General features: G+C 40.6%; 1 protein-coding gene across 3 annotated transcripts; it reads left to right on the top strand.

The window, feature by feature from the left end:
- The first annotated feature begins 10992 nt into the window (after positions 1-10992).
- On the top strand, positions 10993-93666 carry DENND5A (DENN domain containing 5A). Of its 3 annotated transcripts, none has more exons than XM_054582948.1 (23): positions 10993-11179; positions 34853-34924; positions 35693-35802; positions 39650-40307; positions 49180-49367; positions 55339-55656; positions 59042-59257; positions 59981-60215; positions 66005-66155; positions 66828-66921; positions 69640-69771; positions 72980-73132; positions 79821-79905; positions 81614-81698; positions 82175-82303; positions 86566-86687; positions 87883-88028; positions 88605-88723; positions 89063-89244; positions 89809-89891; positions 90400-90523; positions 91111-91279; positions 92628-93666. In XM_054582948.1, the coding sequence occupies exons 1-23, from the start codon at positions 11068-11070 to the stop codon at positions 92809-92811; spliced, it is 3867 nt and encodes a 1288-aa protein (XP_054438923.1). In that variant the 5' UTR covers positions 10993-11067; the 3' UTR covers positions 92812-93666. The 3 variants fall into 3 exon arrangements, with proteins under 3 accessions (XP_054438923.1, XP_054438943.1, XP_054438933.1); XM_054582968.1 differs by having other exon boundaries at positions 91111-91245; positions 92628-92707; XM_054582958.1 differs by lacking the exon at positions 34853-34924.
- The last annotated feature ends 19260 nt before the right edge of the window (positions 93667-112926 follow it).

Raw genomic sequence — 112926 nt, forward strand, 5'->3', positions numbered from 1 at the left:
GAAAACTCTAGGTGCATTCTCTTTAAAATTGGGAGCTAAATAAAGAAGCCCACTATCATTGCTGTAATTTGACATAGTCCTGAAGGCTTTGACCAAATGCTTCAAGGAAAGAGAAAGAATTAGGTATAAAGATTTGAAAGGGAAGGAGAAAACTGTCTTATTTGAGTTGATATAATAAATTCATTAAATTTAATTAAAAACAAACAAACCTAGAGGACCAAACGAAACTAAAACGAGGTGTTAGCAGGGTTGCTGGACCCAAACAAATGTGACACCAGTTAGAAGGATCTCCTGTATCATCAAAAGACAATCTTTGAAATTTCAGCCTTACACCACAAGGTGGCCTCCTCTGTGGGGAGTTTTTGTACAGCTGCTAAAGGAATAAAAAGTTCTCAATATTGTTACATTTATTCACTCTTCTGCCTCTCTTAACTAACCATTAGCTCTGGGAGGACAAGACCTATGCTGATGTGAGGGAAGGCTGATGAGGGGTAAAGGAACAAACAAAGGGTCCCCAGGAGGTAGGAGGCTGGTAGTGAGAGCTGATCGTATCCTAAACTCCAAGGGCACTTTTCTTGCCTCTGTAACTTGTCCCCTGAGCCCATTTCTCCCAAGGCCCTTCTTTTGCCTCTGTAACTTTCCAAATAAACTTTCTCTTATTTAAAAAAAAAAGGTTTAATGAATAAATACGTACTTAAAAATTATGCATTGTATATTCTTAAATTGACTAGATGTTTTAGCTTAGTATCACCATTATTTAGGGTATTATGGCAGAGGTACATTATGTTAGAATGTGTGACATTTTGGAGTTGGTTTAAAGCAATTGTATTCTAGATATTTTAAGCAGAAAAAAGGACTTCATATATGGAATTTTAGATTTTACAAAATTACTGGAAAGTTTGGAGGAGCAGGCTTAGGCTGAAGATCCAAAAATGACTCCTAGAAAAATCTAGAACTGGCAGTAATTGTGTTCAAGAACTCACCATTATAGTTGTGATTCAGAGCTCAGGACAGGATCTAATTTTCCAAAGAAGCCCTTGGTGCTTCTAAGATCCTGGAAAAGAGCCTGCTGCTTTTGCCTCTGCAATTCCGTAACATCATCCACAAGGCTGGAGATGAACCGTTGGCATCTCTGCAACTCTACCTGCTTGTGGAACACTACCAAAAGATGTGGAAAAGTGAGCCTCTGTTTCTCCTTTCCTTCCAAATTTCTCGTAAGTGCATCTAGTTTGTGGGGCCTAGTTTGCATGCAGAACTCTAATTTTTAGAGTTCATAACTTTCCAGCCTCTGCAATAAATAAAAGAATAATTAGGGCCAGCTGCATAATTTGCAAAATGAAAATGCAACAAACCCTTTGTTCAAAAAACAGTAAAGAAAAGTGCCATTAAAGGAACTAAAATATAAAGGTTTTTCCTTTCTTCCAGGGTCATCTTGACTTGCCTATTTTCTATTTAATATTGTTCTAAGAAAAAATAATTTAAAATGGAAATTATTAGTTTGAATTTTACATTTATGTTGTTCAGTGCCAATTTTAAATGCAAATATAAGAGCACTTAACTGCCTGTGGAATCACTGAAGTCATACAATTCTACTCTGAATCTCAAACATGAATATGTATTTCATTCTTACATAAATAGTGGAAATGCTGCAAAAGTAACTCAGCTGTTAGTATTTTACTTCTTTTTTAAAAAAATTCCACCTCTTGATATGCACACATTCTACCAACATTCTCTACCTTCAACTTACAGATGAGTAAGAAAGGACTGAAAGGAAAAGGAGCCATGTGTTGCCTTTCTCTCTATGTCATCATTTTTAGCAAGTGATTGGTTACTATAAGGAAGTCACATAAATAAAAATGTGATAGGATTCCTTGGTTATTTGCATTTCTTAGAATGCCATTGCCTCCTTTCTGAGTGAGAAGCAATTTCTGGTTTGAATGGAAAGCGTACCCGGTCAGGATAGTCAGCAACCCTGCTTACGCAGTTGTAGACTTAACATGCTTGCCGTGTTCTGGCTTTGAAGCTCACTCAACTACCAGGCATCACAGGTCCACCAGGATGTTTTGCCTGTGGAGTATTGCAAACGCTGTATGGGAATCAGGCCACAAGGAACAGTGGATGTGCATATTGCTCATGACAGCATCTGCTCATGCGAATGCTCCTTTGCTCCATCAGATTTCACTTACAAAACACAAGTTCAAAGAAAAAATTATTAAGAATTTTAAGAAGGCATCAGTAGAGCACTAACCCAAGTGTGTGGCCCTTTGAATACAGAGCCCTAGGCCTACAAGGAACACCCATGAAACTGGCGCTGAGCATAAAAGAAGGAGGTAGAAATGGAGTTGACTGCCAATTACTATATCCAGTAGAGAACACTTGTAAACAGATGAGGAAGAAGAGGGAAGCAGAGGGGCAGGGAGAAGTCATGTGTATGTATGTGTATGTGTTTGTGTGTGTGAAGGGGGGGTGGAGAGAAAGAGAACAACTGGTGTTAACTTCCTAGTTCTGTGAGGCCCAGTTATACTTCCTGTGTCCTCATGTTTACCAGCACCCTGTTGGGCAATGCAGAGAAAGTACAGCTCCACTGTTAGCTCTGATTCTGGGTGAACTAGAACAAGGTGGCCTTTCTTAAGATACTTTACTGCCATCTATTGGAAAATTGTCGTAATAACTATGTAAATTAATAGTCATCACAATAAATGATGTTTCTTGGACAATGCTCTGTGTAAATTCAGAGTGGCAGCCCTGGCTCTTACCCTCAAGGCCACTGGGGGCCAGAGTTGCAAATGATAACTCACACTCATGAACTTAGCAAACTTAGTGGGCAGCAGGCAGGAGCTGAGGTGGCAGGCCAACGGGTGACCCAGCCACACCTCTGAATCCCAGCCTCAGAGCCCTTTGGTTGAGAATCAAAACCAGTAGTTCCTGGTTTTATGTTTTCTTGCCCCTGGCAGCCCATGAAGGTTGTTGTGGTGGGACCAGTTCCAACACATGACCAAGCCTAGTGGGTGGGCTTGATATTTTAATCCAGGAGAAGCCTACCCAGGCTATTAAACAAAGTGTTTTGTTTTGTTTTTTTCTTTTGACTGGAGTTATATTACTCTTTGCAGTCCACATATCTTGTGCTAATTAAAAGGTCTGAATATCAGCCCTGGCTGATGTGGCTCAGTGGGTTGAGCACTGGCCTGTGAATGAAAAGGTTACCAGTTTGATTCCCAGTCAGGGCACATGCCTGGGTTGTGGGGCAGATCCCTAGTTAGGGGTGTGTGAGAGGCAACAGACTGAAGTTTCTCTTCTTCTCTTTCTCCCTCTCTCCTCTCACTCTAAAAAATAAGGAGAACTCTTAAAAAAAAATCTGGCCTTCAGATTACTGTGTCTTTTAATAATTAAAAAATTGGGAATCTGACTATAAATGCAGTATGTTTCAGAGGTTTCTTTCTAATTGTAGGGTCCCTGTGGATTGATTTTTGAGAGAGAAAGAGGAATGGGGGGAGAAAGAGAGAACGAGAAAGAGAGACAGGGCAACATACATTTGTTGTTCTACTTGTTCATTCATTCATTAGTTCATTCTTATATGTGCCCTGACTAGGATTGAACCTGCAACCTTGGTGTATCAGGACAACACTCTAACTGAGATGCACAGCATCTTCTTATATATGAGTAAAGACAAAGTGTTCCCCAAATGCAATCTAGGACATAATGCTCTGAACTTTAGAAATTCAGTTTATTTTGATTACAGTTAATTCATAATATGTTACAAGTCCTGTTGTGCTATTTTAATTCTTTCAAATTCATTATTAATTAATTCATTCCAATAATTAAATACTAATTTTTCTCCATGCAATAATTCTTGTATGTTCTTTTCTGTCATACTAAAGGCAAATTGATATAACTTAGAAAACTGATAGTATGACCGGATGCTTTTGTTTAGAGTCAGCTGGAAAAAATATTAAAATATTCAATGATTAATTGTATATATTATCCCAATTTTTTATTAAGGTACCATATACATACAGTAAAAATTCACTGTTTTTTAGTGTAAGATTCTGTGAGTTTTCATAAACATAAACAATAGTGTAACCACCACCACAATTAAGATACATAACAATTCCATCACTCCCCAAAAAAATCTTTTGAGAGCTCAGTCACAGTTAAATATATCTTTCTTTTGGGATCTGGCCCAAGTGCCTTTCGCTTTTTCTTACTAAACCATCTGGCCTTTCCCAGGAGGTTCTTGGCCTTCAAGCTGATGAGAATAGTGAACCCACTGTGTTCACATTCCAAGGGAGAGGGCTGGATGCAGTACATATAAGGCCATCCACCCAGGCACTCAAAAGGCTCTCAGTCTAGCAGGGTACAGGGGAAGAGGGAACAGGAGGGACCACCAGTGAGTCACTTCCTAGGGTTGCCAAGAGCCCCAGGTTCTCCTCTTCTTATCTGGTCTAGCCATCCTCTTCTGCTCAGCCTCCTCAGATACACACACATACACACACTACACATGCAATTATTTACACATGCAAATACACAAACATACATCTAATATATATAAGCACATACATATACATGATCCTCCCCATCCACAAATGCTTGCTCACTTATAAAGAAGCTCCAACAGACACGGATATAGATCTACACACGCATGTGCTCGTGCACTGTTTTGGGAAAAGTTGCACCACTTGTGCACATTATCTGCAATTTGTTCCTCCTGTTGCTCAACTTTATACTTCCCCATGACACAGAATGCTGCTGCTTGATGCTGACTCTTCTTTGGGGCTTCTTGGTTGCCATGGGTAATGGTGGCTGACGGGTACTGCCTGATTTTTAACTGATTTAGGGAGCTGTGTCATTAAAGAAACATGAAGAGCCCCATGCTGGTTATGAATAAGGTGTTGTGTACTGGTGGGACAGTAGGACAGAGGAAGCAAAGCATGTGTGACTCCTTTTGTAGGGATGGATTACTGTGCAGAGAGAGCTGGCTGCTAGAAATGGCTGTGGGTATGTCACTCTATACCTAACTGTATTTGTGTTTCTAGTTCTTTTTTTGTTTTAGTTATTTATTTATTTTTAAAGATTTTATTTATTTTTATTTTATTATTTATTTATTATTTTTATTTATTCTTTCTTTCTTTTTAGACAGAGGGGAAGGGAAGGAGAAAGAGAGGGAGACAAACATCAATGTGTGGTCACCTCTCATGTGTCCCCCACTGGGGACCTGGCCCACAATCCAGGCATGTGCCCTGACTGGGAATCGAACCAGCGACCCTTTGGTTCACAGGCTGGCACTCAATTCACTGAGCCACACCAGCCAGGGCTATTTACTTTTAGAGAGAGGGTAAGAGAGGGAGAAAGTGAGGGAGATAAACGTTGATGTCACATCGATGTGAGAAACATTGATCAGTTGCCTCTCACGTGCCCCCCACTGTGGACCTGGCCTGCAACCCAGTTATGCCCTGAACAGGATTGAACCGGCCTTTCGGAGCAATGCCCAACCAACTGAACCACACTGGCCAGGCCTGTGTTTCTAGTTTTAAGAAAGACTATTGTGAAGCTTATGTTTTTCTGTATGATCCAGTAGGATTCATTTCAGTTTGTACGTGGTGAACTTATCGAGCATTGGAGCAGAAGGGTTTTGAGCACCTGTGGGTTCATCCCCTGATCTTTCTTGAACACTGTAATGTGAGCTGAGGAGCGGCAGGTTCTGCCTGGATAGAGTCAGGTTGATCCCAATGTCACTGGCAGAAGCGTCTCTGCTGGTATAAGTACAGACTATCTCTGGTGGGATAAACAAGGCGTTGCTAACGTGAATTGCGTTGGGGAAGGAAGCTGGCTGGTATGAAAGCCCTGTGGGATGAGATGGAGAGGGCTCTAGAAGTCTCCAGCGAAGGACCCTTAGGAAGAGATAGGGCTTGGGCTTGGCCTTGAGGGGGATCAACAGGCGAAGGAAAACAATTAGTCCGGTGTTAGCTTGGAACCCAGCTTTGGTCCTATCCTCTCTTCAGAGGCACTACTTGGAGCCAGAGAAGGAATGCACAGGTGGGAAGGGTAGGGGACTGTCCCAGCCTCCTTGCCTATGTAGTATATGAGGTCAGATGAGAGTTCTCACATCTGCCTAACACAGTGCCCTACCACTGCTTTTCCCTTTGTGCCCAGGGCAGGCCTATTTGAAAGGAGAAGATGGGGAAGCTCTTGCTTTCTGAGACTTTTTTTTTTTAGTGGAAGAAGGACTGGCTCAGGGATTTTTGGACCTGTGTAGATCTTCCTCTCGGAGATACAGGTCTAAGCTGGGGCAGCAGGGACCCAACCTGAGGCCTGAACTGCTAGGACTGTGTAGCAGGTTCAGATACGGTCAGGGAGGATGTTTTGTATGTTGCTCACATAAATGAGAGAAAATGGGGTGAGAAGGGAGGTCCAGGAGAGGAGTCATAAATAAGTGATTCATTTTGGGCTTTCCCAATTCAGAGAGGGGGATGGGTTATGGACATTTTAGTCCCCAGCAGGGTGTCCCTTCAAACCGACATTTTAAAAATATTTGTTGACCATATATTAAGCAAAGGGGAATAAATTGATTTATTAATAAACATATTTTTTTCTTTATATTAAAATAAGGTATTTATTACATGCATTGTATATATCATTGCATTTTATACAATATTAATTTATTTTTATTTCCCAGTTTTTCCATCATGGATATCATTATACAGCAACCCTCAATAAAGGTAGAGATAACTTATAAAATAAAGTTACAAAGTGTTTTTTGAAACATGATTAGTGATTTTTTTGGATTTCTTGTAACCATAATCCTTCATATTTTCAGTAGCTTTCTTTTTGTTGTTTGTTTCTTAAATTGTGGCTAAGGTGTGAGTTGAGGGTGATGTGCTTGCATGTGTACATGGGCTCGTGAGGTTTGAATCTCTCCCTGTTGCCAACGGAGGGAGGACCCAAGCTTGCTTGCTTTCTTTTTATTGAGATATAAGTAGCCCTGGCTGGTGTGGCTTGGTGGGTTGAGCACTGGCCTGCAAACTGAAAGGTCACGGGTGCTATTCCCAGTCAGGGCACATGCCTGGGTTGCCGGCTAGGTCCCCATTTGGGGGCTGGCGATGTTTCTCTCACACGTTGATGTGTTTCTCTCCCTCTCTCCCTCCCTCCCTTTCCCCCTCTCTAAAAAATAAATAAAATCTTTAAAAAAAATAAACAGATATAATTGACATGTTATATTAGTTTCAAGTGTACAACATAATTACTTGATATTTATATATATATAGCAAAATGATCACCAAATAAATCTAGTTAACATCCATTACTGTACAGAGTTGAAAATATTTTCCTGTGATGAGTACTTTTCTTTAAAATTTCTTTTTATTAAAATGTAGTTAATAGACAGTATTACATTAGTTTCAGGTGTGCAACATAGTTATTTAACATTTATATACCTGATGAAGTGGCCACCCTGATGGATCCAGTAACCATCTGACACAGTACAAGGTTATTATGATATTCTAGACTATATTCCCTATGCTATACATTACATTCACTTTAGCTTTCTCATTGCTCTTTGAATACTCCAGGAACATTTTCTGCCTCACACCCTTCCCTGGAATTATCTTCCCTCAGATATTCACTTGCTCTCTTTTATGTCCTTCTTGTTGAAATGGGTGCTCCAAGATGACACTTACTAAGCATATATTATGTCCCAGATATCTAGAATTCCTTTTCCAATTAATTTTTAAATCTTTAAAGCAATCTCATGAAAGATCAGAATGATTAGCATTCCAGGGAGGTTAACCGATGAGCCTCAGCTCACACAGCTAGTAAGAGAGGGAGTGGGGATTTAAACAGTAAATCTTAAGAGCATCCAGCTCTGGTTTTTGTTTTTTTTTCCCTGACTCTCAAAGAAGCAATCACTCTGCCAAACATATTTCCTACTGGGAAGGAGATCACTTTACAGTTGAGTATTCTGGGCCTCTGAGCAGTTGTATTTCCCAGGGCAAATTAATACAGTCAGGCTTTTGTTTCTAATTTGTATTTTATGAGTTGAGTTAGTGTGAGAGGTCTCCCAGCCCCTCATCTCCCTAGACGCATTGGATAAAAAGTCTCTGGACTTTCAAACTAAGGACATTTAAGCCTTTTCTAAGTCTCTTCTGAGATCATTCAAAGATGTGGGTCAGATTTTGTCACTCCTTGGCTTGCATTCCTTTAATTTATCACCCCCTGGCTTGCACAGCTTATAGGACAAATTCTTTAGCCTGTCATTTGAAGCCTTTCCTGTTCTGTCCCTCCCCTCTTTCACTGCTTTCATCCCTTTTTAATTCTCCATCTTCCATCAAAATGAATTGCTTGATGATGCTTGAATGTACTATTTCAATCTGTCACTCCGTGTGGTTGAATATGCTTACTGAAACATCTTCTTTTCCTCCCTCTTTTACCTGAAAAATTCCTTTTGATTCTTTGGACTTCAAGTCAGATTATACTTCCTTCTGTAAACCTTCCCTGACCATCTCCCAATCTGGAGAGATGCCCCTCTTTTGTGCTGTGTAACTATGTAGCTCTCTGAGTTCCTTCTACTGTCTCAGTGTCCTGGGCATATAGTATAGGATGGGGCATCACCCTATGTGGATGTATAGAGCAGGAGCAGAGCAAACTTTTTAAAAAAGATTTTTTATTTTTTTATTTGAGAAGGAAGGGAGCAGAAGGGAGGGAAAAAGAGAGGGAGAGAAATACCAAGGTAAGAGAGAAACATCAATTGGCTGCCTTCAATACCTGCTCTGACTGGGGACCAAACCTGTAACGCAGGCATGTACCCTGACAGAGAATTGAAAGGCAACCCAACTGAGCCACAGCAGCTGGGGCAGAACAAACTTTCTGGACACCCTTCCTTGGCAGTCCAATACGGAGTCACTATCAGCATGACAGTTATGTGAAGTGCTATATCAAGATTGAGGGAATGGGGTATAATGGGACATCTTTAGGAGGGGCCCAGAACACCGAAAACCACAGTCTGGACACTTGGATAATATCTCTGTCTAGAGAGTGTTATAAGTGGGACCCCTTCCCACCACTGGTGGAGTTTAAGAATTCAGAGGAACCACCCTACAGTTGAGCCTGGCTGTACCACAGACTTGGAGCTCTGCTGGACTTCCACTCCACTGGGCGTGTGCCCCCACTCTAGTTGCCTAGCTTGAGACTCATGCCCGCCTCTCCAATTGTGGACACCTCCAGTGACTGGGACTTCACATTTGATGCTGGTTCTGTTCACTTATATCCCATCAGCTTCCCCTCTCTGTGTGTAACCTGAGTGTGACACTATTGGCTTATTGCAGACATCTCCCCTAATGAAACTGGCACGGTGGAAAGACAAAAAAAGGAATGTGACTCCTTTTGGGGATGCTCCCTTGCTCATAACAATGTGCTTTGTGAAGTTACCTTCTCCTCTCCATTTTCTCCCACAAGTTCAGGCAGGTTACATACAGGAAGGGGTAGGTGCTATAGTTCCAAGTGACATCAGCTGTGACCTCCAGGCCATCCTCCCTAAGGGAACAAAAACCTGAGCTAAGTACCCAGAAGAGAAGCCAGGAGAGAGCCCAGCGTCAGCCCTTGGGGAATTTAGCTGCCTTCTAGAGCCCTTAGAAGCAGCCTGCCCTAGCAATTCTTGAGCATACGTCTTGCTGGAATAACAATTTATAATACACATGGAGTGGCTTCTGTGTTCCAGGCACTATTCTGGCCATTTTACCTGAATGCACATTTATCTTATGTTATCTTCACAAAAACCATGACTGCTGAAACTTAGAGATTGTCCAAGGTTACATAGTAAATGACTAAGTCAGGATTCAAATCTAAGAGTTCTGTTTCTAGAGCTCATACTAGCAACTACTTTATTACCTGCATAGCTTCTGATCTCCCGTTTCCTGCCTACCTTCTGTGAGTAACCATATCAGAGGGTCCCAAGACAAGGATTAGGACTTCTCTCCTCCTCGTCCACCCTCACTCCCACTTCTCCCTGGAATACCAGCTCAGGGATGAGAATTCTCAGAAGCAGAAGGAAAGCGCTGAAGTGGCAGGGGCCCCTTGAGGCTCAAGGAGAGAAAGAGTGACAGCATGGTATGCGCGGAAAGGCCTGGCTGGGTGGGAGTGGGGAGCTGGAAGCTGACCAGCACCCAGGATTCTAGTCCAGACTTTGTCTCTTAGACTCTATGTAACCTTGAAGGAAGTTCTTGCTTCGTTCTGGGCCTCAGTTTCTCCATTTGTAAAACACGGGTAAAATAGGACAGGCTGATCCACGTCTGCCAAAAGAGGGGGCATCCTCAGCTGTTCTGGGGAAAGGACTGGGCATGGGCGCCAGGGAGCGGCTGCAGGGAGAAGGCACTATCTAGAGTCTCTGCCGACAATCTGGAGATTGAATGAGGTGAGCTTCTGAGCTCAGTCCTGCTACCTTATCCCTGTGACAGGGCCAGGGGTAGCAGATATCCAAACTATAGCAAGTGGAGGAGGTGGCAGCGGTGCATGGTCTGGGTCCCCCGCCCACTCATATCGCACCTTCTCAACCCTCTCAAAGGAGTTACAACCCCAAGGGGGTGGAGGTTGCGGGCGACAAGTTAGTGGCCGGCCGCGCTGCGGCGACCGCGGTGGACGCTGCGGCCCGCGGGGTTCGAAGAGCATCACGTCATCTTTTCCGCCAGGCGCCCGCCCCCTCCCCGACAGGGCCTGCGCAGGCGCGGCGGGAGGGGTCCGCGGTGAGGGCTCTCAGAGCTCTCTGCCGAGCTCTCTGCCGAGCTCTTCGCTTTCCTGCTGGCTTGCTCGGGCCGCGGCGCTCTCGGTTGGCGGTAGCGGCGGAAGCGCGGAGGGGAAGGCGTTCAGGATGCGGCGCGGGGCGGCCCGGTGCCCCCCTGCCCTGTCACGGCAGCCGCAGCGGCCGCGGGGACCGGGCCAGGGCCGGGGGCGGCGGCCCGAGCCGCGGTAGCGGCGGCGGCGGCGGCGGCGGCGGCAGGAGGGACGGCCTGAGGCCGGGCGGGTGCCTGGGTGCGGGGGCTCCGCGCTCCGCACGGCCCGGCCCGGCTCGGCCCCGGCGCCATGAGCGGCGGCGGCGGTGGCGGAGGGGGCTCGGCGCCCAGTCGCTTCGCCGACTACTTTGTCATCTGCGGGCTGGACACCGAGACTGGGCTGGAACCGGACGAGCTGTCGGGTAAGTGCGCGCACAGCCCAGGGCCGATTCCCCGCTCCCGCTCCGGTCAGGGACCCTCTCTCCCTACTCCGCCTCCTCCCCTTCCGCCTGCCCCAGGAAACCTCCTTTCACCCCGCTTTGTACCAGGAGTCGGGCGAGGATCTCTTGGAAGGACCCAGAGCGGGCGCCCGGGAAGGGAGCGTCGGGCTGAAGGAGGGGAAGTCGGGCTGAGGGGCTCTGAACCTTGAGGGGTCCAAAAGGTTTCTACGCCCCTTTGGTCTGGCCACGTCGGCCCTGACCAGGAAGAGGGCAGGGTGTGTGTTCTCAGTCTGGTGAAGGGTGAGTGACTTAGGATAAAATAAAGGGAAGCCTGTTCTCGAACACCAGTTAGGGAGGCATCTCACGTCCTATTGAGAAAGTAAGTTCCACCCAGACTTAAAAAAAAAGAAAAAAAGGAAAAAGGAAAAAAAAAATTTGGTGAGTTTATCTGGCTTCTTCCCAAGATGCCTGTGATAACAGGTTTTCAAAACCGTTCTAACCCGCCTTGGGCCGCGTCCTCTAGGTTAATAGGATGTAATAAAGTGTAGTTGGGTCGCACCAAGAAGAGTGAGAACTCCCTTAGTTCTAGAAAGGGCTTGTACCCCGGGGCCCTTTTTATGAAAAGTAATTTTTGTCCTTTCTGAGGCCAACGTCATTTGTGAATAAAAGGGCAGCAACCTAGTTGGAGAGCCTGGGTTGCATAGTGATGCTTCTGAAGTCATTTTTCAAAGGGGAAGTGGTGGGGAAGAAAAAATGGGGCCGGATCAGATTTGGCATTAATTGCGGAAGGGTGTCAGAATTGTATTGTAAATCCCCATGAATTCACCGCACCCCTGTTGGAGCTTTCGAATTACAACAGTCTTGAAAAGTTTTTGTCTGGAGTTTCCAGTTTGCAGGTTTCGTGTGGATGGAGATTTGTTGTGTCATCTTGAATTGATGGGGGATACTCTTTCTAGTCTTCTGTCATGGTATAGTCACTGTAAAGTTTCTCCCCTGAAAGCGATTATCTTGCTGACTAATTTTACTTTGCCTCAGAGAAGATACACAGGTCTGTTTTTTGTTTGTTTTTTTTTTTTTGGTCACCAGAAAAATTCCAGTGTTATGAAAAAAAAAATTAGATGCATACTTCAAATGACAAAAACGGACTGCCTTTTTAAAAATGTGATTAAATTGATGACCTTTAAAAGGTCAGAACAAATATACTGTTTTCTAAAATTAATAGCAGGTGAAGAAAAAAAAGCTTGAAGCAGTAATGCAGTTACTACTAGGCCATTTATTGGGGTAGCTTTATCGTTTCAAGTTCACTTTTTTTGCCTTCAAATTCTTAGAATACAGATGTTAATTTGTCATGTTTCATATATATTAAATTTGTGACTGTGGTGTAGTTGTTGGAATTTGGTTCACAGTATTGGAGCTGGAAGGGACTTCAAAGAGGAAAATGAAGCTTAGAAAGGGCAGTAGGGACATTGTCCTGTTAGTTAATTGCCTGATTTTTGGTCCAGTGCTCCTCTCGTGATGCTAAACTGCACCTCATTGCTGGCTGAGTCTTTAGAAAACACTAACATGTTGAGAAAGACTAAAAATAACATAGTTCTTCCCAGTAAAAGAAACTTTAAGGTGGTGGAATAAACCAGTGTTATTTTTATGGTGTGCTTTTGAGTGTTCATTGAATGATATAGACATTTGAAAAATAAAAAGGAAAAACTTTATATAGACTTTTGATTTTAGAAAATAATGAGAATGGTTTGCAAATGATAACCCTCTCTGCTATTGACTATCTCTCACTGGAGGCAAGTTAGATAAGTCTTCAATAAAAAAGAGAATGCAAATAAAAAGCATCCCAGCAAATACGTCCTCATCAATGTTAATTCTCTTTAAGTAAATATCTGTTAATTATCTGGCTTTTCATTGAGCTAAAATTATATTCCTGTGAAAGCTTATTGGGAGGATAAAGAAAGGGGGATGAGTTGTATAAAATGTGTAAAGGGTATTTTTCCTGTCTTTTAAAATGTGGTTGCAATAGCGAATGCCAAGACCATTTATTCAATAGGTGGCCTTTGTTAGAATAGGCACTAATTGAAGGATTTTTCTTTTCCTTCATTTCATTTCTGGTGAATTGGTATGGGAATCTGGATTACCCAGAGGGAATCTTTGAATAAAACAAAACAGCACGAGTAGCTCTATGCTGGTCAGTCTTGAGACACTAAAGGGTGTATTTTCTCTCCTCAGCCTGCCTTATAGCTTCCAGATCAGTGATGTCATAGTGAAATGACAGGAAATTGTGAATTGCACCCAGGTGCTTTAGAGAAGTACTGAGAAGTGAGTCTATGTTCTCTGCAAGCAAATTAAGTTATATGTATCAGGTAGTTTATGTGTTCTTAAAAAGTGAATCTAGAAAAAAGAAATGAGAGATGCTCAGTATTCCTTCTGGTTTTGTGGAGAAGAATTAAGATTCACTGTCAGATTTGCCCTGGCCGCTGTGGCTCGGTTGGGCATCATCCTGCAAACCAAAAGGTCGCAGGTTTGATTGTGCAGTTTAGGGCACATGCCCAGATTATGAGCTCAGTCCCCAGTCGGGGCATGTGCAGGAGGCAACCAATCCATGTTTCTCTCTCACATGGATGTGTCTCTCTTATGATCTTTCCCTCTCCTATCCCCTCTCTCTAGAATCAATAAAAGAAAAAAAATTAAAAAAAGGATTCATTATCTGATTGCAAGCATACATAATGCTGTGCTCAATATAGACTAAACTCTTGGATTTTACAGGAATCTCTTCTTGACACCTCTTCCCCTTTTCTTGCAGACTTAAGCATTTTTGCAAGCTATGTAGTTATTTGTTGTGGAAGGAACTGAGAAAGGTGTGAAAATTTATTTTGTTTTCTGGTTGGTTGAAGAAGTACTTTGGGTTGGAAGGAGAGCAAGGGTAATCTGTGAGTGAAGCACAAATCTAGCCAACTTTAGAAAATTGTATTTGCTTGTTAGTTTTTTGAGCTTGTCAGGTAGATAAGCAAACCCGGAGGAATCCCTTTTGGTTTACATTTTCATTACTGTTGCCCATCCTAAGTGGGGAGGCATAGTATAGTGGGTTTCTTGGACATCTCTATTTTCCCTTTTTCTTTTTATGGTTACCACCATGTGACTGCAGAAGGAAGCTTACTATGAGGTGGGATTCCTGTTTACTTTTCCTGTCTTTGCTTGAACCTTAAGATTCCAGAATGCTTGTGACCTGTTTTTTATATTGGTATCTTTAAGTCCCTCTGAACTGATGTGCCCCCAGCATTGAGACATAGGTATCTTAGGTTCATGCACCTGCTAACTACTCGGGTTTTCCCAGGTTTTGATACAGGGCCTTGCTAAGAGTTGAAGAGAAAGGGTTGGGGACAGAGAGAGATGGGAGACTAGCTAGTTCCCTGTGTGAGTCTACTTAGAACACTGAGAATACACTGAAATCATCTCTTAATGTCACCTTTGGAAGAGAGAAAAAATACTCACTGCCCAGAAAAAGCCAGAGGACTGGTCAGATCATACTCCCCCTTAACCGTATTGCTCACTGAAGTTAGAATGTCAGAATTGTGGAATATCAAACATTAAGCATTCTTAGAGGTTATGTAGCCTTCTGATTTTATAGATGAGGAAACAGACCCTGAGAAAGTTTAAAGAATATTTGTCTCCCTTGCCATTCTTTCTTCCATATTGCCTATTCTGGATATTTCATATAAATAGAATCATATAATTTTATATGGTCCTTTGTAATTGGCTTCTTTCATTTAACATGTTTTCAAGGTTTCTCCATGTTGTAGTATGTACCAGCATGTTATTTCTATTTATGGCATGGATAATGCTGCTGTGAATATTTGTATTTTTTTATGTGGACATATGGTTTTATTTGTCTTGGAGTGGTATTGCTGGGTCATATGGCAACTCCATGCTTAACCTTCTGAGAAATTGGCAGACTGTTTTTCAGAACAGCTGCATCAGTTTACATTCCCACTGGCAGCATATGTAGGTTCCACGTTTTCCACATCCTCACCAACACTTTTGAATATAGGCATCCTGGTGGGTATGAAGTGGTGTCTCATTGTCTGTGTGTGTTTTTTTTTTTCAAGTTATAAGAGAAAGTTTATTTAGAAAGTTACAGAGGTAGTAGAAGTGAGCCAGTTGGGCTGCAGAGGCTCAAGGAACAAGTTACAGGGGCAGAATAAGGGCCCTTGGGGTTTAGGAGGAAGGCAAAGGTAAGCACCGAGGAGGACGAAGAAGGGAATGGAAAGGCAAGAGTGTGCCCCTGAGAGGGAGAATACCTCATTGTGGTTTTGATTTGCATAACTTTGATGGCTAAGCATGACTTATTTAAAAGCCAAAAAAAAAAAAAAGTCTGTTTCTTCCCAGAGATGAGTGGTTATAAAGTTTGATGAGCCCTGGCTGGTGTGGCTCATTGGTTGGGCGTCATTCTGTGAACCAAAGGTTGCCGGTTGGATTCCTGGTCAGGGCACATGTCTGGGTTGTGGGTTTCATTCCCAGTTGCATGTGCAAGAGGCAACCAGTTGATGTTTCTCTTTCACATCAGTTGTTTCTCTCCCTCTCTTTCTACTTCCTTTCTCCTCTCTCTAGAATGAATGAAAAAAAGAAAAGAAAAAGTTTGATGAGCCAGTTTCAAACAGGGAGTCATTATGAGCTAAACTTAATTTTTAAAATATTTTTTAAAATAAAAAAAATGTGTATTGATTTTAGAGAGAGAGAGGGAGGAGCTTGGGAAGGGATAGAGAGACAGAAAGAGAAGCATCAATTCGATGTGGGTGAGAAACACCAGTTGGCTGCCTCTCATTTGTGCCCCAATTTGGGATTGAACCAGCAACCTAGGCACACACCCTGAACAGGAATCAAACTCTTGACCTTTTGGTGCACAGGACAACACTCCAACCAACTGAGCCACACTGGCAGGGGCTGAACTGAACTTAGTTTTTACTTTCCTCACCAGTCTGGTCAGTTATGTGCAAATTCTCTCATGGTCATTTTGTGAAGGCATCTCATCTCTGATGCCTAGACTTTTTCCTTGGTGAAGTAAAAGTCACATGCTGATAGCTTACCTCAGCCATGTGTGGTATTTTCAGAGGTGAAGGTTGCTTTGTGCAGAGAGGGACAGTTCCTAAGTTAGGTGGTGTGTATCCTATTTATAAGGTAGTAAGAAAGAAGTCAAGAAGAGACCAGCATACAGAAACAGTTACAGAGCAGCCCAAGGCAGTTTAAAAATATATGCTAAATTTAGTTGGAGAGACTGTATATTCTTAAACATAAAAGAATCTCACCTCACACTCCCTCAGATAGGGAGGATCACATTGAAGGGTCACATTTTACTTTAGTGACCCTGAGGCCCTGCTCCTCTCTTAGGAGGAAATCCTGAGTCAGTGTTTGGTGGTTAAACCAAATTCTTTTAGACTCAGCTCAACCCTTGCTTCCTTCCTTCCTAGATTAAAAATAAAGTTTTATTTGCCTAAGGCCTCCTTTGGCAACAGCCATTTCCAGTGCTATATTCTTTTATAAGCTTGTTTTTGGCTAACTCTGGTGGAAGGTATAGTTGAACTTGGCTCTACTCTTCAATTCCTATTGCCATGTCTGGGTTTGAATTAGTATCAAGTGGTTTTAGAGGTTTCTCAGGAACGTAGGTACACATGAAGGCATCTATACTTGATCTGTTTTAGGTTCCTGTTGGATATAGTATAGGATCTGGTGAAAGAGAAAGCCTTGCCTTTTAAAGATTTTATTTATTTCTTTTTAGAGAGAGGAGAGGGGATGAGAAAGAGAAGGAGAGAAACATCTATCAGATCGGTTGGTTCATGCAAGCCCCTCTCCAGGGACCTGGCCCACATCCTAGGCTTGTGCCCTGACCAGGAACTGAACTGGTGACCTTTTGCTTTGCGGGATGATGCCCAACCTATTGAGCTACACCACTCAGAGTAAAAGCCTAGCCTTTAGAAGCTGATCACTTTTTATGGGATTCAGTGATTACACACTTCCTTCATTTCCAGATTTTTAGATTTACTTCTCAAAAGGTATTAAGTAAGGCAGATCTTGGCCAAATGTCTGTGTTCTAGATGTTTTGTGATGGCTAATTTTGGTTTGGAGTGTGTAGAATCCTGGACTGAGTTTGAATGGCAAAGTCCTGTCATGGTGGAAAATGAGATTATGTACTTGCTCTCAGGCTGTTTAGAGTATGCTTCCAAGGGATCAGGTATAATTCCAGGAAGTAAGGTGGGATGAGGTATGGTTCAGGGGTCGTCCAACCTTTTGGCTTCTTGGAAGAAGAGTTGTCTTGGGCCAAGCATTAAATACAAAAACACGAATGAAAACTGATAAGCAAAAAAATGTTTTAAGTAAACTTATGATTTTGTGTTGGGCCTCATTCATAGCCATCCTGGGCTGCATGTGGCCCACAGGCTGTGGGCTGGACATCCTTGGTAGACCATTGAGTTTCTCAAATATTATCCTTAGGATATTTGCTTGTCTGTCAACCATGGGATCTGTCATAGTGCCTTATTAAAGAGAGCCAGGTTAGTAAATTTTTTTGTTCATTAGCGTGATGATGGGTACGTTAGGTCAAAATTTTGCTAGGCCATCTGTGGTTTATTGTGTGGGCTGAACTAGCTGGGTTAGTCTAAAATGTTTTCATGGAGTGCTCAGTCCTAAGCAGGGAGAAGGTATGTGAAGTTCCTCTTACTAAGCTTCATTCCTCTGTGAGTATGGGGATTGCCTGATTCCAAACCATTTCCAGTCGGCAAAACAATATGAGTGTGCATTCATTTATGTTGGTCACAGAACCAAAAAAAGTCAGAACTAGAAATCAGAGATTGTCCAGCCACCGCTTTTGACAGCTGGTAATGATTAATATTCATAAATGACTTCATAGTTCTACAGTGTATTTTTAAAGTTAATTTTTTTCATCCCTACTTGAAATATTAATATAATTTTTTTTGTCAAGTGTCACTCAGCAAGTTAGACTAAGAACTGCTAGAATCCAGGTCTTCTCTCTGCTATTTCACCATTGATGGGATTATTTTTAAATTATAGATTTGGGAAAACTGAAGCAAAAGCTTAATCATTGAATAGCAGAGCTGTGGCAAGGCCTCTTTATTGTCTCCCACCCACACTGCAGTAGAGGAGCTCTTCCAGGAGAGGAGTCAGGGCGCTTGTTTTCTGAATTGTAGTTTTGTATATATGTTTTTCCTGTCACCTCGCTTTTTATCAGTTATGGAAATGTTTTTCTTAGAACAAATAGTTACTAAGGCTTTATTTCTTTGAAGCTCCCTTGTTTGTGTGACTATTTCAGGATGTTTTATGCTTTTTTGTCAGAGGTCTGTCTGTTTTCTTTGGAAAAAAGAGTTTTCCATCTGCTAACCTCAGAAACTCCTCAGTGTAGCCTGCAGTTTGCATCTTTTGTGGTTGTAGTTTGGGGCTGGCTGTGACTTCTGGTTTACCATATTCTTTATAATGAAAGAATATGGGAAGCAGCAGAGAAACTTTCAGGATTTTTAAAGACAGGAAGAGAGAGGAGGAAATGACTTAGAAATAATAATCATATGCCATGATTTACAGGCCTACCTCACATATACTGTGGGTTCTGTTCCAGACCACCACAGTAAAGTAAGTCATTTGCTGCTGGTGGAGGGTCTTACCTTCAATTTGTAAAAAATGCAACACCTATATAGTGCAATAAAGTGAAGTGCAGTAAAATAATGTATGCCTGTATAAGTGAATAAGCCCAATTTATAACAAACATGCATTTTTGTTGTAATACATTAGAATTACTTTGCAGGAATGTCAAAGGACTTGGTTCGTTTTTCAGTTGTGTTATCTCTGATACCCTTTTCTTTCTTTGTTTTGCAATTTTAGAATAATGGCCCTCTAACTGCGTTAGCCTAATTATAAAGTTAGGTATTAAATATAGTGCTTTACATATTTAAAGTAGTTGCTTGATAAAGATTTGTGTTAATTATGAAAAGATAGAGGCTGCCTATTCAGATTTTCAAAGAATTGTATATTACCTTATTTACTTATTTATTTATTTTGGATAACACTTAACTTATAAGAACTTAAATAAGCCAAACTTCCACAACTTTCCTAAGTGCTGAGTAAGTGAAGAATCTTGGGGTCAATAGAAGAGAGGGAAGGCAGATTGTTCTTCCATATTCAAAAAGCTGACAGCCAAAGTCAGATTTAGAGGTAAGATGGTGGTGGAAGGGACATTTTATCCTGCACTCTGATTATTTTATAATTTTTAATTTATAAAGGTAAATTTTATAATAGTTTCGCTTAACCTGTCCTTTTTTTGTTTGTTTTTTAACAAATCGTGTTTTATTTTATTTAACCATTTCCATTGACTCAGGATCATAATCTCTCATTGAGAGAAATGAAACAAATATTTAGAAGTATTATCTGCCAAATTGATATCCATCCAGTTTGGCTGAACTCTTGAGGTTCTGTCTGTCCCAATAATTTTTAATCCCTTTTTTTGCTAAGGAATTAATGTTATTCTCCCACCCCCATTTTCTCACATCTGTATAAAACACATTATTTCTCCCACGTTGGCATTTCATTTGTGTGGAAAATGATAGTTAAGCATTTGCTGTTTTATCTTCTGCAGGAATGTTTACTGTTTTGGTTGGCTGATCCAGCTCTGCTAGCTGCCTCGCTTAGTTGGTTATGAGTGTTGTGTATTTAATGAGGCCAAGGTCATTGAGTTTGTCTCAGTAAGGACCAGTTAGCTTTGTTCTACCCACTTTTGTGGTAGATTCAGGTGACCATCCCACCACAAGTACACTGTAGGGCATAGTGGACATAGGCAAGAAAGTGAGGCTATAGTAGTACTTTATTCCTGTTATTTATATATGATAATTAAATTAATGAACATTTATTGTTTATTGAATACAATTCAGTGCCAGGTACCAGATGGCATTATTCCCATTTTACAGATTAGGAAACTGAAGTGTAGAGAATTTAAATAACATGACCTACATCATATAGCAAGAATTGGAAGCTTGTTTTCTCTGTCTTTGAAGTCCTCTACCACACACCTTTCTGTTACTGAAAGACCAGCTTAATGATGGAACACTTGTTTGCGTAGATGTATGAGATAACATTTGCTGTCCTTGAGGAGCTCATAGTCTTCTGAGGAGTCATGCATATAAACCAGTAACTGCAGAAAAAGATCAGTTTATTAAGGGAGAAATAAATAATGGCTCAGGAGAGAAAAGAATTCTGTTTTCTAGTTTGTAGTTTTATGTGTTGAAAAATTTACTCTATAGTGCTTAGCTCTGTGTATGACTCTGAACAAAAACAATACTCTCTGATTATTTTTTGATTAATTCAATGCTCATTTAATATGTGTAAAAATACCTATGGGCCCCTACACATAAATTATAAAATCCGAGGTTTGGAAAAAACATGTTTGAAAGTCAACAATATAAGGAATGGTGTTTTTCTCTCTCTAAAAATAAAACTGAGTCATAATATATTGGGTTGGTCAAAAAGTCTGTTCAGTTTTTTATGCAAAATAAAAAATACATTTTTCATTTTCACTAATAACTTTATTGATTTGGATATTTTGACTATGTTGGCTATCTCCCTCAATTAGCTTCTAGAGGGTAGAGGCCAGGGGTGCTGCTACATCTTCCCACACATAAGACAGACCCACAGCAAAGAATTGTTTGGCCAAAATATCAATAGTACCAAGAAACTTTGCAAACCACTTTTGACACGTTTGAGCAGTCACAGAACCTTCTCCATTCACTGCACTAATCTTATTTTGCATTTCAGTTGCATTTTTACCTTTCTTAAAATAATAAAACATAATATGCTGAAAATGTTGCTTATTTTCTTCCATCTTCACTATTAGAATGGCTACACAAAAATTCACCCATTTTGATGAATTAAAAAAAACTCTAGCTGACGTGACAGCTGTCACAATACAGTGTAACAAAATTGTTTCTAATGAAGTCAAAGACATTTAAGCACTATTAGAGCCATTGGAAAAAACAAAACAAACTTTTTACCAACCCAGTACATATTTCTTATAGGGGACTTAGAAATTGTAGAAAGGTACAGAAATAAGTCATTTATAATTCTTCCATCCAGAATTAACTGTTAGCATTTGATATCTTTATGTAGCACTTTTTTTTTGTTTGTTTATTAATTTGTTTAGGGAGGGAGGAAGAAGGGATAGAGAAACACTGATATGAGAGGGAAACATCTATAGGTTGTTTCTTGCAATCCCATGTGCCCCAACTGAGGACCAGGCCTGCAACCCAGGCATGTGCCTTAACTGTGAAGCAAACCGGCAACATTTTGCTTTGAAGCACAATGCCCAATCAATTGATCCATGCAGTCCCACGGCTCTAAGTGCCTTCTCTCTCTTTTTTTATCCTCATCTGAGGACATTTTTTTTTTTATTAGAGAGAGAGGAAGGGGTAGAAACATTTCTAGGAGAGAGAGAAGCATCGATTGGTTGCCTCCTGTACGCGCCCCAACTGGGGACCAAACCTGCAACCCAGGCACTGGGAATCAAACCCACAACCTTGTGGTTATGGGACAACGCCCAACCCACTGAGCCACACCAGCCAGGATGTAAGTGCCTTCTTAAAAACATTTTTATTTCAGTACACCTTAAACATAAATCCTAAGTTTGATGTGTGTAACTGTCAGCCATATTAATTCTTTTCAGGTTTCATTTGTGTTAGTGCATGTGTGTGCACTTTTACATATTGGGATAAAGTGAACTGCAATAATTTCATGTTTTGATTTTTTTCACTTAATATTCCAACATGACTATTTTCAATATCATAAAGTATTCTCCTGAAATTTTATTGATACTTGTTAAGAGTTAATTAATTATAAGGAGCAAAAACTCATTCAAACAAGCTGAAGTAAAAAAAGACTTATTTGCCCTGACTGGTGGGGCTCAGTGGATTGAGTGCTGGCTTGTGAACTGAAGGGTCACCAGTTCAATTCCCAGCTGGGGTGCATGCCTGCGTTGTGAGCCGGGTCCTTGGTGGGGGGTGCCCAAGAGGAAACCACACATTGATGTTCCCCTCTCTTTGTCCCTCCTTTCCCTTCTTTCTAAAAATAAATAAATAAAATCTTTAAAAAAATTAAAAATATATAAAAACCTTTAAAAAAGATTTAAAATTACAGTGTTATATATTTATAAATGACATCTTCAAAGAATATCCCACATCAGTACAAAGATCTTTCTGGCAACAATATGGAGTATTTCAAATTTTTTTTTTCAAATATCCTTGTACATGTATCTTTACACTTGTAGGAGTTGTTCTATAGGATTAATTGCTAAAACTAGACTTTTTTGAGTCCAAGGAATAATGCATATTTTAAGCTTTAATAGATATTGCCAAATTGCCTTCCTCAAAAGGTTAGATTCTCACCAACTTTAAGGAAGAAAATGTCTATTTTAATCTGAATTTAATTATTTGTGAAGCTGAGCATCTTTTCATATATTTCTTGTACATTTGTATATTCTATGAATTTTCTGTTCAAGTCTTTTGTTTATTCATGTTTACTATTTTTTATTTTTTAAGTATTTATTTTTAGAGAGAGAAGGGAGGGAGAAAGGGGAGGAGAGAAACATCAATGTGTGATTGGTTGCCTCTCAAGCGCCCCCCCTCCTGAGGACCTGGCTTGTAACCCAGGCATGTGGGAATTGAACCAGGGACCCTTTGGTTCTCAGCCCAGCATGGCACTCAGTCCTCTGAGCCACACCAGCCATGGCAGTTTATTGCTTTTTTTAAAAAATCATTAAAAAAAATCTTCACTACATTTTTTCCATTATCATTTAGTCCCCATATAACCCCCAACCCCAGCAATCGCCACACTGTTGTCCATGTCCATGAGTCCTTTTTCCTTTTTGCTCAATCCCCCAACCCCCTAATCTCCCCACCCCAGCTATCATCCTACTCTCCATCTATGAGCCTGCCCCCATTGATTAATGATTTCTAGAAACTGTCTATTTAGGTATATCTTGACAGTCAGGAAATACATAAGAAATCCAGCAATGAAAAAATAAATATATACTAATAAATCTTTATAAAATTGAGATCATAAGAGAGGTATAATTTTGTTTCTTGCCTTAAAAATTTTTTAATATAGTTTATTTGAGCTAAACTGATGATGACGTGCAGGGGAGCAATGTCACAAGTGCTCCTTGTATCCTGCCTTTTTTTAAAAAAAATGATTTTAGAGAGAAAGAGGGGAAGGGGGAAAGAGAGAGAGAGAGAGAAATAGTGATTTGTTGTTCCACTTATTTATGCATTCATTGGTTGATTCTTGTATGTGCCCTGCCTAGAGGGATCAGACCCGCAACCTTGGCATATGGGGATGATGCTCTGACCAACTGAGTTACCCTGTTAGTACCTATCCTTCCTTTTTAGTTTACTGTTACATGTGGATCATTTTCTTATGTTATCAAATGTCTTGCATGTTTTCTCATGCCATTAAATTTTCTTCATAAACATGATTTTAATTGTTACTTAATTTCAAAGTATAGGTGAACTGCAAACTTTGAAATTGTTTGGCACTTGGGTGGTTTATATTTATTTACAATGTATATATGTTATACAAATTTTTGAGTTTGTGACTGTTGCTTTAGTATAAATGTCAATAAGACAATTATTAAGTCAATTAGATGAACCTATAAACACTTTCATATGCAATAATTTTCTTCTTGGAAGAGCTATACCAATTTATGCTCACTCCTAGCTTGCCATCATTTAATTATTTGTGTGAGTTTCTGTCTGTGTGTATTTTGGGGGGGTTGTTAAATTACATATAATATAAAATTCACCATTTTAACCATTTTAAAATGTACAGTTCAGTGGCATTTAGTACATTTCACAATGTTGTGCAGTCATCCATCACCGTTATGTGGTTCCATAACATTTTCATCACCTAAAAATGGAAACCCGTCAGTCACTCTCTAGTTCCCCCTCCCCCAACTCCTGGCAACCACTAATTTACTTTCAACCTATTTGGACTTGCCTGTTCTGAATATTTCATATAAATGGAATCATACAATATGTGGCCTTTTGTGTCCGGCTTCTTTCACTTAGAATAATACTTTCAAGGGCCATTCACATTGTAGCATAAATAAGGACTTCACTCCTTTTTATGGCTGAATATTGCATTGTATGGTTATATCATATTTTGTTTATGCATTCATCTGTTCAGGGACATTTTGATTGTTTCCACTTTTTGGCTATTGTGACTAGTGCTGCTAATGAACATTCATTCATGTGTAAAGTTTTGCTTGAATACCTGTTTGGGTATATATCCAGGGGTGAAATTGTTGCGTCATATGGTAGCACTATTTAACAACCTTTTGAAGAACCGCCAAACTGGTACACCATTTTACATTACCACTATCAACACATGAGGGTTCCTCTGTCTCCATATCCTCACTGATACTTACCTTCCTTTTTATTTTTTTTATGTCATTGTTTTAAACTATTTCTTTGACTACTAAGGTGGATTTTTTAAAAAAGAAATTTATTAATCCTTTGTATTATGAATTGTCTGTGTTATGTTCTTTGTAATGTCTCTTGTTGCTCACTTTTTTTCAGGGGGAAATGGGCAGGATTGAAATTGGGTGCTTTTGAAAGGTAACTGTGGATCTCTTTTGCTTAGGAAAGCTGCTGAGCTTGCTGCAGAAGCAGGGTGCGTAAAGAAATGTGGTTTGGAGATACTAGTTTCTTATGGCTGCTGCAACAAATTACCACAGACTAGGTGGCTTGAAACAATTCTCCCTGTTCTGTAGGCCAGAAGTCCAAAATTAAGGTGTCAGCAGGCTACACTCCCTCAGAGACTCTGGGAGAGAATAATTCTTTGTCTCTTTAAGTTTTTGGTGGCTGTCAGCATTCCTTGGCTTTTGGCCATATCACCTCCTTTGAGTGTGTCTTCTGTATGTGTTTTTCTTATAAGGATCCTTGTCTTTGGATTTATGGCCCATCCAATTAATCCAAGATGATTTTACCAAGATCTTTGATTATATCTGTAAAGATTCTTTTCAAATAAGATAACATTTACAGGTTCTTGGGATTAGGATGTGGACATAGTTTCTTTGGGGCTACTATGCCACCCAGTACAGAGTATTTGAAGCATAGGTCTTGGATTTATTCAAGTGTGAGCAAGAAACAGAGAGGAGTAAAAAAAGGGAGAGCCTAGGAAGAATTGTTAAGGAGAAGAGAAACTAAAATCACCAGTGCTCTGTACAGTTACTATACTTGATATTAAGATGCCAAAGGATTCTAGGATAAGAGTGACTTAGATCTAATTTTATTTGACAGAAGCCATGTAACTCAGAGAAAAACCAAACTTCTGCTATGGTAGAACATTCTTGCCTAGAATAAAGGTATTTTTTAGTAGTACAGGGATCTTGGAACCAGTCAGATACATTGTCATTGTCATCAGTGATCACCACTGTCATGTCTAGGCCTTGTATTTATGCTGTATATTCTTTCAAAATAGGCAACATCTCTCTTCTTGGCCTTTTGGCCAAGATCAAGTGTAAAGTAGGCAACATAGGTGACATAGAAAAGAAGTAAGAGCTGTTTAGAATTTCTAAACCTCCTACTTAACAGAGGGAGAAAGTGTGGCTTGGGAGGGTTCTGAGTGACTTGCCTGAGTTCTCATAGCTGGATAGTGTCAGAGCTAAGACTTGAATTTGGGGTCCTTTAACTCTTGGGTGAATGATTTTTCTTTGATGCAGTATACAAACTGTAAGCTGTTAGAGAAGTAAAGATTTGTGAAAAAATATATATAAATTTTAATTAATTATTTTCCCTTTAAAGCTGAGATTCCCTACTGGGATAGTAAAGGAGATGGTGTAGCTTAAAGGTTCTCTGTCCCCTGAATTTGAAATGCTGCCCTCCATTTACGATTTGTGTGACCCTGTGCAGTTTACTTCTGTGTTTTAGTTTCTTCACCTTTGAATTGGAAATAGAATGAATCTCATGGGATTGGAAATAGAACTAATCTCATAGGATTATGTTAGGATTAAATAAGTTAATACATTAAAATGGCTTGGAACAGTGCCTGGCACATGGAAGTATCCATAAATGTTTGCTAAATCTAACATTTTTATTTTTTGCATCACTTAACTTCCTATAATTTTGACAGTGATAAGAAGTAGAAATAAGATAATAGTACTTCATACGTGATCACATTAGTTGCCTGTTAGCAACACATGAGAGAAGTTCTATTATTTTCATTTTATAGATGAGGAAACTGAGGCACAGCACAGTTAAATAACTTGCCTAAAGTTACACAGCAATTACTCGGAAGATTGGGATTCAAATTCAGATCTGTCAGAATCTAGAGTTTACTCTGTTTAAAAAAAATTAAACTTTATTAACTAAATATATATACTATAAGTGTGCATATCAAACTGTATACTCTGATATATTTTCATAAACTGAACACACCCATGTTGCCAGTACCCCAGAATCATTCCTTGTGTCCTTTCCGGCTACTGTGTGCCCTCTCACCCACCAGAAGTAACCACTGTTCTGACTTCTAACATCATAGATTAGTTTGCCTGTGTTTGTACTTTATATAAATGTAATAATACACAGTGTGCTCTTTTGTGTCTGGATTCACACAACATAGGTTCATTCATACTGTTATATGTAGTTTTAGATTATTTCTTCTCACTGCTGTATAGTTTTCCATACCACAACTTACCTCTCAATTCTACTGTTGATGATGTGGGTAGTTCCTAGATTTTTAGTATTAGAATCGTTGCATGTTACAAATGCTCCTGTATGTGCCCATTCTTTGTGTGTGTGTGTGTGTGTGTGTGTGTGTGTGTGTGTGTCTGAACATGCCCTTTGGTCTATTGAGTGTGCACTTAGGAGTGGAATTGTTGGATCATAGGTATATGTTCAGCTTTAGTAGATACTACCATACTGTTTTCTGTAGTGGTTTTGTTAATTTACATTCTCATGTGCAGTGCATGAGAGTGTAGGTTGCTCCCTATCCTCATCAATACTTGATATATTCCTTTTTATTTTAACTGTTCCGGTTGTTATGGAGTGGCATTGCATTACTTAAATTTGTATTTTTCGGATGACTAATGAAGTTGAGTACCTCAAAAGTTTATCAGACACTTGCATATCTTCTTTTTGGAACTGTTGAAGTCTTTGCCATTTTTCTTTCAGGTGGGTTTTTTTGTTTGTTTGTTTATTGATTTTATGGAATTCTTTATAATTTCTAGATATGAGCATTTCAGTTATGTATATTGAAAATATCTTCTCATAATCTGTGTGTTTCCTTTTCATTCTCAATTGTGACTTACTTTTGAGAATAAATGGTTTTAGTTATTGTCCAATTTTTCAGTTTTCTCTCTTTATGTTTAGTGCATTTTGTGCCCTGTTTAAAACATCTTTGTTATTGCAGGGTTACAGAGATGTTCTGTGTTTCCTCCTAAAGGCTTTATTGTTTCACCTTTCCCATTTAGATCTACAATTCCAGAGCTAACTCTTAAACACTATGCTATTAACACTACTTTGTACTGCCTGAAAAAAACTCCCCCACCTTCTTTTGTGTGTGAGAGCCATTTTTTCAGCATTCTACAAAGTGAAAGAGAAACATTTTCATTGCTCTCACAGCTGGCCCTGAAGTACAACAAAGCTTTTGATATGACCAATACAGTACTTTTAATGCACATTTAATGAAACAAATGCTAGTCTTTGTTCTTTGATTTAGTACCAGTTGGTAAAATTTTAGTGCTTAGGAAGTTCTGAAAAAAAAAAAAAAAAAAAGAAAGAATTTATTAGTATAAAACTCTTAAGGATAAAGAAAATTTTTTCTTTGTTATTGATGAAAACCTGATAGGAGACTTCCAATTCTTAAATCTCCTGTGTGCTCTGGGGAGGAAGAGATTGCTGGGTGGTCCCCTATTATAAGCTGTAGTTTGAAATTTGCATTTAGGGACATGTTCTTGTGCTTGGTACAGCCATGTTTGCTGCTCTGGGCTCTACTTTGGTATGCATTCTGTGAAGCAGAGAGATGTTGCCACTTTCATGCAGTAGAGGCTTCCTTCTTGGGAATCATTTGGGAATTTCCAGAACATTTCTCTCTCTTTTTTTTATTTGTTGATTTTAGAGAGAGGGAGGAAGGGAGAGAGAGAGAGAAACATCAATTTTTGTTTCATTTATTGATGCACTCATCTGTTGATTCTTGTATGGGCCCTGACCAGGGATCGAACCTGCAACCTTGGCATATTGGGATGACACTCTAACCAACTGAGCTACCTGGCCAGGGCCTCCAGAGCATTTTTGTGTCTTATTTTCATGGTTATAGATTTAAAGGTGACTCTTACATGTATGGCTGTTCTTTTGTGAGGAAAAGATACACTATTTCAGTACCTCTTGTGTTCCATACAGGTATGTCCCATATGCTTTATGTATGTTTACTCGCTCAGTCCTCTCTATAGGCCTATGAAATAGATATTATTATTCTCGTGTTACAGATATGGAAACTGAAATGTATAGAAGAGAGACCTTGAGCAGGTTACTTAAAATTCAGCAAGACATGGAACTAGTATTTAAAGTCCTCTTTCTTCCATTATAGTGTATATACCACAGGGTATACTGTAGGACCTTCCTAACTTAAGTGTCTTGCACATTTAATAAATATTTGTGGGTTGATATGACAATGAATTGTGGGGATATTTTCACCTTTAGGGAGAAATAAAATTTTTGGCCTGGCACATTTTCTTCTTTCTTTATGGTAGCAAGATGTGTTCATGTTCAGAATTCTTCTTTAACCTCATTTTGTAATTGATTGGCTAGTTTGGTTTTTGTTGCTGTGGTAAGAGCTGTTGTAATTAACGTCTTTGCTTTCTCTAACAGTTAAATGGGTTTGTTTTGAAGAACCTAAAAAAAAAAAGGAAAAGAAACATTTATTTATTTAATTTTGCTAAATATTTCTTCAAGTAGGGTATTTAATGCTGGGTGGGACCCTAAATAACCACACTTTACAAATATCTCCGAGGCTAAATTGGCCCCAGAAACCTTTCTCCCCAAATTATCGTGAAAATTGTCTATAAATTGAAAAGGATAGAACTAAACTGGCTAAGAGGAGACTCAAATCTGAGATGATTTAGCATTTATGCGGGAGCATTTAATTCCTCTGAATGGATTTATGTCTCATGACCCAGACAAATTACAGCTCAGCGTTCTGAAAGAATTTTGGGATGAGATCATTTGCTCATTGTCAGTAACCTTCAGGGACTCAGTGGAATTACCACAAAAAGGCATTTTCAAAACTGAGAAAATGGTAAAAGCTTTACATTTCCCTAGTCAAAATCTAGTATGGTTTAAATATATGGTATGAGGATTTAGAACAGGAAATTATAATTATTTAGAACCAACCCGGGCTCACTGAGAATAGGTCATATTAACCACATTTTCTTCATTAAGGAAGTTGACTGATAGAAGAGGGGAATACTGTCAGCCATGTTTGAAGAAATACAAGTGAGTTAGTACAGATATCTTGATATCTTGCTACTGAAGTTTTGTCTTAGCTATGGGTTGGAGCACTCCTACCTGGATAGGTTTTCAAACCCCCTCTTATTAAAACAGTACGTTTTAGAATTAGTAGGTTCATGAGTTGGATTAGGTTGGCGCCTGAAAAATGTCAGGCAGGAGGCAAATTATCAATAAAGGTAATGTTTATATATATAAATCTAAAGTAATCTCACAAAGAAAATAGGTTGAGAAAGAAAGTGAACAAATCTTCATCAAGGGGAAAGCATAGCATTAACAGATGGTTTCTATTGGTCTTCCTTTGAAAAGCCTGGGGAGCAGCTTTCCTGGTTTAGTGAGTGCCTTAAAGAGGCCGTGTGGCCTGTCCAAGGTAGGGGCAGCTCACTGCCTGCATTCTGGGTATTTGTGAAAGTCTGACTCCTAGGCACTACCGTCAGCTGGTGATGTGGGGCCAAGGTATAGGCTCTCTTCAAGGAGCAGTTTCCTTCTTCAGTTGATGCTGCAGGAACTATAAATTTACTTCAGTTTCATATCCAGAAGAGGTGAGGGAGAATGATGAGTAGAGTTTAGTGTTAGACATTTTTTTTGTACCTACCAAACCCTCTTAGCCTTGTGTTTTTTAAAGATGCCTCTATTTACAAAGTGTTGATAATAATGAAGTGCTCACTCAAAAGTAACAGCAGGATTAATTCTCATTTAGTTAGAAATTGGCATTCCCTTCTCTTACTACATTGTGCCCCATTAGTCAGATCACAGGAGGTAACCTCTGATTTGTACAAGGGCTCTGAAATTATTGGAAGGAAGAGAATTGAAATGTTGGGACAGCGAATGAACTGAAAACACAAGTTGGTTCTTCAACATGCACCAGAAATAGAAATATGAGTTGGTAATAATACTATTCTGATGGGCAGTCTGTTTCAGGAATGTTTGTAACAGGAAAGACACAGTGACATCTTTTAGTGCAGGAAGAAAACTGATTATAGCATGAGTGGCACTGAATTGGCGACTGGTGTCAACAACAGGATCAATTCTAGGATATCGCAGAATGCCAGGATGCAAAGGATAGCATGATAACCTGGCTGCATCAGTTCCCAGAGGAAAAGAATTTCTCCACTCCTGCTGTAGGTACTGTGAATTAAACTCTAGCATTGCTGTTGATGTGGTGAGGTCAGGAAGTTCCTGTGACGCTTTTGTTTTGGACCTCTGGTTTCTAACCTTTTTGGGTCAGGGGACCCTTTGAGACTCTGGTGAAAATTGTATTTTCTCCCCAGAAAAATGCACATATTTTTATACAAAATTTAATAAGTCATTTCAGAGACTTTAGGGATTCCTTTGAAGATTCTCAGCGTAAGCATCCCTTGTATAGTATTATTCAAATCAAACCAGTACCAACAGGCTAATAACAATACAGATGGCAGTTTGTTTTTGGCTTGGTCAAAGCAGAACAAGTAAACGAAGAACCTATTAGAAGTCTTTTTAAGACATGAAAGCTTAAAAAAAAACTGTTATGATTTATCCAAACTGTACTTTCCTGGTGGCAGATTCACAAAGATAGACTGATACCTAGTCGGCTAATTTTTAAGCAGCTATTAGAAATGGGCCTTGGTTGTGATATCCAGACCTGTCAACATTTGTATACTCTGTATGTGTTAAGCAAATAATTCGTTGTAGTTTCTAGGACAGTAGGACAGTTGTGGTTGTGATGTCATTATTCCTAATATTATTTAACTTTTCAAAGGTCTAAATATTTGAGGATTAGCCTGTGACATGTATACAGGTGTCTGGAGGTAGGGCTAATATATGTACTTCTGAGGTGTTAAATCTCTACTGTTTATTCTCAAAACTCAGCCCTTAGTAAAGTGACAAAAAATTCAATTGTTTTTATGTTTAATTTTTAAAGAAGATTTGAATTCTTTTTAGAGAGAGGGGAAGGGAGGGAGAAAGAAAGAGGGAGAGAAACTGATGTGTGAGAGATACATCGATCTGTTGCCTCTCACAGGCCCGCAACTGGGGACCTGGCGTGCAACCCCGTCATGTACCCTGACTGAGAACCGAACCAGTGACCTTTTAGTTCAGAGGCCAGCACTCAGTCCACTGAGCCATACTACCCAGGGCAATTCAATTGTTTTTTAATAAAAATATCTTGGGTTTGTGTGTCTCTTTCCTGTGTTACATTTCTGACACTCTTTGTAAGGTAGCTGTAATAAACATGATTTGTTTTCAGGTCCCTCATAACTCTTCTTTGTACGCCTCCTTCCCCCTTGGAATGAAAATACTATTCTCCTGCTACACTGGCCCAGACTAATAAATACACAGATGGACTTTTGTCTAGGATTGGGACTCCCTGTGGTTCCTTTACTCACAACCTGACTATCTTTAACAAGACTTCTTTACTCAGCTTGTTTGAAGAAGGGGCAGGTGGTGAAGAGGTTGTGGTGAGGACTGAGGATCTAAAGGCCACTCCTCCCTGTGATTCATAGCCTCCTCTTCCTCTTTGTCTACACTCCAGGTCAGCTCATCATGTTCACCTCTGGCTTCATCTCTGGTTGTTCAAATAATCCTCTGTTCCATCCTTTCAATGCTCATCATGTCTTAGGGGGCACCTCATAGCCATCCTAGGAAAATTTTTTTTTGTTTTATTTTTATTTTAATAGTTTATTTTTATTGTATTTTTTCATTACCATTTATCCTCTTTATATCTTCTACCTTCCCCTACCCTCTCCCCTGCAGGAAATATTTTATTGTAAAGGCTTCCATATAGAACAGTGGTAACTGCCCTAATTCCTATATATACCATGTCCTCAAATAACATTGTTTCACTCAGTGTCATTTCAGTATAACATTGATGAGGGGAAAAAATTGATTTCGGGCTGGAGCTACTGTCTGTGGGGAGTTGGCCCATTCTCCCCATTCTGATGGGTTTTCTCTGGGTACTCTGGTTTCTTCCCACATTGCAAAGATGTTCACGTCAGGTGAACTGGCGTGTCTCCGTTGTCTGAGTCTGAGTGAGCACAGGTGTGTGACGGCGCTCCCTGCGATGGAGCAGTGCCCTCTCCAGGGGTGGGCCTGCCTTGGGCTGTCAGATGGCCACCTGCAACTTTGAACTGGAATAAGAGGGTTGGAATGTAACGATCTTACTTGTTTTTATTTATCTTTCTTAAATGTATATATAACTCACGTTTATTTCGGTGTTTAATATCAGAAGTGTTTTGGTGTTTTTATTTTTGGTTCTTTATTTAGAAGTTTGGTGATGTTTTTGTGACCAGAAATATGCAATAGGAGCTTAATTCTAGTTTATGTCAATTTGCCCATTGTAAAAATTGGTTCAGTGCAGTTTCTAAGAACCTATTGATGACGTTAAGTGAGGACTTACTGTGTGTTCATATATTTTGTGGTTTTTTCTGAGGGGATTTTCTAGTTTGGTAAGGAAGAAATGAGCAAACTGACAAAAGTGAAGAAGCTTAGCAGGAAGAAATCCTTATCTTCTCTCAGAAATGAATACAGTTTAAAAATACATTCTGAGAATCTCAAACTGTAGGCAAAATCATTATGTCATCTGCTTGCTGTTTAACTACTTTATACTGTAAATGTGGACTTGCCATGGGTGGGCTCTTTGCAGGTGTCACTGAAAGCTCAGAGACAAGCTCTACATAGTTGTAGGGCTTTGTTGCTACCATTGGTACCAGCTGCCTGCTGATTTTGTCAGTCTTCTCAACTGAAGATTACCAAATGGCCCTTGCTAGTGTGGCTTAGCGGATTGAGCACTGGCCTGCAAACTGAAAGGTCATTGGTTCAATTCCCTGTCAGGGCACATGCCTGGGTTGCCGTGCCAGAGGCAACTGATCAATGTATCTCTTGCACATTGCTGCACATTGCTGTTTCCTTCCCTCTCTTTCTCCCTCCCTTCCCCTCTCTTTAAAAGTAAATACATAAAATCGTTTTAAAAAAGTAGATTACCAAATGTATTTTGAGAGATGAAATTTGCTGGAAAAGAGTTTCAGAAAAATCAGTTTGGAAAAAGAAATCAGGAAATGGGAGGGATTGAAATTGTGGTACTTGTTTTACTAACAGAAAGAAAGTTGAGCCTTGTCAGAGATTGAATAAGTGGGCTTCCAATGATGATGGACAAAACCTGAGAGAATGGAAGCAAAGGTTTTACTTTAAAGGCAATAACTTTCTGACTGTAATCATTATTAGTTTCTGGAACAGGCACTTAGAATTATTACAAAATCTTCTTTTTTAGAAATTTTTGCATTGCCTCTGGGATGATTTAGAGTGAAGGACTGTCTGACTTTTAGGTCACCCCAGTTCTGTGTTTATGAAGAATACATCTTAGTAATCATCAGCCACTTTGGGTTTCAAACCAACTTTTTAAAACTATAGTTGGAACAGAATTTATTATATGAACTCGAGCACATTAACACGATCCTGTGCAAGTGTGTTTGAATAGTTAGACCAAATAGACTGAAAATCTGGAGACTCCCTATGAAATGGTTATTTGTGTATGTTCTTTTCCCTGTATATTATTTGATAGTAAGGTTCCTGAGAATAGGTGCTTCATCTGGTTTACCTCTGTCCCCCACAGCACTTAAGGTCCTTGTATAGCATAATTACTTAATAAATAGATATAGAATTCAATTGAATTCTCCTTGATTATGTATCCTACATATTTTTCTGTGACTCCTACTAAATTTATTTGTTTGAAATATTTAGGCACATTTAATTTCCCCCCTACTCCATAACCCCTTAGGAAAAGCAATATTTGGGGCAGCATACTTTTGGGTAAAAGCACTAGTGACTTTATAGTAATTTGATATTGGTTTAGTTCTTTGTCCCATTATACTGTATCATAATGTTTTTCAAACTGAATTGTAACCATTGGTAAGTCTGCAATTAGCATATTTAATTTTAATGATACAGAGTAGAAATTATGAAAGGCTATGACATAGTAAGGGTAAGTATTGTGAAATTTTTTTTTAGATAAATTTAGATATACATTGTGTCTTTTTATTGCTTCATGATGAAAATTTATTTCATACTGGAGTCATGGTCAAAACGTTTGAATCACACTACTTTATTGTAATACTCTGTTATTTCATTTGTCATATAGCATTATGCCAGTACATACAGGCTTCTAAAGCCAGGGACGGTACCAGCCCTTTCATTTCCAGTACAACTGAAGGTAAAAACAAAACAAAATTGAGAATACCCAAAGCTTTCTGGTTCCTCTTACATATGTCTCTTTGGTTGCATTTTGTACCCTTTGGCCTTCTAACTTTCATGTGCCTTGACTAGTAGACTTTTCACATTTGTAGTCCTCCTGGTGGTGGGTTCTTGGTTTCCTCTTTTCACTGTAATGTTCTTATTTCATTATGCTCTAATGTTTTTAGGAGAAAGAAGGGGGAAACAAAGGAGAATTTCAGAAATTTCAAGTGATTTTGAATAGACAAAATAGCTGTTTGGATTTACCTTGAAATCTGCTTTTTTATTGTTGTTGAATCTTTTAGTCCCTTTGTATTTTTTTAGAGATCATAGAAATGCATACTTCATTCTGAACTTAAAATCATTTATGCTCCAATGCTGTTACTAGTTGACTTTCAGCAAACTAAAGATGGCGTTCAAAAAAAAAAAAAAATGTAATCCTTTATCATTCCTTGTGCTTTCTCCCCTCTGTCCCAAGAAAATTAACCATTGGGTTTGTAGTAATAGTTTCTATTTTAACGGAAAGAAGTGATAGCTAGTGGTGTCCAATATTAACCATGCTAAACTTTTCAGCCTCTTTACTTACCTAAACACTTTAATACCTTTCTCGTTCTTAGATGTTTGGCATTTCTGTATCTTGCTTTGCCTTCATTTCTGTACATTGCTGGACTACCAAGCTCAGACATTCATAACCTTGTGATTTCAAGGGACTTTGTGGAAATGATTTACTTCTTTCCTTTTCTTGTAGGAGAAAATTTTGAGCAGACACCATTGAGACGAACATTCAAGTCTAAGGTCCTTGCACGATATCCTGAGAACGTAGAATGGAATCCCTTTGACCAAGATGCAGTGGGAATGGTTAGTATTTGTTAGCCACAAATCTGAGAATTTACAGAGTAAATTTTGAAAAAGGGATTGTATGCATATTATTCATGATTCTGCATTTTGATCAGTATATCAAATATTCAATATATGAATCAAAATACTAAAAGTCACAGTATGTTTCTGTTGTGTGAGACAAATACATAGTAATGGATCAGCAAACTTTTATTGTGGTACTGAGCTATTGGTTGCTTATAGCATTGAGATTATGTGAAGAGTGAGGTTTAAAGCAATTTTCTGTCAATCTGTGTTATATATGTCTGAGTGATATGGCAGAAGTGACCATTTCTGTTTCATCATAATTTTAAGTAGGACATGTAGAAAATTACTACTGTGAATAAGCTAAACTTTATTGAGTCACCTTGTGCTAGGTACTGTGATATGCATTTTACATGAATTAGCTCATTTAATCTTCACAGTACCCCCTATGTAGATAATTTTAAATAAACATACAGACACATACATGTTTTACAAATGAGGAAACTAAGATCCAAAGAGGTTAAGTAATGTGTCCAAGATCACATGACTAGAACCAATTGAGCTGGAATTTGAACACCATAGTCTGGTTCTAGAGCTCTGTTCTTAATCACATATTTGTATCAATACTACCTCTATTAATTTTTAATAGCTTTTATAGTTTTTAGAGGATGATCTTGTTCAATACACACAATAACCCTATGAAATTAGCAGAGTATACTATATCTTTTAATTCACAGATGAGGTGACTGAATTTTAGAAAGACTCAGGTTTTTGATGCCTAGTCCAGTGCTTATTTAATTTTAACATGTTATGTTCTTTTTTTAAAATTCTATTTTATTGATTATGCTATTGCAGCTGTCCTGATTTTTCCCCTTTTGCTCCCCTCCACCCAGTATCTCCCATGCCCTCACACAATCCCCCCACCATTGTTCATGTCTGTGGGTCATACTTAGAAGTTCTTTGGCTGCTCCATTTCCTAAACTGTACTTTACATCCCCATTGCTATTCTGTAACTACCTATTTGTACTTCTTAACCCCCTCACCTCTTCACTCCTTCTCCCCCTCACCCCTCCCATCTGGTAACCTTCTCGTAACTAACCTCTTTTCTCTTGCTTTTAAGAGTCTCTCTTTATCTTTAACCCTTGGCCTTTTAATAATGGTTTGTCTTGGAGTGGGCCTCTTTGCATCCATCATGATTGGGACTCTGCTTCCTGGACTTTCATGTCTACTTCCTTCATCAAATTAGGGAAGTTTTCTTTCACTATTTTTTCAGGTAGATTTCCAATTTCTTGCTTCTGGCACCTCTATGAGGCAAGTGTTGGACCTCTTAAAGTTGTCCCAGAGGCTGTTTATACTATCCTCATATTTTTGGATTCTTTTTTCTTCTTCTTGTTCTGCATGGTTGTTTTTTTCTCCCCTATGTTCCAAATCATTGGTTTGATTCTTGGCTTCATCCATTCTACTGTTGTTTCCCTGTAAATTGTCTTCATTTCAATTAGCGTATCCTTCATGTCTGACTGGGTCTTTTTTATGCTGCTGAGGTCCTCACTATGTTCCTTGAGCATCCTTATAACTAGTGTTTTGAACTCTGCATCTGATAGATTGCTTATCTCTGTTTTGCTTAGCTCTTTTTCTGGAGTTTTCATCTGTTCTTTCATTTGGGCCGTGTTTCTTTGTCTCCTCATTTTGGCAGCTCCCTGTTTTAGTTCCTCTGTTTTAGGGAAAGTTGCTTTGACTCTGTGTCTTGACAGTGTGGCTTGATGTAATAGTAGGTGCCCTGTAGGGTCCAGTGGCATAGCCTCCCTATCACCCAAGCTGGGTACTCGAGATGTACCCTTCGTGTTGGTCGAGTATACCCTCCTCTTGTAGTTAAGCCTTGGTTGCTATTGGCAGATCAATGGGAGGGATTTACCCAGGCCAGTCAGCTGCAGAGGTTGGTGGCTGTGACCACTGACCACCAACCTCTGCCCTCCGAGGAGGATCAGCTGTGCAGGGTCAGGGAGGTGGTGCTCTGATGTGATCTGTAGCTATCGATTGGGTGCGTTGGCCCTGCGGTTTCTTGGGTGGTGCAGGTGAGGGTCAGCCTCTACCTGTGTTTTGCCAGGGGCACCCTGCCTGAGCTATAAAGCAACCTTAGATGGCTGCTACTTGTGCTGGGCTTGGAGATTCCCAGGTGAATCAAAGCTGTGACTCTAATCTGGCTGCCTCTAGGTCACACTGAAGCCAGCTATTGCTTGTTTGATAGATTAGGAGGCAAGATGAGCCATTCTTATGGAAAAGTAGCTTTGGTGGGCTCCTAAGTTGGGTGGGGTAGAGCCTCTGTGGATCTCCAAGGTAGGTCACACAGTGTTAACCAGGTTGTTGTAGTCTCAGATATGGCACCAGCCTACTCGCTGTGCAAAGAGACAGTGGCCTCTGCTTGTCCCGATGCCAGACACCTCAGTCTCTCCCTGTACACCACTGATGCCCTTCAAGCTGCTACCCTGGTGCTGGAGCTCAGAGGGAGTGAGTCTGAGTAGGTGAGTCTGTGTGTGGGTTCCTCAAGAGGAACTGCTTAGGGCTCCGTCATCCTCTTCCACTGACTCAATCCTGGCTGGTTTTCACAGCCAGAAGTTGTGGGGATCTGTTTTCCTGGCACTGGAATCCTGGGCTGGGGGACCTGGTGTGGGTCTGGGACTCCTTGGTCATGGGATATCCCTCCTGATTTTTATCCACGTGGGTGTGGGGCCAGCCCATTCTGCATCCGTGCCCCTCCTGTCAGTTTGGATGGATGTAGTTTCTTCATTTCTGTAGTTGTCAGACTTCCATTCAACTCGAATTCTGATGTTCCTTAGTGACGGTTGTTCTATATTTTAGTTGTAATTTTGATGTGATTGTGCAAAGAGGTGAGCCATGTCTGCCTAATTCACCATCTTCACTGGAAGCCAACATGTTATATTGTAAAAACACTTAGGCTTTGGGAAGTCAGGTTCAAGGATAATGGATATAACATAATGTAGTCCTAGTATTTGTTAAACCAGACTGCTGGTAGTTTGTATAGCCAGGTTTATATAAAATGAAAATGGGGACTGACTGATTCAGGTCAATTTGATTATCAAATAGTAAAATTTGATTTACTATTAGCATAGTAAAGTAAAGTTTCTTTACTATGTATTTACAAATACATAGTATTGGATCAGCAAACTTTTTTTTGTGATATTGAGCTATCAGTTACAGCATTGCGATGCTTATAGCATCTGAGTTAAAGTGAAAAAAGTACACCTTTATCCTAATTGTTATCTCCTTGCTTTGTATGAAATAATACCCTTTTTTCCCTCTGAACAGAGAAGGACTTTATTGAGACAAAGTTCTGTGAGCTGATAGTCTAAAACTTGATTTTATTTTTAGATACAAAACTGCACCTATCTGGTTTTTTAGGTATATTTCTAGCATCATCTCTCAGTACATTCTGTCATGCTGCTTTCTTTTACCTCCTTATCTTGTGCATTTTCTTCCTGCCCCTCAAATACTCTTCTTTCCCTGGTCCACCTGATGAATTCTAACATAACCCCATCTCTGAAGCTTTTTCTGATGTTCCTAGGCTTCAGAAGTTGTCTGTTCTTCGTTCCCTAGCACTTTATATATATTTCTGTATAGCCCTGATAACTCTATTATCATTGTATTTACTTGTGTTTCCTATTTAAAATGGGAGACCTTTAGGGCAGATATCTTGCTGTGTTGATCTTGGTATCTCAAACAGCCAGGACAGTAATTTCTATATAAGTAAATACACAGTGATGGGTGTTTTACAAAGAGGGTCAGCAGTGATTATTCTCATCTCCTGTTTTCTTGTTGTCTTTTATAGCTATGCATGCCCAAAGGGCTGGCATTCAAGACCCAGGCTGATCCCAGGGAGCCCCAGTTCCATGCCTTTATTATCACAAGGGAGGATGGCTCTCGGACATTTGGGTTTGCCCTCACATTTTATGAGGAGGTGACTAGCAAGCAGATCTGCAGTGCAATGCAAACGCTCTACCATATGCATAATGCTGAGTATGATGTCATATATGCTCACCCAGCTGATGGCCGAGACCATAGTGACATGGAAGATGGCGAAGGCACTCCTGGGACCAAGCTGCAGCGATTCAACTCCTATGACATAAGCCGGGACACGCTGTATGTCTCTAAGTGCATCTGCCTCATCACACCCATGTCCTTCATGAAAGCATGTCGGAGTGTTCTGGAACAACTTCACCAGGCAGTCACTTCACCTCAGCCCCCTCCACTGCCCCTTGAGAGCTACATATACAACGTACTCTACGAGGTGCCACTCCCACCTCCTGGCCGGTCTTTGAAATTTTCTGGGGTCTATGGGCCAATAATCTGCCAGAGACCAAGTACCAATGAGCTTCCTCTATTCGACTTTCCTGTCAAAGAGGTCTTTGAACTGCTTGGCGTGGAAAATGTGTTTCAGCTTTTTACTTGTGCTCTCCTGGAGTTTCAAATCCTGCTCTACTCACAGCGTAAGTCAGTGCTTACTAGAGCTCTCTTCCTGCATCGGGCCTCCCTTTCCATATCAGAGACAGTAGGGCTGACTATAAAGATCAAGGGCTGTTACATTTTGAGCAAAACTCAGATCTTTTTCAGGTATGTGGTGGATGAGAAACCAATGGACCGAGAGAGGAGTACCCTTTCTTCTTCCCTTCCTCCCTCCCTTCCTTCCTTAAAGATTTTGTTTGTTTACTTTTTAGAGAGAGGAGAAAGGAGGGACAAAGGGAGGGAGAGGAACATCAGTGTGTGAGAGATACATTGATCGGTTGCTTCTTGCCCGCCCCCACCTGGGGACCTGGGCAGCAACCCAGGCACAGGCCCTGACTGGGAATCAAACCAGCAACCTTTTGGTTCACAGGCTGGTGCTCAGTTCTCTGAGGCACACCAGCCAGAGCAGGATACCATTTCTTATTGGCTATTATCATGGCCTTCTGTTGGGCGCTCCAATCTGGGAGGGGAACAGTGCCTCCTGATACTCTCTTCTGATTGATGTTAAAAAGAGGGGCAGGAGGTGATGTTCATGGGACGCTGACTTTCTATCACTTCTGTTCTCTCTTTCTGAAGGGTTGTTTTTGCCCTTCCATAGCTTGACAGTAAAATGGAGGATTCACAAACAATGATCATTCATATACAGGGTTGGGCAAAAGTAGATTCACAGTTATAATACAAATAAATAACAATAATAAATAAATAATAATACAAGAATAAAGTCTGTGTTTTGTGTACTCACATCTGTAAACTACTTCGCCCACCCCTGTATTTGAAAAAAAATGTATTTGTGAAAATGAAGATGTATTGCTTCTTTTTCTTGTTATAACTGAACTGTTTTTATAAGTGAGAGGTTACATGAATATGGGCAGCAGATTTGAACTTAAAAATGAAGGAGCTCAGAAGGAAACAAATGTTTATTAAATGACTCAGATAAGGAACATAAAATTCATTCACTCGGTATATATTTATTGAGAGCCCACAGTGTTCTAGGGGCTAGAAGTACAGTGGTGGACAAAACAGGTGAAAATTCTTCCTACAATGGAACTTATATTTTAGTGGGGGAAGAGAGGTGATTAAATAAATAAATAAAATTTATACTATGTAAGGTGATAATAAGATTTGTGGAGAAAGATAAAATAGGAAGAGGATGGTATTTGGGGAAGGGAAGTTTCAATTTTTAATAGAGAGATTAGGTCAGGCCTCTGTGAGTGAGCCATGTTAATATCCGTAGGAAGAGTATTTAGGCAAAGGGCGCAGGAAGTGTAAAGTTTTGGAGACAAGAATGTGTTTGCTTTGTTCAAGAACAGTAAGGAAGCTGGGTGGGTGGAATGGAGTGAGAGAGCAGGAGTGTAGTAGCAGATGTTGTTAGAGACTTCACAGGAGGCCAGATTGTACAAAGTCTTGTAGGCCATTGTAAAGCCTTTGTTATTCTGAGATGCATAGTCCTTGGAGGTTTTAAGGTTTTGACTTTTTAGTTTGAAATAATATCCAGCTTATAAAAGAGTTTCAAGAAGTATTCAAAGAGTTCTTTGAAGAACAGTTCACCAGTCGTTAACATTTGGCCACATTTGTTTTATTATTCCCCACCGCCCCTCTCTCTGTTGTAATTTTATTTACTTATTTTTAAAATTATTTTTATTGTATTTTTTACATTACCATTTATCCCCTTTATGCCCCCTTCCTTGCCGCAATCACCCACTGCTGTGCGTGTCCATGAGTTTTCTCTTTTTTTCTTAATCCTTCCATACCCCTTCAGCTTTCCCCCAGAGCTGCACCCTGCTTTCTGTCTGAGTCTGTTCAATTTTGCTTGTCTTTTCAGTTTGTTCATTAGATTCCATATATGAGTGAAATTATTGGTATTTGTCTTTCTCTAACTGGCTTATTTCACTTAGCGTAATGTTCTTCAGGTCCATGCATTCATCACCCTCTCTCTGATGTGTGTGAACTTAACCGAACCATGGAGAGTCATTGTAGACACCGTGTCCATTGATTCCTAAATACTTCAGCTTTTATTTCTAAGAACAAGGACATTTTCTTACATAACCGTAGTATGATATCCAAATCTGAGAAATTTAATATAGATATAATACTATATTCAAGTTTTACCGTTGTCTAAAAATGTCTTGTTATGATAATTTATTTTTATCCTTGGTCTGTGATCTAGTCCATAACATGCATTGCTTTTGTCAATTCTTTATGTCTTTCATGACATCAGTATTTTTGAAAAGTACAGGCAAAGTATTTGGTAGAATATCCTTCAATTTGGGTTTGTCTGATGTTTTCTCGTGATTAGATTCAAGTTACAAGTTTTGGGTTGGAATGTTACAGAAGTGATACTGTGATTCTCTCAGTGCACTACATGAAGAGACACATAATGTCTATTTTTATCATTATAGAAGGCACTTGATGTCAATTTGTCCCATTTTTGGTAATGTTAATTTGATCACTTGGTTAAGATGATACCTGCCAAATTTCTAAACTGAAAAGTTATCCTTTTTCCCTTCTAATTAGTAATTTGTGGGAGGTACTTTGAAACTCTAAATATACTGTTCCTCTTAAATTTTTGCCATGGTTACAAAATGGTCATTTTTTTTCTAACTCTATACTGTATTTCTTAATTGGCATTTTACTATAAGGAAGAATATTTCATCTTTTTTGTTTCTTTATTATTGTATGGACTCACAGATTTTAATTTTATTCAGTAGGTTATACATTACTATAAATATTTATTTTGGTGCTTGAATTGTCCCAGATTTGGTCCGTGGGCAAAGGAATGATGTTTAACTTAGAACAGTGGCTGGTATGTAATGGGTGCTCAATAAATGTTTGTTGAATGAATGAATAACTTAAGCTTATTAACAGAAACACTCTTGCTACTATTCCCAAAGTGGGTATGGAGGAAAGCAAAGAGTCCAGTTAGGAGGTCATTGCAACAACCCAGGTAAGAGGTGATGTTGGTTACGACGGTGAAGGTAGCAGAAGTAACAGTGAAGTAGTATGAAATGGTTGGGTTCTGGATATAGTTTGAGGGTGAAGTAATAGAGATTACATTGAATTGAAGGGCACATTCCCCATCTAAAGGGGACAGCCAGTAATTACCTCCAGTTAATTTCTTGTGGGAATGCTGGCCTAATGTTGTTAGATCTTCCATTTTTTCATGAGGACCCTGATTTTTTATGTTAAATTTCTGCTTTTTAAACATTGACAACAACATTCTTGTTAAACGTTGCAGGCCAAATGAAAAGCACCTGTTGGCTGAATGTGATTCCTGACGCTTTACCTTGCAACTTCTGGTTTAGAATATGAAGTTTCAGGCTCTTATCTCTGGGTGAAGTGTAAATTTGTACAAGTCATGTTGCTTTCTTCACTGGAGCTTGGCAAAAATACTTTGAAACAGAGACTTAGTTGAATTGTGAAGACGGGTTTAGAACAGAACAGAGAGAAGGAAGCCAAACCAGATAGCGTGTTAAAAAATGCAGTGGCATTTAGGTAACTATAATGCAGTGAGGATGTTATGAGGCAGGAAATGAAAGACTAAAACTGGAAATATGACAGGTAGCATTTTATCATCAGAGCTGCTTATATTTCCCAGGACGTAGGTTATTGTATCCATAATATGAATTTTAAGAGGTTCAGAGGCAATGGAGAAAGTTTGCATGTAGAATCAAGGTGAACTCAGGACGCAAAGTCATATTTATTACTAAATCTTTTTCTAAGAACTTCCTCGGCATTGTTGAGCATGGCTGAGGCTAAAATGGAGTGGCTTTTTATAGGATGTAGGTTATGCTCTCTATTATTAGTAGAGTATTGTAAATAATTCAGATTGGTGTTCTGAAGTAGTTTTTATTTATGATTTATAGGCCTTATATGGATGCAGATCTCTCTGGTCCTCCAAAAACATGCCATCACTAGTCACAACAAGAAGTCACAGTTGGTGTTGCCCACTGCATGTCTTGCCTTCTGAATAGAAAAGTGGTATTAGTTAGGGAAAGGGGGTGCAAGTGAAATTGTAAGACTAAAAGTTTAACCCTTTGGAGGACTTACCTGGCAGTTGTAAGCAGTGTTTTTTTTTTTTTTTAAATTTGTGTAGCTCAATTTCTTTACTACTGGATAATATTTGTTCTTTAGTCCATATATCCCTTTTTTTTTTTTAAACCGCTTACTTTCTAGTGGATGTTTTAAAATTACGTATAGAGCAGAAGTTCTTTATGATGTGACTTAATAGGGTAGTGAATGGATAATTGAAAAAGTCATTTAAGTCTAGGAATCCTAAAAATGATTTATATATCTGTTAAATATTTTATATTAACTTAAAACATGAGTGTACAGTCACCAATCTGTAGCTGACCACTGGGTGTGCTGGCCCTGGGGTTTCCTGGGTGGTGTAGGCCAAGGTCAGCTCCCACCTGTGTTTTGCCCCGGCCACCCTGCCTGAGCTATAAAGCAATCTGAGATGGCTGTTACTTGTGCTGGGCTTGGAGATTCCCAGGAGAAGCCAAGCTGTGAATCTAAGCTGGCTGTTGCTAGTGCCGAGCCTGGGGCTCACTAAGGCCAGCTGTTGCTTTTTTGAGAGGATTTAGGAAGTTATGAAGCAGGAGCTAAGACCAGTCATTCATATGAAAAAGCAGCTTGGGTGGGCCCATAAATTGGGTGGGGCAGAGTCTCTGGGGATCTCCAGGGAGGATTAAATGGTGTTAGCTAGGTTGATGGAGTCTCAGATATGGCACCAGCTTGTTGGCTCTGGTTGGGGGCGGGGGCGGGTTAAGAAAAGGGACAATAGCCTCTGCTCACCTTGTATGCTGCTGGTGCTGTTCAAGCTGCTAACCAAGCGCTGGAGCTCAGAGGGAATGAGTCTGAGTAGGTGTCTGTGTGTGGACTCTTTAAGAGGAACTGCGTGGGGCTCCAGCAGTTTTTTCCACCAACTCAATCCCTGCTGGATTTGCAGCCAGAAATTGTGGGTATAATCTTCCTTACACTGGAACCCTGGGCTGCGGGGCCTGGTATGGGTCCGACACTCCTTGCTCCTGAGATATCCTCCTGAATTTTTATCTACCACACATAGGTGAGAGACCAGCCCATTCTCTTTCTGTGTCCCTCCTACCAGTCTTGATGGGTGTGGTTTGTTTAATTCCATAGTTGTCACACTTCCATTTAACTTGATTTCTGACAGTTCTGAGTGATGGTTGTTCTATATTTTAGTTGTAATTTTGATGTGGTTGTGCAAAGAGGCAACCATGTCTGCGTATGCTGCCATCTTGACCAGAAGTGGGTTGCTTCTTTAAATTATACATTATCAAATCTTAAAATTATTTAATATAACCATACATATGTGTTTTAAATATGGTATATTAAAGCTTGGAAAAAAGCATTTCAATCATGTGGTAGAAATTTAAAACATTACAAAAGGGTGTATAGTGGAGTATAAGACTTCAGCCTCTGGGCCCTGGGTCTCCTTCAGGGAGATTACCACTGTTTTCCTGTTTGCTTCCAGACAAAGGCATATATAACATGTATGCATATGGGAGCATACAAATCATTGTTTTGCACCTCTTTTGTTTAGCAATGTATTTTGGAGATACCAGGACATAGAGGTTAGGTTGTTTCCCAAGAACAAAGAGTATATGAGAAACACCCTTTTTCATGTAGTTTTCACAAAAGTGCTAGTATTCAAGGACAGTTTATAATTCAATTTCTAATGTGTAGGAACTGTCCGTCAGTTTGTTTAGGAGTGGACGTATCTGTAGAGCGATCCTGTCTGTATTTCTTTGCACAGAGACATGTCATAGAATGTTCTGATTACATCTTCCTCACCACTTAGTGGTGGTTGTAATCCTAGAATGTTTTGCATTATGTCCTTTTGTTAAAAATAATTACACATTAAACATTATGGGAGCTGTGAGAGAACCTGGACAGTTGCCTGAAGCTGAAGTGTCTCCAGTTGATTTTGATTGGCTGAAATGCTTTGTGTACAGATAAACCTTCAGCTGTTTCCTGTTTATTGGTTTCACCTTCTTGGAACCATGAACACATAGACAGGCAATGGCAAAGGAAGTAATGGACTTTATCATTTGTATCGGTATGTAGAAATGAGTTTTGTGCTGTTGCTTACAGCTCTTTGAGATCAGCATTCTAGTGTGGGTACTACAGATTGCTGTATCCCTAAGGCATTGTTTATTAGGTCATTCTTCAGGGTGGGTTGTAAATATAAAAATGTTAGAGGAAAAAAGAAATCCACAACTCACAAGATCAGAAAGGCTATAAAATCCCTAATTTCTATTATCTGTAAAGCCAAACCATATATAAATAGAAAGTTTGGCTTTGAAAGAAGTGATTTCTCACCTGCAAAAGTGTTTTGTTTGTAACAATCTCACGATTTCAAAGGCATCACAAGGAATTATTCAGAGATTTCAATCTGATACCAATAAAGTTACTGAGTGTAGCAGACATGGGCAGAGTTTCAGATACTAGATTAGATTCACCCAGAAGAGTCAGGAGGGAAAACCAGAACTAGACTTCTGTGCTATTGAAAAACCTGCTGTTGTGGAGCAGAGAAAGCCCCTTCTTTCAGACTGTAGCATGCCTTTTTTTGTGATTATAGAGTAGACGTTCACAGACACTGTAGCTAGTGCCCAGGAAGCCTCATGACAAAGGCATTTCAGGGACTCCTTTACTCAGAGTGTCTGTTTGCCCTCTGTTGGATGTTACTGTCCTTGAGCAGATGTGCCAGCAATTCCAGCCACATAAAGCACCTGCTTTATTGACTTTGGTAAGAGAAAGAGAAAGCTTTTTGATTTTTTTCATAATTGAAAAGACCTGTGGTACATCCTGACTTTATAATTTTTTTAAATCCAGAAATGGGTGCGTGTGTGTACACTGAAAAGAAGGTGGAGTTATTCAGTGTAATACTTTCTCAAAGTATGTGTTTAAGAGCCAATGTTGGAACATAGTAAGACTAGACCATCAGCTCTAAATATCACTTGAAGGTTTTTTAAGCTTTTTCATTCTTTTGGTTTATCTTAATTTGAATTTTAACACAAATTCTTATGATGTCTGAGATTCTTAAGATTATTGCTCTTGAATAGATTATTTACAGGTATTCATATCTATAAAAGAGAGCTGGAAAACAAGAATTGAGGTCTCAATTGCAGAATAATTAGAGTTCTTCAAAATAATTATTAGAGTAATCAGAGTAGGAGAATTTCAGGAAAAAGCTGATAAACAAGCAAAGTTATACAGGTGCCCTATAGAACTGAGGTATCACAGAAAGGTGAAGGTAGAGCTTGCCAGTGGTCTAAATTTTATTGTTCAGTTGTTGGCTTACTTTAATGTAGGGCTAAATACTTTTTCTAAAATTGTGTGTGCGTGCGTGCGTGTGTGTGTGTGTGTGTGTTTGTATAAAATTTAACTTAATCCTTTGAAGAGAGTTTTTTTTTTGTAATTTTGGAATTGTCTATTGTTATCTCTGTTGCGGGGCGGGGCGTCCTTACCACATAGTTTTTAGTACGGGAATGACAGCGCTTTGTGTGGGCACAACAGAAAAATGAGATAGACTTTCTTTTTAAATTTGTATCAGTCTACCTCTGATCTTTAGTGACTGTGAAAAGCTCATGCTCTTTTGTCCTGCTAAGTCAGTTGTATTTTGTTTTTCACTGTTGGTGATCAAATCTCTGAACTCAGTTTTACCCACTGATAGGTTACAGCACTCATCTGTTACATGTCTTAGTTTCCCCCAATCAGCATAGGATGCCTTTTTTTGTAGTCTACTCAAAACGATAGAGACTGTGAAGTTTTAATCATTAATTTGTATTTATTTGCATTACTAGTTAAAAGAAAACACAACGGTTTCCAAGTTGTATTCTTCTTTGCTTAGCCAGGATCAGGGTGATGACTTTCAAAGCATTATTAATGAGCAGATTTAAGATACTCCCTAGTTGATACATACCAACTTCTGTTCACTTCCTACTTAGCCTTCCTGATTGTCTGGAAGGCTTTTTGTTCCTTACATTGTAACTCCTTACTAGAGTAAACTGTGATTTGTTTAAGTGGTGGGGTGGGTTTTTAGTACATGAATCACTTTAACCCTTGTGAAAGCTCATTTGAAGCCAGCCATTCCAGAAGGATATTACTCAAATGATTTTAATATTTATGTTCCTGCTTTGTCCCTTTTGGCCTGAAAGGAGGACATACTGTTTGTGAGTGATAATTTTTTTAGTTTCGATTTTAACTGGTCCATTTTATTGGCTTTGCCGATGTGTTTTACTCATTAAAAAAAAAAAAAACAAGCAGGTCTAGAAATTGTATTCTGAAGAGTGAAACTTTGAGCACAAGCCTTCCCTTTCACACTGTCTCTGGCCTTAAGACAAGAGTTTTGATTCATGAAAGTCAAGTCTTCTGGGTCTTTCAAGTTCTAGGGAAGTGTTAAAAGAACCCATCTATGCTGTTCTCAATGAGGAAAGATTGCACCTCCTTAAAGAATGCAGACATATCTTAGTGATGAAAGAGCAGTTTTGTCTTCCATGCTGAGCAGAGACCCAGACTACTGTTCTTTTTTTTTAATTTCAGTTCTACTTAAAAGAATCTTTTTAACATTCTGGTTTAGTGTTTGGAGCAAGGTGCTTTTAATTAAATTTTATTATAATCAGGGACCTGTGTGGGAGGGTATATTTCAACTTGTGATCTGTTGAGGTTTCTGATACCCACTAGGGAATCACACTCTGCACATACTCTTGCTGAAGTTTATTCTGGTCCTTTCTAAATGTGAAATTGTTTTGAAGAGTGTAACTTACTATTTGGTAAGCAAGTGCCTTGTTTTTGACTGTTTGGTTTTTGTGTGTGTTTTTTGTCTTGACCTAGATTACCAGAGACTGATGACTGTGGCAGAGACAATTACAGCTCTCATGTTTCCTTTCCAATGGCAGCATGTCTATGTCCCTATTCTCCCGGCTTCTCTCCTGCATTTCTTAGATGCTCCTGTTCCATACCTGATGGGCTTGCATTCCAATGGCCTGGATGACCGGTCAAAGCTGGAGCTGCCTCAAGAGGTAAGAGAAATACGGAGCTTGAGTGCTCATGCTCCTGGCCCCAGTCAGGGACTGGGAAGAGAAGGGCTTGGGGATATGCCCACTGTGGTGTCACCAAGTTTATTTTCTTTCATTTTGGAGAACATCAATAACTTTCCAGGAGAAAAATAAAAATGAACATTTAGTTCAGCTTATGTTATGAAACATTTAGTTTCAGAAACACTCATCATCTTTATCACCTGCCATATGAGAGAAGACCCCCCAAAAATCCAGAATTATCTTCTGAAGGGCAGGCCCTTTGTAGTACAGGCTTCCTCTGCTAGGTGAGTGCTCTAGGAACCCATTTATATCAGTGTATCAGCTGGCGTTGTTGTGAGAGGCTGTGCTTGTCTTCAGTGAACTTTTTTTGAAGACTCTCAGCATATTTTCCCATTTCATGGTGGGTGATTTATGAGGGCACCTCCCCACACTGTGCTGAGTGTTTAGCAGTTTTTGACCAAAAATGGCATGACCCCCACCCTCTCTTATTCATGTTTTCTCTACCTGAGTGACATTTTTGTTTCCCTGATGAAAAAATTGCCATGTGGAAGAGGTGAAACAAAAAACGGCAGCACTAAAAGGCATCAAAATTGATGAGTTGAAAAACTGTTGCGAGCAGTGGAAAAAAGTCTTGGTAGGCATATTGCATCAAATTGAGAGTACTTTGAAGGTGACTGAAATTTAAACATGTAAGAATAAATACACAATTTTTTTATAAATAAATTCTGGTTTTTTTGAATCCCTCCTCATATATACTATATTCTCTGTGTTTATACATTTGTGAATTGCCTTTTTCATAGTTTTTCAAACACAATATTTGATACACTTAGAAAATATTTATTTATTTTTAGAGAGAGGAGAAGGGAGGGAGAAAGGGAGGAAGAGAAACATTAATGTGTAGTCTCATCTCTTGCATACCCCCTTCTGGGGACCTGGCCCGCAACCCAGGCATGTGCCCTGACTGGGAGTTGAACTGGTGACCCTTTTGGTTTGCAGGCTGGACTCAATCCACTGAGCCATACCAGCAAGGGCCTACATACTTTTAAAGATATTTATTAGGAACTTTATTTGTTATCTAAAACTTTATTTTTATTCATTTATTTTAAAGATTTTAATTTATTTTCAGAGAGAGGGGAAGAAAGGGAGGGAGAGAGGAAAACACTGATGTTAGATCATTTGCCTCTCACATGCCCCCAGCTGGGGACCTGGCTCGCAACCCAGACATATGCCCTGATCAGGAATCGAACTGGCGACCTTTTGGTTTGCAGTCTACGCCCAACTTATTGAGCCACACTAGTCAGGGCTATCATATAAAATTTTAAACATACACAGAAGAGTAGCATAAGGAATCCATATGTTTTCAGTGCCCAGCTGCAACAGTTATATGTGTTAAATTATATATTATTTGTATACCTCTTATCCCCTTTATTTTAAGGAAAGCCACAAAATACAATTTTATAGTTACTCTAGTAGTCAGACGTGTATTAATAAACCAGTGGTTTTCTTTTACACTGGTGATCTGTAAAAGTTACTTTGATCATTTGGATTCTTGTGTTACTGAAGTCAGCTTTGAAAACATTTTTTGTTCAGTATAGGAAGGCCTTGAGGGAATGCTTTGCTTTTCTTGCTGTGAGGGTAGTCTGTCCCTCTTTCCTATTGTTTTAAATACCAAAATATAAAAATATATATTTATATGTTTACTTTCTACTTTATTCTTTTTTTCCTACTTTATTCTAAATAGATTTAAAGCATGATTAGAAAAAAGATTGTTTTGTTTTTTTATTTTCCTAGAATTACTAATAGAAGTGGTCTGCCTTTTTAGATAATTTTGTTGCTGGTATGAAACCAGCTGGGAGGGACTTTCCTATTCTGACTTTCTTAATCATTAGCAAGGCTGGGAAGAAGACTTTGGAATATACATATACTGGTGTCAACATGATTCTTTTTCCTCCCTCCATCAGAATTATTTTTTGGGGGGGAGGAGGGTTTTTGGATGTAACTGAAGAATATGAGTAAGGGGACCTCCAAAAAGGAGAGCATTCTCATGGAATTGGATCCGAGCAGCATTCATGTTGTTAGGCATGTCTGGGTAGTGTGCTTGATGAAACTGCTCATAATTATATTACATTTATAATATTTAAATTATAGTCAAACGTATCTCTTTATTCTTTTTTTCTTTCCTTTGGTTTTATTTATTTTTTAAGATTTTATTTATTAAGTTTTAGTCTCTGTGAGAAACTTTAGACTGGGGAGAAAAGAACTGACTTTCTCAAGGAGGGGAGCACCATGAAAGATAATGAGTGGAGAGTGATAGTATCCTTGACAGACAGCTTTGGGATATCACGTAAATGATACATTTATACTAAAAGAAAATTCTTAAGTGCACAAAAGCATACAGAATAAGGTAAAAATTACCTAACAAACTTTACCACCCAGTGATAACTACTTTCAACATTTTGGTGATATCCTGTGGTATCTTTATACTTCTAGAAGAAAATTTTGAGACCGTGCTGGGAAAATTTGCCTGGGCCTCTGCAGGAGGGCATTCTCAGGGTACTGGGGTGGGGCAAAATTGATTTGTAAAAGGGACTTTATCTAGGGTGTACATTTGCTGACTCCTCTTCATCAGTTGCTCTCCATCTTTGGGCATCAGAAGTCTGAAAAGCCCTTTGTTTCTTTTTACAACAACACATGAGCTCAGCTGGCCCTGAGCAAGTGAAAGTGCTGGGCTGCTTTTTGTGAGGTAGCCTTTGTCCTGTGCTTCTATTTTGGATTTTCATTGTCTGAGTTCAGGAAGGAGTCAGCTGTCCACAGCTGTGTCAGGGGAAGCAAGCAGAGAATATAAAAGTAAAGAAGGAGCTGTTGCTTCTTTCTACCTTGGGTCCTTCTTTCCTACTTTTCCTCCTCCTTTCCCAGGATACACCTAGGTCATTATCTTTTTCCCAGTAATGTGCATGTTGGGCTTTCCTTCAGTGAATAACGACGTAGACTAGGGTGTGAAGCTGACTGTGATTTGATGTTAGGAACTTAGGGCTAGGAAACGGCATTGAGATCTCCTGCACGAAGAGATTTGGGAGACTTTGGGATTTGGGGGGTTCATGTGGTCCCGACCTCAGAGCAGCTAAGTCTTCCCAAGGCCTTTCCCAGCAAGGCAGGAGGTTAACTGAGGAAAATCGATAATTTCCTCTTCTAGGCAACTTCTTGTCCACCAAGCTGTTTTGCAGGAATTAGCCTTGTCTCACCTGAGAAAAGGGGTTCATGAGGAGTTTGAGGTGGGCTTCTGTTTGTCAGAGCCCTCTCTGTGCTGGCAGGAAAGAGCATGAGGCCATTCTATGAGCCTAGAAATTAAATGGTCTCATTTTTTTACTTTGCCTTCTTATCCTTACCTCCTATAGCCCAACTCTGCAAAGAATGGCTAGTGGTGTCTACTCAGAGGCTCCTGTGTTACTCTAGCTCTTCTCTGAAGTGTCCCCGAGCTGTTTTCTCTCCTCTAGCCACTTCTGACCAGGAATGTATCTTCAATATGTGGATATAGCACTTGGAGTTCATAAAATTCTTAACAGACATTCTATATTTGGTTCACAGTATTGGGAGGAAAGCCAACCAGGCATTGTTGAGCGGATGCAGTTATTTTTAGCTACTGCCGTGTTTCCCATTGCATAGACTGCTTTTTTCTTTCAAATCAATGGGATAAATGCATTGTGTGCCTCTGGTGGGCCACAGTGCTTTGTTCTGTTAGTTTTAGGGACAGGGCTTAGAATGCAGGCAGGTGATCTTCATGACTAGATAATTTAATTCTCTCTTTACTATCTTTTTAAATTACTTGATCTCAAAGCATTTGTAATTTTAAAATCTTAAAGGAATAAACAAAAATAGCCTCTTTTAAGGTATTAAACATTTATTGGCCCTTTAACTTGATCAGAGCTTAAAGTTGTTATCTTGTGAGGAACTCTAGAAAGCTAAATTTAAAGTGGTTCATCTTCTAATGTTTAAATCATGGATATAGGAAAGTTCTCTTTTTTAGTTATAGATTGGTAGACAGAGTAATTTATGCACTGAGCAAATGTTTATTGAATGAATGTGTGCATGGAGATGTTATAACATGCAGTTTTAATAGATTGAGAATTTGTGGAATATTTCTATCAAGCTTGACTTATGTTACCATCCTGCCTTTTCTTTTAGAATGGAAGGCGTAATTGGTACAAGGATAAACAAAAGTGTCAGTGGACCAAGATTTTGTTATACAATAGAGACACCTAGCCAAAGGAGGGACTACTTAATGGAGCTGGAAAAATTGCTTGTTCATAGGGGAAAATAGTTAAAAGCATTTCTACCTCACACCTTAACAAAATAAACTTAAACTAGATAGAAGTTAAATATCAGTAGCAAAAATCTAATTTTTATGGAAGAAAATGTTAATAAATTTCTGACTTCTGGGTAGGGACTTTGTAAACGAGGTACAGAAAGTACTATCCATGAAATAAAAGATTCATAAATTTGATTTTTTAAATTAAGGACATCTTTAAATGAAAAGATAAGATAAAAACTATGAGAAAATATGTGTAACACATAAAACATACAAAGAGTTAACATCAGCAGATGATATAGAACTCCTACAAATCAGTAAAAAAGATGATAAGTAACCCAATAGAAAAATGGGTTAAAAACTCAGAAGGTATTGTGTAAAATATATGCATTTAAAAATTTTACTAATAATCACAGAGGTGTAAATTAAATGTGCCCATTTCAGTGGCAAAATTAAGAAATCCAGTGATATCTACATGAGCACCTTTTTATTATGGACTTTTCCTATCTAGTAATATTGCATATATACACCCATTCATTGAAGTTTTATATTCCACAGTGATAATAAAAACATTGATTAACATTTGTTATGTACTTTGGGTCTGGCACTGTGCTAAGTCTTCAACATTTAGTGTTTCATAATCCTCAAAACAAACTTGTGACGTAGGTAATATTACTCATGTTATATGAATGAAACAGACAAATTCTTAAACACTTAACAATGTACTGCAATGAAGGAAATGACAGATATCTTGGCTAGAACAGGTTCATGGTCAAAGATAAATATAAAAAATAAAAGGCATTTCTAATTTATAGCTGCAAGAAAATTCCAACAGGGACAGGAACTATAAAATATTTAGGTTAAATTGAATAGGAAATGTATAACACCACTAAGGGGAAGAGTGGATGGTTAAGAGCTTGAGGGTATAACTAAAATCAGGTTAGCTGAGTTCAAATTCCAGCTCTACTCCTTACTAGCTATGTGACATTGGATAAATTACTTAACCTCTCTCTCAGTTTTGTCTGTGAAACAAGAATAGATAGATTTTGCCAAATTTTTCTTTGTTAATACAGATTACCCACCTCATCAGCAGTGTATGAGAGTGTTGTCTCTCTAGAATAATCTTAAAGCCAGAAGGAAGCATGGAAATCATCAAGACCAGCCATCAAATCTTACCAGTAAAGACTGAGGCTCAGTAAGGGATAATGGTATGCCCAGGGTCGTATAGGAAGATAGTGACAGAGTCAGATCTGGGACCTAGACTTTCTGATTTACTCCTAGTGTTTTTACTATAAGAATTTTTGAGTTTGACAAACATTTTATGAGCATTTATTATATGTGGGACTTTTGTGCTAGATGCTAACCATAATAATTCTTACCACTCTGATTTTATCTGTTTATTACCATTTTGTAGCCAACAAAACAGAATCAGAGAGGTTAAGTAACTTTCTCTAGATCATACAACTAGAAAGTGGCAGGGAAGTATTGAAATTCAGGTCTATATTTTTTCTGAGTCCCACTTTCTTAATACCATGCTTGATATGTGTCCATTTCAGATGTTTTCTCTTCCCTCTCTTGTTCATTATCCTTTCTGAAACTTATTCCTTAATGCTCTGTTTACATTCCTGATCCTGTTTTGACTTCCAGGCTAATCTGTGCTTTGTGGACATTGACAACCATTTCATTGAGCTGCCAGAGGACTTGCCTCAGTTTCCCAACAAATTGGAGTTTGTCCAGGAAGTCTCTGAGATTCTCATGGCATTTGGCATTCCCCCTGAAGGAAACCTTCATTGCAGTGAGAGTGCCTCCAAGCTGAAGAGGCTCCGGGCATCTGAGCTTGTCTCTGACAAGAGGAATGGAAATATCGCAGGCTCCCCTTTGCATTCCTATGAGCTCCTCAAGGAGAATGAAACTATTGCCCGCCTGCAAGCCTTGGTCAAGAGGACTGGGGTGAGCCTGGAAAAGGTAAGATGCTGTATATAAATCTGTGACAGATTTGGTCTGTGCTAGGGTGCTATCCTGGTGAAATAAATTGTGATAAAGCACTCAGTTCAGGGAAAAGGCACATTTGCTTTCAGTGAAAGAATGCTCTTGTATGGGAGACAGTGGATTCAGCTCTGGCAAACATTATCCTAGTAAATGCTACCTGAATCTAAATCTGGGTAGCTTCTCACTTGGGCATCAAGGAGAGCCTACTCTCATTCTATGTGAACACTACGGCAGAGTGACTTGTTTTGGTAATCTTTGTATTCAGACCTCTTGCAGATCCATTGTCGTGTGAGTTTCACAGCAACCTAAAACATACAGAGCAGGTATTGTTAAATCTCTTTATTAGATCAATGAACCGAGGCTTAGAGAGCCTGAGTATTTTACCTAATGTTAAATGGCCTAGTAAATGGCTGAGCTGAGGCTAGAACCTGGTCCCCTAAGTTCTCGTCCTATGTTCTTTCCAGGGTTGTATTTAGCTTTTTCTTTTTTGACTTTGATGAGACTATCAGCTTATTCAGTTTTTCACCCATCTCTTCCTGCTCCCCCATTTTCACTGTTAAATTACTTTTGTAAATTACATATAAGCAAAATGGGCTAATGTAATGATTTTGTTGTAACTATTTTTTAGTGAAGTGTGAAACATTTCATTTTCCTGCCTTATTTAGATAGAGCAGATATTTTTTAAAAAGTAGCAAGGACTTCTGGTCAAGATGGAGGCATAGGCAGACATGCTTTGCCTCCTTGTGTAACTACAGAGAGAATTACAACTAACCCTCAAAACAAATGACACCCAGTACTGTCCGAAAATTGAACTGTATGGCAGTCCGACAACCAAGGATTTAAAGAAGCTATATTCACCCAGACGGGTAGGAGGGGTGGAGATGTGGAGATAGGTGTAGAGGCAGCAGTGGAACTGGTGGCATCCAGATGGTGGATAAAAATCGGGGGGGATACCTTGGGAGCAAGCAAACCTAACCCCAGGCCAAATTGCACAGCCTAGGATTCCAGCTCCTATAAGATAAATCCCATTAATTTCTTGGCTGTAAAAACCAGTGGGGATTGGGGCGGTGGAAGAAACTGCCAGATTTTCAGAAGGCTCTGATTAAAGGGCCCACAAGGTCTTAGAACATACACAAACCTGCCCACTCTGGGATTCATCACCAGGGCAACAGCTAGAATGGTCACAGTCACATATGGGGAGTGAGTGAAATGACTGGAAACTGGGTGAGTGCTGGGCAAACCTTCAGGAGCCAGGCAGTGGCACTGTCCCCTCTCTTAGCCCTTCCCCAACACAGAGCCAGAAAGTGGTGAAGCAGGTTGCCCCACCCTGGTGATTACCTAAGGATCCACCCCAAACAATTTATAGGTGCCTTTCCAGCAATGGCCCATGCTACTAAGACGGAGTCAAAGCAGCTCTACCTAATACACAGAAAGAAACACAGGGAGGCTGCCAAATTGGGGAGACAAAGAAATATGGTCCATATGAAGAACAGAATAAAACCCCAGAAAAAGAACTAACCGAAATGGAGATAACCAACCGATCAGATGCAGAGTTCAAAACATTGATGATTAAGATGCTCAAAGAACTCATTGAGTATGGCAACAACTTAAAGGAGAAATGAAGGTCATACTCAGTTAAATAAAAATCTACAGGAAACCTACAGTGAAAGGGAAGAAGCCAGGATTCAAATCAGTTATTTGGAACATAAGGAAGAAATAAGCATTCAACCAGAACAGCAAAAAGAAACAAGAATTAAAAAAAAATGAGGGTAGTGTAAGAAGCCTCTGGGACATCTTCAAATGTACTAACATCCAGATCCTAGGGGTGTCAGAAGGAGAAGAGGAAGAGCAAGAAATTGAAAACTTATTTGAAAAAATAATGAAAGAAAACTTCCCTAATTTGGTGAAGGAAATAGACATACAAGGCCAGGAAGCCTAGAGAGTCCCAAACAAGTTGGACCCAAAGAGGACCACACTAAGACACATCATAATTAAAATGCTAAAGGTTAAAGATAGAGAATCTTAAGAACAGTGAGAGAAAAGCAGAGTTACCTCAAAGTTCCCATAAGTTTGTCGGCTGATTTCTCAAAAGAAACTTTGTAAGCAAGGAGGGACTGGGCAGAAGTTTTCAAAGTGATGAAAAGCAAAGACCTAGAACCTAGATTACCCTATCCAGCAAAGTGTCATTTAGAATGGAAGGGCAGATAAAGTACTTCCCAGACAAGAAAAAACTGAAGGAGTTCATCATCACCAAGCCATTATTACATGAGATGTTAAAGGGACTTATTTACGAAGAAGATGATCAAAACTATGAACATTAAAATGTCAACAGATTCACAACTGTCAACAACTGAATCTAAAAAAACACACTAAGCAAACAGCCGGAACAGGAACAAAATCATAGATATGGAGATCATTTGGAGGGTTATCAGTTGGCGGGGGTGGGGGGGAAGGGATAAAATGGAGGAAAAGGTGTAGGGATTAAGAAGCATTATTGGATGTACAAAACAGATGGGTGGAATGTTAAGAAGAGTATAGAAAATGGAGAAGCCAGAGATCTTATATGTACAACCCATGGACATGAACTAAGAGGGGAGGATTGATGGAGGGAATGGGGATACTGGGTAGAGGGGGAGCAAAGGGAGAAAAATTGGGAGCATGGTAATAGCATAATCAATAAAATATATTTTTAAAAAATCATGGCCAGTTAGTAGTAAGTATGGTGCCAGTTGGATTCTGGAAATTTCAGGAAAACACTTTGTAAAGTACATGATTGTCTAACTACTATGCTGAACACCTGAAACTAATGTAAAAAAATATGAATGTAAACTGCAATTGAAAAAATTTAAAAATAAAAAAATGCAAAAATAGTCATGGCCAGTTACAGAACAGCAGAGAAATATTTAGAGAGATTAAAAAGGTTAAAAAAGACACAGTAAGGAAAAACTCTTAGGAAGAAAGATAAGAAAAGTGATATGGGGGAGAAAATCAAAGAGAGGTAGGTAGAGCTAGAGTCTAGCCACGCTCTTTTGCATTATTTTCTTACTGGCTTCCAGATTCCCTCCTGCCCTAGACCCTTGAGATAAGTTGCACCTTTTTGTCTCTCGCTGAATCTCTCTCTGCCCATAATGATCACTTTCATTGAGTTACTGAGTACCTGCAAGTGGAACATCTCATTTATCTCTTCTCCATGTCAGAATCCCTTTCTTTCCTTTTTCTCTCCCCTTCCTATTTTCTCTCTCTCTCTCTTCTCTTCTCCATGTGCTGCAAAGTAATTTACCAGGGGGAAAAAAACAAATGAGTTGCATTTCTTTGAGATAAAAGGAAAAACTTGTGTATTCTCAATTGGTTTTTTTTGTAGCTGGAAGTGCGTGAAGACCCCAGCAGCAATAAGGATCTGAAAGTTCAGTGTGATGAAGAAGAGCTCAGGATTTACCAGCTAAACATTCAGATCCGGGAAGTTTTTGCAAATCGTTTCACTCAGATGTTTGCAGATTATGAGGTGTTCGTCATTCAGCCCAGCCAGGATAAGGAGTCCTGGTTTACCAACAGGGAGCAGATGCAAAACTTTGATAAAGTGAGTTTCATACGCTGGGGCAGTGGTAATGCATGAAGATTTAACTGATGATGAGTTTTTCTTTCATAATACAGATGACCCTTGAACAATGTGGGGGTTAGGGGTGCCAAACCTCTGTACAATCAGACATTTATATATAACTTTTGACTCTTCAAAATCTTGAGCTGTCCCTTGTTATCTGTGGGTGCTTGGTTTCAGGACCCCTACGGATACCAAAATATGCAGATGCTCAAGTTCCATATATAAAATTGTAGAGAACAATGCATACTGCTGCATTCATGGATTCTCAACTGCAGATTGAATACTGTTTTCAATTTGTGGTTGGTTGAACCCACAGATGCAAAATCTGGGGGTATGGATGGAGGACCAGCTATATATTTATTGAAAAATATACGTGTATAAGTGGACTTGTGCAGGTCAAACCTGTGTTCAAGGGTGAGCTGTATTATATGCTTGTTTATGGTCCTTCTGATGTTGATAAAATGTAAGGTCTGGTTGCTTTATAACAGAATTCTGGTTCTTACTATCAGGTGATTTACCTTCAGTGTTAAAGAACAATGATGAAGAGATTTTACTGTTTGCTTTTCATAGAGACCTAAGAAGCTTCAGAGAAGAATATCCTATTGGATCCTTTGGATATGTTGCTTTTCCTGGTCAAGGCTGATATACCCTTTTCCCTTTTTCCTTTTCCAATCATGACTGTCTGTTTCCTTGTCCCACCAGGCATCTTTTCTGTCAGATCAGCCTGAGCCCTACTTGCCCTTTCTCTCAAGATTCCTTGAGACCCAGATGTTTGCTTCTTTCATTGACAATAAAATTATGTGTCATGACGATGACGATAAAGACCCTGTGCTCCGGGTTTTTGATTCTCGAGTAGACAAGATCAGGCTGTTGAATGTTCGGACGCCTACTCTCCGCACATCCATGTACCAGAAGTGTACCACTGTGGATGAAGCAGGTGAGGCCTCCTTGTTGCTGTACTTTTTAGCTTCTTGGATTATGTCACTAATGTGTCCTTGTTCCTGAACATGCCAACTTCTTTCCCTGTTTCTGTTTTTGTTTAAGTTGTTCCCATAGCCTGAAAGGTTTTTTCCTATCTTTTTGGCCTAGTTAATTTTTTTCATCCTTAAACACTTTGTTGGTTAGGAATGGGTCCTGCTGTAGGTAGTAGAGAATATAATCAGCAGTGGTTTAGACAGATGTAGGGGTTATTTTTCTCAAACTGACAAGAGTGAAGAATTGGTGGTTGTTGGCGTTGGTTCATGTGCTCAACAGTGTAATCAGCAACCGAGGTTCTAACTTTCTACTCAGCTGTCCTTCGTACATTGACTTTTATATTCATGCTGTTGCCTCATGTTTACAAGAGGCTTTTTATGTTCACATTCAGGGCAAGAAGAGGGGAGGTTTCTACCAGCTATATTTTCCCTCTTGTATCAGAAAGCAAAAGCTTTCCCAGAAATTCCCAACAAATTCTGTTGTCTCATAGGCCAGAGCCATGTTATGTGACCATACTTAAGTGCAAAGGAGGCTGTGAAAGTGAGTAATGAATTGGATGTAATGTTACTCTAAGCAATATGGAGGTTCTGTTAGCCAGAAAGAAAGGGCAAATGAGTTATGAGTAGGCAAAAAGCTGGTATGTTTCCTCTCCGAAGCAGTCTCTCAATGCCCTGAGGCGGAGTTTGCAGATTCCTCCTTTGCTTCCCTGTTGCTTTGTTCTTACCTCTCCTCTGTAATCTCTGTTCTTTTGAGCTATCATTAACTGGGAACAGTTTAAGTGCAGAGACTATATTTATTTTATTACCCCTCAACTTTTAGCATTGTGCTTATTAGCACACGTAGATGCTAAAAGTGGTTTGCTCTGTGCATGATTGAAAAGGCTTTTTTGTTTACAGAAACCCTATCTAGATCAGTGTAGCTGGAAGTAGTCTTAGTTTGAGTTGGAAGATTAAGTAGTATGTTCACTTTCTTGTGGGATATTCAGTGTCCTTGTAGCTGTTTTGTATATATTGTTCATTTGTTTACCGAACATTATAAATAACTACTATATGTTTAACATATGCTAAGTATTCAACAAATATTTACTGAATGAATAAACATACCAAGCATTTTTCTAGGTTTTGAAGATACAACTGGTGACAATCTGGACAAAGTCCTGCCTTCATTGACTACATTCTCTAGCCTTCTGTCTTTATCTTTCAGCCCTTGATCCAGGACTTTGATTAAAATAATAATCCTCTTGGTTAAGGCTTGATTTAAGGATGTGTTGCCCGTGCAAGTGGACTGCTCTGACATAGTCAGCCATGCCCCCTGAAACACATCAGGCTTCAGCTTTCTGATCCCTGCCTAAGGCTTTGGTCCTGGGAAGCTCGATGGAGAATTTTACAAAACTGTAGTTTTAGAGAAACATCTCCCAAGCCATCAGTTTAAATCAAGACTTCCCAATCTTTTATGTTGTGGTGTACTTGAAAACAACAGTATTTGTATATGGCTCACTGGAATAAAGGGGAGTCTGCTTATAGCTAGAGCTATAAAATCAGAGACTCTAGTCACTTGAGGCATTGCCTGTCTGCCCAAGTGTTGAGGCAGTCAATTCTTAACCCATCTGTAATGCATTTGTTGGATACCTAGCCCCACAGCACACTAATTTGAATTACTCTGGTCTTTGTTTTGGCCAGGACACGTGTTGTCATGGGCCTGTTAGAACATGGGATTGGGGATATGGAAGGGAGGGTTAACTAACCCTCATTTGTATGACTCATTTCAGAAAAAATGCAGATCACAGAGACCCTTCAGACAATTCTTATGCTCTGCTGCCGGAATAATGGGAATATCTTTACCATTGTTATATCCCTTACGTGTGCCCCAGAGAGCTGCACTGCAGATATGCTAGAGCAGGGTTTTTGCCTCAGATCCATAGCCTGGAGTAGTTCAGATAACTTACCCTGCCCCAGATGGACGCCTCAGCTTCTTAAACCAGTCAGATCGGAAAATGGTAAAAGCATAACTAACGGTATAGATTTTGGAGATCCTTTAAAATGTTACACTTGAAAGGGATCTGGATGACAATTCTTACCCACTAATGTTATAGATAAAGATGTTCCTTTGGCTCACCACATATGCACAGGCCCTAGAATAGCTTGGTACATTTTATCTTTTCTTCTTAGTGCTTGGCACATTTTAGACAACTGAGTAAGTTCTGCTGAGTAAGAGTAAAGGTAGGGGGAATAAGGAAGATTCAAAGAGAGAAGGCAACTTTAACTGAGATAACAGCAAGGCCCAAAGGATGAGATGTTTTTTCATGATTAGGAAATACAAAGAGAGTTACTGGCTTTTTTTGTTCTTACTCTTAAAAATTTTTGAGGTATGACTGACACGCAATAAACAATGTATTAAAATTTTGGTATATGTATTCACTTACATCAAGAACTAGCAAACATACACCCTCAAAAATTCACCCTTTTGTAATCCCATCTCCTCCCCACTCTCTCCAAATCACACGAGCAGAGCCACTGCTATGATTTCTGTTACTGAAGAGTTTTCATATTTTAGAATTTTGTATACATGGAATAATATGCTATGCATGCTTTTTTTTTTAAGTTTGGCTTCTTTTACTCAGCATAATTATTTTGAGATTCATTCATGTTCCTTTTATTGCTGAGCAGTATTCCATTGTATGGATATTACTACAATTTGTTTATCTATTTACCATTTACCTGTTGGTGGGCATTTGGGCGATGAACATTTGTGTACATATGTTTTCTTTTCCCTTGGATAAATACCTAGGAGTGGAATAACTGATTCATATGGTATCTGTATGTTTACTTCTTAAAGAAACTGTCAAATTGTCTTTCAAAGGGATTGTGCATTTTCCATTCCTACTAGCAGTAGCGGAGTTATAGTTATTCTCCCACACTGTTGCCAACATTTAGTTTGGTCAGTCTTTTCAACTTCAGCCATTCTGATAGGTTTGTAATGGTATCTTATTGTGGTTTTGATTTGTGTCTTTCTGATGACTAATGATGTTGAACATTTTTTCATCTGTTTATTTGCCATCCATCTTCTCTGGTGAATTGCCTGTTTAAATTTTTTGCCTGTTTTTTAAATTGGGTTGTTAGTTTTCTTATTAGTGAGTTTTGAAAGTTCTTTAAATATTCTGGATGCAAGTCCTCTAACATGTGTACCTACTCTGTGGCTTGTCTTTTTGTTCTCTTAACAGTGTCTTTTGAAAAACAAAGTTTTAAATTTTGGTGACGGGGCCTAATTTATTAGTTTTTTTAAAAAAATTACTATGCTTCTGGTGTTGTAGCTAAGAAATTTTTGTCTAAGTAAGGTCACGTAAAATTTTTCCTCTGTATTTTCTTCCAGAAGTTTTATAGTTTTAGGCTTTATGTTTGAATCTATGACCCATTATAATTTTTGTGAGTAGTATAAGAATCATCTGTGGGAAAGACTATTTTTTGTCCAGTGAATTGCTCTTTTACCCTTTGTCAAAATAGCAGTTATACACACACACACACACACACACACACACACACGCACGCACGCACGCACGCACCATATTTTGCCGTGTATGATGCACACTTTTTTTGCCCACATTTCTGAGGGAAAAAATAAGGAGGTGCATTATACATGGGTATAATGATTATGTACCATGGGTATAATAATAAGTATAATAATCCTGTGTATAGTGCACACAAAAATGTGAGTGTGCACTATACATGGGAGCACGTTATACGTGGCAAAATACGGTATGTGTAAATTTATTTCTGAGTTCTCTGTTCTCTTTCATTAATCTATTAATTTGCCTTTACACCATGACTACAGTCTTGATTACTCTAGCTTTATATTAAATCCTGAAGTCAGGTAATGTTAGTCCTCCAACTTTCTTCTTTTTCAAATTTATTTTAATTATTCTTCACCCTTTGTATTTCATAGTTATTTAGAATCAGTTTAACAGTTTCTACAAACACCCTTCTGAGATTTTGTTTGGGATTACCTTGAATCTGTACATCAATTCAGGGAGAATTGATATCTTAACATTGAGTGTTCTGATTCATGAATATGATATACCTCTTTATTTTAAGTCTCTTTTAATTTCAGCAGTTATGTACAGCTTTTTTTAGTACAAGTTTTGCATATTTTTGTCATATTTATCTCAAAGTATTTAATTTTCTGGTGTTAAAATAGTATTTAAAATTCCTAACTTTTTATTGTTTATTACTAATATATAGAAATATAATAGAGTTCTGTATATTGATCTGTGACATGCAACCACACTAAACTTACTTTTAGTAGCTTTTTGTAATTCTGTCACATCTACATAATCATATTGCCTGTGAATAATGATAGTTTTACATTTTCCTTTCCAACCTGGATGCACTTCATTTCTTGCCCTTTTGCATTGGCTTTATTTACTACAGTGTCAAATAGAAATGGTGAGAGTAGACATCCTTGTCTTATTCCTGATTTTAGGGGGAGAGCATTCACCATTAACTATGATGTTAGATGAAGGTTTTTCATGGGTTTTTGCCTCTGTTACTAATTTGCCAAAAATTTTTATCAGAAGTGGATATTGTACTTCATCAAATGCTTTTTCTACACCTATTGGGGTAGTTGTGTGGTTTTTAGTTTTAGTTTGTTAATATGGTGAATTACTAAATGTTGCATTCTTGAGATAAACTCTATTTGATCTGTATGACCATAAATGTATTTTTTTTAATATTACTGAATTCTGTTTACTAAAATTTTGTTTAGAATTTTTGCATCTATGTTCATGAGGGATATTGGTTCATAATTTTTATGTACTATCTTGTTTGATTTGGTACCATGATAGTGATGGCCTGAAAGAATAAGTTAGAAAGTATTCTCTCCTTTTTAGTTTCCTGCAAGAGCATGTGTAAATGATACTGTTTCTTCTTTAGATGTTTGGCAGAATGCATCAGTGAAACCATCTGGGCCTGGAGTTTCTTTTTGTTTGGTTGTTTTCTTTTGCAGGATGTGGGGTGGGGAGATTTTAAACTACAGATTCAATTAAAAAAGTGGAGCTATTCATATTACCTATTTCTTCTTGAGTGAATTTTGGCAGTTTGCATCTTTCAAGGAATTTATCTCTTTTACATATTGTCAAATTTGTTGGCATTAAATTATATGTAATGTATCCTGTATTAATATCTGTCCAATCTGTAGCAATGTCTTGTCTCATTCCTGACACTGGTAATTTGTCTTTTCCTTTTTAGTCTGACCAGATTAAATCTGATTAGTCTGACTAGAAGTGTATTAGTTTTACTGATCTTCTGAAAGAACCAGTTTTTGGATTTTTTAATTTTGTCTATTTCATTTATTTCACTCTGGCCTTTATTATTTCCTTTCCTATACTTTGACTTTAATTTGCTCTTTTTTTCCTAGTTTCTTAAGGTAGAAGCCAAGATCATTAATTTGAGATTGTTTTTCTTTTCTAAGCTAGGCATTTAGTGTCATAAATTTCCTTTCAAGTAATTCTAATGACATACTACAAATTCTTATATTCCATATTTTTATATTTATTCAGTTCTTATTTCCCTTTTGATTTTTTTTCTTGATGCATAGGTTATTTAGAAGTGTGTTATTTAGTTTTAAGATGTTATTATTGATTATTGTGGTCACAGGATGTACTTTGTATGATTCAAATTATATTTATTAAGACTTATTATATGGCCCAGAAAAGAGTATATTTTAAAAAATATTCGGCTTTTTTTTTTCCTGATCCAGAGAAGGCAATTGAGCTACGTCTGGCAAAAATTGACCATACTGCTGTTCACCCCCATTTACTTGACATGAAAATTGGACAAGGAAAGTATGAGCCAGGCTTCTTCCCAAAGCTGCAGTCTGATGTGCTTTCCATTGGGCCAGCCAGCAACAAGTGAGTTAACCCCAGGGATTCCCTGATCCAGCTCCCTAATCACAGCTCTGTCTGAATTGCATAAAGCAGATATGGGGAAGACCCAAACTATCCAGGTCATTCACTTTTTTGAACATGACAGCGGGTGACAAGAGTTTCTTCAGTTCCTGTTTCCACTGTGCAAATTGGGATAGCTCCACATGCCCAGGACCTGCAAAAAATGCAAAAAGGCACGCTGCAGATGGGTTGAAATTATCTCATGACTGAGTCCCATACAACATCTAGCTAGCATTTTATCTTCAGTAAGTGCTGGTTGAAATAATTGGAGTCTGAACTGAAAGTAGATAACTTACCAGTGTTGCTCTTCTTTAGTTACTTTTGGAGATGAATGTAACAAAGCCCAGACAGAGTTGATTGAGTATAGTTTCGAGTCTATATGTAAACTTTTTGAAGATATTTGGAGAGAGAGACTCACACACACACACACGCATGCGCGCGCGCCTATGTTCCCTGGGGAGTTATGTGTCTTGCCCAGTTATTGATCTTTAAGCTATTCTTCTCCAAGGTCTCTGAGCTATCCCTAGTGACTCCTTGGTGGTTTTCCATGCCCAGCAATGGTTGCTAGACATTCAAGTTTTCTCCTGTCATTTGACCTACTGGGATGTTATTAATTGCCTGCTTTGATTCTTTCAGGTGGACGAAAAGGAATGCCCCTGCCCAGTGGAGGCGGAAGGATCGGCAGAAGCAGCACACAGAGCACCTGCGTTTAGACAATGACCAGAGAGAGGTAAGGCACCTCCAGAATGGCAAGGAATGGGCCTTTCACCATGCCACACTGTCATTCTCTTTCCTAGTTCCTTGGCCTCTGGTCTGATCCAAGTGTCCTAGCAATGACCTCACCTGAATATGGAGCAGAGTTACAGTGACCACCAAACCAAGAAAGTAATTTGAGACCAAAAAACCAAGCAGGCAACCCCATAGGTTATAACAGGATTTATTGTAGGGAAGTTACTAAGCAGAGCACAGATAACTTCTGTGCAGACTTTTGAGGTGCCTCCATTCCACATTCAGACACCTCTTCCCATGAAGAAGGGTTAAATATAGAGTTAGTTCCTGAAACCTGATATTGGGCCTCCGTATGACAAATCCAGGATATATGATGTTTTGCACGTGACAACTAACCACTAACCATGTAGGTCCTCTATATGAGCCAGACCCTATTTGCAGGCCCACTTAGAAGTGGTATCAGTGCTTAGAAGTGAGCCTTTCACTGTCCTTTCAGTACTTCCTCGTGCATCATACTCCCTGCAGAGTGTTACAGGAACCTCAGAGCACAAGAGTCTGAAACTTGGGAGAAATCCTTTCAAATTTTGTGAGGCTTCTTTTGTGTGTGGTATGGTAGTAAAGAAGCAATTCTGTTAGAGTTAGAAGGAAGAAAAACTGAACTTGAGTTAATGCTGTCAATAACAACCTGGGGAAAAGGGTACTTTTCCCCTATTTTTTGCGTATCTTAATTGAAAACAGATAATCTTGAGTTTTCTTCCTTAGAGGAACAAATGAGAGGAATGGTAACAGGTGGCTGGGGATTGAGGATTCTTTTTTTTTTTTTCTTTATATTTCTTTTTTTCATTTATTTTTAGAGAGAAGGGAAAGGAGGGAGAAAGGGAGGGAAACATCATTGTGTGGTTGCCTCTCACACACCCCCTGCTGGGTACCTGGCCCACAACCCAGGCATGTGCTCTGACTGGGAATTGAACCAGCGAGGAGGGATTGAGGATTCTTGAATTGGCCTCCTGAGTCCTCACTGCTTATAAGCTGAGTTTCTCAGCTCTACCATACCTTGTTCCCAGAAAAGTTTCCAGTTATCAACCTCAAGGTAGAGACCCTGCCTTACTCATTTGCAAAGAAGTTGTGCAAATGGGAGTTTAATCTTCAAAAACCTATGTCAGGAACTTCTCTTTGAGAAATTATCCTGCAAATTGCATTATATACATATAAAACCTTGTAAAGCATATTATTTTCATATGTGCCTGGCACCTCAGTGAATGGGAAAATAACATTTTGCCTTTGCTATATTTTAAAGGAATAAATTAAAATTGCAAAGTATGGTTATAAATTTTTAACTGATGTTTTATAGGATAAGTTATGCTTAAGAGTTCTTGTCGGGGTGCTGTAAGGGGTGTTGGTTGTTGGTGGTTTTTCTTTAAAGCTACATTTAAAAAAAAAGATTTTATTTGTTTATTTTTTAGAGAGCTGGAAAGGGAGGGAGAAAGAGAGGGAGAGAAACATCGGTATGAGAAACATCAATTGGTTGCCTCTTGCATGCCCTCAACAGGGGATGTGGCCTGCAACCCAGGCATGTGCCCTGACCAGAATCGAACCGATGACCTTTCAGTTTGCAGGCCAGCACCCAACCCACTGAGCCACACCAGCCAGGGTGGTGGTATTTTTAGTCTCCCTTGGGTCTTTCACCTCTCCTTCATATTCCTTCTTTCAGCGGTGTTTATTGAGCACGTTTGCTTGGTCAAAATCATTGTAATAAGCACTTTGAAATATAAAGATAACAAGGAGGTAGCCTTGTCCTCAGGGAATACCAGTTTATTAAGAAGTCCCCCTCAGGGACTTCTGAGTGGAGTCAAAAATCTTTATTTAAGCCTTGGAGGATGTTAGGATTGTTAGAGACAAAGAAGAGCATTTTGAGTAGAGGAAATGCAGGATCAAAAGCTTGGTGATTGTTGTGCAATGGAGACTGTGGGCAGAATATTTGGAGGAAGGAGGTACTAGGAGTAGCTAGGCAGCTGGCAAATTAGGAGGCAGGTAGCAGTAGCCTAGGTGGTAGTAATTAAAGGCTAACCTTGGGAGTTGGTAGTTCTGGCAGATCGAGGGGCCAGACAGAACTGTACTACTGGAATAAATATGAGGGAAGAACTAAGTCTGGGATAAAAATGTTGGTTGTGAACATGGGATACAGAGAGGATGTCAGTGTGTAGTTTACTTCATTTATATGCATCCTGTGTTAAAACAAACAGCATATGGAGAACCACCAGAACATTCTAAAAGAGCAAAAAATACAGTTGTTGCTTGGAGCAAGGTTATATTTTATAACAAAGATATCTTTGCTATGGGCAGAGGAGTTAAATGCCTCCCAGTTTAATGGGTGAAATTATTTTTTTCAGTAGTACCCTGAGATTTGGGTGTGTTTGCATGCTGAGCTATACATACTGCAGCCATGTTTTGTTTTTACCTCTTGTGTCATTGAAGCAAAGATAATTACAGTACTTATGGGCTCCTTTACATCAGAGAAAACAGAATTTTCTCAGTTTTTCTCTTTTACAAAGTTTTATAGAGTTGTATTTTAAACTTTCTACCCCAACTTTATCTGAGCCTAGGATAGAGGCAGTAAGAAAGTGCTGGGTGATAGTGCCCTCTTCAGGTTCCCCTCAGTACTGGTTGCCTATAGATTGTGTGCATGGACGAAGTCTTTGATTTTTCTTCTTTACCGCAGAAGTACATCCAGGAAGCCAGGAATATGGGCAGCACCATCCGCCAGCCCAAGCTGTCCAACCTTTCCCCATCAGTGATTGCCCAAACCAACTGGAAGTTTGTAGAGGGCCTGCTGAAGGAATGTCGCAACAAGGTGAGCTATGGACGCCTCTCTACCTGTGCTGTTTCTTTTGTAGCCGAAGTAAGTCCAAGGCTTGGCTCTGACCGTTCTTTCTTATTTTTTAAAATATTGTTACTGTGAGATAGTATTAATTTTAAGATCCTGTTAACTTAGAATTAGGCACATTTGTTTTAAATAAAGTAAACCATTAATCAAGAGCAAGCATGCTTGCTTGATATAAACTTAATATGTATTCTTTAGAACTGAGAGATAGATGTAGTTTTTAACTTTAGACATCTAGCATTACTTGAAATCGTTGTAGCTGAATTGCCTCCAGCAGATTAGTCTTACACATATGAAAATGTTTTTGCCTCTATTAATTTGATAGCAGTGATTTCATATGTCTAGAAGCAAGAGTTTGTGAATGTCTACTATATGCTAGGTCAAAGTGTGTTATTCAGTTTAAGCTTGTTGTGGGTTTTTTTTTAAATTGAGAATTGATATACAAAAAGTTTCACACATTTATTTATTTATTATTTTTTTAAAAACATTTTAAATCCACCTGAAATTTATTTTGGTGTAAGGGTTGAGCGTTTTTTTAAAAAAGACTTTATTTATTTATTTTTAGAGGGGAAGAGAGGGAGAAAGAGAGGGAGATGTATTACATGTTGCTGCAAATGTTAGGATTTCCTTCCTTTTAGGGGCTGAATAATATTCCATTGTACAATATGTATATACCACATCTTGTTTATCCAATCATCTGTTGATGGACACTTGAGTTATTTCCATGTCTTGGCTGTTGGGAATGAGGCTGCAGTGAACATGGGATGTAGGTATCTCTTCGAAATTCTGATTTCAGTTGTTTTGGATATATATTCAGGATTAAGATTCTGAATCAAAAGGTGTCATTCTTAATTTTTAATGTTTTAGTTATGAATGTAACTTCTTTTTTAATAAAAATATAGTGTTTCAACCAAGCCAGTATGCCATACTTTTTAGGACAATTCAACTGACTTGGTCTCTCCTATATCATGTTTATTCATCAGTGAGAAAAAAGATTTTCCTGCATTTTCAGATTGTGAGTGGTACTCATAGGATGAAATCAAATATATATTCTCTTGCCGAAGAAATTATTACTGTTACAAGTTAGATTGATATATCAGTACTGATATATTTCTTTTAAAGATTTTATTTATTTTTTATTTTAGAGAGAAGGGAAGAGAGGGAGAAGGAGAGGGAGAGAAACATGCACTGGTTGCCTTTCACATGACCTGGCCTGCAACCCAGGCGTGTGCTCTGGCAGGGAATTGAACCAGTGACCTTTTGGTGTGCAGGCCAGCACTGAGTCCACTGAGCCGCACAAGCCAGGGCCAGTATTGATATTTTGAATTCAGGTGTTTCAAAAAAAAGCTTCTGTCGGTTCACTATGAGCCATTGATATCTGTGATTTTCCATATAATGTTGTCTTTTCTGCTATTAAGAACATTGGTGATGCTTCCTTTCTTGAAAGAGGTCTTTTGTCTCTGAGACTTGTTTTCCAAGCTGCTGACATTCATTCTCAAGTTTTGAGATGCATACCCAGTCAGTGACATAGTCCTTGCTGGCATTGCCTGGTTGGTCAATAGTCAATGACTGAAATACATTCCAATTTCAGAGATGTTAATATGCAAAAAAAAGTACATCTTAGAATTGAAGAAATAGAGTAATCAGTCTAACACCACCAAGTGCCAGCTAGCATTTGGAGAAACAGGAACTTGCATACTGTTGGTAGTGTAGGTTGGTATGATCACTTTGGAAAACAGCATAACATTATTTAGTTTTCTTCCTATAGGTATATTTCATACAGAAACCTTTGTAGCATGATCCAGGAGATGTGTGCAGAAAGCTTACAACAGCATTATTTGTAATAGTGTTAAACTGGAAACAACCCAATATCAATCAGTTGGAGAATCAGTGAGTAAATTATAGGATATTCATATGATGGAATAGTATATTCAGTGACAGAAGTGGACGACAGCCATACCCATCCATGTAGATGAATTGCACAAATATAAAGTTGAGTGAAAAAGCAAATTATAAAAAAAAAATACTGGCAAAACTGAACTACATTGTTTAAGAATGTAAATATAGGTGATAATTATTTCCTTGTTAGGATACTGATCACTTTTAGAGTGGGAAGGTGATTGGAAAGGGCATGTAGGGTGTTTCAAAAGTATACATGGACAGTACTTTATTTCTTAATCTGGGTGATGTTTATAATAAACTCTGTGTGTGTGTGTGTGTGTGTGTACATTCATACATATGTGTATACATATATATACCTTATACACACATACATATGTATATAAAACATATTTCACAATAAAAACATTAAAAATAGTCACACTGGAAAGAAGTATGCCAAAAAAGGTAAGAATTGTTGCTTCTGAAAGGTGGGATTGGTCGTGATTTTCCCCTCTGCTCTTTAAATTTTTATGTCACAAATTTATAATGTGATTAAATCTTTCTTAAGAACTTGGACTCAATATTCAGGCAGATTTAGGTTCAAAGGTCAGATGTGCTGCTTCTTTGCTATGTGGTTTTGGCAAGTTACTTCTTATCAGTAAATTGAGACGTCAATTTCGGTATCAATTAATTGGCAACAATAAATACTTACAGAGTTATTTGGAAGCTTAAACGAGATAATGCAGTGCTTGATATAGTACATGGCAAATGACATTTAAAACTGAGATTATCATTATACAGTGTGTGTTTTTGTTTTTGTTTTACAATAAGCATTTAAAATTTTTACCTACAAGTAAGTTGTTCCTCCTCAATTTTTTTTATCCCGTTGTTAGGCATTTCAGATTTATTTCTAGGGATTAAATGCTTGAAAGTTTGTTTAAATTAGGTCAGTTAAACAGTGAGAATCAGAGAATGTCAGAGTGAGCATGACGAAAGGGTTTTATTTAACTCTTTTTATCTCATAAATGCAAAAACCGAATCCAGGGTGATGAAAGCACTTGTTCAGAGTCATATAGTGATTGCTATGTTTATACCTTCTTTGCTAAACTTTTAAAGAATGCATTTCATCATAACCTGACCTATATGGTGGAGAATAAATACACTCTCTGTACCTGATTCTCATTCATCCTGTCTGTCCCAGCCCAACAGATGTGCTATGCAGGTGGCCACAACCCTGTCCAGTTGCATGTGATCCTGTGCGCTGTAATTGTCTAATCCTACGACTGATTCCTTGTAGACCAAGAGAATGCTGGTGGAAAAGATGGGCCGAGAGGCTGTGGAGCTAGGACATGGGGAGGTCAACATCACAGGAGTGGAAGAGAACACCTTGATTGCCAGCCTTTGTGACCTCTTGGAAAGGATCTGGAGTCATGGGCTACAAGTAAAACAGGTACTGAATGTGTAGCCTCCCTCTGCTGTGCAAACTGTTTTCCTGTTTTCACTTACTAGCTTCTCCACGCTCTTCCAGTTGGTTGGCTTTGAAGAATGGTATACAGCATACACGGACAACTTTTGCTTTTATGCATTTTTAAATTTGAAAAGAACTTGAAACATTATTAAAAGTAGTTTTATTTTGGGCAAATTAGAAAATACATGTAAGTATCCAGCAAATAGTTATTGAGGGCCTACAGTGTGCCAGGCAATAATGTAGCCGCTTGAGATACCTTAGTGAACAAAACAGACCAAGATCTCTGCCCCTTTGGAGTTTCCATTCTCATGATTTGGAGACAGTCTACTACATCTGTCCTTCAAAACATTTTTATCTACACATATTCCCATAATATACAAGTGTATATTTAAAAATTCAACAGAACCACAATGAGATACCTTTTTACACCCACTAAGATAACTAAAATAAAAAAGGCAGGTACAAGTGTTAGAATGGGGAGAAATTATAACCTTCATACATTGCTGGTGGGAACATAAAGTGGTACAGCCACTTTGGAAAACAGTCTGGCAGTTCCTTGAAATGTTAAACTTAGCACTGACCAACACATCCACTTCTGGTTATGTATTGAAGAGAAAGGGAAACATATGTCTACATAAAAACATGTATACACATGTTCATAGCAACATTATTCTTAATAGGCTAAAAGTGGAACGTGCCAAATGTCCATCAGCTAGTGAATAAACTAAATGTGGTAAATGGAATTCAATAAAAGGAATAAAGTATGGATACATGGTACAACACAGGTGAACTTTGAAACCATACTAAGTGAAAGAAGCTAGTCACTAAAGGCCACATATTATATGATCCTGTTTAGGCAAAATCATAGACAGAAAGTAGATTAAAAGATGCCAGAGGTGAGAGGGAGGGAGGACTAGGGTGTGACTGTTGATGGATATGAGGTTTCTTTTTGAGGTGATGAAAATGTTCTAAAATTAGGTAATAGTGATGGTTGCATAATTCTGTGAATATAATAAAAACTGTATTTTTGGGGGTACAGAAAATTATATACTTTGTAAGTGTGAATTTTATGGTAGAGCAAATTAAATCTCAATAAAACTGTTTTCAAAAAATACAAAGGGCCCTGGCTGGTGTGGCTCAGTGGATTGAGCACTGAGAACCAAACGGTTGCCAGTTCGACTTCCAGTCAGGGCACATGCCTGGGTTGTGGGTCAGGTATGCACAAGAGACAACCACACATTGATGTTTCCCTTCCTCTCTTTCTCCCTACCTTCCCCTCTGTCTAAAAATAAATAAATAAATACAAATATTTAAAAAAAATTACGGTGGGATTATACTATGTATAATGTTTTGTAACTTGCTTTTTTCCACCTCATAATATTTTTTCCATGCCCTTAACTAATTTTTAGGTGATATTATAGTTAATATTTAAGGGCTCAGACTATAAATCAGATAAACCTGGGTTTGATTCCAACTTAATAAATTTATGAAACTGAGCAAGGTACCTAGCTTTTCTAACCTTCTGTTTCTTCCTATGTATGTTGGAATTTTGAAAGTACCCACCTCTGTAGGATTCTCCTGAGGATTTGGTAATTCATGTAAAGCACTAAGCTGAGAGGCTGATATATAGAAGGTTCTCTGTACATTTCTGTGGTTATTATTCTGTATTATTGTATAGATGTGCCATACTTGAATCAGCCCCTTATTGATCATTTAGGCTATTTATGATTTTTTAGTATTATAAACAGCACTGTGATTAAAGATGTTTTTAAATGTTAAAGATTGTGTATCACATCTCTAAAATTTTGAGAGACCCATTCTGTAAGTAGCAACACTATGACCTTTGGAGACAGAAGGACATGGATTTGAATCTTAGCTCCACTGGATGACTTCAAGTGATCTGCAATTTTTGACTCTCATTTTCTTTATCCATAATAAAGAGTTAATAAGACTTACCTTGCAGGGGTGTTATGATAATTAAATGCAATAAAAATAAGTACCTGGCATATAGTGGGTATGTAACATATGACACTATTATTATGCTAGTTTCCACATGAAGATTTTTGTTTCTTTCCTTTTTTTTTTATAACAAATAAATAGAATATACATAGTCATTTTATCATTTTCCTTAAAGTTTAGCAAGCCTGGCACTGTGGTTAAGTAAGCTCTTTCAGCTCTTTGGTAAAACATATGCCCTCAAAAATTTTTAATATTTGCCATGAAAATTGAGGCATTTTGAAAATAAATGTGTGTTCTAAACCTGTCTCCAAGGCTTTAAATGTATGTTCTAAACCTGTCTCCAAGGCTTTACATTTGTATTCTACAAGAATTCCCACAGCATGGGGAATTTCTTTTGGAACTCATTTGATCCTCTTTCTCAGTTTAGATAGTTAGAGGCTACTTGTTTGGTGAGAAACCAGCACAAAATAATGGGGGCTTCTTGTCGAGGTTCTGTTCTTGGAGTCCTGCTTTTGGAGCACTGAAAGTGTCACCAGAGGGCAGTGAGGGCCTGTGCTTGTTGGCAGGGCTTATGCCCTCGGGGGCTTGTGTTCACTGGGGGCCGACACTGGCTATCTGTTGGTTCCTACAGCAGCTTAGACCTCCCTTTTGCTGGCCTGTGTAGAGCACCTTTTTCCTGCTGAGACATTCTTTTAGGTATTTTCCAGTCCAAAGGTTATAACCTGGTTACCTGGTCAGAGAACTATCTTACCTCCCTCTTCTGGAGCTCAGGCTGTGCCCATTTTATCTACTTCGAAAGTAGAGGGAACCTGAACAACAATTTTTGCTGCTAGCTTCCTACTAACTTTTGTTATTAGCCATGAATGTCTGCATGGAAAGCTGTCTGCAGCAAATTCTCCTAAGAATCTCTGTTTTCCTCACCACTCTTTGACATTTGGTGGCCTAGTCCAAGGAAATGGGCATCCTACTCTAGTATATATATCTGACGCTCAGTGGTGAGGTTTGATTTTATATAATAGTTTTATAATTGCTGCCATTTGGAGATTGGTAAGTGAAAAGGGGTCATTTCTCACCCTTTATGCATTGACAGTTTTGGAGGATCTAGTGCTATCTATATATTATGTGGCCACACCCCTGAATGGGTAGTCAGACTATACTGAACCTTGCAGCCTCTATCAATCCCTTTGCAAAAGGGGAAGAAGAGTAATCCATGTCTCCTCTACTGGAAGGACCCCAGTGCCCTATTACTAAGCTTCAGCCCAGCTGCTGTTCTCTCACTCTTGCCCTTGCCCTCCCTCCTTGACTAGAATAATCACTGTGAGCCTGGATATTCTTCTGGCACAGTGACCTGGTGTTGCTCTTGCCTTTGGTTCTTCAGTGTCATGGCGTGTGAGGGCTCTCTGGTGACCAGCTCTATTTAGTTTGTATAACATCCACACAGTTCTGCCTTCCAAGTCTGCCTAGATGCTGGGAATATAGTGATGATTAAGTCAAAGTCCCTGCCCTTTTAGGAGCCTACTCTAAAGGTTTTGATAAATGAATGAGTAGGTTTCTTGAAGTTGAATTACTATATCAAAGAGCATGACTGTTTTATTTTTTTGTATTATTTTCTATATATATTGTATTAATATAACAGTAACAGTGTATAGGAACTGTAAGTTTCTGATTTTGTTAAACATCTCTTTTTTTCAAATATTTGATATGTCAGTGAATAAAAAAAATGGTCTTCTGTAGTTTTAATGTGTGTTTTTAAAAAATTACCATTGAAATTGTTGGGTTTTGTTTTAAGCTTGTTAAATCTTGTAGAAAATCTAAATATGCCACAGGCATATGTCAGCAGCTTGCTGATCCATATATGAGGGTTTTCTTCCATTTAAATGCTTGATTTTTTTTTTCACCCAAAATAGATCAGATTGGTGGGTGGAAACAAAACAGGTCCTTGATATTCTCAAGGGAAAAAATCTGAGACCTTAAAGTCTCACATTCATTCCGGAGCATAAAACTTTCTTCAGAAGGTATAACTTCCAAAGTTAAATGATCTCTTTCAGAAGCAGTCTGTATAGCAGCATTATTAAGAGCAATGGTTTTGACATTAGGTAGAACTAAGCTTGAATCCCAACACTCTGCTTACTAGCTGTGTCATCTTTTACGATCTTTTACTCTTCAGTTTGCTCTTTTCTAAAGAAAATGAGGATAGAGATACCTACCTTATAGGATTTTGGGGGGGTGTTAAATAAAATACTGTATTTTAAACATTCAACATAGTTTATAGCAAACCTCAAGTAAGACATGGTAGCTTCTCTCATTCTTATTACTTTTATAAACTATAGAACTAAAATAATTTATAAAATTATTATAGCTCCTGACCAGCGTGGCATAGTTGGTCGGATACCATTTTATGAAGCGAAAGGTCACCAGGTCGATTCCTGGTTGGGGCACATGCCTGGAAGTTCAGCCCTCAGTTGGGGTATGCTTCTCTTCCTCTTTTTCTTTAAAAAACAAATAAATAAAGTTTTTAAAAAATTATTATAATAAATCCTACTACTAAAACAAACATTATACTACATTTATATGATATCAACTATATAGGAACATTTACCATGAATCTGAAATAAAGTTTTTAACAAATCATGAGAGTCACTGTGTACTTGAAGGATGACTAGAAAGAGGCAAAGCAGTTGCTGGGTGCCCAGCTGGGCTCACTCACTACTTAGGCAAATTGCTGCCTTGTATTGAGCTTGAAAATGCTGTTCAGGTATGTGCCCTGGCAGAATGACAAATGGCTGCATGACAGATACAGGGTGGGACAAAAGTCGGTCTACAGTTGTTTGTCTGGAAAATAATACAATAATTAATAAATATGAATAAAAAAATAAACTGTTTTGCACACTTACAACCTGCATACCTACTTTTGCCTCGCCCTGTAGTTTAAAGTGCAAATGCCAAGGTTCTCTTAGGCTGACTATATCTCAGCCTTGCAGTTAATAGCCTACCTTCCTGCAGGCTTCTTCAACTGTACCTTCAATAGTAAATCTTTAACATAATTATGACTGATTCTCCCCAGACTGCACTAAGGGCAAGAATGCCTTTGTTTTTTTATTTTTTATTTTTTATTTTTAAATAAAAATCTTTACTGTTTTTAGAGAGAAGGAGAGGGAGAGGAAAACATTGATTGGTTATCTCCCGTACACACCCCACCGGGACTGAACCCACAGGCTTTTGGTGTATGGGATGACATTCTAACCAACTGAGCCACACCAGCTGGGGGCAGGAATGGCTTGAAATATTTTAGGAAATTCAGGAGCTATCATAGAATCTTGTAGACTGGATATCAGCTCCTCTGTGCAAAAGTCATCAGGCTCTGCCCAAGCTGACCTTTAGCCAGCAAACCATGTAGAGGTTTTTTGCTTTTTTCTTTCTTATTCCTTGGTTCATTCACATCTCTTTTGACCATGTCTTTCCTGTTGCCAGTTGGGGACCATTTCTCTTTACTGTTCTTTATATTTCTCAAAGATTTTAGTAGGGGGATGTATGAAGGGGTCTCCCCCCAAAACCCAGAATTATCTTCTGGAGGGCAGGCCTCTGTAGTACAGGCTTCTCCCCTCCCCAAGGTGAGTGTTCTGGGAACCCATCTGTATCAGCGTACTGGTTGGCATTGTTGTGAGAGGCTGCATTCAGCTTCAGTGAATTTTTTTTGAAGATTCTTTCAGTGCATTTGCCCATTTTATGATAGGTGATTTACAAGTGCACCTGCCCACACCAGGCTGAGTGTTCTGGATTTTTTGCTCAAAACCAGCGTGACCCCCATACTCCACCCTCCCTATTCACCTGATCTCACCCCAAGTGACTTTCTTTTGTTTCCCTGGATGAAAAAAAGTCCTCAGTGGGAAACGTTTTGCTAATGTGGAATAGGTGAATCAAACAAAACAAACAAACACCAAAAACGACAGAAGCACTAACAGACATCAAAATCAACATGTTCAAAAACTGTTTTGAGCAGTGAAACAACTATCTTGATGGGTGTACTGCATCAAGTGGAGTTCTTTGAAGGTGACTGAAGTTTAAACATGTGAGAATAAATACACGCATTTAGAAAAAGATTTTACTTATTTTTAGAGAAATGGGAAGGGGGAGAAAAAGGGAGGGAGAGAAATGTCAGTGTGAGAGAGAAGCATCAGTTAGCTGACTCTCGCAGCCCCACCCCTACCCCAGATGGGAACCTGGCCTGCAACCCATGCATGTGCCCTGGTGGGGAATGGAACCAGCAACTTTTTGGTTTGCAGGACAGTGCTCAATCCACTGAGGCACACCAGCCAGGGCTAAATACACAATTTTTTATAAATAAATTCCGGGGTTTTTTGGGTCCCCCATCATATGTGTATACATTGCATCCAGGTGTACACTGAGATAAGAAATATTATGGGAAGTCCTCACTTAACATTGTTGTTAGATTCTATGACTTTAAGCGAAATAATGTATAACAAAACCAGCTTTACCATAGGGCAGTTGATGTAAACAAGAGTTAAGCTTTTGTGGCATCTCATCAACGTTAAAACAAAACATTGAACAAAATGTTATCTGAGAACCTGTTGTACAGATACTTTTTAGCAAAAGCCCAAATCTATGTTTAAATTATCTCTGATTCTGTTCACTGGATGTCTTGGCCTCTGAAATCAAAACTGATAGTATTTTTCTCTTGTGTTGGTTCTAGGGGAAATCAGCCTTGTGGTCCCACCTGTTACATTATCAGGAAAACCGACAGAGAAAACTCACATCAGGAAGCCTCAGTACCTCAGGTAAGATGACCTCTGCACCATTGGAGTGAACTCCCTCCACCCACATTCTCACCCCCCACTGGAGAGTGATCAGCTGGAGTGTTCTAGGTCAATGAAGCCTTTGCTCTGTAATGTTGTCTTTTTTACATATTAAGCCACTGGGCCCTTTGAACCACACAGCATGGTGTAGCCATGGGGTTTGCTTTCATTATATACCCTTTTGATCAGTGAGATAGAAGACTTGTCAGCAAGAGGCCAGTATTAAAATGATTTTGTGTTGTTTTTTTTTAAACTTTAGAAAGAGAGGAAAGGAGTGGGGGAGACAGAGACACAGAGAAAGAGGAGTCGGGGGAGAGATTTGTTGTTCCACCCATTTATGCATTCACTTGTTTATCCCTGTAGGTGCCCTGACCAGGGATCAAACCCACAACCCTGGTGCGTTGGGATGACACTCGAACCAACTGAGTGTAAATGAATTTGGGTGGTACTGATGTCTTGTGTTTAGAGCAAGCTGTTTTTAGAGTCTTTGTTTTATTTCTCTTAGATGGGCATTGAGATGATCTATCACTAAGAAAGCTCTTTGTCCTACCTTGAGGCCTGGTGTGAATGATTCATTACATTTCCTTTCTGTTTCTAATTTAATAAAAAATATCAGAGTTGACAGGGACCCCAAAGATCATCTAGTCCAGCCCACTTATTTTTAGGAGGAGGAAACTGGGATCCACAAGGGAATTGAATTTACTCAATATCACACAGTTAATTGATGGAAGAGGCCAGATTAGGAGTCAGGCCTCTTTTCTCCTGGTCTGGTGTTCTTTATACAGCTCTACAGTGTCCCTTCCAGGACAGTCCCCCTCCTTCCTTTGCTTTTTGGCAGCATCCTTCATTACTTTTTCACGCCATCCTTCGTTCTCTCTCTGTCCAGGAGTTTGTTTACCTTTCTTGGATGTTCTTACCTAATGGTAAAGATCAGTTTGAACGGGGGGTGAAAAGATAGGCAAAAACACAGTGTTGTCTTTGCTCTTGAACTAGTTGAGGTCAACTAGCACTGAACGTGGGGAAAGTGGTTGGCTGAAAACCAGGTACAAGAGCTCCTAAATAACCTTTTAAGAGTTTTTGTGTCCACTTTCTAGATACGAGAGCAAGAGGTCTTCTCAGGAAGGGTATAGAAGTTATTGCTAAGGGATAAACTATAGTAAAAAATTCTCTACAACTAAGTAATCAAGGTACTAAGTTTTAAAGGGGCCAGACATGTGGATATAAATATATCATATTTAGAGGTCCAGTTTTCTGGACCATGTTCTTTACACATCCTGTTGAATTTTTTGCAACCCATTTTGAGGCAAAGGCAGGACAAGAGTAGTAGCTCCAAGTAGAGGCACTGCTTCCATGAATTATGATGCGAACATGACAGATTAGGAGCCAGAGGATTTGACTTTGCTACTTGGTGACTGGGGCAAAGCAGCTAGCCTCTCTAAATTTCAGTTCCTTCCTCTGCAGTACCTTCTTTGGCTAACTTATCTCATTGTTAGAGAATTAAATGAGGTAGTATGAATAAAAGTATTCAATCTGAAACCTAGTAGATGCTCTTTAAATAATCATGAAATGATTGATCATTGTGTTACCAAAGCAACTAACTTTGATGGAAAAATTTGTGATTTGAGGTAAGAAAGGTAGTCAGCTTTTGGATAGGCAGATCTTTTTGTACATGACCAATTTTTTGTTCTAGGAATACTTGTTGATTCAGAACGGAGGAAGTCTGATGCCAGCTCAGTCATGTCTCCCTTGAGAATCTCCCTCATTCAGGATATGAGGTCAGTGTGGTCTCATACATAATAAGCCACTAAAATCCCATTGCCAGTTGCTGCTTACGTGTCCATTCTAAATAGCAGGGTCTCAGTGACCTGGGCTTCTATAACACCTCAGTGAATCAGGAAGTTCCTCTCCTTGGTCTTGTGCTTTGTGATGCATTTGTAAGCTGTATAAGCAGTTGGGTTTCTTGACATTTTTGGAGAATTAGATCAGAGTATCTCAAGACCTGAGGGCTCCGGTGTTAACCTGACTTTTTCTGAGAGCTGTTCTGTAAATTCCCCTTCTTCCCAATCCTTTGCCAGGTGAACCTCTCTGGCGAAGCTACATGGAAGCCCAGGATTTAGAGAACAAGAGAGACGTACTCTCCCAGGATGGGATAGACTGCCTCACTAGGTCTCCTTTAGCTTTTTAGGGGTGGTGTTGGTAGTGAGTTCGTCTCCCACCCACCCTCCACTTCCTTTTTTTCATTCCCCTTTAGGCACATCCAGAACATCGGGGAAATCAAAACCGACGTGGGAAAGGCCAGAGCATGGGTACGACTATCCATGGAAAAAAAGTTACTTTCCAGACACCTGAAGCAGCTTCTCTCAGACCATGAGCTCACCAAGTAAGGCCGCTCCGCCTGGAGTAGAACCAGGCTCTCAGGAATGGTGGGGGGATTGAAAACCCCTCTGTGGGAAGGAGTAGTAGTCAGTATGTTGTTACTGCTCTATTCAGCTAAAATCAAATTGCATATGGAGGTTTTGAAGCATTTCTGCTTCTCCCTCTTTATCTGCAAAATAATTCTGCTATGTTTGTTCTCTCTACCTTCTCAAAACATATGCCCAAAAATGGCTTTCTGCAAGAGGTAGTGAGAAGGAGGAGGTCCTCATTGGCTACCTCAGAGTTTCGGGACGCCTCCTGTCCTCGATGTACTCAGGTGACTTGTGTACCTCTTGGGCATGGGCATTTTCTTAGTCTCTTTCCTGGGCTGGGGAGGAAAGGATTGGAGGATTACAAGGAAACTTTTAAGATATTCCCTTACCTCTTTTGTTCTCTCCTGAGCCAGGGCAAGCCCATGGTAACCAAGTCCTTGCTCTTCCTCTTTGTACCTTTGCCTGAGTCTCCCAAGAGCTTTTTTAAAAGGGCTTTCAGATGACCCTCTTAGGCCCTCTCCCTCCTCACTTTTTATCCAGAAGGAGGGAGGGGAGAGATTCCAAGGCTCTCATACTCCCAGGGAAGACTGAACCTGTAATTTCCTTCTTTTGATGTTATATTTGTTGCATTCTTTCTGAGCCCAAAGTACTAGAGGAGGAGAAGGAGGAGGGGGGAGAGCTTTGCCCCTTCTCTGCCTCAGACAACCTCTCTGCCTTTGTCTATAGACACTATGTTTGGCTCTTTCTTCATTGGCAAGTCTGCTGGGCATTTTTGTTTAGCATTTTCCAAGGTATCTTTCATGGTGTCATTTATTATGGGACTTTCCTGTGGATGATAAAGCAGAGGAGTGGACCTTGGGGACATTTTACCTGAGCCAGTTGATTAAAGCTGCAGAATCTGTTTTTAATCAAAGTAGAAATGTAATTTTTTAAGACTGTTTATTGTGTGTAAACCAGAGCAAGAAACCAGGTTTAAAACCTTGATAGGTTAGAGAGCTCACCTTGAAACCTTAGAAATAGCAATTCTTAAAGCATTTAAATGTCAGGGACAAAAAGGTTAAGGAATAAAATTTGAAAATTGAGAGGACAACTAAAAGAGAACAAGTGAACATGTAAGCCTGGCATTTGAAAGAGAAACGTTTACTCGCCAGATTCTAGAGGACAATTGCAACTGCAGCTTTGTGGGCACCAGGGCCCGAGGGCAGGGATGTTTCCTGCTGGCCAGTGTGGGTGTCATTCATCAGAAGAGGCTGCAAGTCAGCCGGAGGTCAGAGAGCCATGCGACAGGGGTCAAATACAAGAACTTCCAAGGTCCAGGACAGTGGGTAGGTCTAGGGTGGATGAGCTTAAAGGCCTGGGCAGCAGCGAGCAGGTTGCAGACCTTCATGAGGAGGCTAATCTTGGTTTCCTTAAACTGGAGTCCCCTCAGAGGAGATAAGCTCAGAATTTATTTACCGTATAGTAACTCCTCACCTGGTTGTGACCTCTGTGCTACTCAGCGGGGAGAAAAGGAGGAGAGCTTTGCTGCCGTAGATTGCATTTTGGCTGGGGTGTATGGAGAGAGAAGGGGCCCTTCATCAGAACCTGCCCATTTGTGCCCAGGCTGGGAGGCTCAGTTGGTTGGCACATCATCCCATAAACTGAAAGGCTCTGGGTTTGATCCCCAGTCGGGATGTGTATGGATGCAACCAATCGATGTTTCTCTCTCACATCGATGCTTCTCTCTCTCTCTCTCTCTCTCTCTTTCTCCCCCCCTCCCCCTCTCTCCCTCTCTCCCTTCCTCTCTCTCTAAAAGCAATGGAAAAATATCCTCAGGTGAGGATTAAAAACAGTAACAAAAAAACCCCCAAAACCTGCCTACTCTTCCATCCTGTCCTCTCTCATCTTTCTCTTCAATTTGTTTAAAGCTCCAGTCACATCATACCCTATGTCCTTCTCAGAATATCTTCAGCCCTTTCAGGGCCTAGTCAGAAGTTTTCTTTGCTAAAGTTTGCCTTGACTCCCCAGAGACTTGATCCGTTCCTTCTCGGGGCACCCGTAGTGTTTGTTACAGTATTTGTTCATCCCTGTTTTACCACTAAGGGCTGTATTATCATTATCTAGTTGCTTACTGCTTATTAAATTTGCTTTCATTGATGGCATGAACTGTGTACCTTTCCCAATGCAAAGCATGTTGTCTAGGACCTAGTAGGTATTTAATTGTGCACATAAAACATGTTCATAGCCACAGAGACAGGAGGGCATGGACAGCTTTGGGGAGTATGTCTTGACAGAGTGTTTCTGAGTCTCTGGGGTTTCTGGCTAGCCTCCAAGACTGTTTGCAGCTTGGACACAAGATAAGGTGGCTATGTATTTTAAGGAAAGGACTTAGTTAGCTCTTGTATAGTGTGCTCAAACTTTTTTCTTAAACCTGCCTACAGTGACTAATATGATATAGTGCCCCCTCTACTCCTCAACTTGAAAACTCACTTTGCATGGCATGACCCTGTACCGTCCTGTACTCTTTTTGCTCTCTCACTTGCCCACTCGCCTGCTCACTTAGTGATCTCACCCATTGTCATGACTTCTATCAGCGTTAAGCAGGTGACTGCCATATCTGAAGCTCGAGCTCTGATGTTCCTTCTGAGCTCTGGTTCTACATTTATTTCCGTTCTGATATCTTACCTTCAACTCAGAACAAAACAAGTTTCACAGTCTTTCACATAATCTTTTTTCTCAAAATTGTTAATGTCACCATTATTCTCTCTGAACGTTTACACTCTTGCGTACCCAGTTTCAAAATTTGGAGTCATTTTGAACCCTTGCTTTGCTTTGCTTTACCTCCCACATACACATTTCAGGTCCGTAGCCTCTTCCCCCACCTGGCTCCTTATGTACTGCCTCTACCTGAGTTTCATCCTCATTCCCCTTTCACCGCTCAGCTACACTAAATTTAAATTTCTTGAAGTTGATCATCACTTTTCCTTTACTTATAGGGCAAATTGCGGAAACCTATGGCAGATTGCGAACTCCCTGGCTTGAATATGTAGGACCTTCCTTCATTTGGCTCTAGCCTAACTTTTCAGCCTCATTGTTAATTGATCACTTCCCTGAGCCCTCAGCTCCACTCACACTGTTTCCACCCCCGCCTCCCCCCGTCCTCCTTCTGCACACCTGCCTAAATCTGTGCTGTCCTTCAGGCCCCTCTTGTTTTAGGACCGTGGAAGCTTATGGCTCTTTAAGTCTCCAGAGAGCCTTTCATTTGGCAGCTCATTATGGGGAGTCTTATATTGTGGCCTTTTCCTCATTTATTCACCTAGATTCTATTTGAGGATAGGTGCTTCCCTCTCTAGCACCAGTAGGCCTTGGTTGGTGAATTATCTGTTGAAAGTACCTTATAAGCCTGACTAGGTAGAATCTCACAGGTGTACTGAATCCCAAACCTCTCTGGCCATGGTGATTGCAGTCTTGGCAACCAGGATAGTGACGTGCGCACGCACGCGTGTTTGTATTCCTCTGTGCTGAGGGCCTGTGCATTTGGCTCTCTGCTCTACTTGGAGAAGGTACCATTGCTGAGCAGTTGCAGAGCGCCTGCTATGTTAGGCAAAGGAGTTGGTCTTTGATGAGTAAGCAGTGAGGAAGAGGGGTGGTCATGGGAGACAGTTAGAAAAGGGGAAGGACAAGATGGCATAGCTCTTCCTTGTCTGTGACCTGGATCACTCCCTTCATTGCCCTTTATTGTCTCTAACGCACCCCTGGGCTTATATTTACATTCATAACAGTGCTCTGACTCATGGGTCTCAGGTCTGCTGGGGTCTGAGACTTGGCCTGGTTATGAGTGGTGATCAGAGATCTCCTGTCAGTGCTCCTCCAGCCCCACACACTGGGGGGATGCCCTGGCCAGAAGCCTGAGAGGGCCTGTGTCTTCCCTGAGGGAATTTCATGTCAGCCCTCAGTTTAAGGAAGGGGATCCCATGACTTCTGACACTTCACATCATAGTAACGTCAACCCTTGGACACAGGTAGGGTTTGGTTTTTGTTGTTCCTGCGGTAGCTTAAGCCACTTTCCCTCTAGCCCTCAGTTAGAGTAACTGGCTTTGCTCCTTTTTCAGGTAGCTCTAAATAACCTAAGGCTTGACATCTTATTCTTCCCTTAGCTGTCTCTTTATAGAACTGAATTCTAGCCACTTCCTCTTTTTTTTTTTTTTTTTTTTTTTTTTGCTGGGAGACTGATATATTGCCTCCTCTCTGACAGAAAGTTGTACAAGCGCTATGCCTTCCTGCGCTGTGACGACGAGAAGGAGCAGTTCCTCTATCACCTCCTCTCTTTCAATGCCGTCGATTACTTTTGCTTCACCAATGTCTTCACAACTATCCGTGAGTAGCCCTGTGCTCCCCACCAGCCTTCTCAGTTCTAGTCTTCATGAGCCTGCCTGAGGCTAACTCACTGTCCCCTTTTTAAGAAAAAGATGATCACTTGTGCTTTCTGTTTGCCTTTTGCTTCTGTGGGAGAGAGGTGCATTTGCCCTCATTGGAGGTGGTTTTTTCTCTGAAGATGCTTCTTCTTGTTCTGAACTGGGGAGCTCAGTCCTTTGGGCCATCTGTTGTCACTGTTGTCCTAGGCACGTCTCTTGGAGCCTAAGGCAGTGAATGTGGAGTGGATTGAGTGGGGTGGTGAAGTTCACTGTTCTCTCTGCAAACATGTAAAGAAACTTCCCTTTTGTTTTGGGCTGGGAGAGTCATTCGGCATCACAGGTTTCAGAACTGCCCACAGGGGAAAAACAACTCTTCTGAAGTAGCAGAAAGAACCCCAGATTGCCAAGGGAGGCTTGGGGCCAGGCCATAACTCATGTTTCTATGAGCAGAGTCTACCCCTGCTATGGGCCTCAGTCTCCCTATTTGCAGAGGGAGGAAGAGACTTGAGTACAGTTTGAGAAAGGTCTCCGGAGCCTCATCTTTCTTTGGTGCCAGGATATTGGCGGAAGATTGAGGGGGTTCTCTGTTTGCCCAGCGGCTAGTTGTTTGCCCCTTGACTCACCAGCCTCAGCAGCACGGATCCTTGTTTCTACAGGACACCTGTCCTCCCTTGTAGAGATGGGGGCTGCAGGCTTCAGCAGAAGCAGCACTGAAATAGAATTTAGGAGACCCGAGGGAAGCTAATTCCCTCTCAGTGGCTCCGAAAAGGCACTGTAATACTGCATGGCCTCTCCTGAGATTGCTGCTAGAGATCATGAGAGGACAGATCGAAAAGTACCCTGAAAAGCAACTCAGGACAATGTCAAGTTGCTTTTAATATCATTATTTAAGGAATAGACTGACTTAGCTCTGAGCCTGTATATGGGTTTCGATGTTTGGGTGGCAGCCCTAGGAGCAGTGGGATTGAGGGGAGGGTTGGCCAATGTTCTGAGCCAACCAGAGACCATGTCCTAGGGACCTGCTACTCCGGGCTCTGCCAGGGCTGATACAGCAGAGGCCGCAGTCACACCAGTGTACCTGGAGCAGGCCAGGGCTCTTTGAGGTATGGGAGGGATTCCTGATCCTCCTCCATCCCTTTGTGGCTTCCCCTAAACAGTGATCCCCTACCACATCCTGATTGTACCAAGCAAGAAGCTGGGGGGCTCCATGTTCACCGCCAACCCGTGGATCTGCATCTCAGGAGAACTGGGTGAGACACAGATCCTGCAGATTCCCAGGAACGTGTTAGAGATGACCTTCGAGGTATGTGTTATCTGGGAACCACAGCCCTAGGCTCTGGGGATCTAAGTTTGCAACAGCTGCTTTTTTGGATCTTTCTGCAGGGTTTTTGGAGGTCTTGCTCTGTATAGTGTTATGCGTCAGCACAGCTGAGCTGTCTTGAGATGATCAGAGGCCAGAGCCAAGGGTTGACCTAAGGAGGGGAGAGCCTGCCCTGTCTAAACAGTCTCTGGCTGGAAGGCACTTACCCATCTGAACTTGCATACCTCCCTGTCTATGGTGTGTTGAGAAATCCCCAAGAGTTCTTTCAGCTGCTGGGCCCAAGTGTTTACTGAGACCTCCTAACCTCAGACTGCTGTCCCACTTCCAAAGCTGCCTGCTCCCAGGCCCTGTTCTCCCTCTGCATGGCAGCATCTTCTTTCTCAGTCATGTGCCCCTCATGAGATAGTGCTGTACTGCCAGCTTTGGTGGCAGGTGGAGCCATGATCTCTGTCCCTGCCAGGTTGCAGGCAGCCAGTCGGATCTCTGCCTCCAGGGAGTGGCACTGTTTCCTACTTTCTTTTCCTACTCCAACTTCCCTACTTGGCTGTTCTCTCACAGTGCCAGAACTTGGGGAAGCTCACTACTGTGCAGATAGGCCATGATAACTCTGGGCTGTATGCCAAATGGCTGGTGGAGTATGTGATGGTGAGGAACGAGATCACAGGACATACCTACAAGTAAGTGTTCCCTTAGCTCTGCTCTGAGACAGAGGGGCAAGGTGGACCAGGGGCTGTGTTTGGTGCTTGGGCATGTGGAATTCTCAGGGAGACTCTTGGGGCTGTGATAGGCTGAGGCAGCTTCCTAGTTAGCTCTGCCTTATGCTCCTGAAAAAAAAAATTGAGGGAGGGTTTACTAAGTCAAGATGTGTGGCATTGCTGTACACAGGCTCCAGGCCACCCATCAGTCAGGTGCCTTCCCTGATGATGCCCTTGGGATGGTGGAGCAGGCCCTTGAGCAGGAAGGGGAAGGACACTGGAGGAACTAGCAGCTCTGACAGGCCGTTGCCTGACCCTTAGGTTCCCTTGTGGCCGGTGGTTGGGGAAGGGCATGGACGACGGAAGCCTGGAGCGGGTCCTAGTTGGAGAGCTGCTCACGTCGCAGCCCGAGGTGGACGAGAGGCCCTGCCGGACGCCGCCCCTGCAGCAGTCTCCCAGCGTCATCCGCAGGCTGGTTGCCATCTCCCCCAACAACAGGCCCAGTGAGTGGGGAGAGAAGCTGGGTCCCCACGCTCCCCAGCCTGGGAAATGTGGGCAAGTCTCTGGGAGCCCTGATATGTTAGCTCAAATTTCAGCCTGTGCAGCTGCCTCAGGAACCACCTCTGCCCACAAGGCAGCCTCAGGGGCTTTGACACTTTCCCTAGAGGCCTGGAAGGAGCGGGACAGCTTGTGGAGGCTGGCTTGGGTCCTCTGCTATTTGTCTGTGATCCTGGAGAGGTGAGGGGTTACTTTGTGGCCTTCTCTTCCCTGGTTCCTGGGCCTCACAGCCAAGGCTTGGCCCTCTTTCGGTTGCCAAAAGTTGCAGGGTAAAAATGGAAAATAAACTTTACCTCTAGACAGAACTCTAAGGTATTGGCTTTGCCTTTTTCCCCAAGATTTTAGGAAGAACTAGCTCTGCAAAGTCGGGTGGGTGAGTGCCACTCTTCCGTGGGTCCAGGCTGCGCGGCCTCTCCCATGGGCCCCCACAATGTCTTCAGTCTCCTGCTTAGTCAGGTAAGCACTGTTGGCCTCAGATGGGTGAGGGATGTCTGCTTGATTTTTATCAGAGCTGAACACTGGGCAGATCCAGGAGTCCATTGGGGAGGCAGTGAATGGCATCGTGAAGCACTTCCACAAGCCTGAGAAAGAGGTGAGCCTTCCTGTCCTCCAGCCCAGCACCTTGTATTGAAAGAGAGAACAATATTGTTCCAGGCCCCTGTGCTTGGACAGCCCAGAATGTAGAGTGTGTGCCTCAGTTTGTTTGAGGTTGAGCAGATTTCTTCCTTGAAGGGCCTCTGCCTTGGGTTATCCTGTTTTCCTTATGCACTAATGACCCAACAGAGTCCTGGGGCCTCTGGTGAACAGTGTGTATTCCTGTCTTTTCCAGGATTTGCCTGATTTCCCTGAATAATGGCCACACGGGCTTTGTTTCCCTGGTGGGGACCCACATCCCTCATCTATTCATTTATGCCATCATTCAGCAGCTATTCACTGAGAGCTGTTTTGAGTTAGGCACTGTGCCAGGGGCTAGGAGAATAGACGAGGGCCCCGCCTGTCTTTGCTGCCCTCTGAGCTGTGGGCTGTGGGTTTGGGGGTGCAGTGGTGGGAGGGCAGCTTGGCTGAGGCAAGCCTGTCGCTCTTCCCTGTTTGCTGACCAGCGAGGCAGCCTGACGCTGTTGCTTTGTGGAGAGTGCGGCCTCGTCTCGGCCCTGGAACAGGCTTTCCAGCATGGATTTAAATCGCCCCGTCTCTTCAAAAATGTCTTCATTTGGGATTTCCTGGGTGAGTTGGACTTGGATGTGAGAGGAGAGAAGCATGCGGAGACATGGGGACTGACCACCATAACGTGGGTGCTACTCACTGGGGTCTGAGGTACAGAAGCCCAATCAGGTGACTCCCAGATTAGCTCTGTTGTTTACCCTCCTTTTCCCGAAGGTAATGATAGAAGCCTTCTCCGCCCTTTACCCCTCACCTCCTGAATTGGACAGAAAAGGTTCTTTCTAGGCAACTGTTGTACTGTTAGTCATGAGTCCTCATACTTTCTCCTTTGAAGTCTAGGAGGCCAGTTGATAGCATTGGAGCCTAAGCCCTGTGTTGTGCCCACCTAGGGAATTTTTACAGTTTTTTCTTCACAAGATTTTTTTAAGTCTTAAGACTGTGGGAAGGACCATCATTGTATCAGGGGCCATATACATTTTAAAAATAAAGATAAGGAATATAATGGTCATTTTGAAAGGTGACATCACAACACTCATGTCATTCTTGGTAAGTTATTTACATCAACATTGAGAGGCCCATGACAAGTGGCCTGTGGGGATAGGCCAGTTTTAAGAGGCTTTGTCATTGTCAGGCTTTTCTCCTCTTTACAGAAAAAGCACAAACCTACTATGAGACTCTGGAGCAAAATGAAGTTGTTCCCGAGGAAAACTGGCATACCAGGGCCCGGAATTTCTGCCGATTTGTCACTGCGATCAACAATACTCCCCGGAACATTGGCAAGGATGGCAAGTTTCAGATGCTGGTGTGCTTGGGAGCCAGGTACTGCGGCCTCATGGCCTGGGGTCCATGGCAGCCAGCCCTGGAGGGGGTGCCGGAGTCCCGGTGTGGTGCAGGGGCTGGGTAGTGGCTAATGAGCAGATGCTCCTGGGCAGGTGAGGCCTTAGAGGGCCTCCTGAAGGCCCTTAATTTCCTTTATGCACCATGCATCGGGGTGAGGATCTGTGGGGGTGGGGATGGGAGTGTGCGTGGAACTCGGGAGGAAAGGCTGCATTTTGATGGGAAGGAAGAGAAGAACCCCGATGGTGAGATTTGAAAGAGTATATCTAGTCATTCCTTCAACAGACATTTGAATGTGCCAGGCCTTGTGATGTTGGGAATAGAGATGGTGGGAATAGAGCTGAGTAAAGCCTGGTGCCTACCGTGTAGAAGTTCAATTGTCCCAAGTGAATACAGTACAAGACAGAAGGTTGTGAGAGTCCAAAACAGAAGTGCACATGTGTAGGGTATGCTGCAGTTATAGAGGAGAAGGATCAGGGAAGGCTTCAGGGCGGAGGCTCTGAGGATAGGGGCCTTGAGGAGCAGGGACAGAGAATCCTTCCCTGTTAGGACAGAGTTGTTTAACCAGGGGACTGAAATAATACTAATTTGATATTGTAGGTGGTATGCGTAAGAGTAGGTAAGATTTATAGGGGCTATTCCAGGAGGTCAGGTGAGAGCATGAAGGCCAAATAAACTTACGGCAGTAGATTTTTCAGGCTATGGAAAGGAGGGGAATTGGTGTAGTAGTAGCAAACAGACTCTGGAACCAGATTCATTAGGTTCACATCTCAGATCAGTGCCGTACTAGCTGTGTGATCATGGACAAGCTGCTTAACTGCCATGTACCTCAGTCTCTTCTTCTGTAAACTGATAATTACAGTAGCAGCAGTAACACCTACCTTATATCACAGGGTTAACCATGACAGTTAAACAGTGTCTGGTGCATGCTAAGCTCTGTGTGGATGTTGGCTCTTAGTATTATTCTCAGTGGTGGTAGCTGTGGGGAGGAGCGACTGACTGTTGGCTAGCGCTGGCCTGTTGAGATGAAGTGGTGCTGACTGGATTTGGGGTCCGGTTGGGTTATTGAGGGAGGAGGGGTGGCAGGGACAGGGCTGATTTAGGTCACACTGGATTGTGTCCTGGTGCTGGGCGTCCCCCAGTGGGAGCCTTTTAAAGCCATGTAAAGGCCTCTTCGTCAAGCCCTGTTGGAGGAGGAAAAGGGGCTGTGGGGAGCTATCCAGTTCTCCGCTTCGGACAGGAGTGATGGGGCAGGTTTCCCTTTGGCCTTGCACTAACGGTCTCCCTTCCTTTCCCCTCTGACCCACCTGGGCTGACCCTGCCCTGCCAGAGACCACCTCCTGCACCACTGGATCGCCCTGCTGGCCGACTGCCCCATCACTGCACACATGTATGAGGACGTGGCATTGATCAAAGACCACACACTTGTCAATTCCTTGATCCGCGTGCTGCAGACATTGCAGGAGTTCAATATCACGCTGGAGACGTCCCTTATCAAGGGCATCGACATCTGACCTCTCAACACCAGCTAGCAATAGGACTGAGAAAGACTCACCCTGCGGCTCGGACCCGTCTTCCCAAGGGACTTGAGCGAGTTGTGCAGGAAATGGAGAGGAGATGTACACTCACTGTAAAAAGAAAACTAGAGGATTTTTGGAATAAATAATCTATTTTAGAGTTTATTTGCTGATTTGCTTTTTACACACTTTCATGTGAAAGAGTGATAGGGAGAGGGAGACGAGGTTGGTGCCGCTTATTTTGAAGCTGGTACCCTCCCTCGCCGTGGCCGTGTGCTGGGAGCCTGCGGCCTCCCTGGACTGAGGCTGGCACCGCATGCGGGGCAGTTCTGCTTCCTTGCCCCGCTGCGTTAATGAGGCCATTCCACATCGTTTTTAAACTAATGTTTTCTATATTAACATTATTATGAATATTTGGCTTTCCTGGGCCACACACAGGTGTGCTGAGTGGAAGCCCCAAGCTCCAGTCAAAGGGATTTTTGGTAGCGCCTCTGCAAGCGCTGACAAGTCAGTCCCACACCTTTCCTTCCTTCCTTTCTTTCTTTCTTTCTTTCTTTTTTTTTGTCAGTATTATTTGGGAAGAAGACATGCTGAGATGTATTATTGTGCAGAAAATCACGTTTCCTTTTGGCACACAGTTGCGCAGAAGTAAACATAAGCATGTTTTAACAGGTTTTCCTTTTTTTTGTATTATTTATTTAACCCTCCATTGTGTGTTTTAAGTCTTTCTCTTTTTCTTTTTTCTTTTTTAAGGAAAGGACAAGCTTGTCACAGTCTAACTGGCTATGTTATTGTTAAATTTATGTTGTTTTGCAACTTAGAAACCAGCTACAGTATGGCCCACTTAATAAAACACCTGAAACAAAGCTGCATGGTTCCCTGGTTTTTATGGGGGTTTGTGAGCAGTGGGCGGGGGAGGGCGCCCTTTGGTCTGCCAGAGCGGTCTGGGCCGCAGTGTCGCTTCTCTCCCCTCCTGGCACGGGGCCTGTGTCTCCTGGGTCCTTCCCACTGCAGCACCAGGAGCTTTTGTAGCTGTTAACTCACCTGGTTGAGAGGGATGCAGACAAGGGTTAATCTACAGAGGAGGGGGCTGAGACACAGAGAAGAAAAGGCCTGGCCAAGGTTGCAGGATGGGCCATTTCTCGAAGGGTAAGGAAGACCAGGTGTGGGAATATAGGACACTTGAGATCCTGTCTGTCCTCCGGGAAAATGGCTCTTTCTTGAGACGGGTTTACTTTCCTTGGGCTGGCAGGTGATGTTGCTTTATGAGAGTTCTTGGAAGAGTCCTTCCATTCTTGTCTTCAGCCAAGCTGCTCTGTGGAGACAGGAAGCTCCAATGATCAGGTAGAACACCTCAATCAGTGCCCCCCCCTTTTTTTAAATCTTCATGCAAGGATATGATTATTGATCTGAGGGAGATAGAGAAACATCGTGAGAGAGAGACAGCAATCAGCTGCTTCCTTTATTCCCCCAACCAGGGATTGAACCCACAACTTGGTGCCTGGGACAATGCTCCAACTAACTGACTCACCTGGCCAGGGCTCTTTGTCTTCTTTTTGGGTTTCCCTGATGTCACACATGCTGTTCCCTCTGCCTGGAATGCTTCCGTTCTCACTTCTTGTTCATTGTTCAAGCTTTACTTTAGGAGTCACCCACTGTAAAGCCTTCCTTAATTCTTGCTGGGCACAGTTAATCATTCCCTCCACGTGTTTCTGTAGTTTCTTAGACGTTGGTACTTCCTCTCCAGTTGTCATTGCCCACTTTCATGTTGGTCCCACTTTCTAGACTGAGCTCCAAGAGGGCAGAGAGGGTTTCTTCTTCATTTTCATCCCTGGTGTCTGGCAGGTGGTGACTTCCCAGATGAGGACTTCGAAGAGATGACCAAAGGGACGGGAGGCTACTGTGACGACTGCAGTACAGCATCCTGCAGGCAGAGGGTATTAGTGGGCTGCACTGCAGCTGTCTACCTGCAGGCCAAGGGGAGTGCAGTTCTTTTGGAAGTGGAGGAGGGAAAGTGGGGAGAGGTGGGCAGTGGGTCTGGAGCAGGAAGGGGGATTTCTGGATGGGCAAGAAGGGCAGCGGGGACCTCAGTGAGTATCTATTGTGGGCCCAGGCCAGAGATGCATGCCCTTAAGCCATGCTTTACGTAACACCTCTCTCTTTTCCTCACAATTCTGCAAGGTAAGTGTAGATTATCCCCAGTTTGCAGGTGATGAAAGCAAAGTTCAGAGTTTAAATCACTTGCTCAAGGCCACACTTGTTGCATAAGTAGTTTGCAGTTACTGGAACTGACTCGCTCCTAGCTTGTGGCTCTTGCACTGACGTTCTCTCCCTAACCTGATGCAGGTCTCTACTGAGAGGTCATCAGAGAGACCTACCCAGACGGTTCTAAAATACCAACAGGTCAGTCTCAGCCACTTTTTATCCACTTAATTGTTTTATTTCCCTTATCAACAACCATTATACTCATTATTTGCTAATTTGAAATGTACGCCTTACCAGGGAGGGACATGGCCTGCTTTGTTCGCTAAGTAGTTACTGGCACATGGTAGGTACCCAGTAAGTACCTGTGGGATAAATGAATTCATTGGCAGTGGTTCAAATCACAGACTATGGAGCCAGCCAGTCCTTGGGTTGAATTCTTGCTCTGCTACCGTCACCTAGAGCACGCTATTTAAATACATAACTTTCCTGAGCCTCTGTTTACTCATTGCCTATAAAATGGGAATGATAATAGTGCTTGCATCATAGGGTTGTGAGTTCCAAATGGCTCTACCTGTATGGCTGCGACAGGGTCAGGTGTGTACTAAGTGCTTGATAAATGATGGTGGTGGTTATTAATCTACCATATTAAGCCCTGTCCTGATTCCTGACTGAAACCCAGACCTCTTGTCCTTAAGTTGCTGAGAGGCAAGTGCTGTGAGGGAGTATGACGTCAGGGGAGGCAGCAACCATGAAGCCTTCTGCTTAGGGCAGAGAAATGTCAGGAGTGGACATTGCATGTCGAGAGAACAGCACGGGCAAAGCCATTGCTGGAGCTGTGAGGGTGCTAGATAGCGAAGCTCACCGCAGTCTAGTCAAGGTCAAGGACGGAGCTCTACCAGTCTCCCCGGAGCTCCTCTGTGCTCCTCGGTTCCCCATTCCAGTCCCAGCTACTCCTTCCTTCCAACATCTTGAAATTTACAGTAATAATCACTTCCTTGAGTTTCTTTATTTTATCACCCAAGTATGTATCCCTACACACTTCAGTTTTTAGTCTCACTTTTTAAAAACCTGATACAGCTTTTTCATTTTTTTTTGTTGTTGTTTGTTTTTTAATCTAAAGGGTCCCTTCTACCCTTTCTTTTACTTAGAGTTTATCTGTTGAAGAGCCTGGGCCATTCGACCTGCAGTTTCCACAGTCTGGATTTTGCTAACTTTATAGTGGTGATGCAGTTTGCTGTGCTCTTTCACCCTCTGCGTCTCCAGCAAATCAGCAACTAGATCCAGACCCCTGGTTTGCCCTGGGTTTGATGAGACTCTAGGAGGTGGTGTGCTCATTCATCTGTCAGGAGGCATATCACGTCTAGTGTTCATTTCTTTTTTTTTTTTTTTTTTTAGTGGTATCAGCCATTGATGCTCAGTGCCTACATCCTGGAAGTAATTCACTAGGTGGGGGATACAACATGGAGGTATTCTAATCCAGCATTTTGGTTTAAGTTATTAACTGGAATAATTTTTATAAAAGAGATGCCACCCCTCATCTATTTGATTTTTAAGAGTTTGTATAGGAAAGGTAGGGTAACTGCGTAATTCTTTTATTTACTCAACTTTTAAGATAATGAACTGGGCTGCTTCCCCGTTACCTTTGAGGAGGTGGTAATTTTTAAAAACTTATGCTGAATTTAGGGGCTTAAATGTATCTGATGGGTTTTATTCCATTGCAGTTAATCATAATTGTTCCCTTGTGGCTGTTGGGAGCCTCGTCAAGTTGGCTCCTGAGTTGTTTGACACAACTCTGGTGGTTGCTTTCTGGTATTTCACAACGCCACAAGCCCACCTTGTACTGGACTTGGAATCAGTTATTTCACATGTGTCTTACCCATTCCTGATAGGTCAGGATAAAGGCAGCCCTGCCACTTCCTGCTGTTCAGGCTCAATGATCTTTGCCAAGATGGTGACTTTTTTTTTTTTTTTTTTTTGGTCAGTTGATCCTCAGACACAAGGAGTCCAAATCACCTTGGTGACAACCAGAGCTTGTGGTTAAATGTACTGGGACCTACGGAATGTGGTTCTGTGTCCCTTGGCAGGAGAGTGGTCTTTTGGGGGACCAGTAATTCTGACCCTGCAGAACCCAGAACTAAAGGACCAGGAAGCACAATGTCCCTCAGGGGGTCCTTGGAAGTGATTGCAAATGTGGCCACTCCTGCTTCTGCATGGGTTCTGGGACCTGCGTGTTCATCCTTGGAGACAGTACCACAGACTTGTCTCCGATTTAATGCATTGGATCCTGAAGGACGGCCCCCCCGCCATCCTTTCATTTTATTGCCTCAAATTATTGAAGCCTGTGCTCTTGTGCCTTCAGTGGGCCATTCCAGTGCTCTTTGAGGTTGGCAGCTTCTGGAGGGTACAGTATAACATGACCAACAGATTCCTGATATCATGGGCCCGCTCCTTAACTTTCTTCCCTGTGAAATGGGTGCACTGGTTTGATGCCATGCTGAATGGTATTCCATACCTGAGGATCAGCTGTTCTCCAAGCTTCTGGGTATTGGTGCTGTCTCAGGTTCTGCAGGCAGAAAAGGCAAACCTATCTTTGGGTGTATGAACTGCTGGCTCTCCCAGGATGGAAGGGGCTTGATATAGTTGATCTGCCACCAAGTGGTTGGCTGGTCTCAAGGAATAGTGCCATATCTGGGGCTCAGCATCGGTTTCCTCTGCTGGCAGAATGGGCATTCAGAGGCAGCAGTAGCTCAGATCAGCTTTGGTATATGGGAGCCTGTGCTGTTGGGCCTATAGGTAGCCTCCATTTCTGCCACTGTGACCAATTCCATCCATGTACCTGTTGTGCCAGTTCCAGGATGACCAATGATAGTGTCTGAGTCATTTCATCGGCTTGGTCATTCAGTTTTCTTCTATGGTGGATGCTCTGTGGTAGGTACTAATGTGTGATACAAAAACCTTCATGCTTTGTGCCTACTCGTAAAATGTCTACTCATATGCCTCTACCAAAACCTTCTTGTCTTCAGTCTTCCCGACCTTTTCTTTCTAGTTTGCTGACTAGCCAGCCGGACCACTGGCCACTGCCCAGGAATGTGAATATAGTCTCCTGCATGGAGCCCTCCTTCCACAACCGGGTGTGCCACTTGCAACTCTGCTCATTGGGAAGATTCTTCTCTGGCCTTCCCTTGTTTCCTACTCTCTTCCAAGGCAACTGGCTGAATGTGACTGTCAGGCAGCCACTGTCCATTTTTGGCTTCAGCCCACATTCCAAGCTGACCCATTAGCAAACCAAGCTCAGTTACCATTTCCATCTTACAATGAACTACTGCTGCCCACACCTGCCTTTATGACTTGGCAGGTCTGACAGAATCCAATTCATAACAGGAAGTTCTTGATGTCCTGTCATTTGATGCTCATGGTCCAGCATTTCATTTAACTAGGGCCCAGTCACATGCCGGGAACTGCTTCTCAAAAGGTGCATAATTCTCTGCTCCAGAATCCCAGGAGCTTGCTTTGTGCTTTCACTGGTTTGCATCTTTTCCCTTCCATGACACTTCCAACATTCTAAGTCTGCTGGGTCATATGATCTGAATGACAGAATATTTGCTTAGCAGCTTGAACCTCTTGTGGAACCCTTTTCTGCTGCAGGTGCCACTCAAAGCTGGCAACTTTCTGTGCCATCAGAGAATTCCTATGTGTGGACTCTGGCCTCCAGAACCCAAAGAGACCTTCCAGGTGTTGTGCGTCTTCTTTGTGCTCCAGGTTGCGAGAGGCATCAATTCGAGGGGTATATTTTGCATACCCATGACCAGTGGACACCAAAAATCTTCCCTGAGGTAGCAGGCCACTGAGTCTTCTTAAGGTTTATACCCACCCTCTGGAGCACATGTGTCTTACTAAGGTCTTCGGTACACTAGCCACCTCTTGCTTTTCCCACTCAGTCACTGTGATGTAATGGATTTGTGATATTCTATGGGATGTACAAATGGTCCAGGCCTCTTTGAACTCTCAGAGCTGTATTATGACTGAAGATGAAAGAGTTAACATGCCTTTGGGGAAAACAGTAAATGAATATTATTGTCTCTTCCACAGGAGTGTGAACTGTTTCTGATCCTCTTATTTCAACGCAGTGGCCACATACCATGTATCTGAGGCCCAAGTAGTCTGCCCAAGCAATGATGGCACATCCAGCACAACACGGCTACTACTTGGCTGACCTATGGTAGCCTGCTGTTATTCTCCAGGATTCACCTGGTTTTCCAGGGGCCAGACTGGCAAATTAAATGGAGATATAATAAGGACCACCATCCCTGCATCCTGTAGGTCTTTACTGGTGGCATTAATCTCTGCCAGCCTCCAACCCCCACAAGTTGTGATTTTTTTTACTTACTATCTTGGTCAGGTGGGAGTGAGAGCAATTTCAGAGACTTCTGCTTGGTTTCCCCCACAATGATTGCTCTGATCCCCGGGCGAAGGTCTCAGTGTTGGGGTTACTCTGATTGCCAATATACCAATTCCAATCATACATTTGGGGAGTGGGGAAATGACCAATTGGATAGATCTGTGGACCCAGAGGACTGCGACTGGGCTTTAGCCAGGACTCTATTATTTAGCCCCAGAAGTCCCACGCTAATGTTAGGTCAGACCCTTTGTCCAGTGGTCCTTGAAATACCTGGGCATTCCTCTTTCCACAGTCATCTTGGTAAATCGTGACAGCCGTGGATCATTCCTGGGTTCTTTGAGGAATCCTTATAGTAAATAGTTGTGACTAGGTCTTGGAGACTGGCCTTATGTTTTAGTTAGTGGGTTCTGGATCTAAATATTAGCTCAGGTATGGGAACTGGTCATGTCTTTATATTGACATGGCCACCCTCTGCTACTCAATTCTTGTCTTCTTCTGGTTGTAGATGTTAAGCATCCCTTGGTGGCTCTCTATTTTGCTCTTAGGGACATCGTGCTCTACTAATCATTTTTGCAATTCCCTGCTGGTTGCCCCTTTGGCTGTCTTTCTAGCCTTGCAAAGCTTTCAGGTAATTGTGGCTTCCTGGCATCTGGTGGTCAAGTTCCACCAACTGGCCGCTGTTACTTCAGGGCCTCATCATTTCCACCCCGTTCTGAGCTGGCTTGCCCCTCCGTCAGCCGGGGCCTGCAGGAGGTGGTCCAGTAGGTCAGTGTGGTCCGGTCTTCTGGCCTGACACTTAAAAACAATACTTTTTATTTATTCTTTTGTTTATTTATCCAACAAATGTTTATTGAGTCTCAGTTTTGTACCAGATACTGTTCTGGGCATTTAAGAAGCACTAGGGGTGGAGGTGGAATTAGAGGGAAGGGAAGGGACCCTAGTGTCGCTTCAGAGGCAAGGTTATACCTCCTGGTGATGGATTGGATACAGGGTGAGGCAGAAGAGTTTTTAGGGTGTCTCCTAGGCCTTAGAGGTGCATAGTATACAGTTCAGTTCACTACACGGGCTTGTGTTCTTAGCCAAGCTAAAATGTGTAGGGTGGTGTGTATGTCCATGCTCACAGGTTTACATTCACCTGTGGGACACCCTTCAGCTGTTTGGAACTTCCTTCACTCACACTAGTTCTGAGGGAAGTGGGACAGGCTGGGCACATGAGAATCCTGGAACCTGAGGTTCCTTCCTGCCTTTTCCTGACCCTGCTGTTTCCTCCAGGGTGGGGCAGGCCCTGCGTACTTCTGCCCTGGCTGGGGTCACGGTGATCTCCTCTTCCGAAAGGTTTATTCTAGGGTCTGACCTTTAACTTGAGCAGCACAGGCTGGACAGTTACAGCAACCCAGAGCTGCAGGGTTACTTGCTGAGAGCTGATTTCGATACCTCGATTGCTCACCCCAGAGCTGGGCCGCAGGCATCCCTGGACCAAACTGTGTGTTACTCGCCATCTGGGTTCAGACTCTTGGATCCTGATCTCCTGCTCTGTCGCTGGTAACTTCTGGCCTCTGGGGCAGCCGATGCCACCTCTACCTCTGTGGGCAGTCATGGACCAGGCAGGTGTTTGAATCCTTTTTTTTCTTTTTAATTTAACCTTTATTGTATTTTTCTCAATCACCATTTAGTCTCCTTATACCCGCTTCCCCCCAGCAATCACCACACCGTTGTCCATGTCCATGAGTCCTTTTTCCTTTTTGCTCTACCCTTCCGCCCTCTAACCCCCTCCCCCCACTAGCTGTCACCTGCTCTCCATCTATGAGTCCTTATGCTTCACTTTTCCAAAATGTTGCTTTTCTCAGTGATGTTGTAACTGAGAACCCAAACACAGCACACATTAGGGACAGGCCTTCCTGTAAAGACACCTTTAGCCAAGATCTTGTACGACTTGGTAAAAGCTTCCTGGCTTTGTGTTTCTGCCTCTTTATTTTAGTTTTGGCATTTGGAGGCACCTTTGGCGAGAGCTGGAACTGCATGACCTCAGCCCACCACTGTAGCTCACCTGGTTTGTACAGTTTTTCTAAGCTCCCCTCTAGCATCATGAGACCACCTGGATTTGTATACCTTTGTAGCAAGAAGCAATCATAAAATTGAGTTAAAATTGGTGCTTGGTCTGGCTGCAGTCGGTTGGAGGATTGTCCCATATACCGCAATGTCACGGCTTCAATTCCCAGTCAGGGCACATATCTACGTTGTGGATTCAATCCCTGGGTCACGTACAAGAAGGCAACCAATCGACGTTTCTCTCTCTCCCTCTCACTCTCCCTGCCTTCCTCCCTCTCTAAAAGCAATGAGAAAATGTCTTCAGGTGAGGATAAAAAAAAATGGTGCTTGGTTTTGTTTGCGACAGGTTTCAATGTACTGAATTCACAATTTAGATGACTCTCTTGGATAGTTCTTTATTTAGAAAGGTTGCTGAACCCCAAAGGTTGGCTCTAATCCGGAAAGATGAGACACGTAGGTTTAGCTTGAGAAAGTTGTGGGACCCATTCCCCCAGGAAGTGTGCCTTCCTGTTCTGTGTCCTCACGTCAGCCTCAGGCTACTGCCGTGTGCTGAAGGTGAAAGGACCCTGCAAATAAACGCTTTTCAAAAATAAGTTAGTAGCAGCTAGTTAAGAAAATTAAATAAAAGACATCCAGATTGGAAAGGAAGAAGTAAAACTATATTTGCATGATCTTCTATATAGAACATCTTAAGGAGTCTACTGAAAACTATTGGAATTAATAAATAGTTTCACGAGGTTTTAGGATACAATATCGATGTACAAAAATAAATTCTTTTTCAATAGAGAAGCAATAAGCAAACTGAAACTTAAATTAAGAGTATAATTTCATGTATAATGGCATCAAAAAATACTTAGGAATTTTTAACAAAAGAGAAGTATAAAACATGTACTCTGAAAACTCTCAGACATTGGTGGAGGAAATTAAAGATGACCTACATAAATAGCAAAACGTCCTCGCTCATGGGTCAGAAGACTTAGTGCCGGTGAGATGACAGCCGTACTCCCTAGAATGATCTACAGGCCAATGCAATCCCTGTCAAAATTCCATCTGACTTTGCAGAAATTGATAAACATCCTAAAATTATATGGAAATTTAAAGAATAGAAGATAGTCAAAACAAGCATGAAAAAGAAGAGAAAGGCTGGAGGAGTCCCATTTTCCTACAAAGCTACAGTAATCAGGATGGCATAAGGATAGACATATAGATCAGTGCCATAGAAAGGGGCTCAGGAATAAATCCTCATATTTATAGTCAATAGCTTTTTGATGAAGGTGTCAAGGTAATTCAGTGGGGGAAAGAATAGTCTTTTTCAATAAGTGGCGCTAGGACAACTGGATATCTACATGCAAAAGAATGAAGTTGGACCCTTACCTCACACTATATGTAAAAATGAACTCAAAATGGGGTATAGGACAGGTAATGCTTATGTGCGTGTTTTCTAAGCTGGCCTGTTTCCCCTCTCTAGATTTAATCAAATAAGCATTGACCATAAGTTCCATTTTAGCACCTGTGCTGGCTGTGTTGAGAACAGAGAAAACCATACCAGGGCAGCCTCCCACACGTGACCGTGTCATACCTTGGTGAGGGGTAGAGTCCATAGACCTAGTGACAATAACGAAGAGGGTGATGGTGGTGGTGGTCACTGACATTATGGAGTGCTAACTCTGCGCCAAGCACCATTCCAACTACTTTACAAGTATTACTCATTCGATTCTAACAATATTACCATCTACATTTTACAGAGGAGAAAACTGAGGCGTGGGGGAAGTGAACTAACTTTCCACAAAGCTGATAAATAGTAGAGCTGGTGAGAAAGGGGAAGCTTCCGGAGGAGGCCCAGACCAATGATATCAACAGAGAGGAAAGGGTTGGCATCATGGTCAGCCGAGGCCAGGGCCTCCCCTTGTCGATGCTGGCCACATGTCCCCTTGGAGGCCGCCCAGCCGGGATCAGCGGCCTCAGGAAACTTGACACTCTCACCTTTGCCTCCACACCTGCTGCCTGTCATGGAGCAGGAGCTTGTGGGCAGTTGCTGGGGTCATGGAACTTCATGTGCACACTGGCTCACGGACTGAACTCCTGACTTCCATGGTCTCTTACTGAAAATAATTTAATTATAAAAGCAATACATAATCATTCTATAAAATTCACAGCCATTACCCATGCTGTGGGAGTCAATTGAAGAACTAGTAATTGGGAGTCAAACAGAAGAACTAGCTCCAACTGGCTGTTCAAGTTGGAGACGATTGCTCTTAATAGGGTTCTGGATGGTTTGGGGATATGAAAAGTTAAGATTTTCCTGCCGGAAAACACAGGTTCCATGAGGGAGGCCACATATTCTGTATAAGAAAACAAAGGACCTGAAGGATTTGGTATTTTGATGGCAGGTGAGGACCCAAAGGACACAGATTGGGGCAAAAGTGAGGGCGCCCAGAGAGGGGCCCGGCCACTGTGGGAGAGGAGAGTCCGAGAAGAATGGCCAGTGAGACTGCCCCGGAAGCAGCGTCCGCGAGGGGAAGCAGGGGCGGGGCGCTCCTGCGCTGGGAAGCTGGCTGCTGTGCCGGGGAGGGCTGCAGCCCCCGTAGTCGTGCCTCAAGTCAGCTGTTCTTTGTGGAAATCAAGGAGAGGGGGCAGTATTCCATGCTTGTGTTAACTAGGGACAGAGAGAAGGAAACAGCTGCAGAAAGCAGGGTGCCAGGGAAATTGAGAGCAGCAGGAAGAGGAAAGGGGAGTAAACATGACAACTAAGCACCTGGAAATTCGCACAAGGGTTGGGAGAGAGCATTGAAACTTGCACAGTATGTAGGATGATTTCAAGCAATTTAATTAAACGTTAACAGAAAGGATGGAAGACTTGGGGTTACAGAGATGGCAGAGACCTGGGCTACAAGCACAAACAAATGGAAGTTACAATCCCTCTACATCTTACAGTACAAACATTTTGGTCTAGATAGCTTCAGACTTTTTTCCACGCACATATATACTTCTATGTCTAATTTTAAAAGGGGGATTTAATGTGCATAGCATTTTGCAGTTTGCTTTTCCCACTTACCATGGTATTATGAGTGTCCTTTCATTTCAATAAATATTAATCTTGGCATCATTTCTAGGAGCTGTATAGTATATAACCAAGTCTTAATGTTTTGGTTTTAGCTGTCCTCCCCCCGCCCCCCAGAGATTTTATTTGGTTATTTTTAGAGAGAGGGGAAGGAGGAGAAGGAGAGGGAAACATCAATGTGTGGTTGCCTCTCACACGCCCCCTACTGGGGACCTGGCCTACAACCCAGGGCATGTGCTCTGACTGGGAGTCGAACCAGCAACCCTTTGGTTCTTAGGCTGGCACTTAATCCACTGAGCCACACCAACCAGGGCTAGTTTTAGCTGTTTTTTATGAACATTGGACATAGCCATAGTTTGAAGAGTCAAGTAATTGTATAAAATTTTCTCTGATAAATAGCGATCCCTTCTTTACCCACTTTCCCTCTTTGTCCAGAGACAACCACTCTTATCTCCATTTTAGCTAACTATGTTGGTATTTACCCCTGTGTCTCTAAATAACTGGTTTAGAATTGCTCCTTGCTGATTTTCCATCGTACCTCTTATTTCCTGATTGCTTGCTATGGAAGTTGAGGATTTATCTCACTTTCCTCCTGCACTGCCAGGACACATCCCCCCTTCTCCTGTCCTCCTGATAAAATGATAATAGTAGTTTGGGTTAAACCAATATGTAGAGTTTACATTGTTCTATTTATGCAAGCCCTGTTAGGAGCAAAATATGATGAATTATTCTTCATGCCACAAATTTTCTTTTCTCTGGAGTTTTCCTTGTTGTAGGTTGGGGTTTCCCAAAAACAAACTCTGAGATGAAGTTTAGTGTGTAGCATGCGTATTAGGGAGCCCTTAGATCAACACCTGTGGGAAGAGGAGAAGATCGGGGACTGGGGATTAGGAGCGGGGAAGGGGGAGTCAGGGTGCCACGCAGGCCAGAGCACAGCCCCGACGTCATGATCGGAGATCTGGGGCAGAGTGGCCCTTCACTGGGGTCCCCTCAGAAGTTTGTAAATTTGCACTAGACATCCTGTGCATTTTTCTCTTTTTAAAGAAGACTCTCCTGGACCCTCAGACCTGCTCCTGGCTGGACTAGTAGCTGCCTCAGGCCCACGGTCGTCCTGGGCTGTCCTTTCCCTGTTCTTCTGGGCCTTGGGACACCCCACTGTACGGAGGTCTGACCCTGTCCTCTCCTGAATCAAGTATTCTGTGTTCCTGCACTCCATGCCTTCCACTTGCTTAGTTTTATTCTCTTGTTTTAGTGGAGCAGGTCTTCCAGTAACATTTCTAGGAAGATATACTTTTTTGAGATATTACGTACATCTAAAATGTTGTTACTCTGTACTTACATCTTTGTACTTCATAAAAATATAGATTTCTAGCTTGAAAATACTTTCTTGCAATTTTAAATGCATTATTGCCTCATGCCTTCTGGCTTCTAGTGTTGCTGCTGAGAACTCCAGAGCCGCTCTGATGTCTGACTCTGTATGAAACCTGTTTTTATCTCCCCTCCGCCTTCTGGAAACTTGTAGGATCTTTTTGTTTCTGGTGATGAAATTTGCCAAGGTGTGTGTGTATTTTCATCCATGTGGGCACTGAGTGGGCCCTTTCAATTCATTTGGAAATTCATGGGCTTCCATTCTGGGAAATTTTCTTAAATTATCCTTGGATGTTTTTCTTCCCATTTCTTCTCCATTTTCTATTTCTGGGTTGTCTGTTATTGAGATACTGTATGTTCTATACCTCCTTTTACCACTTACTCATTTAGCCATCTTTTATTTGGGTTTTTTTTTTTCCTGAAGATTTCTTCAGTTTTATTATTCAGCACTTTTGTAGTAAGTTTTTAAAATGAAACGTAACACAAAACAGTAGTGCACACAAACCACATGTGTGTATATAGCTTAATGAATTTTCACAAACTGAAAACACTTTCATAACTCCCTAAATCCCACCCAGGCCAAGGAAGAGAACATTGCTAGTGCTAAGCACCCTGTAACCCTCTCTCATAAACACACACACACACACACACACACACACACACACACTCACACGCACGCACGCGCACACACACACAGATACCCACTCCTTGAGGTGGCATTAGGCTCAGTTTTCCCAAGCACATGGGTTGCCTAAGGGAGAGATGAATACCTGAATGAAAATTGATGCATTGTTAGGAGGAGGTAAGAGATGACAGACGCTTAGGAGGTAAATGAAAAACCTCTACTACATTTTCTAGTGAGTAAAATGGGCTTAATTAAGCCTTGCCTACTCTGGGAGCCCCTGCAGCACAAACAGTGCTGGTGGAGATTGCCGCAGTTTCCCAGGAACTAAATGACCCTTTCTGTGACAGATTTGTTTGTTTGATAGTCAACACTGACTTCCAAGCCCTTGTAGTATGCTTTTCTGCACTGTATAGCCTGACAAACTAATAAAAACAGCATAAACAGCATTTTCAGACTCCCTTGCAGCTCGGGTCCTGGATACAGTTTACATTGTGCCATGAAATGTTTTTATGCGAGATTTGAAAAATAAAATTGAAGCAGAAGCTATTTTCCAACTGCTTTTGGCTTTGTTTTGCTTATAAGAAACATTGTGGAGATAAGTCTATCAACAAGTTTATAGGTATTGAGAAGCAGTTGCTATGATGGCAACTTCTTCATATCTTGATTCTTGAGAGATTAAGTACCTTGCACAAGGTTACAGAGATAATGAGTGATGGTTCAAACTCAGATGTCTGAATTCACAGCTGCTCAGAGAGTTCTTGAGGTTTGCCCATGTTGTATAGAAATAGTGGCTTTCCTCGTGGGTTAGGTCTGGTGTCTTCTGTGAATCATTCCTGAAGGCCCAGCTGAGAGCTCACCCCTCTAGCTCTCTCAATCATTTTGTAAACTCTAAGTTCCTTCTACTATATACTTTCAGAGCCATTTGGAGTTCCTGTGCTGACACCTTCTCACTAGCATAATAAGAGAAACACCCTCTCGGACCTGGACAGAGCTAGCTCATCTCCCAAAATTCCAGGTTTCCTCATTACAGTCACATGATGGGTATGGATTAATAGCCATGCTTCTTCCAATGAGCAGGGGTGAGTACATGTGCTTTGGCACACCTGTGGAATAGCCTGAATAGAGAAACTCAGGAAATATGGTACCAGCCCACCTTGCCTTCCATGGGTCCTGCATCCATGGGGTTGATGGGGAATGAGAACCTCTCTGACTGCATGCCCATTTTGCACCAGAGCCTGCACTCAGCACTTCACAGGGATCTTCTCATCCACAGCTTACTACAACCCTTCGAAGCATGTGGATCCCCCCTCAGTTCACATATGGGGAAGCTCGTACTCCAAGAGGCTAATGTGACCTTTCCAAGATCTCACAGAGAATAATTGATAGGATGAGAGCTAACAGCCATGTTTGTCTGCACACTCAGATTATACTCGTTTACATTTTTTATTGTTACTTTTTTTTTTTTTTAGAGAGAGAGGAGAAATAAAGGGAGAGAAACATTGATGCGAGAGAGGAACATCCATCTGCTGCCTTTCAAATACACCCTGACCTGGGACCGAACCCGCAACCCAGGCATGTGCTCTGACCGGGAACGGAACTGATGACCTTTTGCTTTTCAGGATGACACCCAGCCAACTGAGCCACACTGGTCAGAGCTCATTCACATTTTTTCAATGTCTCAGTTGTAAGTGTAAGGCCCGTTCATTGCAGAAACTTTGCCATCGCCCCTTTGATATCATGGCAGCAAGATGGCAGCAAGGATTACTTTTTCTACACATGTATTTCATAATTATAAATTCCCTGCTTCTCCCACCTAAGATGCCCAGTTTCGATATAAATGTATAAGCTCTATTTGTCCCTTTCTTTTTCTCTTTTTTTCTTGAACACTGACATGAACAATATTTCAGAAATAAGAACTAATTGATAAATGATGATGAAATGAAAGGGCTTTGCTAGTTACCTACAAAGAAAAAATCACAAAATGGATCAACAGATAATTGTGAGGAACCACAGGTCACAGTTGTTTTCTTATTTATTGGCTCTATGAGCTAATTTAAAAGTGTTACAACATCTCTAATATCAGTAATCTTATATGATGATTTTAATGACTGACCAAAGAGTATGTGTGTGTGTGTATGTATTTTGATTGCCAATTATATTCCCACAGTCTTTAGGCAATAGTTACCGATGTTGCCACAAGAATTTAAAAGATGTTATCTGTTGTCTGTTTAGCCTAAATTGGTCCATGATGATAACTCCCCATAATCAGGTGTCAACAATTCTAAGGCAGCAGGAGAAATTCTGTTACACTCTGTGGTTGAAAATAAACTACAAACAAACCGCGCATTGAAAATTACCATGATTTTAAAATTGGTTGGGATCTGGACTTCATTCACGTTTAAGTTGCTCAAGTGGTCACAATGAAAACCACCTTCTCTCTAGTCTCCTCTTCCTCCTTCTATGGGAATATAGTTACATGGCTCAACAACTAGGAACTATAAAGAATAGTGATTGAAAACCTCCCTCTCATCTTTGACCTCCACCTACCCCGACTTCCTCTTACTTTCTTATATATTTTTGTAGAGAGTCTTTATGTATATACAAGCAAATATAAATATAGATTCTTGTTTTCACACCAAAGGTAGCAAAGTATACACGTTGTTTTGCACTGAGGGTTTTTTTTTTTCCATTTAAAAGTATATTTTGGAGATCTTTCCATATTAGAACAGATAGAGCTTTTTTATTCTTTTTACAGCTGTGCAATGTTCTATTTTATGGATGTTGCATAATGTTCTATTTAATGAATATCACATAATTTATATTTCCAGTCTCCTATTGATGGCCATTTGGGTTGTTTCTAATCTTTTGCTACTACAACCAATGCTGTGATGAATAGTTTTGTAAATGTCATTTTGCACATTTTGTGAAAGTCTATATATTTATTCAACTAATTTAAATAGATATTTTAAGATTGTTTTGTAGAATTTATGTCAGTATCCACTCCCACCATTAATATTTTGAATGTCTGCTTACTTAGTCTTACTATGAGAATGTGTTATCAAACTTTGGATTTTTTGTTTCATATGTTTAAGATTCATTACATATCTATTAATTCATGTATTTTGCCCATTTTTTATTGGATCTCTGGTCTTTACTTATGATGTCTAGTGGTTCTTTACATATGAGGGAGATTACATCTTTGTGTTCTGATATGAAAACATTTTTTGCAGTTTATCATTTGTCCTTTGACTTATTTTTTTTAACATCAGGGTTTTTCGGAGGAGGGTATGGTTGAGCTTATTAATCTTTTATGACTACTGGTTTGGGGGTGATAGAAAGACTTTCCATACTACAACATAAAACTTTTCTATATTTCTTTCAGTATTTTTGAGATTTCCAAAAAAGTTAAATCTTTTATCCATTTGAAGTTAACTCAGTGAGGCATGAGGAATAAATTCAATTTTCTTTTTGTCTAGGAGGCTACCCATTTGTCTCAATACCATTTTTTTTAGGGATCTATATTTTCTCCAATGACTTGAGATGTCAGTTTTATTATATTGTATCTATGTATAATTTTGTGACTATTTCTGAATATTATATTCTACTCCATTAACCTATGTGTATGTCAGTATTGCACTGTTCTGATTACTGAAACTTCATAATATCCCTTAATTCCTAGTACTGCTGATTCATCTTCCCCATCATTGTTCTTTTTTTCACACTTTTTATCACTATTCTTGTTCTTTTCTTTTCTTTTTCTTTTTCTACATAAACTTTAGAATCAATTTATCTAGAAAAAGAAGAAAGAAAGCCTGTTGGATCACATTAAAATTTTAAATTAAGATATGGAGAACTGACATCTTTATGATGTTGAGTATTCCTATCCAAAAGAAGGTTATACTTCTTCTTGCTCAAGTTTTCCTTCGGGTGGTATTTAGTAGTATGAAAAAATGTTTCTTAAATAGGCCTTGAATATTTCTTGTTGTGTGTATTCCCAGGTACTTAATGTTTGATGTTGTTATTATAAATACGGTATTTTCTTCCATCATACCATTTACATTGAGAAAACTTGCTTTCTGTATAATAATTTTGTTATCTACTAGTTTACTGTATTTTCTTATTACTGGTAATAGTTTCAGTTGATTATCTTGGGTTTTCTAGGTAGACAGTTATATTCCCTGTAATATTTGCTGTCTTCCAGTTTTTATACCTCTAATTTATTTTTGTCTAGTTAATTTGACTAATATATTCTGTAAAGTGTTAAGTAATATTATAATGATCATATTTATTCTGATCATTATCATTTGTCTCAGAGTTTAGTGAAAATGCTTCTAATGTTTCCCCATTAAGTTTGATGTTGGCTTTTGGGTTGAAGTAGATGTTTTTTCATGTTAAAGAAGTATTTATCCTGCCCTGACTGGTACGGCTCAGTTGGTTGGGCAACATCCTGTGAAGCGAACAGTCGAACAGTCGCAAGTTTGGTCCCCGGTTGGGGCACATTCAAGAGGCAGCAGATGGATGTTTCTCTCTCACATCAGTGTTTCTCTCTCTCTCTTTCTCCCTCCCTTCCCCTCAGTAAAATAAGTAAATAAATACTTTTAAAAAAAGAAGTATTTATCCCTACTATATTGAGTGTTTTTGTCAAGTATACTTGTTTCAAATGTCCTTTAGCATTTGTGGAGGTTATATCATTTTCCTTCTCAGATCTATTTATTATAATTAACTATGTAAGTAGATGTTATAATATTAAATCATCCTTGCATTCTGAAATGTATCTCACTTAATTATGATCCTGAATTCTGATTGTTAATATTTTTGTTTAGGGTTTTTAATTGATGATCATAAGTGATATTGATTTATAGCTTCCTTTTTTGTGTACAATATTATAAAGTTTGGGCATTAATGATGTATTTACTTCATAGAAACAAGGGGGAGCACCAAAGCTTTTTAAACAAGAATCGTTATATTTATACCTTGCAAGAGGTGTTGGGAGTGAATCCTCATTATATTTCTTTTCTGTTGGACTGTAAACTCTTTGAGGACAGATTTTGCCTCTAATTCATCTTCGTATCTCCCATGGTTCCCAGCACAGTGCCTGGCACACACACAGGCTGCAGGGCGCACTGGTTGAGGCGGAGGACCTGGCATTGAGTGGCAAGTTATTTAACCTCTCTTCACTTTAGTTCCTTCATCTGAAAAATAAGGGTGATGACGACATCTACTTCACAGAATTTATACGAGGATTAAATGAGCTAACACATGTGAAGCACTGAGAATAGTGTCTGATGCAGTATTCATTCATATGTTAACTTTTATCATATTTAAGTAAATATTTATTGGAAGGACCTTTAACCCTGTGTAAGCAAAAAAGAATGTTGGTGCAATATGTAAACCACTGAAGAAATAAATGGAGTCCTGGCATTTACACCAAGATAGCATCAATTTTGTGAATAACATAATCATTTATTATTTAGGCTCCTGAGAGGATGCAACCCTACCCACAGGTCGCTCTCCCAACTCACTCAGAGGACTACCTGCTACTCAGTCAAAGTTTAATGGAGGATTATGTGGATCTGGATAGGAACATTTTTTGGCTGTAAATAGCAGAAAACCCAATTCAAAGAGCCACAAGGAGATACCACTTCAACATCCATTAGGATGGCTATTATTAAAAAAAAAAAAAAAAGCCCAACCCAGAAAGTAAGTGTTGGTGAAGATCTGAAGAAATTGGGATCTTACCGCACTGCTGGTAAGAGTATAAAATGGTGCAGCTACTATGGTAAACATTACTGCCTTTCCTCAAAAAATTGAAAATAGAATTACCATACGATCCAGCTACTCTGCTCTTCAGCATACACTCAAAAGAACTGAAAACAGAAATTCACACACCCATGATTTTAGCAGTATTACAACAGCCAAAGGGTAGAAGCAATCCATCGACAGATAAATGGGTAAAGAGAATGTGGTATACACATACAATGAAATATTATTCAGCCTTAAAAAAGGAAGGAAATTCTGACACATGCTACACTATGGATGAATTTTGAAGACATCATGCTCTGTGAAGTAAGCCTATCACAAACACTATATGATTCCATTCATGTGAGGAGGAACATAGAGTAGTCAGGATCACAGAAACAGAAAGTAGAACAGTGGTGCCAGGAGCCGGGTAGAGAATGAGCAATTATTGTTTAGTGGGCACAGAGTTTTGCGAGATGAAAAAAGATCTAGAGATAAATGGCGACAATGGTTGCACAGCAATACGAATGTACTTAATGCCACAGAACTGGACACTTTAAAATGGTTAAAGTGGTAATTTTTTATGTTACATATATTTTACCACAATTTAAAAAGTAAAAATAAAAAATAAATTAAAGAAGAAACCAAGTCAAACAACGAGGACAG

This window comes from Pteronotus mesoamericanus, unplaced genomic scaffold (genome assembly GCF_021234165.1).
Source record: "Pteronotus mesoamericanus isolate MK-2021 breed Mesoamerican mustached bat unplaced genomic scaffold, CSHL_Meso_final contig_1189, whole genome shotgun sequence".
NCBI lineage: Eukaryota > Metazoa > Chordata > Mammalia > Chiroptera > Mormoopidae > Pteronotus > Pteronotus mesoamericanus.

Bases quoted from the DNA above. Each gene is read 5' to 3' on its own strand.
- DENND5A (XM_054582948.1), top strand. From the start codon at position 11,068: ATGAGCGGCGGCGGCGGTGGCGGAGGGGGCTCGGCGCCCAGTCGCTTC. The intron at 66,922-69,639 runs GTAAGGCACCTC...TCTTTACCGCAG, and splicing joins TAGACAATGACCAGAGAGAG to AAGTACATCCAGGAAGCCAG. The intron at 81,699-82,174 runs GTCAGTGTGGTC...ATTCCCCTTTAG, and splicing joins TCCCTCATTCAGGATATGAG to GCACATCCAGAACATCGGGG.